The 144,179-nt window shown below is 44.9% G+C and overlaps 1 protein-coding gene and 1 long non-coding RNA gene across 2 annotated transcripts; both read right to left on the bottom strand.

The window, feature by feature from the left end:
- Positions 1–33,974: 33,974 nt before the first annotated feature.
- On the bottom strand, positions 33,975–34,685 carry LOC309569122 (uncharacterized protein; the record flags this gene model as incomplete). The annotated part of the gene is made up of 1 exon (XM_082274884.1): positions 33,975–34,685. One exon carries the CDS (start codon positions 34,683–34,685, stop codon positions 33,975–33,977), a length of 711 nt encoding a protein of 236 aa, XP_082131010.1.
- Positions 34,686–41,881: 7,196 nt separating this feature from the next.
- On the bottom strand, positions 41,882–117,708 carry LOC309569949. Its single transcript, XR_014226107.1, has 3 exons — positions 117,589–117,708; positions 42,318–42,443; positions 41,882–41,967 (listed from the first exon to the last, which is right to left on the bottom strand). It is a non-coding gene; the product is annotated as an uncharacterized lncRNA (long non-coding RNA).
- Positions 117,709–144,179: the final 26,471 nt, after the last annotated feature.

Here is a 144,179-nt window from a genome sequence, read left to right as displayed (position 1 = left end):
CGGGGGATCAGGAAGGAATTTCTTTTCCCCTGCTGTAGCAAATTGAATCATGCTTTGCTGGGGTTTTTCGCCTTCCTCTGGAACAACAGCGGGTATAGGATTGTGTATATGGGATTGTATGGTTGGGTTTTATTTACTGTTTTTTGTTTTTTATTGGTTGAGCCAGATGGACTTGTGTCTTTTTTCAACCTGAGGAAAAAAAAGAACATTGCATGTATGCCCATCATTAGAAGTGGGTGGATGCTGGGAGGTCTAATGGTGGGCATACATACAATGTTCTTTTTTTTCCTCAGGTTGAAAAAAGAGTACACACTTTCTGGTATCGTTTTATACAGCCAGCAGTCAGCTTTCATTTAAAAGCAATCTTAGCAGATAACTAGCCGCTAGACTGTTTTTACAAGCAGTGGGAGGGGACCCCCCTCCGCCGCCTTTCACGGTTTTCTCTGGCTCTCCTGTCCCACCGGGTAACCCAAAACTGCAGCCGGTGGTTCCGTCAGCTGACCATAGAGCTGATTGGAGACCAGAATGGGGGGTGACAGAGAGAGAGGGGAGTGACAGAGAGGTGTACATAATATAAATGGGTACTAATATTTATAGGTAAAATTGATCCGGGGAATATCCGATTGCCTCTCGGGGGATCAGGAAGGAATTTTTTTCCCCTGCTGTAGCAAATTGAATCATGCTTTGCTGGGGTTTTTCGCCTTCCTCTGGATCAACTGCGGGTATAGGATTGTGTATATGGGATTGTATGGTTGGGTTTTATTTACTGTTTTTTGTTTTTTATTGGTTGAGCCAGATGGACTTGTGTCTTTTTTCAACCTGAGGAAAAAAAAGAACATTGCATGTATGCCCATCATTAGAAGTGGGTGGATGCTGGGAGGTCTAATGGTGGGCATAGTTACATAGTTACATAGTTACATAGTAGGTGAGGTTGAATAAAGACAATAGTCCATCCAGTTACATGCAATGTTCTTTTTTTTCCTCAGGTTGAAAAAAGAGTACACACTTTCTGGTATCGTTTTATACAGCCAGCAGTCAGCTTTCATTTAAAAGCAATCTTAGCAGATAACTAGCCGCTAGACTGTTTTTACAAGCAGTGGGAGGGGACTCCCCCCCCCCCCCTCCGCCGCCTTTCACGGTTTTCTCTGGGTCTCCTGTCCAACCGGGTAACCCAAGATTGCAGCCGGTGGTTCCGTCAGCTGACCATAGAGCTGATTGGAGACCAGAATGGCTCCAATCAGCTCTATGGCCTAAGATACTGGAAGTTATGAGCATTTCATGACTTCAGTTTTGTCAGATATAAACAGCACCATTGGGAAATTGGGAAAGCATCTTATCACACCAATCTTGGTGTGGTCAGATGCATTAAGGGCGGAGGAGAGATCTAGAGTCCCATAGACCATAATTTATGGTAAAAAGAGTACCTGTCACTACCTATTGCTAACACAAATGATATTTAAATTCCCTGTTATAACAATAAAAATTATAAAAAAAAGAAAAAAAAAAGAAAAGAAAGGGAAGGAGTCAAAATTAATAAAAAATCAAAATACATAATAAAAACAAAAATTCAAGCACCCCTGTCCCCCGCTTTTGCGTGCAAAGGTGAAGGCAAGCATTGGTCTAGTGTCATATGTAAATAGCAATTGCGCCATGCATGTGAGTTATCACCGCGAACGTCAGATTGAGGACAGTAATTCTTGCAGTAGACCTCCTCTGTAAATCTAAAGTGGTAACATGTAATAGCTTTTAAAGGCTTTTAAAATGTAAGTAGTTTGCTGCCGCTGCACGGACATGCGCAATTTTAAAGCATGTCGTGTTCGCTATCTATGTACTCGGCATAAAATCATCTTTTATAAGGAAATTGTTGGAGATTAAATGCCTCTTTAATACAAGAACAAGAAATAGAAGAAAAAAATGAAAAAAGAACTTGAGTCCTTTTTTGAGAGAAACGTGACGCAGGACACGTCAATAGCTACTGTCTGGGAAACACATAAAGCCTATATTGGAGGTGTTTTAATCTCAATAGGGACTCAAAAAAAGAAAGAGAGACTGAACAACATAAATAAAGTAGTAAGGGATTTATTAGAATTAGAACAAAAACATAAGAAAGGTAATGAAAAAGAAATACAACATCTGGTAGCCCAGAAGAGAGAGGAATTAAATGCATTTAGGGAGCTATAAACTAGGAGAATTCCTAACAGAGCAAACAAAGAGAGGTATCAATGGGGGAATAAGCCCGGGAAATATCTAGCAAATATAATAAGAAAGAAAAAATCGGCAGGGTATATTGAGTACATGAAACAAGGGGTGTGATCTGGATCTCCCATCTGAGTAGTGTGCCTCCATCCCAAAATTGCATGAAAACAAGAAAAGAGGTTGTCCAGGGGACTTTAGATGAGGCTACACACTCATGAAAAATCAATGTAGTATATCATATAAAAATATTCTATTGAATAAATATAAAAAAAATAATAAGCACATTCAAAAAAGGACATGATGGACTGCTCAGTGACATCAAATACATCCAATACATAAGAAGTAAAAAATGTATGAAATAACAACATGGACATACATAATGATTATATACAGGCATTTGCAAAGCATTATAAAAATATGGCACCCTTGACGCGTTTCGCGAAAATGTAGATCGCTTCCTCAGAAATGGGTGTTTATCATATCTATCCAAAATAAGAAAATATTATTATTCATAATGTACATGTGCATATATGGAGTGTCGAATAAAAGACAAAGCCATCATCAAGACTCCATACTCACTGAATCAGTTCCAAAATGAGAACACTGAGAACGATGGTCCATTGGGGAGTCTGACCCGGGAGCCGTAAGGGGGCTCCAGTAGACGCAGAGGTCACAAGGAGAGCAGGACTGGTAGTGAGGGGAGGTGTATCCATAAACCTATATATGGGTTAAGAAAACCCAACAAGCCAATCAGTGATATAATGTAAAAACAATAGTGTATCTATGTATGAATAAAAAGTATCCAAAAAGCATGAAGGCATAGAAAAATGGAAGGTAGAGTAGATGTAAAGGGTAAAAGGGTGAAAAAAGGGTAAAAAATGGGGGGGGGGGGGGGGAGAGGAGAGGAAAGGAAGGGGGGGAAGGAAACACTGATACCCACAGCCAAGTGCTATCTCATGGGAGTGAAATGCCTGTATATAATCATTATGTATGTCCATGTTGTTATTTCATACATTTTTTACTTCTTATGTATTGGATGTATTTGATGTCACTGAGCAGTCCATCATGTCCTTTTTTGAATGTGCTTATTATTATTTTTCTATTTATTCAATAAAATATTTTTATATGATATACTACATTGATTTTTCATGAGTGTGTAGCCTCATCTAAAGTCCCCTGGGCAACCTCTTTTCTTGTTTTCATGCAATTTTGGGATGGAGGCACACTACTCAGATGGGAGATCCAGATCACACCCCTTGTTTCATGTATACATTTTAGGTGGAAGACATCTGTGCCCTTCTAGTGATCTGCATCACCATCCCCCCTACATCTTGTTCGATGTTATACTATTTTACTCTATATACTATTGATCCATGTGAGTATTATCATATCATCCTCATTTTTTTCAATTGGCAAACAGCCACTGATTATGTCTTGGTCCGGCTGTTTTTTTGTCTCCGGGAGCCGCAATTTGCCTCGGGCTCCGCCTTCCCCCTGCTGTGCTCAGTTTCTCTGACGCATGGGGGGGCGTGGCTCCGACGCACATTGGCGCCATGTTTTCCCGCGCTTGGGGTGCGGCGTCCGCATATAGTGCGGGCAGTGCATGCCAGCATGGTGACTTTACTACTCTGCAGCAATGCGAGGAAGACCGCCGTCTGTCCTTACAGCCGGAGGCCACACTCGGCAGCATACATGGCGTTAGGGGTTGCTCTAGATGGTGACTCAGGGATCCCTCCAGAGAGCAGGACCGCACTGTTCCCACACCAATTTCTGGTAATTCTTTGCCTTTTTTACACAATCACTTAGCCTTTGGGCGCTCACTTGGGTTGTTCACTCCCAGGAGATAGCACTTGGCTGTGGGTATCAGTGTTTCCCTCCCCCCCTTCCTTTCCTCTCCTCTCCCCCTCCCCCCCCCCCCATTTTTTACCCTTTTTTCACCCTTTTACCCTTTACATCTACACTACCTTCCATTTTTCTATGCCTTCAGGATCACTCATGCTTTTTGGATACTTTTTATTCATACATAGATACACTATTGTTTTTACATTATATCACTGATTGGCTTGTTGGGTTTTCTTAACCCATATATAGGTTTATGGATACACCTCCCCTCACTACCAGTCCTGCTCTCCTTGTGACCTCTGCGTCTACTGGAGCCCCCTTACGGCTCCCGGGTCAGACTTCCCAATGGACCATCGTTCTCAGTGTTCTCATTTTGGAACTGATTCAGTGAGTATGGAGTCTTGATGATGGCTTTGTCTTTTATTCGACACTCCATATTTGCACATGTACATTATGAATAATAATATTTTCTTACTTTGGATAGATATGATAAACACCCATTTCTGAGGAAGCGAACTACATTTTCGCGAAACGCGTCAAGGGTGCCATATTTTTATCATGCTTTGCAAATGCCTGTATATAATCATTATGTATGTCCATGTTGTTATTTCATACATTTTTTACTTCTTATGTATTGGATGTATTTGATGTCACTGAGCAGTCCATCATGTCCTATTTTGAATGTGCTTATTATTATTTTTATATTTATTCAATAAAATATTTTTATATGATATACTACATTGATTTTTCATGAGTGTGTAGCCTCATCTAAAGTCCCCTGGGCAACCTCTTTTCTTGTTTTCAGGGTATATTGAGTAAATAAAAAACAGAAGTTAGTGCATTCAACCCAAGAAATAGCGGAAGAGTTTTGAAGGTTTCTATAGTTCATTGTACTCAGTAAGATCAGGGGTAGAACAGCTCAATGAGCTGGAAAGAAAGGGTAAGATACAAGCATTTCTTAAAGAAGCTAAACTCCCAAAAGTAAGGTAAGAAAAACTAAAAGCTTTAGAGCAGAGGTGTCCAACCTGAGGCCCTCCAGATGTTGCAGGACTACATCTCCCATACTACTCTGTCAGCTAAGAGGCTGGCAAGGGAGTATGGGAGATGTAGTCCTCCAACATCTGGAGGGCCGCAGGTTGGACAACCCTGCTTTAGAGAGATATACAGTATAACCCAGGAAGAAATCTTAATAGCTCTGAATGAAACAGCTGTAGGAAAGAGCCCAGGTCCTGATGGTTTTCCAATAATTTATTATAGAAGATTAAAAGAAATACTTGTCCCCATATTAAATATGTATTGGAACTCTTTGAATGATGGAAGAGAGATGACAAAGGAAGCTGGGATAGCAAATATCACAGTAATCCCCAAGGAAGAAAAAGGGCGGCGAAACCAACACTCCCCCCCCAGCGGGCCGGCCGGCAATCAAATCTCCCACCCCTCCCGGGACAGATGGCCGGCCGGCTGGCTGCCCAGCCGGACAGCCAGCATCCTTACCTGCTCCTTCCCCGAAGGCGGCTGTGAGTCTCCTCCAGCCATACGTCCCCTCCCTCTTCCTGGCCAATGCCCAGTAAAATCGCTTCTCTTTTTAGCCAATTAGGAAAGGGGTCTCACGACCCACTTCCTGATTGGCTGGGAGGAAATTCAGTGTGATAATAGCGAACATTCATTCGCTATTGTCATACAACGGGGGCGCAGAGCCCACCCTTTTTTGAAGCCTATTAGAGCCTCTGGCTCTAATCACGTGCTTAAAAAAAAAAAAAATCCCCTATTGGAATCCATCCGTCCGGCACCCTGCATGTAGATTGGGGGGGCCGGACGCATGGATAGGTGGGGTGGCGCCCCTAATGGATGGGCCGCCACTGGATGTAAAGTTGTAAGCAAAAGTATTGGCTACCAGGTTAAAAAAAGATATGGTAGAGTGGATACATATGGATCAAGTAGGGTTTGTCCCAGGAAGGGAAGGTAGAGATAATGGGGTAAGAAGATTACTTCTCCAACAAAAAGTGATAAAAGAAGGGACCCCTGCTCTGTTTTTGTCAGTAGATGTAGAGAAAGAGTTTGATAGAGTAGATGGGGGTTTTATGATAACAACATTGAAGGAATTGGGGATAGAACCAAGAACGATTCATTGGATCACAATGCTATATAAAGAACCAGGAGCAGCGGTCAGGATAAACGGATCGTTGTCACAAGAGTTTGAGTTGAAGAATGGCATGAGACAAGGATGTCCTTTATCATATTATTTATTTTGACCCTTGACCCCTTGTTGGCAACCATTAGGAATAGCATAGATATTAGGGGAGTTAACGTAGGAGGGGTAGAACATAAAGTGGCTGCTTACGTGGATGATATACTGCTTTATGTCTCCAGCCCTAGAATAACTTTGCCAAATATAAGTAAGATCCTGAAACGGTATGGAGAACTATCAAACTTTAAAATAAATCCCCAAAAATCAGAAATCTTAAAACATAAATATAGATAGGGCCGAAAGGAAAAAGTTACAGGAAGAATTTCCATTTAAGTGTCAGGAAGAATTGAGATATTTGGGTATAAAAATAACATCAAAATTGAAAGACTTTTATCATGCAAACCAAATCCCGTTACTTAACGAAATTAAAGAAGAGCTGAAGAAAAACTTGAATAAACCATTATCCTGGATGGGATTAATATAATTAAAATGGTGATTTTACCAAAAGTTCTGTATGAATTTCATATGCTCCCGAAATACAGTATCTCACAAAAGTGAGTACACCCCTCACATTTTTGTAAATATTTTATTATATCTTTTCATGTGACAACACTGAAGAAATTACACTTTGCTACAATGTAAAGTAGTGAGTGTACACCTTGTATAACAGTGTAAATTTGCTGTCCCCCCAAATAACTCAACACACAGCCATTAATGTCTAAACAGCTGGCAACAAAAGTGAGTACACCCCTAAGTGACAATGTCCAAATTGGGCCCAATTTGCCATTTTCCCACCCCGATGTCATGTGACTCATAAATGTTACAAAGTCTAAGGTGTGAATGGGGAGCAGGTTTGTTATATTTGGTGTTATCGCTTTCACTCTCTCATACTGGTCACTGGAAGTTCAACATGACACCTCATGGCAAAGAACTCTCTGAGGATCTGAAAAAAAGAATTGTTGCTCTACATAAAGATGGCCTAGGCTATAAAAAGATTGCCAAGACCCTGAAACTGAGCTGCAGCACGGTGACCAGGACCATACAGCGGTTTACCAGGACATTTCCTCTCAGAGCAGGCCTCACCATGGTCGACCAAAGAAGTTGAGTGCACGTGCTCAGCGTCATATCCAGAGGTCGTCTTTGGGAAATAGATGTATGAGTGCTGCCAGCATTGCTGCAGAGGTTGAAAGGGTGAGGGGTCCGCCTGTCAGTTCTCAGACCATACGTCGCACACTGCATCAAATTGGTCTGCATGGCTGTCGTTCCAGAAGGAAGCCTCTTCTAAAGATGATGAACAAGAAAGCCCGCAAACAGTTTGCTGAAGACAAGCAGACTAAGGACATGGATTACTGGAACCATGTCCTGTGCCCTGATGAGACCAAGATAAAGGTATTTGGTTCAGATGGTGTCAAGCGTGTGTGGCGGCAACCAGGTGAGGAGTACAAAGACAAGTGTGTGTTGCCTACAGTCTAGCATGGTGGTGGGAGTGTCATGGTCTGGGGCTGCATGAGTGCTGCTGGCACTGGGGAGCTACAGTTCATTGAGGGAACCATGAATGCCAGCATGTACTGTGACACACTGAAGCAGAGCATTATCCCCTCCCTTCGGAGACTGGCCGCAGTGCCATCTTAAGAGCATTAAAGGGCCCCGGGCAATGCAGTGCACTGGGGCCCCGCCTACACAATCACCCATGAGAATAAAAATGTGAATTATCGATAAGGCGATATTTATTGGTACAGCAGTGCCAGGCTAATGACAGCTTCCAAGTTCGGCGGCTGGGTCCGGTGACACACACACATGGATGGGAGTCAGACTCGACTGTCCTGTATGTGCCTGTTCCCATAGAGGCGGACAGGCATTCCTGCAGTTGTGGGCTCCTCCTCCATGGCCCAAGTGGCCTGACAGCAGCGCAGGGCCGACAGGTGTTTGCCACCTGCTCAGTTCGGCGGTGGGATGCACACGGGAATCGGGACTAATGCTTGTCTGGGGCTGGGTTGCTGGGCAGGTGGGGCCCCTGAGCAAGTGAGGCCCCCGGGCAACTGCCCAGCGTGCCCATTCGGTAAGATGGCCCTGACTGGCCGCAGGGCACTATTCCAATGTGATAACCGCCCCAAACACACCCCCAAGACAACCACTGCCTTGCTAAAGAAGCTGAGGGTAAAGGTGATGGACTGGCCAAGCATTTCTCCAGACCTAAACCCTATTGAGCATTTGTGGGGCATCCTCAAATGGAAGGAGGAAGAGCGCAAGGTCTCTAACATCCACCAGCTCCCTGATGTCGTCATGGAGGAGTGGAAGAGGACACCAATGGCAACCTGTGAAGCTCTGGTGAACTCCATTCCCAAGAGGGTTAAGGCAGTGCTGAAAAATAATGGTGGCCACACAAAATATTGACACTTTGGGCCCAATTTGGACATGTTCACTTAAGGGTGTACTCACTTTTGTTGCCAGCTGTTTAGACATTAATGGCTGTGTATTGAGTTATTTTGAGGGGACAGCAAATTTACACAGTTATACAAGCTGTACACTCACTACTTTACATTGTAGCAAAATGTCATTTCTTCAGTGTTGTCACATGAAAAGATATAATAAAATATTTACAAAAATGTGTGGGGTGTACTCACTTTTGTGAGATACTGTATTTCGGGAGCATATGAAATTTATACAGAACTTTTGGTAAAATCACCATTTTAATTATATTAATCCGTCCCATCCAGGATAACGGTTTATTCGAGTTTTTCTTCAGCTCTTCTTTAATTTCGTTAAGTAACGGGATATAGTTTGCATAATAAAAGTCTTTCAATTTTGATGTTATTTTTATACCCAAATATATATCTATAATATAATTGTGAGATACTGTATATACCACAGGGTTATTTTAATACACTTAAAAAATTAGTGGGTTTATTTAGCAACACAAAAAAACAAGAATTAAATATGACTTGATAAGTAATGATAAAATTAAAGGAGGTTTAGCGGTTCCAGATTTTAAACGTTATTACAAAGCAGTTTTATTAACTAGAATTTTAGATTGGACACATAATGCACATGGGAAGGGATGGGTTGAAATAGAAAATTTATTAAGTGGGACACTTTCAAAGAAGATGATATGGATTCCACAAAAACACCGTTATTTTTCAAAAACCACGAGAACACTCACTGAGGTAGTATTTAGGGAATGGGACTTGATACACAAGCAGAGGAAATGGGAATATAACTCACCACTGATTCCATTAGCCGGAACCGATTATTTTGCACCTGGGAATGAAATAATAGGCGAGGGTTGGATTAAGGATAAAAACGCACAATTAAAAGATATTATGAAAGAAGGAGAGATTTGTACAATGGAAAAAAATGAGATATAAAAGGGATATTTTGATGATAAATGAATGAAAATACTACCAACTAAAACATTTTATTAAAACCTTGACCAAACCAGTAAGAACATGAAAAAAACCTATTGTCTTTTGAAAAAATTCAAAGTATAAAGTAAGCACCGAAGCAATGTACATCTCAAATACCGTATTTTCCGGCGTATAAGACGACTGGGCGTATAAGACAACCCCCTAATTTTCATCTACTGGTAATATTTATACTTAGGTTACCTTGGAGATATTATACTAGGCGTATAAGACGACCCCCCATTTTTGGGGGATTTTTTTGAGGTTCAAAAGTAGTCTTATACGCCAGAAAATACAGTATATAAGATCTTAACAAAGTCAATAGATCCCACCAGCCCAACATATTTTGAAAAATGGGAAGCGGAACTTAAGGTAAAATGGAGTGAGGAGGAAAAATAAAAAATATTGGTTTTAGCGGAAAGGAACTACAACAGATATAAGAATGCGGAAATTAATTATAAATGTATCTCAAGGTGGTATATAACGCCTAGTCAGGCATATAAATACCAACCTGAAAAATCACCACTATGTTGGAGAGGGTGTGGGCAAAGTGGGACTATGTCACATATTTGGTGGGAGTGTCCAATTATACAGAGGTATTTGGGGGAGGGAATAATGAATCTCATTCAGGAAATGATGGTGTGAGAATACTAACCATCACTATGAGTGAAAGACAGATAAGTAATGGTTTGGATTGCTTCAATATTTGTCAGCAAAATCTTCATATAGAAATATGAAGATTTAATACCACCTTACACAGTGTATTCCATGCTTGGCTGTGAGAGAGACACAAAGACTGTCATTCGTAGACTTCCCTATTGTTTGTGTATTGGAAGGGAATGTGTATTGTGTTAAAGTTTACCTATCTGTTCCATTGTTAAATGTTAATGACCTCACATTGTTCTGTCCAGATGGCTAGATAATTAGTTTAGTTCCTGTATACACTTTCATCTGTATATGCTACTGTAATCAGCCAGAGGGGAGGGATTGTGTACACTGTATGAGAGTGTAAAACTCTGTTCCTATTGGATTGTGAATGTCACGTCCATTCTTCAACAAGGTCCACCTGGGCAGTAACCTTGTGGGTAAAAACTGTATGTAAGTCTGTTTCTTGTTCAATAAAGTTGTTCTAGAGTTAGTTCACCCTCAATCTAGAGTCCTGTCTCTTATTGGGGGAATATGCTGCAAGGGATTGCTATGGTCCTCCATACTCCCTTGGATAATCACTAAACACTTGTAAGAGCTTGTGTAAGAGCTTGTTCTGCTGCACTCTCTGGGGAAAGAGAGCTTCACCCATGGGAACTTGGAGCCTTGTCTCGTAGGTCCAGGGTGGGTAGGAGATGGTGATACCCTATCCAAGCTGCGGCGGTTCATGGGTTCTGAAGTGGTTACGGTGTCTGGTGGAGTGCTTGGAGCCCTCGGGAAGCACTAGGAGCATCTGTCAACTGAGGTACCCGGTCAGGGTGCTGGTTGATACGTTACAGACGGGAACTAAAATGCCTAAGACTATTATTATTTCATAATAATAAAATCTCAATAAAGCAATATAAAATGACAATTACGCCCCACTTGATAAACGCTGCAAAATATTTAATTCCGAAAAGGGTGGCAGGCGCCAGAAAGCCCAAAGGTAGGGGACTGGATTAGAAAAGTTGACAATATATTCATCTTAGAGGAATTAGAGAAAATAAAACAGAAGAGTTTGAAAAAATCTGGGAAGATTGGAGGGTTTTTAAAGGTGCTAAGAAGTTTGTGGAACTAGTGAGTGAATAAAATGAGAATTGAATGGAAGGAGGGAAATAGTAAGAAGTATTAATGTTATTTGGTAAAGCTGTATCAATCGGAAGAGGTTTACGAAGGTTATTTTTTATTATTGTCTCTTTTTTATGTGAACAATGTGTGTGATAAATGTACGGTGGAAAAGTAAATAACACAGTGGTTCTTAACCTTGTTGGAGGTACTGAACCCCACCAGTTTCATATGCGCATTCACCGAACCCTTCTTAATTGAAAAAATAAAATATGATTTTTTCAAATTCAAAACATAGGTATATATTTAGGTATATATTTATACATAGGTGCACAAAATGAACAAAACCATAAAAAAAAAAAAAAAAAAAAAAAAAGGCTCCATAGCTCAGGGGTTAGAGCACTGGTCTTGTAAACCAGGGGTCGCGAGTTCAAATCTCGCTGGGGCCTCCCTGCAAGTGTTGGCGACTGTATCTCAAAAAACAAAACCATTAAGAACAAAACCATTAAAACATGGGGTGTCAGGAGGGCACACACTGGGGTTGGGAGGGCATACCATGGGGTGTCAGGAGAGAACACACTGAGGGGGAGGTGTTGGGAGGGCATTCCATGGGGTATCAGGAGGACATACACTGGGGGGGGGGTTTGGGAGGGCATACCATGGGGTGTTAGGAGGGCACACATTGGGGGGAGGTGTTGGAAGAGCATTCCATTGGGTATCAGGAGGGCACACACCAGGGGGTATTCACAATGCTTTATTGAGCTAAATGAAAAGGACATGCATTTCCATCTGTCAGCTAACAGCACCTCTATGCTAAGCTGCAGTAACTCAGCAGACGTAGCATAGAGGTCCTTGTAAACGAATCCACCATGTACAGCTAGCTGAGCCTACCTCCAGGAACATTCACTCGGCTCCCTCTGCTCAGCTGCTCACACTTCCCACTTCCAGGCGGGCGCGATCTCCGTGGTCAGGTACATCCCCATCCCGCCCACTCACGCAGCAAGCAGCCTGCAGGAGATAGGCTGGAAACCTGCTGGAGGAGGTACAGAGGGCGGAGTGTCAAGTGTCTATGTGTAATGGCTGTGAGTTGTCCCGACCGCAGCTCTGATTTCCCGGGGTGCGCTCGGCCTCACAATCAGTAATATTTTCTCGGGGGGAGCAATTGCCCCTTTGTCCCCCCCGCCGAACCCCGGAGACTGACTCACCGAACCCCTGGGGTTCGATCGAACCCAGGTTAAGAACCACTGAAATAACATTTATGTAATAAAAAAAATAAGATCATCTTTTATATTTTACCAAACAATTGGGCAATATATATTGTATTTGTGCAATAAATGTAAAATCACAAAATATTTTGTTTTTTGTGACAAAAAAAAAAAAAAATCACAAAAAAATCTCTGCGCAAATATTTTGTGACAAAAAAGTTGCAACAACCACATTTTGTTCTGTGGAACATCTGCTTTAAAAAATATATCATGTTCAAAGTAATTTTCTAGTAAAAATAAATACATTTTTTCATGTAAACAAAAAGTGTCAGAAAAGGCTTGGTCTTCAATGGTTAGAAGAGTGGGTGATGTGTGGCATAAGCTTCTAATATTGGGTATAAAATACCAGGACAGTTCAAACCCCCCAAATGACCCCTTTTTGGAAAGTAGACATCCCAAGCTATTTGCTGAGAGGCATGTTGATTCCATGGAATATTTTATATTTTGCCACAACTTTTTGGAAAACTAAACATTTTTTTTTTTTTTACACAAAGTTGTCACTAAATGATATATTACTCACACATGCCATGGGTATATGTGGAATGACACCCCAAAATACATGCAGTATCACCCCTAGTATTGGTGCCAGTTTATGCAGTAATAATGCCTAGTTTTAGTTCCAGTTTACGCAGTAATATAGCCTAGTATTGGTGCCAGTTTACGCAGTAATAAAGTCTAGTATCGATGCCAGCTATCTGCACTGCGGTTTACCTGCAGTGAACTCAAGCTTCACTTCTTCCCCAGGATTCCTGCAGGTATCGCTGGCTGCTGATGTCCCCTCCCCTATCCCCCCATGTCCTGCTGGCAGGTACTGCTGGCTAGTACTGCTGGCTGGTACTGCTAATGGGTCCTGCCGGTGGGTATCGCTGGCTGGTACTGCTGGTGGGTACTACTGGCAAGTACTGCTGGCTGGTACTGCTGGCAGGTACTGTTGGCTGTTACTGCTGGTGGGTACTACTGGCTGGTACTGCTGGCTGGTACTGCTGGTGGATACTACTGGTGGGTACTGTTGGCTGGAACTGCTGGTGGGTATTGCATGCTGGTACTGCTGGTGGGTACCGCTGACTGGTACTTCTGGTGGGTGCTGTTGGTGGGTACTGCTGGCTGGTACTGATAGTGGGTACTGCTGGCGGGTACTGCTGGCTGGTTCCCGACCCACCATCCCCCAGCATCAGTCTGCCAGGAAGCATGCAGCTGCAGTAGAGAGCAGAGCCGATGCTTCCTGTATTGCTCCTGTCCCAGGCGGAGTGCATTTGATATCCCTCCGCCAGTTACCGGAGCTGGCACTATACAGGAAGCATCGGCTCAGCTTCCTCTAGTGTCGGTTCTGTTCTTCACAGTGATGCTCGGGGATGGCAGGTCGGGAACCCGCAATATGGGCTTACCGACCCGCCATCCCAAAGCAGGAGGTGGCTGGGATACTGTGGGGGGGGGGGGCACAGTATAATGTTGGTGGGGCAATGGCCCCCTCTGACCCCCCCAGTGAGGCCACTGATTAGCATGGGGAGAAAAAAGCTGAGCTACCCTGTGCTGTCCTTGTGCCATACTCACATAGGTACTTGTTGATGGCCCTCTGCTGCATGTGCAGCTGCTACAGCATTACCAAAGTGGAATCCCCACTGAATTTTATTTAGCCAAACACTGGCTGTGTATGACTGCCTGAAATGGCTACAGACTCTTCTGGCCTGCCTTAGAAGATCTTGCAAACCTGGGTGCCTGTTTAAGAAACGCTGCACCACCAAATTGAGGACACCCAAGTCAGGTTAGTGACCTTGTCATCATCATCCCCTCTATCCTTGTCATCACTGGAGCCAACTGCCTCGTTGGGGACATGCCTCCCCCTCACTTTTCTCCTCTGCTCTATCCGGCTCCTAAGTCGCATCAGTGACCTCATCATCATTATCCCCTCCATCCTCACTATCACTGGAGCCAACTTGGCAAAACGCTGCAGCTGGGGGGGACAAGACTGCCAATTTGTTGTTTACCAGTGTTCTACCCTCTCTGTAGGCTCAAGTTACTCACTTCCTCAAACTCAGAACCAACATCAGAATCAATAATGGCTGTGCATTGTCAAGAAACAAGTGGCTGATGCTGAGTTCAAATAATTCAGCTGACGCCTCCATGCATGATGCTGGGGCAATGACAAGAGTAGCTGTGGACAAGGAGGCAGAATAAGCTGCTCTGGCAGCTGCAATGGACTGCGCACTAGTGTCAGCTTGGGTCATAGAGGATTGAGAATTATGAGGATGGTTTAGTAAGCCAGTCCACCACCTCCCCTGCATGCTGTGGCTGGATAGCACGGGCAACATCACTAAACGTGTCCTGCCTGAGGACGGACCACTTCCACCTTTGCCTTTGGACACAGACGCTGATGGCCCCCTCGCAGTGGCATGGGGACGTCTGCCTCTCCTTTTTGGCCTCTCAGACATGATTGTGGGAGGCTTATTACCCAAATTTAATAAATACTGGATAAAGGTGTAATTGGAGGAACTTTATTCTATGAAAAGTGGTGTTTGTTGCACTTTAAATTGAGGACTGCAGCTGACAGAAATGTAAAAACTATACAAAATAAATAAATAGAAAAGGGGGAACAACAATGTCAAAGTCAGAAAAACTGCGACTGACAATTTAAAAAAAGGGGGAAGTCATGGGACATAAAAACAAAAAACACAAAAAAAAAAAAAAAGGGGGGGTATACAGCACTAGATGTTATGTAATGGTGCTAAACACTGCACTATACTAACACACTGACACTACACTATGCTCACACTATACTGACACACTACACTAACACTACAGTATACTCACACTACACTGACACTACACCATACTGACATACTATACTCACACTATAATCACGCTATACTTACACTATACTCACACTACACTAACACTATACATTGACTCGCTAGTAGCAAACTGAGCCCTTCTCTCTATCTCCACTCCAACAACATACTGAAAAAAGTTTCTGTGGGAAGAAACCTTTTATAGTGTGGGGTGGGACCATGACTTTGTCCAATCGTGGCTTCGACTGTGCCCTGAGCACTGAGCCATGATTTGGCAAATTCATCATGACTTTGTCCAATCACGCTCTGACTGTGCTCTGTCCTGGTTAGGGAAAGCCTTGCACCTGACCAGTGGTCAGGTGCATTGCTTCATCCAATTAGGGCCCTAAAATGCACTGTGCAGCCCACAGTGCATTGTGGGGTACTCGGCCAGCGAACATCCTGCCGGGTGGCCCGTAAATTCAGGTGTTCCCTGAGCCCCGGTTCACACTACTGCGTGTGCGGGGTTCGCATGTCATGTCGGAGCGCACTGCTCCGACATGACATGCGATCAGCTGTGCGGTGCGAGTTTAGCCATACAGTTTGTATGGCTAAATTCGCATCACACCCGCAGCAAACATGCACAGGAGGCATTTTTGCTGCCGCATCAGGATCGGATCGCACAGCGGTTCACACTTGTGCGATCCGATCCTGTGCGAACTGCACGATCGCACTGCGATATGCGATCAAACTGGGGGTGTCGTTAAGATTACATTGACACCCCCAGCGGATCGCATATGGCAGTGTGAACTGCCGGGGGTGCGTGTGCGATGCGGGAACAGGCTGCGAATTCGCAGCCTTCCCGCATCGCATCAGTGTGAACCGGCACTGAAAGAATGAACAGGCAATCTTCGGGTCGAACTTTTGCTCGGCTCAAAGTGTTTGCTCAACTCTAATCACTGCCATACCCCATACCAGCATCCTGATCATTGCCATACACCATACCACTGTTCTGATCACCACAATTTGCCTTACCATATACCATACCAGCATCCTAATCACCACTACATCATACCAGAATCCTGATCACCGCCATACCCCATTCCAGCATCTTGATCATCGCCATAATCCATACCAGCGCCCTGATCACCGCCATACCCCATACTAGTGTCCTGATCACTGCCATTTGCCATACCAGCATCCTGATTACCACTATAGTCCATACCAGCATCCTGATTACCACTATAGTCCATACCAGCATCCTGATCATTGCCATACCACAAACCAGTCCACAAATCTGGCCTTTATGGAAGAGTGACAAGAAGAAAACCATCGGTGAAAGAAAGCCATAAGTAGTCCCATTTGCAGTCAGCGAAAAGCCATGTGGGGGGACACAACAAGTGGAAGAAGGTGCTCTTGTCAGATGAGACCAAAGTTTAACTTTTTGGCCTAAAAGCAAAACACTTTGGCGGAAAACTAACACTGTACATCACCCTGGAACACCATCCCCACCGTGAAACATGGTGGTGGCAGCATTATGTTGTGGGGATGCTTTTTTTTTAGCAGGGACAGGGAAACTGATCCGGGTTGATGGGGAAAGCCAAATAAAGGGCAATCTTAGAACTAAACAGGGTCCTGCAAACATCAGGAGTTGGGGCTGCAGGTGAGTGTGCATTGGGCCTGTTTAGTAGTGGGATGGGAGTTAGTTGCTGGATGGTGGATGGCAACCCCCAACTCCTGAAGTTTTCAGGACCCTGCATGGATATGTAGCCACTAGCCCCCCCCCCCCCCAGAGCAGTGCATCTCCCCATACTCCACACCGCAGCTCCATAGCATGAAAAACGATCTGCCTCCGCCCGCTGTAGTCATCTCCATAGTTTGCAGGACCCTCCATGGATATGTAGCCAGGCAGGTTCTGCCAGAGCATTGCATCTCCCCATCATCTCCGCCTCCGCAGCCATCTTCTCCGCCCCTCTGCAGCCATCATCTCATAATGGGTTAATCATATCAAGGTATATCGGGCTCGAGAGGCAGAGAGCACAGCGCGCCAGCCCCAGAAGGAGGACGGAGCCAGACGGACCCGGACAGTGTGCCAGTGCCTGCCAGGCCACACCACCTCCAGCAGCCAGCCCAGCACAGCAGGTACCAAAAAAAAAACCTCACAGTCAGTCAGGACTCACACCGCCTCCACCAGTGTGCCACACCGCCACCACCAGTGTGCCACACCGCCACCACCACCAGTGTGCCACACCGCCACCACCACTAGTGTGCCACACCGCCACCCCCAGTGTTTCACACCGCCGCCACCACCAGTGTTTCACACCGCCACCACCACCAGTGTGCCACACCGCCACCACCAGTGTTTCACACCGCCACCACCAGTGTGACACACCGCCACCACCACCAGTGTGCCACACCACCACCAGTGTGCCACACTGCCACACTCGTGTGCCACACCACCAGCAGCCAGCCACTCCAGGCAGCAGGTACCAAAAAACAAAACAAAATACAGTTACTCACAGTCAGGAGGACTCAGGACTCAGACCCCCACAGTGTGCCACACCACCACAACTATTAAAGATCTCATAGAACTTAATTGCATTATAGAATAGTAAAAAAAAGTTGCAGTTACTTTTCTGAGTAACTAATTACTTTTTCAATGTGGTAACTGAGTCAGTAACTCAATTACTTTTTGGGAGAAGTAATTTGTAACTGTAACTAATTACTTTTTTAAAGTAAGATGACCAACACTGCTTAGGAGTAAGGAACAAGGATGTAGCGGAGTAGCAGTATGATCCACGATATCTCCACTGGTAGTCAGGCACAGCATACAATAATCCTGGTAGCGTATAATATTCCCAACCCTCCAATAACCACACTACACATGGCTTGAAGTTCAACTAACTCTTTTATTCACAGGACTTGTATTTAAAACAAGATACTTATATGGGGTCTCCACAGAGGGGCAGCAGGGGTTTCCAATACACATTCATGAGCCAGCAGCTAACAAAAGCAAGATACTTATACGGGGTCTCCACAGAGGGGCAGCAGGGGTTTCCAATACACATTCATGAGCCAGCAGCTAACACAATACAAAATCCTACAGGTACTGCACGGGTTACGTTTACACATACAATACACACATAATACAGTTGGACAATCATTCCTGAAGGAATACTCTGTAAGTGGCGATGCTTGCCACAATGCTCCCCCAGAACCAAGCCGGCATACACAGTCTGATCCCAACGGATCGGCTTGGGGATGTCCGGAGGAACGCTCACAGATCACTTTTCAAGGTCCGTTTGTCGGGATAACCCGTCAGCGTTGCCATTCAGTTTCCCAGGGCGGTAGTGGATAGTAAAGTCAAACGGCTGCAGCGCCAAACTCCAGTGCAACAACCGGGCTCAATACTGTTCTTAATCCAAACATGGAAGCGTCTGGACCTCAGAAGGCCATTAGGTCTCCGGGATATTGGCCGGGGCTCTGGACTGGCAGGATCGCTGAGGGCAACTGGCCTAGATCGTTCCCCAGTAAGATGTCGGTGGGGAGCTCCCGTATCAACCCCACATCAATCAGACCTGACCCGGCACCCCAATTCAAGTGGACCCTCGCAGTGGGTAGTCGGTGTACTGCTCCCCCTGCCATCCGTATCACTGCTGAGCCTCCGGTTCGGGCTGCATCTGGAACCAGGTGTCGCTTGACCAAGGTGAGAGGGGCTCCCGTGTCTTGGAGACCTTGAGCGGGCATTCCATTTAACTGGACCGATTGTAGATGATGCTGTTGGTTCTACGTAGCGGCTTTCACCCGGTTAGCTTCATGAAGGGTACCCCATTGCTCCTCGGTGTGTTTGAACCTGGGTACGACTGGGGAAACCTCTGTGGGATAGTAGGGGACCGTTGTCCGTGCTGAAGGGGGTGACCCTGGTTGGATCCACGCAGCTTGGTTCCTGCTCTGGGTACAGTCTCGTCGATAGTGCCCAAACTGCTTGCACCTGTGGCACTGTATCTAGGTGTCTGGTGTTTGGAGGAGTTTCGCCCCGTCTGTGGTAGTAGTGGTCCTGTGGTGTGAGCCTGCTGCCGGGTAACAACCGAATAAGCTTCGTGGATGGTAGCTTGGGGAACAAAAGCTGAAGTCAGCTCCCCCAGGTCGTTGCCTAAAATAACGTCTGCGGGTAAATCCTGCATCATGCCCACCTCCACATTCCCTGACCCAGCTCCCCAATTCAGGTGTACTTTCGCAGTGGGAACTTTGAAAATGGCTCCCCCTGCTACTCGCACAGCTACAGAATCCCCAGTGAGTTGTCTGGATGCAATAAGGTGATTCCGGACCAACGTGATGGTAGCCCCAGAGTCACGTAACCCTTCTAGTTGTCTCCCCTCCATGTGCATAGCTTGTCGGTGATTTTGTCGATTGTCCGATGCCGCTTGGATGGGGTTAACCTCGTGTAGGGTGCCCAGGGGTTCCTCCATTTGGATTGCTGTGGAGGGTTGTAATGCAGGGGCTGCTTGGTAACAGTGTACAGCGGCTCGAGGTGCTGGTGTGTAGCCCTGATTCGGCCAGGGCTGACAAGGCCGATTCCGGGGACAGTCTTTCTGTATGTGCCCCATTTGGTTGCAGAGATGGCACTGGGTATGGGCTCGTGGTTGGTACCTGGGGTACTGACTGTTACCTCCTCCTGAACGTGGGTGTGCTGGTTCGGTGAAGGCTGGTCGGTGATAGGGTTGCTGGGCAACTACCCTAGGCGGTGGTCGTTGTTCCCGTCTAGTGTCTTGGCTAATTTAGCAGCCTCTGGAAGGGTGCAAGGTTTACGGTCCCTTACCCAGAGCTGCATTTCTTGAGGTAGTCTCCGGAAAAACTGCTCCAACAATAATAATTGCAAAACATCCTCTCGTGAAGTGGCTTGTGCTGCATCTAACCATCCGGTGGCCGCCCTGTGCAAACGATGGGCAAACTCAGTGTGGGAATCTTGGTCCTGCCTTTTAAGATCCCGGAATTGGAGTCGGTATGCCTCGGAGGTGATGGCATACCTGGTCAAAATAGCCTGCTTAACTTTCTGGTAGTCCCGGATGTCGGCATTAGGGACTGCCCGATATGCATCGGCCGCTCGGCCAGACAATTTCCCAGCCAATATCTGTACCTGATCCTCTGGGTCAATGTTATGTAACTGGCACAGCCTCTCGACGTCTTGCAAATACCCATCTATTTCTCCCTCCGTGTCCGTGAAGTTTTTAAATGCCTGGTACGGTATTTTGGGTTTACCTTGTGGCATGCTGAGTGGAGTTGGGTGTACTTGGAGAGGTTGTGGCTGGGGCCCCCTTTTGGCCATGATGTATTCATGTACGTCTGCTGCGACCCGTTCATGGGTTTCCATTGATGGGGTACTTGGATACAACGCTATCCTGCTGCGAAATTCCAGTTCAAATTCTCGGTCTGTTTCTGGCCTTGCATCCATGGCTGCTCTGTCTTCCTCCATGAGTTCTTTGATCAGTGTCGCCTTGGTTTTGTTGCTGGCTATCTTGCCTCTTGCCTCCAGCAATGCTTTCAATGTCTGCCGCTTTAGCCGTGTATAATCCGTTCCCATTCACCAGCCTTTCGTGTAGTTTTACGTGCTGCCGAACTCCGGTTTCATCTGAATGGTTTCTTTTTCTCTTTGTTCGCATGAATACTGCCGAACGCTGCTTTGCTGTGTGGATAAAGATCCCGTCGCTTGCCACCAATTGTAGCGGAGTAGCAGTATGATCCACGATATCTCCACTGGTAGTCAGGCACAGCATACAATAATGCTGGTAGCGTATAATATTCCCAACCCTCCAATAACCACACGACACATGGCTTGAAGGTCAACTAACTCTTATTCACAGGACTTGTATTTAAAACAAGATACTTATACGGGGTCTCCACAGAGGGGCAGCAGGGGTTTCCAATACACATTCATGAGCCAGCAGCTAACACAATACAAAATCCTACAGGTACTGCACAGGTTACGTTTACACATGCAATACACACATAATACAGTTGGACAATCATTCCTGACAGAATACTCTGTAAGTGGCGATGCTTGCCACAAAGGATGTAGCAGTATCTGATTGGGAGGCTGAGGAGTGGGGGGCAACAGTGTCTTATCATCGGGTAAGGAACGGGGGAGGGGGGAGGAGTGGGGGGGGGCAGCAATGTCTAATGTGAGCAACTCCTGCTTCTCACCCCCTGTTCTTTATCCTGTTAGACACTTCCCACCTTCCCCAATGAGCAATGAGAGGCTGCTGCACCGTTCTTGCCTTTCTTATTGCTTTCCACAGGGCTGTGTTGTTGTCTCCCTACCTGGTAGCCCCCCCCAATACACACCCCCCCCCCTTTCCGGCAAATATCAAATTATATTTTCACAAAAAATACACTAAAATCATTTTTTTAGCAGACACATACATAATATAACTTACAAAATTTCTGCTAAATCAAAAAATCAAAAAGATAAAACTGTGTGTAAATTAGGTATTGAGGCTCATTCACATAGGTGCTGTGGTCTGTGCAGTGTGAATCAGTGCTTTTTTTTTATGTGGCTACCTTTGTGTGCAGGCAGCCTATGTTAAGCTATGTCGATGCACCAGCTGTATGAGGCATTGGGATGCAAGTGTATGGCCCCCAATTTTTTTCTATTTTTTAAAAATATTTTTTACAATTAAAAAAAATAATAATAATCATTTTAATAAATTGTTTAACCACTTGCCTACAGTGCACTTTCACCCCCTTCCTGCCCAGACTGATTTTCAGCTTTCAGCGCTCTCACACTTTGAATGACAATTACTCAGTCATGCAACACTGTACCCATAAAAAATTTGTGTCCTTTTTTTCACACAAATAGAGCTTTCTTTTGATGGTATTTAATCACTACTGGGTTTTTTATTTTTTGTGCTATAAATAAAAAAAGACTGAAAATATTGTGAAAAAACACATTTTTCTTTGTTTCTGTCATAAAATTTTGCAAATGAGTAATTTTTCTTCACAAATTTTGGCCAAAATTTATACTGCTACTTATCTTTGGTAAAAATAACCCAAATAAGTGTATATTAATTGGTCTTTGTGAAAGTTATAGAGTCCACAAGCTATGGTGCTATTCATTGAAAATTGATCACACTTGATCACACCTGATGTACTGAAGGCCTATCTCATTTCTTGAGACACTAAAAAGTCAGGAAAGTACAAATACTCCCCAAATGACCCCTTTTTGGAAAGTAGACATTCCAAGGTATTTAGTAAGGGGCATGGTGAGTTTTTTGAAGTTGTAATTTTTTCCCACAACTCTTTGCAAAATGAAGATTTTTTTTTTTTTTTACAAATTGACGTATTAACAGGTTATTTCTCTCACACAGCATATGTATACTTGCAACTACACCCCAAAACACATTCTACTACTCCTCCTGAGTATGGCGATACCACATGTGTAAGACTTTTTCACAGCCTGGCCACATACAGAGGCCTAACATCCAAGTAGCACCGTCCGGCATTCTAGGAGCACAAATTACACATATCATTTCCTGACAACCTATCGCACTTTTGAAGGCCCTGGAGCACCAGGACAATGGAAACCCCCATAAAATGACCCCATTTTGGAAAGCAAACAGCCCAACGTATAATTTTTGAGGCATAATGAGTCTTTTGAACTTGTCATTTTTTTCCACAAGTTTTTGGAAACTGTGGAAAGAAAATGAAAACACATTTTTTTTACACAAAGCTGTCCATTTATGCAATATTTCTAACACATAGCATGTACATAGCAAAAATTGCACCCCAAAATACATTCTGCTATTCCTCCTGAGTATGGCGATACCACATGTGTAACACTTTTTCACAGCCTGGCCACATACAAAATACATTCTGCTATTCCTCCTGAGTATGGCGATACCACATGTGTAACACTTTTTCACAGCCTGGCCTAACATCCAAGTAGCGCTTTACACAAAGTTGTCCATTTATCCACTTTAAGACTGGGCCTATTTTTTGACACTTGGTGTTTACAAGCTAAAATCATTTTTTTTGCTAGAAAACTACTTAGAACCCCCAAACATTATATATTTTTTTTTAGCAGAGACCCTAGAGAATAAAATGGAGATCGTTGCAATATTTGTTATCACACCATATTTGCGCAGCAGTCTTCCAAATGCAATTTTTTTGAAAAGAATTCACTTTTTTGAACTAAAAAATAAGAAAACAGTAACTTTAGCCCAATTTTTTCCATAATGTGAAAGATAATGTTACGCCGAGTAATTAGATACCCAACATGTCATGCTTCAAAATTGCGCATGCTCACAGAATGGCGCCAAACATTGGTACTTAAAATCCCCATAGGCAACATTTTAAAAATTTCTGCAGGTTACCAGCTTAGAGTTACAGAGGAGGTCTAGGGCTCAAATTATTGCTCTCGCTCTAATGATCGCGGAGATACCTCACATGTATGGTTTGAACACCGTTTACATATGTGGGCGGGACTTGCGTATGCATTTGCTTCTGCGCGCGAGCTAATGGGGACAGGGCGCTTTAATTTTTTTTTTTTTCCTATTTATTTTATTTATTATTTTTTTATTTTTACACAGTTTAAAAAAAAATGTTCTGATCATTTTTATTCCTATTACAAGGAATGTAAACATCCCTTGTAATAGAAATAGGCATGACAGGTCCTCTTTATTGTGAGATCTGGGGTCAAAAAGACCTCACACCTCACAACTACACTAAAAAAGAAAAAAAAAAATTGTTGAAAAAGGAAAGAAAAAAAAAAAAACGTCCCTTTAAACCGGTTGCTAGGCAACGACTTTTGACGTAGCTCTGGTCCTCCAAGACCATAGAGTCTTCCTGTCTCTGAGGATCCGGGACGGGATAGTAAGCTGGGAAAACGTCTGGGACACGGCGGGAGGGGGGGGGGCACCTCTTCCCCTGCACCGTAAGGGTAATTCCGCGGCAAATCCGCCACTGGGACCACCCTTATCTGAAAGCCGACCGCCCGCCGTTCAAAAAAAATACCGGGGTTATGGCAGCTATCTGCTGGCATAACCCCAGTATTTAGCTTTTAATGGCCGACGCATATAGTCGTTAGGCGGTCGGTAAGTGGTTGCATGTATATGGCAAACAGGTAACGATGACTGATGGGGTGACAGGTGACTGATGGGGTGACAGGTGACGATGACTGATGGGGTGACAGGTGACAATGACTGATGGGGTGACAGGTGACAATGACTGATGGGGTGACAGGTGACGATGATTGATGAGGTGACAGATGACAATGATTGATGAGGTGACAACTGACGATGATTGATGGGGTGACAGATGACAATCACTGACGGGGTGACAAGTAACGATGATTGATGGGGTGACAAGTGACGATCACTGATGGGGTGACAAGTGACGATGATTGATAGGGTGACAGATGACGATGACTGATGGGGTGACAGGTGACGGTGATTGATGGGGTGACAGGTGACGGGCGATGGTCACCGATGGGTGACAGGTGACGGGCGATGGTGCACGGCGGTACTGATGGCAGTCTCTGGTGACCGGTGAACTTTAGGCTACGTTCACATGTGAGCGTAGCGATCGCGGGCAGAATCACTGCGATTCTGCCCGCGATCCAGAAATCATTGCAAATTGCGGGACGGCTGTGCGTTGCCCCTGATTTGCAATAGCACCCCAAACGCTGTGCGATGTTGCTGCGATTTCCGCCTGCCGAATCGCGGTAACATCACACAAACAACGCATGACGCCCCAAAGAAACTCTTGTACCTTTTCTGGGCGTCATGTGATGTTTGCGCGATGTTACTGCGATTCGGCAGGCGGAAATGGCGGCAACATCGCACAGCGTTTGGGGTGCTATTGCAAATCACGGGCAACGCACAGGCGTCCCGCAATTTGCAATGGATTCCAGATCGCGGGCAGAATTACTGTGATTCTGCCTGCGATCGCTACGCTCACATGTGAACGTTATGGGTGTCAATTTCTGGGCACTGATGAGGTGACTGTTGGGTGACAGGTGCAATTGGGGGGGGGGGGGGGGGCTGAGGACTGTGTGGGGACCTTTATTTTTGTGATTTTATATTTGACAGGTACACAGAGCAGTAACTCACTATTTCTAGCTCTGCTCTCCTCACACTGAAAACTGTATGAGGAGAGAAGAGCTAGTAACAGTGAGTTACTGCTCTTTGTTTACATGTTGTGATCGGCTGTGAATGGATTCACAGCCGATCACATAGTAAACAGTCACTGTCAGTGACTGTTTACTACCGCCGGTGACAGCTGTGTTCCTACGGAACACAGTGCCACCTACATGACCGCGCTGCGCGCTCCCGATCGCGCATGCGCGGTCATCTTGTGGGCGCCTCCATTGTGATCGGCTGTGTCATTGGAACACAGCCGATCACGTGGGAAACAGCCACGCCCATTGGCTGTTTCCCCTTTGCCGGGGGACGGGGGGTGTCCCGGGGACACGCCGACACCGGCAGTACAGGGCGGCGCACACGCGATCGTGCGCCTGCCCTGCTTAAAGTGCCGCCGTCATATGACGGCGGCCTAGAACAATGGTCGCACCGCTCCGCCGTCATATGACGGTGGGCGGGCGGCATCTGGTTAAAGTATTTTCTACAATTTTATAAACATTTTTTTTTTAATTTTTTGTTATTTTTTCCATTATTATTATTATTTTTTTTATAACTCTATTGTGGGGGGGGGGGGGGGACAGGTTGTGTGAAATATTATGGGACCCTTGATAACTCATCTTTGAGACAAAGAGAAAGGAATTGAGGACACAGAATCTTGAATTCTTATCTCTGGAGGCTCAGCTTTGCTATGCTTCAGCTATGGATGGATACAAGAGCGAGCACTATGGATTACTCGCTGTGTTCATTCAATAAAGGGAGGGGCAAGTAAAACTGCATACTTAATGGTCCCTTCCCCCACACTCCATCATAAACATCCCCTTGTGTACTGGCAACAGCTGGCTAGAGAGAACTGGCAGGTTTTTGGGGGGACAGGGGCGGGCACATAGACGGGGGGGATCAGATGTGGGCAGGACAGGAAGGGAGATCAGTGCAGCAGGGGGGTGCAATTACAGGAACGATGCCTTGTGTATCTCTCCCTGCAGCAGCTGAAAGCTGGCATTAGACCAGTGTTTCTCAACTCCGGTCCTCAGGGCACACTAACAGGCCAGGTTTGCAAGATAACTGAAATACATCACAGGTGATATAATTTGCTGCTCAGTGATTGAAGTATTCTAGTCTGCATCTCCCCAAGGTAATACTTAAAATCTGGCCTGTTAGTGTGCCCTGAGGACCGGAGTTGAGAAACCCTGCATTAGGGGAAGGAAGAGAAACCAGCTTTCAGCTGCTGCCGAGAGCCGTACAGGACATCGTTCCTGTAATCACCCCCCCCCCCCACCACACTGATCCCCCTCGCTGGCCTGCCCACATCTGATTCCCCCTGCCCATCTGTCCCCCTATGTGTCCAGGTCCCCTACAAGAGGATCGGTGTTACCCCCTTATTGCCAGCCCTGCTTTCCCTTAGGACACTGCTATGGGGCTATGAGGAGTGGGGGGCATCAGACCCTGCCCCCTCCCCATCAAAACTTGCTGATTCTTTATCCTCAATCCCAATAGATGCTGCTGCCCCCCTCTCTCCTCGCTGCTTGTCTCTCCATCAAATACTGTTGCCCCTGCATCAGTATAGAAAAGCCCATGCATGCAAATAGAAGAGCTGCAAGAGACAAGAAGAAAAAGAATCGTAAAACAATTGTAGCGCACCCCCAAAAGAGCCGATGTTGAATTTAGTCCTATTTCCCACCTTTAAACGCACACAGGCAGGTACACAGCATTTTCATCACTCTTTCACTGGCTCCAAAGAACACTCTAGGGGTATTTTGTGGGGTTTGATTGGGAATGATGAACTTGGATAGGGATAGGGAGTATGGGATACCCCAAAAACTGTGAAACTGAACAACTTACAGACTCCACACAAAAATGAATGTCCCACAAAATCTCCATGCTGATGGTGACTAGTTCTCCCTCCAGAGTTTAAAAGCTACACATGATCAATATTCTTCAGCACTGGGATTTTTTACTCACATAGCCACAGGACCATCGGTTGCTTCTTGCCCATATCCACTAGGCTCTTCCTAGTGAGGAAGATGTAGACATACATCACCATAGTACAGCTGGGCTCCTGCCCACCAACTTCCTCCTGGCTCTCTCTTCGGTGAGCTTCTCCAGACCCAATTTAATCCCTGGACTTGAGGTTGCTAATAGCCCAACTAGCTAAGCCCAGCTGGGACCTCGTGTCTTCCTGATTGCTTCCTCCCAGACTACAGGCCAGTCAAGTTCTTCCACCCCAAACTCGCTCACCCATGTCTATATTGACCTTGCTTTGTGCACTGGTCCAAATCATTTGGTGGAGGGAAATTATGGTGTGGGGATGTTTTTCAGAGGTTGGGCTTGATCCCTTAGTTCCAGTGAAGGGAACTCTTAAGGCATCAGCATACCAAGACATTTTGGCCAATTTCATATTCCAAACTTTGTGGGAACAGTTTAGGGATTACCCTTCCTGTTCCAACATGAGTGCACACCAGGGCACAAAGCAAGGTCCATAAAGACATGGATAAGCGAATTTGGGCTGGAGGAGCTTGACTGGCCTGCACAGAGATCTCATCCACATCAGTGTCCGACCTTACAAATGCACTTCCGGAAGAATTGTCAAACAGTCCCATAGACACTCCTAAACCTCGTGGACAGCCTTCCCAGAAGAGTTGAAGCTGTTCTAGCTGCAAAGGGTGGGCAAACTCAATACTGAACACTACAGACTAAGACAGGGATGCCATTAAAGTTCATGTGCGAGTAAAGGCAGGCGTCCCAATACTTTTGGTAATGTAGTGTGTATATGTACAATATATATATATATATATCCTGTTGCTACATTCCTTTATGGCCAGTGAGTGACATCATATCATAGTAATGGGCCTAAGGGAATAGGTGAGAGATGGGAAGGAGTGGGCAGGCTTAGATATTACCAGGACCAGCTGAAGCTTTGCCCAATTAAACTGGCTGGAAATGAACCTACCAGCAACTTTTGGAGTATCAGAGGAAACCCACATAAACACAGGGAGAAAGTGCAAACTACATGTAGATATGGTCCTGAGTGGGACTTGAACCAAGGACCCCAATGCTGCAAGGCGGAAGAGTTAACATCTAAGCTACTGTGCTACTAGTGCGTTTAAACCATCAGATATATACTGTTTGTGGTCGGTAAATTAAATGATGGTTGGAACCACGTGTATGAAACGGTCGGTGTGGTGTGCCAGAAACCGACGTAGGGGGTAGGCCTGTAAATAAAGAGGCCCCCCCCCCGAAGGTTAGTATGCCAAGGAAAAGGGTGAAGGTGGGTGGGGTGACTGCGGGATGCGGCAGGCCGATGGAGGGGAGGAGCAGCGCTATAAAAGCACGCTAGCTCCTCCCACAAATACAGGCCTATGGTTGGAACCACGTGTATGAAAAGGTCGGTGTGGTGTGCCAGAAACCGACGTAGGGGATAGGCCTGTAAATAAAGAGGGCAAAAAAGGATGCAGTAATACACACTTTTTACTAAATACAATTTTAGACACAAGACTCTTGAAAGCCAATCTTAACTCTCTTTCCTGGTGTGGGATGTACGTGTGGAAAACATCTGATTCCCACCGACCAAGTCTCTTAATAATGTGACCCGGTGTGTTGATACTGGAGGCAGCTGACGCTGCTCCTATTCTGAATGAGTGTCCAGAATGAGATGAGGGGTCCCAGCCCAGTTTAATACACAAAGTGCGAACGTAGAACACGAACTTAGGTGTGGTTAGGGGGCTACCTAACAGGGTGAACAACGGTGAGTGGCCGGGAAAGTCTTTGGTCTGAACTAGGTACAAGTCCAGGACCTTAACCGGGCACCAATTATTCCCAGTTGGGTAGAAGGGAACGGTCAATGGGTGCCCTATCTGTCTGGTCTTTGACCGCCGAAGTGACAGGATGTAATGGTCCCCTATCTTCACTAAATCCTCTTTGAGGAGACATGAACGTCTATCTGTCTGGGTAGCAACAGTGAACTCCCCGGGTCTGAGGAATCCATAAATACCAGATACATGGAGGTTTTTATGACTAAGTTGGTGTGAGGTTCAAAAGGTAACGTGTCCAGCATGTCGGATAAAGCCCGGAATTTCCCCCCATCTATGGGCAAACGTCTGACTGAAGAGTGACGATCTACCTTACTGATACCATCCAATATGTTCTTCACTGGGTAAGCCTTGAGGAAAGGAGAAAGGTTTGGATCGTTCGTCAAGACGTGGTGTTGTACGCCAGACAGGTAAAGTTTGATCGTACTGTATGATAGATTGAGCTGGAGGTGGCAAAAAGCAGTAAATGCGACCATTGTTTGGACTGAGTGGTCGTGTACGTCGAAGTCTACTGTGAACCTTCGGAAAATGGTCATGGCTCTATCGTATGCCCTCCTGGTGTTTGTAGACAAGGCAATCCGGGCCAATTCGTGACTAGGGCTAGTCCAGGACTAACTCGTCGAACTCCGGGGTCCGCGTGGGGTATCTGTCGGCAGCTGGGTGGAGGTTGAAGAAAACCTGTAATTTAGAACAGGACAAAGCGTCAGCGGTGGAGTTGGAGTAGCCTGGGATGTGTTCGCAAAAGAGAAAAAACTGACAGGTGGCTGCCAACAACGTCAGCCTGCGAAATAGGCTCATAATAATCAGAGATGATGACCGGCCCTTGTTGATGATGTCGCAGGCTGCCTTATTGTCACTGTAACATTTCATGGCCATCCCTGACCAGGATCTGCCCCAAGTGAAAGCCGCCGCCACTATCGGGTAGATCTCAAATAAGGCCAAAGTTTCACGGAATGCTGGTAACGTAAGTGAATCTGCCGGCCAACAATCCCTAAACCAAGAGTTACCATAAATAGCTGCGAACCCGGTGTTAGCGGCTGCGTCTGTCCAGAAAACTGGGGATTGGGCAGATATTGGTGGGATGAACATGGATATCCCATTCCAATGTTCTAGAAATTCCACCGACATGGCCAGGTCTGCCCTAGCTGGGGACTCTAAGTGACCAATAACACCCTCTGGAAGACCTGGCAGTAAGCACAATAACCTGGAAATAAAAGATCTACCCTGGGGAATAATGCGCATCGCGAAATTCAAGGACCCTATTAACCACTTAAGCCCCGGAAGATTTTACCCCCATTCCGACCAGGGGGTATTTTGCGATTCGGCACTGCGTGACTTTAACGGACAATTGCGCGGTCGTGCGACGCTGTACCTAAACGAATTTGGCGTCCTTTTTTTCCCACAAACAGAGCTTTCTTTTGGTGGTATTTGATCACCTGTGCGATTTTTTGATCACGCGCTATAAACAAACAAAGAGCGTCAATTTTGCAAAAATAGCAATATTTTTCACATTTTTTTATATGAAATTCCCCCCCAAAAAAATGTAAAAATCAAAATTTTTTAACATTTTCGGCCAATTTGTTTTATGCTACCTATGTTTGGTAAAAAAAATCTCAAAAAGCGTATTTTGATTGGTTTGCGCAAAAGTTATCGCGTTTACTAACAAAGGGAAAGATTTTTATAATTTTTGTTGTTTTTTTTTTAACGCGTAATTTGCGGTACTGCGACATTGTGGCGGACAGATCGGACCCTTGACTGACATTTTTGACACTTTTGGGGTTACCAGTGACATTTCTACAGTAATCAGTGCTATATATATGCACTGTTACTGTAAAAATACACTGGTAGTGAAGGGGTTAACTTTATTTGGGAGGGAGGGGCTGTGTGTGTCCCTAGGGGCGTGCTTTCTACTGTGATTGGCTGTGGCTTGAGCTGTAAGGACACTGATCAACGGATCTACATAGTAGATCCATGTGATCAGTGTCTTTACAGCAGGGGTGGGGAACCTTTTTTCTGCCAAGGGCCATTTGGATTTTTGTAGCATCATTCGGGGGCCGTACAAAATAATCAACTTAAAAATTTGCCTGTTATATTTGACCACAGCGTGCCCCCTTTCAATGCAGAGTGACCACAGCGTGCCCCCTATCAATGCAGAGTGACCACAGCGTGCCCCCTTTCAATGCAGAGAGACCACAGCGTGCCCCCTTTCAATGCAGAGAGACCACAGCGTGCCCCCTTTCAATGCAGAGTGACCACAGTGTGCCCCCTATCAATGCAGAGTGACCACAGCGTGCCCCTTTTCAATGCAGAGAGACCACAGCGTGCCCTCTTTCAATTCAGAGAGACCACAGCGTGCCCCCTTTCAATGCAGACTGACCACAGCGTGCCCCCTTTCAATGCAGAGAGACCACAGCGTGCCCCCTTACAATGCAGACTGACCACTGCGTGCCCCCTTACAATGCAGAATGACCACAGTGTGCCCCCTTACAATGCAGACTGACCACAGCGTGCCCCCTTACAATGCAGACTGACCAAAGCATGCCCCCTTCAATGCAGACTGACCACAATGCAGAGTGAACAGCGTGCCCCCTTAAAATGCAGAGTGAACAGCGTGCCCCCTTAAAATGCAGAGTGAACAGCATGCCCCCTTAAAATGCAGAGTGAACAGTGTGCCCCCTTAAAATGCAGAGTGGACAGTGTGCCCCCTTAAAATGCAGAGTGGACAGTGTGCCCCCTTAAAATGCAGAGTGGACAGCGTGCCCCCTTAAAATGCAGAGTGAACAGCGTGCCCCCTTAAAATGCAGAGTGGACAGTGTGCCCCCTTAAAATGCAGAGTGAACAGCGTGCCCCCTTAAAATGCAGAGTGAACAGCGTGCCCCCTTAAAATGCAGAGTAACCAGTGTGCCCCCTTAAAATGCAGAGTGAACAGCGTGCCCCCTTAAAATGCAGAGTGAACAGCGTGCCCCCTTAAAATGCAGAGTGGACAGCGTGCCCCCTTAAAATGCAGAGTGAACAGTGTGCCCCCTTAAAATGCAGAGTGAACAGTGTGCCCCCTTAAAATGCAGAGTGAACAGCGTTCCAAGCCCCCCCGACCAGTGCACTTGACTTACCTTCCTCTCTTCGAGTCCTCCCGCGTCCCGCCTCCTCCTCGGCAATGGCATTGGCCGAGGAGGGGGAGGATCCGTGAGACAATAGCGAATTTTCATTCGCTACTGTCACACAAATGGGTGGGCTCGAGACGCACTGCTCTGCGCCTCGGGTCCACCCTTTTCGGAGACTCAGTGTCAGGACGGAGCCATCGACTCCTTCTGACACAGCAGCACGGGGAGGGGGGGCGGACGTCACGATCGTGCGGGCCGGACGTCACGATCGTGCGGGCCGGACGTCACGATCGTGCGGGCCGCATGCGGCCCGCGGGCCGCAGGTTCCCCACCCCTGCTTTACAGCGAGGAGAATGACAGGTTGCTTGTTTACACAAGCTGCCTGACATTCTCCCTCTCCCCCGCCGATCGCCGAGTGGCCGGCGGACATCGGGTCCGCCGGTCACACGCGCGGGGGGGTCAGTGACCACGTGGGAGCGCGGCTCCGGGGGCGCGCGCTCGCTCCCTAGACCCTCACAAGCAAGCAACGTAGCCCTACGTTAGTTTGCCTGTGAGGGGCTGACCGCCGACGTAGATAGTCGTGCGGCGGTCGGCAAGTGGTTAAAGATTGAAGATCCTTCCGCGTAAAAGTTCCCAACTGTAAGAACTTGCCTACAACCTCGCGAATGCACCCCAGCTTGTCCTCAGGGAGACTGGACTGCATGGAGTCAGAATCTAAAGTGATGCCCAGAAAGTCTAATCTGGTGGCGGGACCAATTGTTTTGTCCGGTGACAGGGGGACACCAAGGGTAGAAAACAAGGCTACCGTGCTCTTTAAACTGACAGGGCTACATCCGCAATGCTCAACCAAAAAAAAGTCATCCAAGTAGTGTAGCACCGTGGGGCACCTAGCGATATTGAGAAGGAGCCAGCAGAGAGTCTCAGCAAAGGTGTCAAATATTCTTGGGCTACTCTTAGACCCAAACGTGAGCCTAACGGCAAAGTAATATTCCCCTCTCCACTTAACACCGTGAATATGCCATAAAGAGGTGTGAATGGGCAACAATTTGAAGGCGTTAGAGATATCCGTTTTACTGAGCCAAGCAGCCCTACCTGCCCTCAAAATAGCTTGAATGGCATTATCCACGGTGGTATAGTGGAGAGAGAATTCGGCAGATGGTATAAGGGAATTCAGGCTTGGGTTTGTAGATGAATGAGGAGCAGACATATCGATAATCAGACGTTTTTTATTAGAATATTTGCTGGTAGCAATACCAATCGGGTTCATGCGCCAGGAGGTGAAGGGAGGGGCGGGAAAGGGGCCTATCATGAACCCTTCCTGGATCTCTTTCCTAAGCAGAACATCCACCGACTGAGGATCATTCCTGGCTGACAGGAGGTTGGGACATTCCAGAGTCCCTACAGGCAGTGACACTATCCCAGTGTGGAAACCTACCGAGAAACCACGCAACAAATATTCCACCAAATATGGAGACGGGTGTGACTTTAAGTAAAATGCCAGAATGTCTATCTTTACCTCAGTCAGTCATTGTTTCGGATTCAACCTGGAAGGACACATAGATTTGGCATGGGCCCTAAAGCAAACAGAACAGACATGAAGTAACCTACAGGCACGGAAGCTACAGGCTCCCCCATTGAAATTATTACATATCTGCGCCTTGCCTAGATAAACAATCGGACGACCGAGCTTATCCCTAAGGCCAAGTTGTTCTGGCTTACTAGCACTCCCCGAGACCCCGGAACCGGAAGGCTCGGTCTCCACGGGGCATAGGTTAGCAGTGTGAGAGGTGGAAGAGCATACTGTACACGAAGGTGGTACTAGGCCTGCAAAGTGTCTGCAAAAAAGTTCTGTATCCAGGAGGCTCCAATCTGATTGAATGTTGAACTGGGCCAAGGTTGCAGCTGCTTTTGCCGAAACCGATTTATGAAAGTCATAAAACATGAAGCCCCCATACTTGTGGCCCATGTCAACCATTTTGTGAAGGTATAGGTCTAACTCCTCCCGGCGCTGCGGATATACCGAGCATACCACATCCCTATAGATACCAAAGGCCAGGACAAACTCCGGGATGGTAAGCTTTTTGTTAAGCCTAGGGTCTCTGGCTTTCATCACAACGGCCAAATCACCGTAGTTGTATACCCTGTTCTCCACGACGTCTTGGGAAGCAATTAACAAGGAAACCAGGTTTACATCTTTCCCGTCTAGGATGTCTTTGCGGAGAGCTGGGGGAACCATGTGTGCTGGGGTGATGACTGGTGAAGCAGCCGGGGAGAAAAAGGGGGGGACTGGGGGCCTACCCTGTAAACTAACTGGAGCGGGAGCAAAGAGGGAGGCGGTACCCCGTGGGCCGGACTGGCATTCTCCAATTTGGACAGTCTATCACTGATAGACTGCAAAGACGACAGAATTGTGTCCAAAGTCCCTTGAATGTCCGTGCCAACGCTCTGAGAACTGGTACCCAGCCCAGGATCCTCCGGATGCGCTGAGAGAATCTTGTAAAGTTCCGCCTTTCTAGCTGTAGCCGGGAAAGGGATTCCCCTGTGGCGTAAAACAGCCGAAATTCTAGGGATGGTCCAGGAACTATAGGAGCCTGGTGCGGATGGATCCCGGCGACCCCTGGGGGTACCATCTCTAACCGGGGTGTCAGACCTAGCCGGTGTGCTCGGGGGAGAAGACCCTTCGTCCATGTTGGCTCCTTGAGGCATGCTGCAGAGAAAATAAACAAATAGAATAAACATCTGATTAACAGTCCGTTAAGCCAAATACAGAACTGGCCGGCTAACTATTGCCTGAGGCGAAAAAATCTGACTACCCCGTGGCAAGTGAGGCCCTGCTAGTTGCCAAGCCGCAGGTGAGAGGCTCTAACTATGATTTGGGCGTGGGGTACGAGCCACTTGCATGGTGGCGGGGAGGTTGGCCTCTCGATGACAGTAAAGATTCAAAACGTGTGGTCGTGACAGGTGAGGCCCTTACTATGACCCCATGAGATGGGTGAATGCGAGGCTCTAACTATGGTTTGGCCCGAGGGCGAAGAATCTCCGTGTTAAGATTGGGGAGTTGGCCTCGCGGGACCGGCTATATTGGAGAGGTATAAGGCCAGAACCTAGCCAGTTCTCTCACCCTGTGGGGGGGGGGGGCTTGATTGAGGGGAAATGACAATACATATAGCAGTAGTACACATGGTAGTATGGCAGTGCAGAGGTAACAACTAGCAGTACCCATAAGGCAGTACAATGTTAGAATGATACGTAGAGTGGTAACGTAGTAGCACGGTAGTAGTGAGAAAGCAGTGATGAGCGTAGCGTATGGAATTGAATAGTAAAACCCGATAGTGATGTACTGAATTGTGCGCAGCTTATAACGATGACCCAGCGTGATGGTAAGAAGCGAACCAAGGTAACCAGTACTAGTAGTGTACAGTGTAGTAAGCCATGGTGCAAGTGCAGGACCAGTGGCAAGAAGTAGTACCGTAGTAGTGACCGGGCCAGTACTAGTAACCAACAGTAATATGCCGAAGTAGCGCACGTGATGGAACTAACATAAGTAGTAGTGCCGCAGTATAGAGCGCACATGGAAAGGTACCTTAACGGAAAAAAAAAAACCTAGTAGTAGTACCTGATACTGATGGTATTGGTAGACATGATGTAACCCCTGAGGAGAACAAAGCAACGGTAAGTGGTAATACACATGGAGGTAATAGCTAGCACAAGCAAAAAATAGTAACAGTAGGGTGGTAGTAACATGGTAGTAGAACCCTTGTATTAGAACCAATGCGTAAGGTGTACAGCAGTAATAGTGCAGACATAGCAACAGTAGTGCCCCAATCAACCCCCCCCCCCTCCATTTAACCCCCCATAACGGATCCCTAGGAGAAGCCAGCAAAACTCATGAAATATACCCACATTTGCATGCAACAGAGCCGTGGCCTGTAGAAGGCCAGGCAGAATCAAGCCCCACCCCCCCCCCCGCCAATGGTACCTGATCCCCGGCAAACGAGAGCCTGCACGGGCCGCTTGAGCAGGAAAAGGAGCAGGAGAGAGGAGATCGGAGCCGGCTGGAGGGACGCGGCGGCGGCGTCTTGCTTGCGGGACCGGAAGTTCAGCTGGTGAGCGGAGGGGCGGTACCGTAGACAGCATGAGAAAAGGCGGCGTGGGACCGAAGGACGAGACTGACTGCGGGATGCGGCAGGCCAATGGAGGGGAGGAGTAGCGCTATAAAAGCACTCTAGCTCCTCCCACAAATACAGGCCTACGGCCTAACACATATATTCCTTTGTCTGAGTTTTGTTCACTTTTCCAGCTCTTGGAAGCCCCCCCCCCCCCCCCCCCGCCATCGCCTACTGTGGTTCAAGAGCTCTCCTTTTCCTTCAAGAAGACCAGCACCAGGAGGGGCAGCTGCCCTGGGCACAGAGAAACAAGGGGGCAAAGAATAGATGCAGGATAGTACATCCATTCTTTGGCATGTATTAACAGTGGAGGAGGGGGGGACGCAATTCTGGATCCTTGCCCTGGGCACTGGACGACACTGTCCCGGCACTGCCCAGCACCATGGTAAATGGTCTGGATCATTTCACACAGAGGAGATGGAGGAGCGTTAGTTCCCCCATCTCCTCTGTGACAAACAAAGACAATAATTTTGTCACTTAGAGTTTCAGAGCTGTCATTCCCTGGCTGTTACAGTCACGGAAGCAGGTAACCAGGCATGATCTGTGCTTGTTTATCTACTTTGGAAGGCAGGGGGACATCAAAGGTCTAATAGACCTCTGATGTCTCCATAAAGGGTACCTGTCACTGCCCAAAGCTATTACAAAAGGGCTTGTTCATCCCCTTGTGAAAGCAATAAAGCTGAATAAAAAAAAAGTGTAAAAAAAAAAATACATTTAAATAAAATAATAATAATAAATAGAAGCATCCTCATGCCACATGCACATACATGCAAATGCAAATGTATCCTGGATCTGGATGATTAAGTATATATTAGACTATATGCTTTACTTGCCTTGGCTATGCATCTCAATTTTATTAACACGTTGCTTGTCTTGTCTTACATACTAGGTCAATAACGAGGCATTATAGTGGCTTTTCATAAACTTTATTAAATATACTGAAGTGGTTCTTAAATACTCAGTTACATCATGTACTTGATTAAATCATGTGATTGGCACTACATTTCCAATGCAAGTGGCAGTAATATTCCCAAATACTTGTAGCCCAGAGTCCAAACAACATGGCAATACTTCCAAAAATATAGCTAGAACAAGTTACAAAAGTCCCCCTAACTCTACTCAGTATGGGTTACTCACCTAACTTAATAAGGTCCATGGTCACTTCCTCTTCAGGTCTTAGGCCTCAAGGCATCTCCTACCCCAGAGGGGAAAATGCTCCCACTCTACCTGTGCACCCTGCTTTTCTCTCTGTGCTGTGAAGGTTAACAGCAGCCTCTGCTACTGAGAAAAGTTGCAACAATCACCCACTTCTTCTGCCCTCTCTGCCATTCATATTGCTCGTTTTGCTGCTCTTCCATAATGAATTCCTCCCAACCATCCCGGATTCTGTGGGACCGCCCCGAAATTTCAACAAAATCCCACCACCCTGCGGATCAGGCCTGAGGTCCAGGAGCCAATGCCAGAACAAGTTCTGGCACTTGGCTTTGCTAATTCACCTTACCAGGGAACACTAGCACCCGGCACCCATGGCATCTGCCCTGCATCTCCTGTGGGGTTCCCTAGGTCCCCTGCGCCATAATTCTCACTTCCTGTTACTAACCTGTAAGTGAAATGTGAATCATCACTTCCTGGTCCCTGTGTCACTTTTCCCAGTCAGTATTGTTGAGGAAGAAGCTAATGGAGTGCGATCTGCTCTCTATTACATTCATTGCACAGAAGGTGAGACATCAGGGGCATTTTAGACCTCTCTTTGAAAAGAAACTGCCACAAAAAAAAAATGTTTGGTTAACCACTTTACCACTAGAGCATTTTGCTGTCTTACGTCTGGGCCACTTTTTGCGATTCGGTGCTGTGCGACTTCAACTGACAATTGCGCGGACATGCGACGCCGTACCCAAACAAAATTTACGTCCTTTTTTTCCCACAAACAGAGCTTTCTTTTGGTGGTGTTTGATCACCTGTGCGATTTTTTACTTTTTGCGCTATAAACAAAAAAAGAGCGTTTATTTTGAAAAAATAACAATATTTTTAACATTTTTTTATATGAAATTCCCCCCAAAAAAGATGTAAAAACCAATTTTTTTTTAAATTTTTGGCCAATTTGTTTTCTGCTACCCATGTTTGGTAAAAAAAATTGCAATAAGCGTATTTTGATTGGTTTGCGCAAAAGTTATTGCGTTTACTAACTAAGGGAAAGATTTATGTCATTTTTGGTGTTTTTTTTTTAACGAGTAATGGCGGCGATCTGCGATTTTTTTTGCGGGACTGCGACATTGCGGCGGACAGATCGGACCCTTGACTGACATTTTTGATACTTTTGGGAGTACCAGTGACATTACTGCAGTAATCAGTGCCATATATATGCACTGTTACTGTAAAAATGACACTGGCAGGGAAGGGGTTAATTTTATTGGAGAGGGAGGGGTTAATGTATGCCTGGTGCTTACTGACGTGTGGGGGGGGGAGGTGACTGTGTGAGACAGGAACAGATCGGATGTCCAGCTATGCTGAACACTCCGATCTGTCACTCCCTGTCACTGAGGAGATCCGCCCGCTCTGTTTACACAAGCGGGCGGATCTCCAAACTGGATTCCCCGACGATCGGGGCAGAGCAGCGGCGATCGCCGCTGCTCCTCCCCTGGCCGACTCCCGCTGTGAATGAAAACATCCTACAGGGGGAGGAGTCTGGCGACGTAGGTCTACGTCGTCAGACCTACAAGAGCCACTTTGCCACAGTAGTACTACGGTACTCAGCGGTAAAGTGGTTAAAAAATAAAAATTTAAGTTAAACCCAAGCACTTAAATACCCCCCCCCCCCAAAAAAAAAAAGGTTTTTGAGCCCCCCCTCACTCCCGCATTCATGTACGAACGAACGTACATGCACGAGGCACCTGTGCATGAAAACATTGATGGTGCTACACACGTTACATGTTGCCGTGCACACCAGAAAGAGAGCAATAATTCTAGGCTCATTATTTATAGTTAAATCTAACCTAATGATCTTTAGAAGCTTTTAAAGCATCGCCCATGAAAAATTAAGGGTACCCAAGTGTGTTGCCATTTTACAGGCACAACCAATTTTAAGCCTTGACATCTTGGGTATCTATTTACTCTGTGTGACCTCATCCTGTATAATTTACCATAAAAATTGCATAGTTTTTTTTTTTTTGCGTACCCTTTATACCATAATAGACTGATTTGTGACATCAAACTCATACAAAAATCCAATATTGGCATTATTGTAAAACGTATATAACAAACTGCATCTGATAAACTCGACGTGTTTCGTAAATCAAAGTTCGCTTCCTCAGGAGTAGATGCGTATATCTCTATAGGGTAAAATAACAGTATAAGAAATGTATATATATATACTGTATTCTAAGCTAAATATTGGTATCACAAAGATCGAACATATTATTTAACGGGGTAGTTGTCTATACTCTATACCAGGCATGTCCAACCTGCGGCCCGGAACCTCAGGCAATGCGGCCCACTGCCCCCTGACAATTTCTTTTTTTGCTGGGGAGGAAGGAAGTCAGGTCGGAGGCACGGCCACAGTAGCTTCCAACTAACGGTAGGCAGAGGCTGCCTCAGAGGGGGCAGGGGAGCATGTGCAGTGTTTCTGACTCCTACCACCATGACCACTTCAAATCACTGAAGTGGTGATGGTGGTTAGAGCGTTCCTTTATTATTATTAGTGTGGGGGGGTGTGGCGGCGCGGGAAGGGCTCGGCGGCATTTTATTACTTATATACCTTAACTATAGTATATATTTAATATGCGGCCCGAGAAAATTTCTCTATACTCGATGTGGTCCAGAGAAGCCAAAAGGTTGGACACCTATGGTTTACACCATCCATGCTGGGGGGAGGCCTGCGCTCTGTCCTTGTCATTATCCCGCACTCAGTAGGTTGGTGATAGAGACTTTTTAATTCTCTTCACCAGGAATCCTTTAGACATGTCTGTGGCAGAAGCTGTGCAGCCTTTTTATGGTGCATCAGAGCGACCCGGGGGGCAATTGCCCCCTGGCCCAGTCCTCCCCTGAGCATTCTTCCCAGTGGCTATCACACTAATGTACAAAGAGCTGTAGATACAGCAGTTATTAAAAAATGTTCCCTGAAACTGAAAATATTATTTCAAATGTTCCTCCGTATTACAAAGGTTAAGAAGGGCTGCTAAAAGTATATGTGATTACTAAAACGGTTACTAAAACTGAGCATAGGTAAAAAGGAATGGCCTAATGGGTGAGGGGAAAGCCTAACAGATATAGGGAAACAGTATGAGGACAGTAGAAGCATGTCTTTCTTTTACTGTCAATTTCTGTGAACCTCCGATGCAATACAAGAGTCATTTATGGCCATGTCTCACAGGCGATCCTGTCATTAGCAAATACCCAGCAGCGACAGGATTACTATGCTTTGTTCCCTTGCTACCGAAATAAAGTGAACAACTTCTGGGGAGGAACATTCTGCTGTCCCAAGTGCAGTACATTACATATCTGCCTGAGGTACATTACATGTCTGCCTGAGGTATATTACATATCTGCCTGAGGTACATTACATGTCTGCCTGAGGTATATTACATGTCTGCCTGAGGTATATTACATGTCTGCCTGAGGTATATTACATGTCTGCCTGAGGTACATTACATGTCTGCCTGAGGTATATTACATGTCTGCCTGAGGTACATTACATGTCTGCCTGAGGTATATTACATGTCTGCCTGAGGTACATTAGATATCTGCCTGAGGTATATTACATGTCTGCCTGAGGTATATTACATGTCTGCCTGAGGTATATTACATGTCTGCCTGAGGTATATTACATATCTGCCTGAGCAGGGGTCAAGTCCTGGGGAAAAAAGTGTGGGAACTCACCCAAGATCCACCCCCCCCCCCCCCCAAAAAAAAAAATTACGCTCATATATTTCACATATTTGCAACATTTATTGTAATGTGCCAGTTTACAAGAAAATCTTCAAAATTCACCTGCAGTAAACAAATAATTAAAAAAATATTAAAAACATAAACATTACATGACAATGTGAACTGACACGTTGACAGAATGTTACAGCTGGACATAGCAAACTTACTGACATGTATTATACATGTTTGCCTGTTCAACTGTAACATTCTGTCAGCCGGTCAGTCCACATTGTCATTTCCAGGGGTGTGAGTGTGGCACGAGAATGCAAATGTGCAGTGGACTCACTGCTCCACTTACCTGGCACCTTTGAAATCGATGTCACCGGGCCTGCTCCTTGTGTGCTGGCTTGGCTGTGTCTGGCTCCTCTGCTGCGTGCTGCTGCCTCGCCTTACCGGTGACACCGCTGATGCTGTCCACACGCTCTGGGCCTTCAAATGCATAAACATGAAACATTTGTGACAAACTGGCCAATTATTAAACGCATAAACATGACATATTCATGACTGATGACAATTGTCTGGAATATTTCATGTTTATGCATTTGATTCCCATTGTCAAGAAACAATGGATATTAAAAACATAAACATTACATGACAATGTGGACTGACACGCTGACAGAATGTTACAGCTGGACATAGCAAACTTACTGACATGTATTATACATGTTTGCCTGTTCAACTGTAACATTCTGTCAGCAGGTCAGTCCACATTGTCATTTCCAGGGGTGTGAGGGTGGCACGAGAATGCAAATGTGCAGTGGACTCACTGCTCCACTTACCTGGCACCTCTGAAATCGATGTCCCCGGGCCTGCTCCTTGTGTGCTGGCTGTGTCTGGCTCCTCTGCTGCGTGCTGCTGCCTCGCCTTACCGGTGACTCCACTGATGCTGTCCACACGCTCTGGGCCTTCAAATGCATAAACTTGAAACATTTGTGACAAATTGGCCAAATAAACACATAAACATGAAATATTCCTGACAAAGGGCATCAGTCACGATTCACAAATATTTCATGTTTATGCATTTGAAGGCCCAGAGTGTGTGCAGACAGCATCAGCGGAGTCACCGGTAAGGCGAGGCAGCAGCACGCAGCAGAGGAGCCAGACACAGCCAGCACACAAGGAGCAGGCCTGGGGACATCGATTTTAGAAGTGGCAGGTAAGGTAAGTGGAGCAGTTCAGCTGTAAAATTCTGTCAGCATGTCAGCCACACTGTCATTTTCAGGGGTGTGTGAGTCACACACCCCTGAAAATGACAATGTGGCTGACATGCTGACAGAATTTTACAGTGTGAGGGACAAAATGAGAGGCAAATGTGCAGTGAGTGGACTGTGGAGACTCACTGCTCCAGTGACTCACCTCCCCGGCAGGCTGTCACAGTGCCACTGCTAAAACCGGCCTGCTCCTCTGACTGCTGGAGTTTTCTTCTTCTGGATGCTGTGGATATGCTGCTGCTCTCTGTCTCTGCTGCCGGCTGCCTTCTTCACCTTGCCTCATCGCCTCACTCACCGCCTCACCAAGCGATCATCGATTCAATGCAGAAGGCACTCCAGTCAGGCCACGCCCACGCCTGTCCATTCCGCGCGCGCTCTAGGCCTGGGCTGGGCCTGTGACTGGCTGGTGGTTCTTGCTGGGCAGCTCACTCTCCTGCTCGTGACGTCATCCGCTGTGCGCTTCCCCCTCCGCCGGCCTGTTTGCAGAGAGAGGCGCGACAAGACGCTGCGGCTGCCTGCACTGCACTGCAAGCTCTGGCTGCCCTGGTCCTGCAGGAGGTTGGAGGAGCAATGGGAACGGCGTTCCCGCTGTGCAAATAGTGCGGGGGACGCCATTCCCATGCGTTCCTGCAGGACTCGACCCCTGTGCCTGAGGTATATTACATGCCAGCCTGAGGTATATTACATATCTGCCTGAGGTATATTACATGTCTGCCTGAGGTACATTACATGTCTGCCTGAGGTACATTACATGTCTGCCTGAGGTATATTACATGTCTGCCTGAGGTATATTACATGTCTGCCTGAGGTACATTACATGTCTGACTGAGGTACATTACATGTCTGCCTGAGGTACATTACATGTCTGACTGAGGTACATTACATGTCTGCCTGAGGTACATTACATGTCTGCCTGAGGTACATTACATGTCTGACTGAGGTACATTACATGTCTGCCTGAGGTACATTACATGTCTGCCTGAGGTACATTACATGTCTGCCTGAGGCACATTACATGTCTGCCTGAGGTATATTACATGTCTGCCTGAGGTACATTACATGTCTGACTGAGGTACATTACATGTCTGCCTGAGGTACATTACATGTCTGCCTGAGGCAGACTAGAGCAACTAGATGCAACTAGAGCATTAACCACTTTACCACCGGAGGATTTTCCTGCTTAAAGACCAGGGGTTATTTTGCGATTTTTTACTGCGTGACTTTAACGGACAATCGCGCGGTCGTGCGACGCTGTACCTAAACGAATTTCACGTCCTTTTTTTCCCACAAACAGAGCTTTCTTTTGGTGGTATTTGATCACCTGTGCGATTTTTTGATCACGCGCTATAAACAAAAAAAGAGCGTAATTTTTGCAAAAACAACAATATTTTTCACTTTTTTTTATATGAAATTCCCCCCAAAAAAAATGTAAAAATCAAAATTTTTTAAAATTTTCGGCCAATTTGTTTTACGCTACCTATGTTTGGTAAAAAAAATCGCAAAAAGCGTATTTTGATTGGTTTGCGCAAAAGTTATCGCGTTTACTAACAAAGGGAAAGATTTTTGTCATTTTTGGTGTTTTTTTTTTTAACGAGTAATGGCGGCGATCTGCGATTTTTTTTGCGGTACTGCGACATTGCGGCGGACAGATCGGACCCTTGACTGACATTTTTGACACTTTTGGGGGTACCAGTGACATTACTGCAGTAATCAGTGCTATATATATGCACTGTTACTGCAAAAATGACACTGGCAGGGAAGGGGTTAACAGTATTGGACAGGGAGGGGTTAAGTGTGTCCTAGGGGCGTGATTCTAACTGTGTAGGGACAGGTCTACTAGTGTAAAAACGAAGATCAACAGTTCTACATAGTAGAACTGTTTGATCTTCACTTTTACACAGGGAGAACTGACAGGTGGCTTGTTTACACAAGCCGCTCTGTCTTTCTCCCGCTGTAGCGGCGATCGTAGTGTGACCGGCGGACATCGGGTCCGCCAGTCACACTCCCGCACTCCTCCGTGAACGAGCCGAGGCGGGCGCGCCCGCTATTGGCTCTGGAAGGAGTGACAGGCGAGCGACGTAGACCTACGTCACTCTGCCTGGCCGGGGCCGACTGCCGCAGTAAATATACTGTGCGCAGTCGGCAAGCGGTTAAAAAGTAACTCCACTTTTGTGGTGAAAACAAATAGCAAATAAAGAAAAAACTATTTAGCGTATACAATTGCGACGCAAATCATATTGCAATTGAATGTTATAAAAAAAATTACCTTTCCTTTTCAATCTGCAGCTGTTGTAATTTTCTGAAAATGCAATGCAATATGGCAATATGGCCGCCTGGAGGTGTTCTCTACACAGCTGACCACACCCCCAGAAACATCATTTCCTGCTTGTGTGATTGGCTCACCAATTTTCCCAGGATACAAGTCATATATCTGGCATCCCCTGCAACAGGGGTGTCAAACTCCATTTCATCGCGGGCCGCATCACCATTATGGTCACCCTCAGAGAGGGCCGGTTCTATCTGTAGCCCACCACTCAGAAGACAAGAGCCCCCACCCTCCCTTACATCACAGTGATCCCCCTTTTTCCATGTGCTGCTGCTGGGAAGAAGCTGGAGGCGGAGCTGTGAAGCAGGGTCTGGAGGAGGGCTGAAGTCAGCTTCCAGAGTCTGCTGAATGCTGACACCAGTGGAGGCAGAGAGGAGGCTGCACAGAGAGGTGCAGGATCTGTAGGAGGAGTTTTGGCATCCTCTCTGCTGCCAACTGAGGGGGGGGGGGGGTTGGTCCTCTCTGCAGCTTCAGGGGGAAGTACAGGATCTGGCAGAGGAGTTCTGTCCTCCCTTCTGCTGTCTGCTGGGGCAGAGATGAGAGAGATGCAGCAGGAGAGGTGCAAGGGCCACATAAAAAAATGGCCTGGAGGGCCTGATTCGGCCCGCAGGCCTTGTGTTTGACACCTGTGCCCTACAACAAAAATATCATTTTTGGTGAGATACTCCCAATAGGAACACATCTAAAGGGATGCAGGCCCAGCAGCTTTCCTCGTTAGACCCCTGCAGCTGCCAGGGACTATTTTGCGATTCGGCACTGCGTGACTTAAACGGACAATTGCGCGGTTGTGCGACGCTGTACCTAAACAAATTTGACATCCTTTTTTTCCCACAAACAGAGGTTTCTTTTGGTGGTATTTGATCACCTGTGCGATTTTTACTTTTTGCGCTATAAACAAAAAAACAGCGTCAATTTTGCAAAAAATAACAATATTTTTCAAATTTTTTTATATGAAATTCCCCCCCAAAAAAAAGTAAAAATCAAAATTTTTTAACATTTTGGGCCAATTTTTTTTTTTTACCATATGTTTGGTAAAAAAAAAAAAAAATTGCAAAAAGCGTATTTTGATTGGTTTGTGCAAAAGTTATTGCGTTTACTAACAAAGGGAAAGATTTTTGTCATTTTTGTTGTTTTTTTTTTAACGCGTAATGGCGGCGATCTACGATTTTTTTTGCGGGACTGCGACATTGCGGCGGACAGATCGGACCCTTGACTGACATTTTTGAAACTTTTGGGGTTACCAGTGACATTTCTACAGTAATCAGTGCTATACATATGCACTGTTACTGTAAAAATTACACTGGCAGTGAAGGGGTTAACTTTTTTTGAGAGGGAGGGGCTGTGTGTGTCACTAGGGGCGTGATTCTAACTGTGATTGGCTGTGGCTTGAGGTGTACGAACAGTGATCAACGGTCCTACATAGTAGAACCGTGTGATCTCCATTCCTACACAGGGGAGAATGACAGGTGGCTTGTTTACATCAGCCGCCTGCCTTTCTCCCTCTCCACCGACGATCGCGAGTGACCGGCGGACGATTGGGTCTGCCGGTCACACGCCCGGGGGGGTCCGTGACCATGCGGGAGCAGGAGCACACCTCCGGCGGCGCGCGCTCGCTCCCTAGACCCTCACAGGCTAGCGACGTAGCCCTACGTCGCTCTGCCTGTGAAGGGCTGACCGCCGACGTAAATAGTCGTGCAAGTGGTTAAATATATACTGATAACTTTAATACCCTAGCATGATCCCACATACTAAAATACAGATATATATCTTTACTTGGTGGAATAAACTGCTCCTAGTGTATAAGATGGCGGCACTTCCAGCCTTAAAAATATGACTTTATTGGAAATCCATTAAAATCGAGGACACGATATGCACACACATCTCATATAGACTTTAGCAAACGCGTTTCACACACCTGTGCTTTGTCATTGCTGATTAGATCAGGGTTCTGCACTGGCTTATGGATCCTTTCACACGGAATGGAGTCCGTTATGCTCATCCGCTGAGCAGACGGTGTCAGATCACTGGGTGGAGGCCGAAGTGCTGAGAGGGCTTCCCATGCAGCTCGGTGCGAGTCACCCCTGGAAGTGAGACAGGTGGGGACGCGACCCAAGTAGCACTGGATGCTTGTAGTGGTGCAGGTGGATGGCTGAGAGGGATATCCGGGTCCCTTCTGAGAAGCTCCAGTGAAAGCAAGCAGTGCCGTGGTAAATGCCAGGCCGGGGGTTATACACGTGTGGTCAGTCCAAGTAACAGAAAGCCGGGTCAGTACACAGGTTATCAGGCAGAGACAAGTCCGTGGAGCAAGCCGGGGTCGGTACACAAGTTATCAGGCAGAGACAAGTCCGAGGAGCAAACCGGGTCGGTACACAAGTTATCAGGCAGAGACAAGTCCGAGGAGAAAACCGGGGTCGGTACACAAGTTATCAGGCAGAGACAAGTCCGAGGAGAAAACTGGGGTCGGTACACAAGTTATCAGGCAGAGACAAGTCCGAGGAGCAAACTGGGGTCGGCACACAAGTTATCAGGCAGAGACAAGTCCGAGGAGCAAATTGGGGTCGGTACACAAGTTATCAGGCAGAGACAAGTCCGAGGAGCAAACCGGGTCAGTACACAAGTTATCAGGCAGAGACAAGTCCGAGGAGAAAACCGGGATCGGTGCACAAGTTATCAGGCAGAGACAAGTCCGAGGAGAAAACCGGGGTCGGTACACAAGTTATCAGGCAGAGACAAGTCCGTGGAGCAAGCCGGGGTTGGTACACAAGTTATCAGGCAGAGACAAGTCTGAGGAGCAAACAGGGGTCGGTACACAAGTTATCAGGCAGAGACAAGTCCGAGGAGCAAGCCGGGGTCGGTACACAAGTTATCAGGCAGAGACAAGTCCGAGGAGCAAACCGGGGTCGGTACACAAGTTATCAGGCAGAGACAAGTCCGAGGAGCAAGCCGGGGTCGGTACACAAGTTATCAGGCAGAGACAAGTCCGAGGAGCAAACCGGGGTCGGTACACAAGTTATCAGGCAGAGACAAGTCCGAGGAGCAAACCGGGGTCGGTACACAAGTTATCAGGCAGAGACAAGTCCGTGGAGCAAGCCGGGGTCGGTACACAAGTTATCAGGCAAAGACAAGTCCGAGGAGCAAACTGGGGTCAGTACACAAGTTATCAGGCAAAGACAAGTCCGAGGAGCAAACCGGGTCGGTACACAAGTTATCAGGCAGAGACAAGTCCGAGGAGAAAACCGGGGTCGGTACACAAGTTATCAGGCAGAGACAAGTCCGAGGAGAAAACCGGGGTCGGTACACAAGTTATCAGGCAGAGACAAGTCCGTGGAGCAAGCCGGGGTCGGTACACAAGTTATCAGGCAGAGACAAGTCTGAGGAGCAAACAGGGATCGGTACACAAGTTATCAGGCAGAGACAAGTCAGAGGAGCAAGCCGGGGTCGGTACACAAGTTATCAGGCAGAGACAAGTCCGTGGAGCAAGCCGGGGTCAGTACACAAGTTATCAGGCAGAGACAAGTCCGTGGATCAAGCCGGGGTCGGTACACAAGTTATCAGGCAAAGACAAGTCCGAGGAGCAAACCGGGGTCGGTACACAAGTTATCAGGCAGAGACAAGTCCGAGGAGCAAACCGGGGTCGGTACACAAGTTATCAGGCAGAGACAAGTCCGTGGAGCAAGCCGGGGTCGGTACACAAGTTATCAGGCAAAGACAAGTCCGAGGAGCAAACCGGGGTCAGTACACAAGTTATCAGGCAAAGACAAGTCCGAGGAGCAAACCGGGTCGGTACACAAGTTATCAGGCAGAGACAAGTCCGAGGAGAAAACCGGGGTCGGTACACAAGTTATCAGGCAGAGACAAGTCCGAGGAGAAAACCGGGGTCGGTACACAAGTTATCAGGCAGAGACAAGTCCGTGGAGCAAGCCGGGGTCGGTACACAAGTTATCAGGCAGAGACAAGTCTGAGGAGCAAACAGGGATCGGTACACAAGTTATCAGGCAGAGACAAGTCAGAGGAGCAAGCCGGGGTCGGTACACAAGTTATCAGGCAGAGACAAGTCCGTGGAGCAAGCCGGGGTCGGTACACAAGTTATCAGGCAGAGACAAGTCTGAGGAGCAAACCGGGGTCAGTACAAAAGTTATCAGGCAGAGATAAGTCCGTGGAGCAAGCCGGGGTCACAACAGGAACAGAACACAGGTCAAAGGTACAGGAAGCTGACGATAATCCAGCGCTGGATGAGAGGGTGAGCGATCCTTAAGAGGAGGCTGGGTTGGTACAATGTGCGTCATGACGCACGCGCGCTGCACCGGCACGTCTGCGTGCACGCGCACCCACGCTCCCGCGCATGCGCACTCGCCTAGATGGATCGTTGGCTGCACAGCGGCGTCTGAGTCCCTGACAGACGGATGACAGCTCCATCTCCGCTCTGTGTGCAGAGACAGAGCTGTCAGGTCCCCGCTGTACTCTATGGGTAGATCAGATGAGAACGGACCGCCTGTCCGTTCTCATCCGATCGCATCCGATCTGATCCACCATACGGATGGAAAATAGGGTTTAAATCCGTCCAGATTTCACGGACAGGATCGGAATCGGATAGCAGCGGGTGTCAGCAGAGATGTCTCCGCTGACATCCCCTGCCCCATAGGGATGCATGGAGGATCCGATCTGGATTGGATCGCCCGTGTGAAAGGGGCCTTTATCTGCAATGCTGCAGGTGAGGCACATCTATCATGATGATCCTCACCCTCGGCTCAGCAAATGCATACACAAGTAACATGCAATTGTGAAATAGTAACAACTAAAAGAAAAATCAGGTAAACTAAAAAAAAAAAAAAAACTAAAAAAAAAAAAAAAAATATAAAACATGTTATTACATGATCCTGTGAAAAAAGAAAGAGCAAAAAACACAATCCCTCATACAAGCATACATAAACAGAAAAGAAAATGAATGTAAATACCCTTGCATCCATAAATAGATTGTGGAAACATTCCCCTTGGGTGGGAATCTAAAGGCACTCAATACTATAAAACTTAGTTTTGAGTAAAAAGCATTTTTATTACTATTGACATAAAAAAAAACCCTAACTAAATATGCATGATAGTACATGCAATGCATAGACATAATACACCAATGTTGATACAATGAAAGGATAGACGTCCTCCATCCGACGTGTTTCGGGGCTTTCACAGCTCCTTCTTCGGGGAGTATATTATTTGGCACTAACCTAATAGATTCTATGGATGTATATAGCATTTCCATATCAAAATTTAAAAACACGATCTCAGGAGAGCTACCACTTCACTTAAGGCTACAATTAGCATATACAGTGCATTGCGAAAGTATTCGGCCCCCTTGAACTTTTTGCCACATTTCAGGCTTCAAACATAAAGATATAAAACTGTATTTTCTTTTTTTTTGAAGAATCAACAACAAGTGGGATACAATCATGAAGTGTAACAAAATTTATTGGATATTGCAAACTTTAACAAAAAAATGAAAAATTGGGCGTGCAAAATTATTCAGCCCCCTTAAGTTAATACTTTGTAGCGCCACCTTTTGCTGTGATTACAGCTGTAAGTCGCTTGGGGTATGTCTCTATCAGTTTTGCACATCGAGAGACTGAAATTTTTGCCCATTCCTCCTTGCAAAACAGCTCGAGCTCAGTGAGGTTGGATGGAGAGCGTTTGTGAACAGCAGTTTTCAGTTCTTTCCACAGATTCTCGATTGGATTCAGGTCTGTACTTTGACTTCGCCATTCTAACACCTGGATATGTTTATTTGTGAACTATTCCATTGTAGATTTTGCTTTATGTTTTGGATCATTGTCTTGTTGGAAGACAAATCTCCGTCCCAGTTTCAGGTCTTTTGCAGACTCCATCAGGTTTTCTTCCAGAATGGTCCTGTATTTGGCTCCATCTATCTTCCCATCAATTTTAACCATCTTCCCTGTCCCTGCTGAAGAAAAGCAGGCCCAAACCATGATGCTGCCACCACCATGTTTGACAGTGGGGATGGTGTGTTCAGGGTGATGAGCTGTGTTGCTTTTACGCCAAACATAAAATTTTGCATTGTTGCCAAAAAGTTTGATTTTGGTTTCATCTGACCAGAGCATCTTCTTCCACATGTTTGGTGTCTCCCAGGTGGCTTGTGGCAAACTTTAAACGACACTTTTTATGGATATCTTTAAGAAATGGCTTTCTTCTTGCCACTCTTCCATAAAGGCCAGATTTGTGCAGTATATGACTGATTGTTGTCCTATGGACAGAGTCTCCCACCTCAGCTGTAGATCTCTGCAGTTCATCCAGAGTGATCATGGGCCTCTTGGCTGCATCTCTGATCAGTCTTCTCCTTGTATGAGCTGAAAGTTTAGAGGGACGGCCAGGTCTTCGTAGATTTGCAGTGGTCTGATACTCCTTCCATTTCAATATTATCGCTTGCACAGTGCTCCTTGGGATGTTTAAAGCTTGGAAAATATTTTTGTATCCAAATCCGGCTTTAAACTTCTCCACAACAGTATCTCGGACCTGCCTGGTGTGTTCCTTGTTCTTCGTGATGCTCTCTGCGCTTTAAACGGACCTCTGAGACTATCACAGTGCAGGTGGATTTATACGGAGACTTGATTACACACAGGTGGATTCTATTTATCATCATTAGTCATTTAGGTCAACATTGGATCATTCAGAGATCCTCACTGAACTTCTGGAGAGAGTTTGCTGCACTGAAAGTAAAGGGGCTGAATGTCACGTACCTGGTCCTGAAGCCGAAATGCTGAGAGGGCTCTCCTTGCGGCTGAGTGCTCGGTGTCCCTGAAGGTGGTAACAGGAAGCACGAAGCCCGAAGTAGCAGGGATTGCCAGCTGTGCCCCAGATGAGGGTTGGTGGTAGGAATATCTTTCTGCAGGTGAACACCAGAGGAGGTGAGCACTGGGACCCAGGAGTGCTGTGGAAGTTGCAGACAGCACACGGCTGAAAGTAGTTTGTAATGGAGAGTGCAGCTGGCAGGATCAACAGGTAAGTACTGGAAGCAGGTTCTGCAGGCTGGGTACAGCAGGTGGGCACCAAGGCAGATCACAGCAGACAAGGCACAGCTGAAGGCGTAGTCGGGGACAGAAGCAGAGGTCAGTAAGCCAGTGGTCAGCAGATCAGATAGCAGAGTTGTGGTTAGGCAAGCCGGGGTCATACACAGGGCAGATGACAAGAGAACAATCCGAGGTCAGAGCTGGGAGCGAGACAAGAGGAATCCAAGAACAAGCCGGGTTGACAACAGGTGATCAGAAGCAGCAGCAAACACAGGAAGCAGGAAACAGGAAACAGGAAGCTGAAGACCAGTCAGCAATGTTCATGTGCCACAGATGTCCTTTTAAAGGCCAGAGGGTGCTGTGATTGGACGTCCACTTTGTGGGCCAGCACGCACACGTCTTCGCCCTATCGGACGTGCATTTGCAATACGTGTGTGCGTATTCATGCGGGCGCGGCCATGTTGAGAACTGGCTAATGTGCCAGGTCTGAGTGATTATTCTCTGGCTAGTTCCCTGACACTGAATAGTTTTGCACGCCCAATTTTTCAGTTTTTGTTAACAAAGTTTGAAATATTCAATAAATTTCCTTCCACTTCATGATTGTGTCCCACTTGTTGATTCTTCACAAAATATTACAGTTTTACATCTTTATGTTTGAAGCCTGAAATGTGGCAAAAGGTGGCAAAGTTCAAGGGGGCCGAATACTTTCGCAAGGCACTGTACCATAAAGAGGGCTCTGAGGTAGGTAATGATGGTAATGAATACTTAGCCCGACCAGAGTAATTCTTGGCTACTGAGGCCTGACAGACAGGTTCCAATGTCAATGAGCGTAAGCTGTGATCTATCTTTCCTGAGGTTAGAAAATGATTTTACACTGGTTGGACTAAGTATTCATTACCAACAATACCTACCTTAGAGCTCTCTTTATGGTTTATGCTAATTGTAGCCTTAGGCAAAGTGGCAGCTTGTTTTTAAATTTTGATATGGAAATTCTTTATACATCAATGGAATCTATTAGCTTGACGCCAAATACACCCCTGAAGAAGGAGCTGTGAAAGCCCCGAAACGCTTCGGGTGAAGAACGTCTACTTATCATTGTATCAACATTGGTGTATTATGTTTATGCATTCCATGTACTATCATGCATATTTAGTTAGGGTTTCTTATGTCAATAGTAATAAAAATGCTTTTATTACTATGTTTTATAGTATTGAGTGCCTTTAACCACTTGCCGACCGCTTAACGTAAATTTACTGCAGCACTCAGCCGCTTACAGGCAAAGCAACGTAGCCCTACATCGCTCGCCCACGAGCCTGTAGGGGGCGAGCACGCGCCGAGCGCCCCCTCGTTCCCCGGGGAGCCAGTGCGTGTGACCAGCAATCTCCCGCAGGAGAGGGAGAAAGACAGACGGCTGATGTAAACACAGCAGTCTGTCATTCTCCCTGAAGTAAGCACAGAGGCTATGCGATCCTGCTATATAGGATCGCATGTCTCTGTGGTTACTTCACTAGCCACACCCCTTGACAGTTAGAATCACGCCCCTAGGGACGCACTTAACCCCTTGATCACCAATAAAGTTAACCCCTTCCCTGCCAGTGTCATTTTTACAGTAACAGTGCATATTTATAGCACTGATTACTGTAGTAATGTCACTGGTACCCCCAAAAGTGTCAAAAATGTCAGCCAGGGGTCCGATCTGTCTGCCGCAATGTCGCAGTCCAGCAAAAAAAAAAAATTGCAGATCGCCGCCATTACTAGTAAAAAAAAAAAAACAATAAAAATTACATAAATCTTTCCCTTAGTTAGTAAACGCAATAACTTTTGCGCAAACCAATCAAAATACGCTTATTGTGATTTTTTTTTTTACCAAAAATATGTAGCAGAAAACAAATTGGCCTAAAATATTAAAAAAATTTAGATTTGTACTTTTTTGTTTTGAGAATTTCATTAAAAAAATGTGAAAAATAGTTATTTTTTCAAAATTGTCGCTCTTTTTTTGTTTATAGTGCAAAAAATAAAAAACACACAGGTGATCAAATACCACCAAAAGAAAGCTCTGTTTGTGGGAAAAAAAGGACGTCAATTTCATCAGGGTACAGCGTCGCACGACCGCACGATTGTCCATTAAAATCACACAGTGCCGAATCGCAAAATAGGCGAATCTTCCGGGGCTAAAGTGGTTAAAGTCCCACCCAAGAGGAACCTTTCTACAATCTATTTAATAGGGATGTGGCACATTTAGAGCCGGTTCACACTGGGGCGGCACGACTCCTTACTACTTCGGGGGTGACTTGTGCATTCCCATGCACCACGACTTCGGAGCGACTTGCATGGACTTCACATAATGGAAGTCTATGCAAGTCGCTCCGAGGTTGCCCCGAAGTAGTACAGGACCCTTTTTGACTTGTGTCACTCCTATTAGAACGGGTCCTGTAGCAGTCAATGGTCTGCGAGGGAGCGTGAATTGTCAGGCTGACAAGTCGCCTGACAAGTCGCGGTAGTGTGGACCGTGGCTTAGGGAGATTTTTCACTGATTTTTACAAATTATTGCATACAAACAAATCATTGATACAAATGAATGAAACTAAAACATAATCTTTCTAACATACAAATGAAACATCAAGATAACGAATCCATTAAAAGCACGGGACAACTGCTTTGAAATTGCAGAGGACAAGACAGAAAACTATTATTCCCACCCAAAGCAATCCCCAAAGACAGAACGATCGTCATTGATTTGCAAGTACATATCTTTTGATCAATATAAATGTACACACTATTAGAATACGTAAATGCGTTTAAAGGGAATTGCCATTACTGCCATACATTTCACTGTGCTCCTAGTGTATGTTTAGAAAAAAAAAACATGAGTATATGGGACTTTTAGGGCGCTAATCCTTTTACCCTCAGAAAAAATACACATAACGCACTGATGGTATAAAAACATATCATAATTATTCATTAACAAAATAAAAAAAATGGACTCGTAGGTCCACATAAAAACACATTCGATGCATCTAGAAGTGTTCATAGCAACATCTACCCCATACACCTTCCTAGTTAAATTCAGTCCTAACTGTCACAATACAACCAATGAGATAAATAATGGCTATAAAGACGACAACGGAAGGTTCTATATCCCAACGCGTTCTGCTGGTTGAGCTTCTTCGGGGGTTCAAGGGGTACAGAGCACAACTGGGCATCCACAGTGTAATAATCCTTTCAATGTGAGTGCAGACCCACAGGGAGCAAGTGTTGGGGCATGGACAGAAGCGGGGTAATAGACCCCCAAAGTGGTACAGCGCGAGAACCCTAGACTGGCCAATGGGGAAGATGGATACCATCCAGATTAGAGACTGCACTAATTAAGGCAAGAAATCAAATATGTGTGCTTAGGCTCCAGGATCCACACACCGTAATGGTGAACCATAGCTTATCCAAGTATAATAAAATTAATTCACTTAAAGTTCTTCATGGAAACCCTGAGATGAGGAAACACAAGGTGCATCACCAGCAGTCCTCACACCACTTGATAAGAAGTGTATGCTTATCAGAGTGAGCCTGGGTTATCTCTACCTAACTGTGACCGATCCTTCATAACCCTACCTCCAACCCCACTTTTCCCTCTTCTTATTACTCTACCACTCCATTATTCCTTATTTTTCCCTCTTTGACTTTTCGAATGGCTGTAGTGTCACCCTGGAACATTCTGGGGCCTACATAATTCAAAATCAAGATTACAAACTCACATCGTCCTGTACAATACAATACGCTATCTTTATTTTCTCAATACATTCAAAAAATTTCTCAACATATATAAACTCTCTGCATAATGGTAGTGAGCTAGGACACCAAGGCTTGGTGCACCTGGATACTGCTATATTCTTTCATTGTTAAGTGAACCCCATCAAGCATTGACTGCCGCTATTCATACTGAAGTGTGAAGATGCTCCGTTTTACCTTTTCTTTTTGATGTGCCCCATGCTTTACTTTATAATCTTACCAAAAACAGATTAAGTAAAAAAGAAGTCAAAGAAACTCATATTACAAACTAAAGCACTCAATATTTAAATACTATAAAGTAGCCTTTCTAAAGCAGGATTCTGTGGAAACCCCAAGGTTCCATCAGAGCTTCAATTTCTACCTCTCATAAGTTTCCAGTTCCACCAAGTATCTTTTTTAGCTATCTGTACTTTTTCCCTTGTACTTTTTACAAATATAAGGAGCATTCTCATGGGCTGACTGGCAACCTTCGGCCCAGGGGGCAAGTACAAACCAGAAGTCCATGGTGCAGCGAATTGGCTTCACTCCTACTATCCTTCTTCCCGGCTTCCTCCTGACCCCCATTCCAGGCTGAAGCTCCACTCCAGGTACTCTCTAGTCATCGGTCGATCCAGGGTCTTGACCTGGCCAGCAGGGGGGCGGTTGGGGGAGCTGGGACAGCTCGATCTGGGCTGGCCGGGGGAGGAGAGTCTCCAGTGGGACATGGAACTGGCCTCTGTTCAGACACAGTTTACACCAGGCATGTCCAACAGGGGAGCATGTGCAGTGTTTCTGACTCCTACCACCATGACCACTTCAAATCACTGAAGTGGTGATGGTGGTTAGAGTGTTCCTTTATTATCGCTCAGAAGAAGTAAACCTCTGTATACTGATTCCATTTCATTTGATCATCCTATAGTTGTTTTAAATTAGTGTGGGGGGGGGGGGGATGCGGCGCGGGAAGGGCGCGGCAGAATTTTATTACTTATATACCTTAACTATAGTATATATTTAATATGCGGCCCGAGAAAATTTCTCTACACTCGATGTGGCCCAGAGAAGCCAAAAGGTTGGACACCTATGCTCTATACCTACAAAATCAGCCTAAACATAGCAGTGCTAGGGAGAATGGTCTTCTAAGAGGTCTGTCCCAGGAGCTGTGGCAGAACACCATACGGTGCTAGGGAGAATGGTCTTCTAAGAGGTCTGTCCCAGGAGCTGTGGCAGAACACCATACGGTGCTAGGGAGAATGGTCTTCTAAGAGGTCTGTCCCAGGAGCTGTGGCAGAGCACCATACGGTGCTAGGGAGAATGGTCTTCTAAGAGGTCTGTCCCAGGAACTGTGGCAGAACACCATACGGTGCTAGGGAGAATGGTCTTCTAAGAGGTCTGTCCCAGGAGCTATGGCAGAGCACCATACGGTGCTAGGGAGAATGGTCTTCTAAGAGGTCTGTCCCAGGAGCTGTGGCAGAACACCATACGGTGCTAGGGAGAATGGTCTTCTAAGAGGTCTGTCCCAGGAGCTGTGGCAGAACACCATACGGCACTAGGGAGAATGGTCTTCTAAGAGGTCTGTCCCAGTAGCTGTGGCAGAACACCATACGATGCTAGGGAGAATGGTCTTCTAAGAGGTCTGTCCCAGGAGCTGTGGCAGAACACCATATGGTGCTAGGGAGAATGGTCTTCTAAGAGGTCTGTCCCAGGAGCTGTGGCAGAACACCATACGGTGCTAGGGAGAATGGTCTTCTAAGAGGTCTGTCCCAGGAGCTGTGGCAGAACACCATACGGCACTAGGGAGAATGGTCTTCTAAGAGGTCTGTCCCAGTAGCTGTGGCAGAACACCATACGATGCTAGGGAGAATGGTCTTCTAAGAGGTCTGTCCCAGGAGCTGTGGCAGAACACCATATGGTGCTAGGGAGAATGGTCTTCTAAGAGGTCTGTCCCAGGAGCTGTGGCAGAACACCATACGGTGCTAGGGAGAATGGTCTTCTAAGAGGTCTGTCCCAGGAACTGTGGCAGAACACCATACGGTGCTAGGGAGAATGGTCTTCTAAGAGGTCTGTCCCAGGAGCTATGGCAGAGCACCATACAGTGCTAAGGAGAATGGTCTTCTAAGAGGTCTGTCTCAGGAGCTGTGGCAGAACACCATACGGTGCTAGGGAGAATGGTCTTCTAAGAGGTCTGTCCCAGGAGCTGTGGCAGAACACCATACGGTGCTAGGCAGAATGGTCTTCTAAGAGGTCTGTCCCAGGAGCTGTGGCTGAACACCATACAGACCACAAGGTCAAATGAAGGGCAGGTCTGGTGCTAAAAAAGGTAAATATCCAGGTGCCTAAATTCATGTTGACAGCCACATAAAAATGCCAGCCAATAACTGTAAAAAATATATAAATATAAATGTGTAGAAAAGGGACCATGTATAGTGGTGCTACATAGCGGGAGTCTAGTGTCAACTATGAATGAAAAAAAAAAACACTTTGTAAACGTAGCCCTGCCCCCTGGGGAGTGGCTAAGTACACACACATCCTCCTCACTTCTGTTGCCCTGAGTGTTGTCCAACCCACTTGACACTATAGGTTCAGACATTTTGAATGATTACACACTACCAGATTGCGGTAAAGAATCAGATTTACTTATCTTTAACTTGCGTTTAGCAGAATGCACAAACAGTTTCAATAAACATTCAATACAAAAAGATCAATGATTAAAAGAGATCCTGAATCCTCAACCTAGAACTGGATGAGATTCAGCACTCAGGATCTAAAAGAACAATCCCAACAGATATATATATATATATATATATATATATATATATATAGCTATATAATGGGGATCAATGTATCAAAAATCTGTCAATATATATTGCGAGAGTGACCACAAAATCAATGCTTTACAGTAATAGAGTATACAGTAATCCCCCGCTACATCGCGGTTCAGTTTTTGCGGTCCCGGTAATTCGCGTTTTTTTTTGTAATGTTATTTTACTATATAAATCATTAAAAATGAAATATTTTTGTGTTTTCCATATCTCTTGCTATGTCTCTTAGTATCTTTTATGTGTTTAAATGAGTTTCTATTGTTTTAAAAGTGTGTTTAAAGACCTTAAAATGCTTCTACACGTACAGTGACAGTAAAAAAACATGCCTACAATGCATTTTAATTGGGTTTTTCTATTTCGCGGAATTTCACTTTTCGTGGCTGGGTCCGGAACGTAACCCCCGCAATGGAGGGGGGTTTACTGTAACTCCAAACTATTACTAACTTTCCTCAATAACTCTAATATAAAATTCCCAAGAGGGTTAAGGCAGTGCTGGAAAATAATGGCGGCCACGCAAAATATTGACACTTTTGGTGCAATTTTGGACGTTTTCACTTAGGGGTGTACTCACTTTTGTTGCCAGCAGTTTAGACATTAATGGCTGTGTGTTGAGTTATTTTGAGGGGACAGCAAATTTACACTGTTATACAAGCTGTACACTCACTACTTTACATTGTAGCAAAGTGTCATTTCTTCAAAGATGAAAAGATAGAATATAATATTAACAAAAATGTGAGAGGTGTACTCACTTTTGTGAGATACTGTATATAAGTAAAAAACATGTTTGTTATTAAAAAACAAAATAAAAAATTACCTTTACAATCACTTTAACCACTTGCCGACCGCTCACATTGAGTGTACTACGGCAAAGAGGCTTGTTATCGTCCAGCGACGTACACCGTCCCCGGACTCCTCCCCTTGTGGGCGGCGTGCGCATGCCGCCGGAGGCTCGCTCCCGCTGTATTCAGACACAGCGGGAGTCGGGCCAGGGGGAGGAGAGGCGGTGATCACCGCTGCTCTTCCCCGATCGTCGGGGATCGAGTGAGGAAATCCACCCGCTTGTGTAAACAAAGCGGGCGGATCTCCTAAGTGACAGGCAGGGACAGATTACAGGATTCAGCATAGCTGAACCTGCGATCTGTGTCTGTGTCACACAACCCCCTCCCCTCACACACGTCAGTAAGCACCAGGCATACATTTAACCCCTTGATCACCAATAAAGTTAACCCCTTCCCTGCCAGTGTCATTATTACAGTAACAGTGCATATGTATAGCACTGATTACTGTAGTAATGTTACTGGTACCCCCAAAAGTGTCAAAAATGTCAGTTAGGGGTCCGATCTGTCCGCCGCAATGTCGCAGTACCGCAAAAAAAAATCGCAGATCGCACCCCCATTACTTGTTAAAAAAAAAAAAAACAATAAAAATGGCATACATTTCCCGTAGTTAGTAGCTGCGATAACTTTTGCGCAAACCAATCAAAATACACTTATTGCAATTTTTTTTTACCAAAAATATGTAGCAGAAAACAAATTGGCCTAAAATGTTAAAAAATTTTGATTTTTACATTTTTTTGGGGGAATTTCATATAAAAAAATGTGAAAAATATTGTTATTTTTTCAAATTTGTGGCTCTTTTTTTGTTTATAGCGCAAAAAGTTATATATCGTACAGGTGATCAAATACCACCAAAAGAAAGCTCTATTTGTGGGGAAAAAAAGGACATAAATTTAATTTGGGTACATTTTCGCACAACCGTGCAATTGTCCGTTAAATAACGCAGTGCCGAATTGCAAAATATGGCCTGAACAGGAATGGGGTAAAATCTTCCGGTCTTAAAGCAGTTAAAAATACGCTCATTGAGAATTTTTTTGTCAAAGACATGTAGCTAAATACACTTTGGCCTAAATACATGACAAAAATTTAATGTATTGGATATTTTTTAACTGTCAAAGTAGAAAAATATTGTTATTTTTTCAAAATTGTCGCTCTTTTTTTATTAATATCGCAAAAAAATGAAAAGCGCAGAGGTGATCAAATACCACCAAAAGAAAGCTCTGTTTGTGGGGAAAAAAAGGACGTAAATTTCATTTGGGTACGGCGTTGCATGACCGCGCAATTGTCAGTTAAAGTCGCACAGTGCCAAGTTGCAAAAAGTGGCCTAGACGTAAAGCAGGAAAATCCTCCGATGGTAAAGTGGTTTTGGTAAAAAAAAACCCTCTCTGTGCAGCTCAAAGCCCTTATTGCACTTCAGTTTAAAGGAGGGGTCTCCAAACTTTCTAAAGAAAGGGCCAGTTTACTGTCCTTTAGGATTTAGAGGGGCTGGACTGTGGCCATTGGTAGTAGAAAATGCCCCAGCATTGGGGAGAGTAAAGAATGCCTCAGGCTTGGTAGTCAGTGAGACCCTGATGGGCCATCTCTGCCCAGTGCTAAGTTCATATTTTTAAGCCAAGCTACTATTGTCACTGCCTTGTGTTGGCCATTTACCTCTGGAAAATCCACCAGAGCAGTGATGGTCAACCTATGAGTTATAGGGGGCCCTCAGCTGTGACCCTTGACATCACCAAAGGGTTGCACATAATGTTCACTATATGTAATACTACAGTGGACTGTCTGTGGACATATAACAGGAGATGGTCAGAATCTGCGGACATGCTACAAGTGTGGTTGGAGACTGGAGACATTATAGGGTTGAGCGCAGTCTAGGAACATGTTACAAGAGACTCCTAGAGATCACTGCCATTGTAGTCACTTTACAAATCAATGCTTCCATTACTGACCGCTGGGGTCCAAGGGCCACACAACAACTACCCAAGGGCCACAGGTTGGGCACAAGGGCACTAGAGGATACAGATCTGTTCATAAACTACTCTCTAGTGGATTCTCTGTTATGGACAACTCTGGTAAAAGCCATGCTGGGTGTAGGAGACATCCTATTCTGGGTCCTAAGAACTGGTGATCAAACCATTCCCAACTCCACTAAACACAGACTGAGATCAGCTGTTATCCAGTGAGGGGGTCTATTTATAAAACATTGGTTGGAGAAATGCCACACATTGGTACAAGCTAGACACTTTTCCCCCATATTTTCTGTATCAGATTAATTGGTATGATCATCATCGCCATCTAGTATACAGTATATTTTCTGGAGTCCATCTTATAAAAATAATCTATCCATATATTGTTAGCTTGTTGTTTTGTCAATTAAGTTTACAATTCAAAAAAACAAAAAAAAAAAAAAAAAACAGGCAGTTGTTTTGGCAGTTAGCATTGTGGGCGGAGCCAAACTCTATAAATAGAGCTGTTTGTGGCAGAGCCAGTCACTCTTGGGCTTAGCCTTGGTGAAGACACACACAGAGAGATTGCTCCTGCAGGAAGTGTTATTAGGATTGTGATATACAAACAAGAGATATTATATTTATTAGAATTGTGCTAGAAGCTGTACGATAGGTATGTCTTGTTATATTTTTTCATACATATATATATATATATATATATATATATATATATATATAATATATATATATAATATTTAATAAATAAATATGCATATATATATATATAATATATATATATGTATAAATCAGGCAGATCCTGGCAATACAAAGTTGTTAGTATATATAAAGGGGATTTTAAAGATTATAACGATGTGATGAATTTAATGGTCTCAATTCACAAAGCTATCCAATGGGATAATAAACCTTTTTTTTTTTTTAACAAAGTGGCAGTTATTTTCAGCCTTAGAGACTGAGATCAGCTGTTATCCAGTGAGGGGTCTATTTATAAAACATTGGTTGGAGAAATGCCACACATTGGTACAAGCTAGACACTTTTCCCCCATATTTTCTGTATCAGATTAATTGGTATGATCATCATCGCCATCTAGTATACAGTATATTTTCTGGAGTCCATCTTATGCCAACAATCTATTCATATATTGTTAGCTTGTTGTTTTGTCAATTAAGTTTACAATTCAAAAAAAAAAAAAAACAGGCAGTTGTTTTGGCAGTTAGCATTGTGGGCGGAGCCAAACTCTATAAATAGAGCTGTTGGTGGCAGAGCCAGTCATTCTTGGGCATAGCCTTGGTGAAGACACACACAGAGAGATTGCTCCTGCTGGAAGTGTTATTAGGATTGTGATATACAAACCCGAGATATTATATTTATTCGAATTGTGCTAGAAGCTGTACAATAGGTATGTCTTGTCATATTTTTTCATATATATATATATATATATATATAATATTTAATAAAAAAAAAAAAAAATATATATATATCTGTATAAATCAGGCAGATCCTGGCAATACAAAGTTGTTAGTATATATAAAGGGGATTTTACAGATTATAATGATGTGATGAGTTTAATGGTCTCCATTCACAAAGCTATCCAATGGGATAATAAACCTTTTTTTTTTTTTTTAACAAAGTGACAGTTATTTTCAGCCTTAGAGACTGACAGTTATTTTCAGCCTTAGAGACTGAGATCAGCTGTTATCCAGTGAGGGGGTCTATTTATAAAAAACATTGGTTGGAGAAATGGCACACATTGGTACAAGCTAGACACTTTTCCCCCATATTTTCTGTATCAGATTAATTGGTATGATCATCATTGCCATCTAGTATACAGTATATTTTCTGGAGTCCATCTTATGCCAACAATCTATTCATATATTGTTAGCTTGTTGTTTTGTCAATTAAGTTTACAATTAAAAAAAAAAAAAAAAAAAAACAGGCAGTTGTTTTGGCAGTTAGCATTGTGGGCGGAGCCAAACTCTATAAATAGAGCTGTTGGTGGCAGAGCCAGTCACTCTTGGGCTTAGCCTTGGTGAAGACACACACAGAGAGATTGCTCCTGCTGGAAGTGTTATTAGGATTGTGATATACAAACCCGTGATATTATCTTTATTCAAATTGTGCTAGAAGCTGTACGATAGGTATGTCTTGTTATATTTTTTCATACATATATATATATATATATATATATATATATATATATAATATATAATATTTAATAAATAAATATGCATATATATATATATATATATATATATATATATATATATATATATATGTATAAATCAGGCAGATCCTGGCAATACAAAGTTGTTAGTATATATAAAGGGGATTTTACAGATTATAATGATGTGATGAATTTAATGGTCTCAATTCACAAAGCTATCCAATGGGATAATAAACCTTTTTTTTTTTTAACAAAGTGGCAGTTATTTTCAGCCTTAGAGACTGAGATCAGCTGTTATCCAGTGAGGGGTCTATTTATAAAACATTGGTTGGAGAAATGCCACACATTGGTACAAGCTAGACACTTTTGCCCCATATTTTCTGTATCAGATTAATTGGTATGATCATCATTGCCATCTAGTATACAGTATATTTTCTGGAGTCCATCTTATGACAACAATCTATTCATATATTGTTAGCTTGTTGTTTTGTCAATTAAGTTTACAATTAAAAAAAAAAAAAACAGGCAGTTGTTTTGGCAGTTAGCATTGTGGGCGGAGCCAAACTCTATAAATAGAGCTGTTGGTGGCAGAGCCAGTCACTCTTGGGCTTAGCCTTGGTGAAGACACACACAGAGAGATTGCTCCTGCTGGAAGTGTTATTAGGATTGTGATATACAAACCCGAGATATTATATTTATTCGAATTGGGCTATAAGCTGTACGATAGGTATGTCTTGTTATATTTTTTCATATATATATATATATCTGTATAAATCAGGGAGATCCTGGCAATACAAAGCTGTTAGTATATATAAAGGGGATTTTACAGATTATAATAGATGTGATGAGTTTAATGGTCTCCATTCACAAAGCTATCCAATGGGATAATAAACCTTTTTTTTTTAACAAAGTGACAGTTATTTTCAGCCTTAGAGACTGAGATCAGCTGTTATCCAGTGAGGGGGTCTATTTATAAAACATCGTTTGGAGAAATGTCACACATTGGTACAAGCTAGACACTTTTTCCCCATATTATTACATAAATTGGTCTGATCGGCATTGCCATCTAGTATATAGTATATTTTCTCATTGATGTATTTCAGAAAAAAATATACTGCATTTTAGCCCCTAGATGGAGCTGGCACTCATAGGAATTAATCTATTACATAAAATACAGGGACAATTCATCCAGCTTGCCACCAATGTGATATTCGTCCAACAAATGTTTTATAAATAAACCTCTTTTTGTCCAACGCCATTGACATTTGTTGTAGTTAATTTTGTGTGATATTTAAGTAAAAACAGAAAAATTACCATTTTTTTTTTTCTCTTTGCAGGTGCAGATTGTTTTTTGAAATTTCATATAGTTTTCAGATACAGATTGAAAGATGCTGCCCGCCACCGTAGCTCTCAATGCACTATTTCACGAAGCTGGGAAGCTTATAGTAAGTATCTATTTTTTTTTTCTCAATCTTTTCATATGTGACTGGCGATTTATAAAATTGTATTATGGCTCGTGTACACATGCAGCAACCCTTGCCATTCCTCTGAGAAGCGATCCATGGAGGGTTGCTTTTCAGAGGGTGGTTGACATGCGACTGGGAGGCATTACTTCGCCTTCTCAGCACCTGTTTTAACTCTTAACCACTTAAGCCCCGGAAGATTTTACCCCCTTCCTGACCAGGGCCTATTTTGCGATTCGGCACTGCGTGACTTTAACGGACAATTGCGCGGTCGTGCGACGCTGTACCTAATTGAATTTGACGTCCTTTTTTTCCAACAAACAGAGCTTTCTTTTGCTGGTATTTTATCACCTGTGCGATTTTATGATCATGCGCTATAAACAAAAAAAGAGCGTAAATTTTGAAAAAAATAACAATATTTTTCACATTTTTTTTATATGAAATTCCCAGACAAAATGTAAAAATCAACATTTTTTTAACATTTTAGGCCAGCTTGTTTTATGCTACATATGTTTGGTAAAAAAAAAAAAAATCGCAAAAAGCGTATTTTGATTGGTTTGCGCAAAAGTTATTGCGTTTACTAACTAAGGGAAAGATTTTTGTCATTTTTGTTGTTTTTTTTTTTAACGAGTAATGGCGGCGATCTGCGATTTTTTTTACGGGACTGCGACATTGCGGCGGACAGATCGGACCTTTGACTGACATTTTTGACACTTTTGGGGGTACCAGTGACATTACTACAGTAATCAGTGCTATACATATGCACTGTTACTGTAAAAATGACACTGGCAGTGAAGGAGTTAACTTTTTTGTGAGGGAGGGGTTAAGTGTGTCCCTAGGGGCGTGCTTCTAACTGTGATTGGCTGTGGCTACTGGTGTAAGAACAGAGATCAACGGTCCTACATAGCAGAACCGTATGATCTCCATTCTTACACAGGGAAGAATGACAGGCGGCTGTGTTTACATTAGCCGCCTGACTTTCTCCCGATGTAACGGACAATCGCGATACCCCCGGCGGACATCGGGTCCGCCAGGCACACGTGCGGGGGGGGGGTCCGGGACTGAGCGGGAGCGCGCGCTCGCTCCCTAGAGCCTCAAAGGCTAGCGACGTAGCCCTACGTCGCTTTGCCTGTGAGGGGCTGACCGCCGCAGTAAATAGTCGTGCGGCAGTTGGCAAGTGGTTACAAGCCCACACCGCTTCTCTGCAGCCACATGTGGCGGTTTAAGTGAGATCTTATTCACCAAATGTGATGGGAAGTATGATCTTTGCTGCAGCATGCGTGCAACCTTGACCACTTTTGCGGCGTAAGGGGGCGGAAAGACTGCAACTCACACATCTATTTTTCTCACCCCCCCCCCCAAGCTACAAGTGTAAACAAGCTCTAAAAGTGGCCTTATACCTGTAGAATTACCTTCGAACAGGTAGCAAACCCATTCACCAGAGCATTCAATGGTACTTTTATGACTTATTTTCGAAGACACTTTGTTCGATTTCCATGTCAATGTGTTGAATTTTAACCTCTCACCAACCAGTGATGTACTCGTAGATTGATAGACTTCAAGTGGTTATACCGAAATGGTGCCTGCAGCTTCAGGCAGTATCCTGGTATTGTTCTTTAGAGCAAACAATCAACTCTATTGTTAAAGCAATCCATGCGGCTAAATAGCCCCTGGATTGCTTTTACAAGTAGTAGGAGGGGACGTTCAGCACTTTTGGTTTCCCCGGATGTAAACGGCACCATTTTTAAAAAGTGAAAGCATCTGAAAACACTGATCTAATGTGGGATCAAATGCTTTTAAGGGCAGAGGAGGGATATGGAATCTTATAGAGCCCAGATCTCTCCATAAAGAGGACCTGTCAACGCCTATTGCTATCAGAAAGGATGTTTACATTCCTTTTGACATCAATAAGACCCCGTTCACACTGGCGCGACCTGTCAGGCGACCTGGTCGCCTGACAGGTCGCCGTAGGTCGCCTGCCATAGAGAAGCTGTGGACCCGTTCTAATAGGAGCGACACAAGTCGCTCCGACTTAGAAAAAGGGTCCGGAGCTTCTTTGGGGCGACCTGGAGCGACCTGCATTGACTTCAATGTTATGAAGTCCGTGCCGGCCGCTCCGAGGTCGTGGTGCGAGCTGCGCGCCGAGGCCTGTGAGGTCGCCCCGGCAAGTCGGATCGCCCCAGTGTGAACGGGGTCTTAAAGTGATAAGAATTTTTTTTAAAAGCGTTGCCTATGGATAGTAAAATTTATATTGTTTGGTATCAATTTACTCGGTGTAACATCATCTTTTCTATTTCTACCAAACAATTGGGTATTATATTGTGTTTTTGTGCATTCAAATTTAAAAAAGTGTATTTCTTCCAAGGAAATTGTGTTTGAAGAACTTCTGCACAAATATCGTGTGACATAAAAATATTGCAACACCCACAAATTTATTCTCCAGGGCCTCTGCTTTAAAAAAATATATACATATAATTTTCTAGAATTTTTTTAGCAAAAAATACTGATTGTGTCACTGGCCTAGGAAGTGAGGGGAAATCTCCCATATGGAGACACAGACAGTAATTAAAACCCCCAAAGAGGTTTTTACATACAATACAGCAGACACTGGCAGAGCCCTGACGGGAGATGATTTATGATTTATGGTTTTAGGAGTGTATCTAAAGATATGTAAATAGTTAGTTTTTTTTACTTTTATGATTTTTTTTTTTTTTAATTGGGGGGGAGTAAATGTTTAAAGAATATCTATTGAGAAACCCTCTGCTCACTTCCTCTCTTTCTAAAATGACAAGAAGTGAGAAGACATAAAAAATATTAAAAAAAAAACCTGGAAAGGATTAACACTTTTCTCACTCTACCAAAGAAAAAATGGGCGGAGTTTCACTTTAAAATCTGTACTTCAACTTACCTTCATTTTATTTCTTTATAGGTTCGCACATTTGCTTCCAAGGAAAAAAAGGTGAAATTAGTGGAACATATGCAAGAAGAAGACAGAGAAGACAAGGACAGAATGAGGGAGGAGGCCAGGATAAAGGAAGTGAACAGAAAAAATGAGGAGCTGGCCAGGGAAAGGGAGAATGCCAGTATAAGAGAGGAGGACAGGATAAGAGAGGAGAACAGAAAAGAGGAGGAGGCCATAGTGAGTGAGGTCAGGTCAAGTGATCTGGTCAGGAAAAAAGAGAAGGCCAGGATAAGAGAGGAGACTAGGATAAGAGAGGAGGTCAGGATAAAAGAGGAGGACAGAAAAGAGGAAAAGGCCATGGAAAGGGAGGTCAGGTCAAGGCAACTGGCCAGGATAAGAGAGGAGGCCAGGATAAGAGAGAAGGACAGAAAAGAGGAGGAGGCTGCAGTGATGGAGGCCAGGAAAAGAGAGGAGGCCAGGATAATGGAGGAGGCCAGGATATTAGAGGAGGCCAGGATAAAAGAAGAGAGCTGGATAAGAGAGAAGAACAGGATAAGGGAGGAGGCCAGGATAAGAGAGGAGGCCAGGATAAGAGAGGAGGCCATGATGGGAGGGCAACAAAGGATAATAGAGGAGGTGAGGAGAGAGGCAGAGATGGTAGCGATGGAGTGCAGAAGACTCAACACTATACGAAAGGCGATGAAAGCAGCCTACAAGATGCATGTCGAGAAACATGAAGAGGAAATGAAGAAAGCAGAGGAGAGGAAAGCAAAGGAAATGGAGAAGGCCAAGATGAGGGAGATGGACAGGGAAAGGGAGGCGGCCAGGGAGAGGGAGTTGGCCTTGATGAGGGAGGTGGCCAGGTTGAGGCAGGAGGCCAGGGAGAGGGAGGAGGCCAGGGAGAGGGAGGAGGCCAGGGAGAGGGAGGAGGCCAGGACGAGGGAGGAGGCCAGGATGAGACAAGAGGCCAGGATGAGACAGGAGGCCAGGATGAGACAGGAGGCCAGAATGAGACAGGAGGCCAGGATGAGACAGGAGGCCAGGAGGAGACAGGAGGCCAGGAGGAGACGGGAGAGCAGGGGAATACCTGAGATAATGAGAGCGGAACAAAGGGTGAGAAATGAGGTGATGGGGAATGGAGAGATGATAGTGATGGAGTCCACAAGAACTATCACACACTACAGGTGGAGACAGCAGACAGGGAGAGGAATGCAGCAGGACCGGGAAATGTAGGAGGCCACGATAAGGGAGGTGACCAGGGTGAAAAAGTGTGTGTGTGGGGGGGCAGAGGCATATCGAGGGTCTCCAGCGCCCTTGGCGAGGAGCTGTATCGGCGCCCCCCCCCCCCCGAAAGAGAGAGAGGGGGGGGTTTACAGGGAGAGAGAGAGAGAGGGGGGGTTTGACAGAGAGAGAGTGGGGGGTTTGACAGAGAGAGAAAGAGAGAGGAGGGGGTGGCAGAGAGAGAGAGAGGGGGTGACAGAGAGAGAGAGAGAAAGGGGGGACAGAGAGAGATGGGGATGACAGAGATAGAGGGGGTGACAGAGAGAGAGGGGGGTGACAGAGAGAGGGGGGGTGACAGAGAGAGGGGGGTGACAGCGAGATGGGGGGGTGACAGCGAGAGAGGGGGGGTGACAGCGAGAGAGGGGGGGTAGAGAGAGGAGGTGACAGAGAGAGGGGGTGACAGAGAGAGAGAGAGAGAGAAAGGGGTGACAGAGAGAGAAAGGGGGTGACAGAGAGAGAGGGGGTGACACAGAGAGGGATGACAGAGAGAGAGAGGGGGTGACAGAGAGAGAGAGGGGGTGGCAGAAAGAGAGAGGGATGACAGAGAGAGAGAGGGGGTGACAGAGAGAGAGAGGGGGTGAGAGAGAGAGAGGGTGACAGAGAGAGAGAGAGGGGGTGGAAGAGAGAGAGGGGGTGACAGAGAGAGAGAGGGGTGGCAGAGAGAGAGGGGGTGAAAGAGAGAGGGGGTGAAGGAGAGAGAGAGAGGGTGTGACGGAGAGAGAGAGTGGGGTGACAGAGTGAGAGAGTGGGGGGTGACAGAGAGAGAGAGAGGGGGTGACAGAGAGAGAGAGGGGGTGACAGAGAGAGAGAAGGGGTGACAGAGAGAGAGGGGGTGACAGAGAGAAAGAGACGGGGTGACAGAGAGAGAAAGAGACGGTTGACAGAGAGAGAGGGGGGGGGGGGTGACAGAGAGAGAGGGGAGTGACAGAGAGGTGTACATAATATAAATGGGTACTAATATTTATAGGTAAAATTGATCCAGGGAATATCCGATTGCCTCTCGGGGGATCAGGAAGGAATTTTTTTCCCCTGCTGTAGCAAATTGGATCATGCTTTGCTGGGGTTTTTCGCCTTCCTCTGGATCAACTGCGGGTATAGGATTGTGTATATGGGATTGGTGACACAGACACAAAGTTAGTAGTAATATTATGTTATGTTTTTGTTAAAAGCTTGTTGTTTAATAAAAGGCCAGAGAGAGAGAAAGGGGTGACAGAGAGAGAGAGAGAGAGAGAGAGAGAGAGAGAGAAAGGGGATGACAGAGAGAGAGGGGGTGACACAGAGAGGGAGAGAGAGAGAGGGGGTGACAGAGAGAGAGAGGGGGGTGGCAGAAAGAGAGAGAGGGATGACAGAGAGAGAGAGGGGGGTGACAGAGAGTGAGAGGGGGTGAGAGAGAGAGAGAGAGAGAGAGTGACAGAGAAAGAGAGGGGGTGGAAGAGAGAGAGGGGGTGACAGAGAGAGGTGGGGGTGCCAGAGAGAGAGGGGGGTGACAGAGAGAGAGAGGGGGGTGACAGAGAGAGAGAGGGGTGGCAGAGAGAGAGGGGGTGAAAGAGAGAGGGGGTGATGGAGAGAGAGAGAGGGGGGTGACGGAGAGAGAGAGGGGGGTGACAGAGAGAGAGAGGGGGTGACAGAGAGAGAGAGGGGGTGACAGAGAGAGAGAGAGAGAAGGGGTGACAGAGAGAGAGGGGGGTGACAGAGAGAAAGAGACGGGGTGACAAAGAGAGAAAGAGACGGTTGACAGAGAGAGAGGGGGGTGACAGAGAGGGGGGGTGACAGAGAGAGAGGGGAGTGACAGAGAGGTGTACATAATATAAATGGGTACTAATATGTATAGGTAAAATTGATCCAGGGAATATCCGATTGCCTTTCGGGGGATCAGGAAGGAATTTTTTTCCCCTGCTGTAGCAAATTGAATCATGCTTTGCTGGGGTTTTTCGCCTTCCTCTGGATCAACTGCGGGTATAGGATTGTGTATATGGGATTGTATGGTTGGGTTTTATTTACTGTTTTTTGTTTTTTATTGGTTGAGCCAGATGGACTTGTGTCTTTTTTCAACGTGAGGAAAAAAAAGAACATTGCATGTATGCCCATCATTAGAAGTGGGTGGATGCTGGGAGGTCTAATGGTGGGCATACATGCAATGTTCTTTTTTTTCCTCAGGTTGAAAAAAAGAGTACACACTTTCTGGTATCGTTTTATACAGCCAGCAGTCAGCTTTCATTTAAAAGCAATCTTAGCAGATAATTAGCTGCTAGACTGTTTTTACAAGCAGTGGGAGGGGACTCCCCCCCTCCGCTGCCTTTCACGCTTTTCTCTGGCTCTCCTGTCCCACCGGGTAACCCAAGACTGCAGCCGGTGGTTCCGTCAGCTGACCATAGAGCTGATTGGAGACCAGAATGGGGGGTGACAGAGAGAGAGGGGAGTGACAGAGAGGTGTACATAATATAAATGGGTACTAATATTTATAGGTAAAATTGATCCAGGGAATACCCGATTGCCTCTCGGGGGATCAGGAATGAATTTCTTTTCCCCTGCTGTAGCAAATTGGATCATGCTTTGCTGGGGTTTTTCGCCTTCCTCTGGATCAACTGCGGGTATAGGATTGTGTATATGGGATTGTATGGTTGGGTTTTATTTACTGTTTTTTGTTTTTTATTGGTTGAGCCAGATGGACTTGTGTCTTTTTTCAACCTGAGGAAAAAAAACATTGCATGTATGCCCATCATTAGAAGTGGGTGGATGCTGGGAGGTCTAATGGTGGGCATACATACAATGTTCTTTTTTTTCCTCAGGTTGAAAAAAGAGTACACACTTTCTGGTATCGTTTTATACAGCCAGCAGTCAGCTTTCATTTAAAAGCAATCTTAGCAGATAACTAGCCGCTAGACTGTTTTTACAAGCAGTGGGAGGGGACTCCCCCCCCCCCCCTCCGCCACCTTTCACGCTTTTCTCTGGCTCTCCTGTCCCACCGGGTAACCCAAAACTGCAGCCGGTGGTTCCGTCAGCTGACCATAGAGCTGATTGGAGACCAGAATGGGGGGTGACAGAGAGAGAGGGGAGTGACAGAGAGGTGTACATAATATAAATGGGTACTAATATTTATAGGTAAAATTGATCCAGGGAATATCCGATTGCCTCTCGGGGGATCAGGAAGGAATTTTTTTCCCCTGCTGTAGCAAATTGAATCATGCTTTCCTGGGGTTTTTCGCCTTCCTCTGGATCAACTGCGGGTATAGGATTGTGTATATGGGATTGTATGGTTGGGTTTTAGTTACTGTTTTTTGTTTTTTATTGGTTGAGCCAGATGGACTTGTGTCTTTTTTCAACCTGAGGAAAAAAAAGAACATTGCATGTATGCCCATCATTAGAAGTGGGTGGATGCTGGGAGGTCTAATGGTGGGCATACATGCAATGTTCTTTTTTTTCCTCAGGTTGAAAAAAGAGTACACACTTTCTGGTATCGTTTTATACAGCCAGCAGTCAGCTTTCATTTAAAAGCAATCTTAGCAGATAACTAGCCGCTAGACTGTTTTTACAAGCGGTGGGAGGGGACCCCCCTCCGCCGCCTTTCACGGTTTTCTCTGGCTCTCCTGTCCCACCGGGTAACCCAAAACTGCAGCCGGTGGTTCCGTCAGCTGACCATAGAGCTGATTGGAGACCAGAATGGGGGGTGACAGAGAGAGAGGGGAGTGACAGAGAGGTGTACATAATATAAATGGGTACTAATATTTATAGGTAAAATTGATCCAGGGAATATCCGATTGCCTCTCGGGGGATCAGGAAGGAATTTTTTTCCCCTGCTGTAGCAAATTGAATCATGCTTTCCTGGGGTTTTTCGCCTTCCTCTGGATCAACTGCGGGTATAGGATTGTGTATATGGGATTGTATGGTTGGGTTTTATTTACTGTTTTTTGTTTTTTATTGGTTGAGCCAGATGGACTTGTGTCTTTTTTCAACCTGAGGAAAAAAAAGAACATTGCATGTATGCCCATCATTAGAAGTGGGTGGATGCTGGGAGGTCTAATGGTGGGCATACATGCAATGTTCTTTTTTTTCCTCAGGTTGAAAAAAGAGTACACACTTTCTGGTATCGTTTTATACAGCCAGCAGTCAGCTTTCATTTAAAAGCAATCTTAGCAGATAACTAGCCGCTAGACTGTTTTTACAAGCAGTGGGAGGGGACTCCCCCCCCCCCCTCCGCCGCCTTTCACGGTTTTCTCTGGCTCTCCTGTCCAACCGGGTAACCCAAGATTGCAGCCGGTGGTTCCGTCAGCTGACCATAGAGCTGATTGGAGACCAGAATGGCTCCAATCAGCTCTATGGCCTAAGATACTGGAAGCTATGAGCATTTCATGACTTCAGTTTTGTCAGATATAAACAGCACCATTGGGAAATTGGGAAAGCATCTTATCACACCAATCTTGGTGTGGTCAGATGCTTTAAGGGCGGAGGAGAGATCTAGAGTCCCATAGACCATAATTTATGGAAAAAAGAGTACCTGTCACTACCTATTGCTAACACAAGGGATATTTAAATTCCCTGTTATAACAATAAAAATTATAAAAAAAAGAAAAAAAAAAGAAAAGAAAGGGAAGGAGTCAAAATTAATAAAAAATCAAAATACATAATAAAAACAAAAATTCAAGCACCCCTGTCCCCCGCTTTTGCGTGCAAAGGTGAAGGCAAGCATTGGTCTAGTGTCATATGTAAATAGCAATTGCGCCATGCATGTGAGTTATCACCGCGAACGTCAGATTGAGGACAGTAATTCTTGCAGTAGACCTCCTCTGTAAATCTAAAGTGGTAACATGTAATAGCTTTTAAAGGCTTTTAAAAATGTAAGTAGTTTGCTGCCGCTGCACGGACATGCGCAATTTTAAAGCATGTCGTGTTCGCTATCTATGTACTCGGCATAAAATCATCTTTTATAAGGAAATTGTTGGAGATTAAATGCCTCTTTAATACAAGAACAAGAAATAGAAGAAAAAAATGAAAAAAGAACTTGAGTCCTTTTTTGAGAGAAACGTGACGCAGGACACGTCAATAGCTACTGTCTGGGAAACACATAAAGCCTATATTGGAGGTGTTTTAATCTCAATAGGGACTCAAAAAAAGAAAGAGAGACTGAACAACATAAATAAAGTAGTAAGGGATTTATTAGAATTAGAACAAAAACATAAGAAAGGTAATGAAAAAGAAATACAACATCTGGTAGCCCAGAAGAGAGAGGAATTAAATGCATTTAGGGAGCTATAAACTAGGAGAATTCCTAACAGAGCAAACAAAGAGAGGTATCAATGGGGGAATAAGCCCGGGAAATATCTAGCAAATATAATAAGAAAGAAAAAATCGGCAGGGTATATTGAGTACATGAAACAAGGGGTGTGATCTGGATCTCCCATCTGAGTAGTGTGCCTCCATCCCAAAATTGCATGAAAACAAGAAAAGAGGTTGTCCAGGGGACTTTAGATGAGGCTACACACTCATGAAAAATCAATGTAGTATATCATATAAAAATATTCTATTGAATAAATATAAAAAAAATAATAAGCACATTCAAAAAAGGACATGATGGACTGCTCAGTGACATCAAATACATCCAATACATAAGAAGTAAAAAATGTATGAAATAACAACATGGACATACATAATGATTATATACAGGCATTTGCAAAGCATTATAAAAATATGGCACCCTTGACGCGTTTCGCGAAAATGTAGATCGCTTCCTCAGAAATGGGTGTTTATCATATCTATCCAAAGTAAGAAAATATTATTATTCATAATGTACACGTGCATATATGGAGTGTCGAATAAAAGACAAAGCAATCATCAAGACTCCATACTCACTGAATCAGTTCCAAAATGAGAACACTGAGAACGATGGTCCATTGGGAAGTCTGACCCGGGAGCCGTAAGGGGGCTCCAGTAGACGCAGAGGTCACAAGTAGAGCAGGACTGGTAGTGAGGGGAGGTGTATCCATAAACCTATATATGGGTTAAGAAAACCCAACAAGCCAATCAGTGATATAATGTAAAAACAATAGTGTATCTATGTATGAATAAAAAGTATCCAAAAAAGCATGAAGGCATAGAAAAATGGAAGGTAGAGTAGATGTAAAGGGTAAAAGGGTGAAAAAAGGGTAAAAAATGGGGGGGGGGGGGGGGGAGAGGAGAGGAAAGGAAGGGGGGGAAGGAAACACTGATACCCAAAGCCAAGTGCTATCTCATGGGAGTGAAATGCCTGTATATAATCATTATGTATGTCCATGTTGTTATTTCATACATTTTTTACTTCTTATGTATTGGATGTATTTGATGTCACTGAGCAGTCCATCATGTCCTTTTTTGAATGTGCTTATTATTATTTTTCTATTTATTCAATAGAATATTTTTATATGATATACTACATTGATTTTTCATGAGTGTGTAGCCTCATCTAAAGTCCCCTGGACAACCTCTTTTCTTGTTTTCATGCAATTTTGGGATGGAGGCACACTACTCAGATGGGAGATCCAGATCACACCCCTTGTTTCATGTATACATTTTAGGTGGAAGACATCTGTGCCCTTCTAGTGATCTGCATCACCATCCCCCCTACATCTTGTTCGATGTTATACTATTGTACTCTATATACTATTGATCCATGTGAGTATTATCATATCATCCTCATTTTTTCAATTGGCAAACAGCCACTGATTATGTCTTGGTCCGGCTGTTTTTTGTCTCCGGGAGCCGCAATTTGCCTCGGGCTCCGCCTTCCCCCTGCTGTGCTCAGTTTCTCAGACGCATGGGGGGGCGTGGCTCCGACGCACATTGGCGCCATGTTTTCCCGCGCTTGGGGTGCGGCATCCGCATATAGTGCGGGCAGTGCACGCCAGCATGGTGACTTTACTACTCTGCAGCAATGCGAGGAAGACCGCCGTCTGTCCTTACAGCCGGCGGCCACACTCGGCAGCATACATGGCGTTAGGGGTTGCTCTAGATGGTGACTCGGGGATCCCTCCAGAGAGCAGGACCGCACTGTTCCCACACCAATTTCTGGTAATTCTTTGCCTTTTTTACACAATCACTTAGCCTTTGGGCGCTCACTTGGGTTGTTCACTCCCATGAGATAGCACTTGGCTGTGGGTATCAGTGTTTCCCTCCCCCCCTTCCTTTCCTCTCCTCTCCCCCTCCTCCCCCCCCCCATTTTTTACCCTTTTTTCACCCTTTTACCCTTTACATCTACACTACCTTCCATTTTTCTATGCCTTCAGGATCACTCATGCTTCTTGGATACTTTTTATTCATACATAGATACACTATTGTTTTTACATTATATCACTGATTGGCTTGTTGGGTTTTCTTAACCCATATATAGGTTTATGGATACACCTCCCCTCACTACCAGTCCTGCTCTCCTTGTGACCTCTGCGTCTACTGGAGCCCCCTTACGGCTCCCGGGTCAGACTTCCCAATGGACCATCGTTCTCAGTGTTCTCATTTTGGAACTGATTCAGTGAGTATGGAGTCTTGATGATGGCTTTGTCTTTTATTCGACACTCCATATATGCACACATGTACATTATGAATAATAATATTTTCTTACTTTGGATAGATATGATAAACACCCATTTCTGAGGAAGCGAACTACATTTTCGTGAAACGCGTCAAGGGTGCCATATTTTTTTCATGCTTTGCAAATGCCTGTATATAATCATTATGTATGTCCATGTTGTTATTTCATACATTTTTTACTTCTTATGCATTTGATGTCACTGAGCAGTCCATCATGTCCTATTTTGAATGTGCTTATTATTATTTTTATATTTATTCAATAAAATATTTTTATATGATATACTACATTGATTTTTCATGAGTGTGTAGCCTCATCTAAAGTCCCCTGGGCAACCTCTTTTCTTGTTTTCAGGGTATATTGAGTAAATAAAAAACGGAAGTTAGTGCATTCAACCCAAGAAATAGCGAAAGAGTTTTGAAGGTTTCTATAGTTCATTGTACTCAGTAAGATCAGGGGTAGAACAGCTCAATGAGCTGGACAGAAAGGGTAAGATACAAGCATTTCTTAAAGAAGCTAAACTCCCAAAAGTAAGGTAAGAAAAACTAAAAGCTTTAGAGCAGAGGTGTCCAACCTGAGGCCCTCCAGATGTTGCAGGACTACATCTCCCATACTACTCTGTCAGCTAAAAGGCTGGCAAGGGAGTATGGGAGATGTAGTCCTCCAACATCTGGAGGGCCGCAGGTTGGACAACCCTGCTTTAGAGAGATATACAGTATAACCCAGGAAGAAATCTTAATAGCTCTGAATGAAACAGCTGTAGGAAAGAGCCCAGGTCCTGATGGTTTTCCAATAATTTATTATAGAAGATTTAAAGAAATACTTGTCCCCATATTAGATATGTATTGGAACTCTTTGAATGATGGAAGAGAGATGAGAAAGGAAGCTGGGATAGCAAATATCACAGTAATCCCCAAGGAAGAAAAAGGGCGGCAAAACCAACACTCCCCCCCCCCCCAGCGGGCCGGCCGGCAATCAAATCTCCCACCCCTCCCGGGACAGATGGCCGGCCGGCTGGCTGCCCAGCCGGACAGCCAGCATCCTTACCTGCTCCTTCCCCGAAGGCGGCTGTGAGTCTCCTCCAGCCATACGTCCCCTCCCTCTTCCTGGCCAATGCCCAGTAAAATCGCTTCTCTTTTTAGCCAATTAGGAAAGGGGTCTCACGACCCACTTCCTGATTGGCTGGGAGGAAATTCAGTGTGATAATAGCGAACATTCATTCGCTATTGTCATACAACTGGGTGGGCTCGGGGCGCAGAGCCCACCCTTTTTTGAAGCCTATTAGAGCCTCTGGCTCTAATCACGTGCTTCAAAAAAAAAAAAAAATCCCCTATTGGAATCCATCCGTCCGGCACCCTGCATGTAGATTGGGGGTCGGACGCATGGATAGGTGGGGCGGCGCCCCTACGCCCCCAATGGATGGGCCGCCACTGGATGTAAAGTTATAAGCAAAAGTATTGGCTACCAGATTAAAAAAAGATATGGTAGAGTGGATACATATGGATCAAGTAGGGTTTGTCCCAGGAAGGGAAGGTAGAGATAATGGGGTAAGAACATTACTTCTCCAACAAAAAGTGATAAAAGAAGGGACCCCTGCTCTGTTTTTGTCAGTAGAGGTAGAGAAAGAGTTAGATAGAGTAGATGGGGGTTTTATGATAACAACATTGAAGGAATTGGGGATAGAACCAAGAACGATTCATTGGATCACAATGCTATATAAAGAACCAGGAGCAGCGGTCAGGATAAACGGATCGTTGTCACAAGAGTTTGAGTTGAAGAATGGCATGAGACAAGGATGTCCTTTATCAACTCTTTTATTTATTTTGACCCTTGAACCCTTGTTGGCAACCATTAGGAATAGCATAGATATTAGGGGAGTTAACGTAGGAGGGGTAGAACATAAAGTGGCTGCTTACGCGGACGATATACTGCTTTATGTCTCCAGCCCTAGAATAACTTTGCTAAATATAAGTAAGATCCTGAAACAGTATGGAGAACTATCAAACTTTAAAATAAATCCCCAAAAATCAGAAATCTTAAAACGTAAATATAGATAGGGCCGAAAGGAAAAAGTTACAGGAAGAATTTCCATTTAAGTGTCAGGAAGAATTGAGATATTTGGGTATAAAAATAACATCAAAATTGAAAGACTTTTATCATGCAAACCATATCCCGTTACTTAACGAAATTAAAGAAGAGCTGAAGAAAAACTTGAATAAACCATTATCCTGGATGGGATTAATATAATTAAAATGGTGATTTTACCAAAAGTTCTGTATGAATTTCATATGCTCCCGAAATACAGTATCTCACAAAAGTGAGTACACCCCTCACATTTTTGTAAATATTTTATTATATCTTTTCATGTGACAACACTGAAGAAATTACACTTTGCTACAATGTAAAGTAGTGAGTGTACAGCTTGTATAACAGTGTAAATTTGCTGTCCCCTCAAAATAACTCAACACACAGCCATTAATGTCTAAACCGCTGGCAACAAAAGTGAGTACACCCCTAAGTGACAATGTCCAAATTGGGCCCAATTTGCCATTTTCCCTCCCCAGTGTCATGTGACTCATAAATGTTACAAAGTCTCAGGTGTGAATGGGGAGCAGGTTGGTATATTTGGTGTTATCGCTTTCACTCTCTCATACTGGTCACTGGAAGTTCAACATGGCACCTCATGGCAAAGAACTCTCTGAGGATCTGAAAAAAAGAATTGTCGCTCTACATAAAGATGGCCTAGGCTATAAAAAGATTGCCAAGACCCTGAAACTGAGCTGCAGCACGGTGACCAGGACCATACAGCGGTTTACCAGGACATTTCCTCTCAGAGCAGGCCTCGCCATGGTCGACCAAAGAAGTTGAGTGCACGTGCTCAGCGTCATATCCAGAGGTCGTCTTTGGGAAATAGATGTATGAGTGCTGCCAGCATTGCTGCAAAGGTTGAAAGGGTGAGGGGTCCGCCTGTCAGTTCTCAGACCATACGTCGCACACTGAATCAAATTGGTCTGCATGGCTGTCGTTCCAGAAGGAAGCCTCTTCTAAAGATGATGAACAAGAAAGCCCGCAAACAGTTTGCTGAAGACAAGCAGACTAAGGACATGGATTACTGGAATCATGTCCTGTGGTCTGATGAGACCAAGATAAACTTATTTGGTTCAGATGGTGTCAAGCGTGTGTGGCGGCAACCAGGTGAGGAGTACAAAGACAAGTGTGTGTTGCCTACAGTCTAGCATGGTGGTGGGAGTGTCATGGTCTGGGGCTGCATGAGTGCTGCTGGCACTGGGGAGCTACAGTTCATTGAGGGAACCATGAATGCCAGCATGTACTGTGACACACTGAAGCAGAGCATTATCCCCTCCCTTCGGAGACTGGCCGCAGTGCCATCTTAAGAGCATTAAAGGGCCCTGGGCAATGCAGTGCACTGGGGCCCCGCCTACACAATCACCCATGAGAATAAAAATGTGAATTATCGATAAGGCGATATTTATTGGTACAGCAGTGCCAGGCTAATGACAGCTTCCAAGTTCGGCGGCTGGGTCTGGTGACACACACACATGGATGGGAGTCAGACTCGACTGTCCTGTATGTGCCTGTTCCCGTAGAGGCGGACAGGCATTCCTGCAGTTGTGGGCTCCTCCTCCATGGCCCAAGTGGCCTGACAGCAGCGCAGGGCCGAAAGGTGTTTGCCACCTGCTCAGTTCGGCGGTGGGATGCACACGGGAATCGGGACTAATGCTTGTCTGGGGCTGGGTTGCTGGGCAGGTGGGGCCCCTGAGCAAGTGAGGCCCCCGGGCAACTGCCCAGCGTGCCCATTCGGTAAGATGGCCCTGACTGGCCGCAGGGCACTATTCCAATGTGATAACCGCCCCAAACACACCCCCAAGACAACCACTGCCTTGCTAAAGAAGCTGAGGGTAAAGGTGATGGACTGGCCAAGCATTTCTCCAGACCTAAACCCTATTGAGCATTTGTGGGGCATCCTCAAATGGAAGGAGGAAGAGCGCAAGGTCTCTAACATCCACCAGCTCCCTGATGTCGTCATGGAGGAGTGGAAGAGGACTCCAATGGCAACATGTGAAGCTCTGGTGAACTCCATTCCCAAGAGGGTTAAGGCAGTGCTGAAAAATAATGGTGGCCACACAAAATATTGACACATTGGGCCCAATTTGGACATGTTCACTTAGGGGTGTACTCACTTTTGTTGCCAGCTGTTTAGACATTAATGGCTGTGTGTTGAGTTATTTTGAGGGGGCAGCAAATTTACACAGTTATACAAGCTGTACACTCACTACTTTACATTGTAGCAAAGTGTCATTTCTTCAGTGTTGTCACATGAAAAGATATAATAAAATATTTACAAAAATGTGAGGGGTGTACTCACTTTTGTGAGATACTGTATTTCGGGAGCATATGAAATTTATACAGAACTTTTGGTAAAATCACCATTTTAATTATATTAATCCGTCCCATCCAGGATAACGGTTTACTGTATTCAAGTTTTTCTTCAGCTCTTCTTTAATTTCGTTAAGTAACGGGATATAGTTTGCATAATAAAAGTCTTTCAATTTTGATGTTATTTTTATACCCAAATATATATCTATAATATAATTGTGAGATACTGTATATACCACAGGGTTATTTTAATACACTTAAAAAATAATTAGTGGGTTTATTTAGCAACACAAAAAAACAAGAATTAAATATGACTTGATAAGTAATGATAAAATTAAAGGAGGTTTAGCGGTTCCAGATTTTAAACGTTATTACAAAGCAGTTTTATTAACTAGAATTTTAGATTGGACACATAATGCACATGGGAAGGGATGGGTTGAAATAGAAAATTTATTAAGTGGGACACTTTCAAAGAAGATGATATGGATTCCACAAAAACACTGTTATTTTTCAAAAACCACGAGAACACTCACTGAGGTAGTATTTAGGGAATGGGACTTGATACACAAGCAGAGGAAATGGGAATATAACTCACCACTGATTCCATTAGCCGGAACCGATTATTTTGCACCTGGGAATGAAATAATAGGCGAGGGTTGGATTAAGGATAAAAACGCACAATTAAAAGATATTATGAAAGAAGGAGAGATTTGTACAATGGAAAAAAATGAGATATAAAAGGGATATTTTGATGATAAATGAATGAAGATACTACCAACTAAAACATTTTATTAAAACCTTGTCCAAACCAGTAAGAACATGAAAAAAACCTATTGTCTTTTGAAAAAATTCAAAGTATAAAGTAAGCACCGAAGCAATGTACATCTCAAATATATAAGATCTTAACAAAGTCAATAGATCCCACCAGCCCAACATATTTTGAAAAATGGGAAGCGGAACTTAAGGTAAAATGGAGTGAGGAGGAAAAATAAAAAATATTGGTTTTAGCGGAAAGGAACTACAACAGATATAAGAATGCGGAAATTAATTATAAATGTATCTCAAGGTGGTATATAACGCCTAGTCAGGCGTATAAATACCAACCTGAAAAATCACCACTATGTTGGAGAGGGTGTGGGCAAAGTGGGACTATGTCACATATTTGGTGGGAGTGTCCAATTATACAGAGGTATTTGGGGGAGGGAATAATGAATCTCATTCAGGAAATGATGGTGTGAGAATACTAACCATCACTATGAGTGAAAGACAGATAAGTAATGGTTTGGATTGCTTCAATATTTGTCAGCAAAATCTTCATATAGAAATATGAAGATTTAATACCACCTTACACAGTGTATTCCATGCTTGGCTGTGAGAGAGACACAAAGACTGTCATTCGTAGACTTCCCTATTGTTTGTGTATTGGAAGGGAATGTGTATTGTGTTAAAGTTTACCTATCTGTTCCATTGTTAAATGTTAATGACCTCACATTGTTCTGTCCAGATGGCTAGATAATTAGTTTAGTTCCTGTATACACTTTCATCTGTATATGCTACTGTATTCAGCCAGAGGGGAGGGATTGTGTACACTGTATGAGAGTGTAAAACTCTGTTCCTATTGGATTGTGAATGTCACGTCCATTCTTCAACAAGGTCCACCTGGGCAGTAACCTTGTGGGTAAAAACTGTATGTAAGTCTGTTTCTTGTTCAATAAAGTTGTTCTAGAGTTAGTTCACCCTCAATCTAGAGTCCTGTCTCTTATTGGGGGAATATGCTGCAAGGGATTGCTATGGTCTTCCATACTCCCTTGGATAATCACTAAACACTTGTAAGAGCTTGTGTAAGAGCTTGTTCTGCTGCACTCTCTGGGGAAAGAGAGCTTCACCCATGGGAACTTGGAGCCTTGTCTCGTAGGTCCAGGGTGGGTAGGAGACGGTGATACCCTATCCAAGCTGCGGCGGTTCATGGGGTCTGAAGTGGTTACGGTGTCTGCTGGAGTGCTTGGAGCCCTCGGGAAGCACTAGGAGCATCTGTCAACTGAGGTACCCTGTCAGGGTGCTGGTTGATACGTTACAGACGGGAACTAAAATGCCTAAGACTATTATTATTTCATAATAATAAAATCTCAATAAAGCAATATAAAATGACAATTACGCCCCACTTGATAAACGCTGCAAAATATTTAATTCCGAAAAGGGTGGCAGGCGCCAGAAAGCCCAAAGGTAGGGGACTGGATTAGAAAAGTTGACAATATATTCATCTTAGAGGAATTAGAGAAAATAAAACAGAAGAGTTTGAAAAAATCTGGAAAGATTAAAAGGTTTTTAAAGGTGCTAAGAAGTTTGTGGAACTAGTGAGTGAATAAAATGAGAATTGAATGGAAGGAGGGAAATAGTAAGAAGTATTAATGTTATTTGGTAAAGCTGTATCAAATCGGAAGAGGTTTACGAAGGTTATTTTTTATTATTGTCTCTTTTTTATGTGAACAATGTGTGTGATAAATGTATGGTGGAAAAGTAAATAACACAGTGGTTCTTAACCTTGTTGGAGGTACTGAACCCCACCAGTTTCATATGCGCATTCACCGAACCCTTCTTAATTGAAAAAATAAAATATGATTTTTTCAAATTCAAAACATAGGTATATATTTAGGTATATATTTATACATAAGTGCACAAAATGAACAAAACCATAAAAAAAAAAAAAAAAAAAAGGCTCCATAGCTCAGGGGTTAGAGCACTGGTCTTGTAAACCAGGGGTCGCGAGTTCAAATCTCGCTGGGGCCTCCCTGCAAGTGTTGGCGACTGTATCTCAAAAAACAAAACCATTAAGAACAAAGAACAAAACCATTAAAACATGGGGTGTCAGGAGGGCACACACTGGGGTGGGTTGGGAGGGCATACCATGGGGTGTCAGGAGAGAACACACTGAGGGGGGAGGTGTTGGGAAGGCATACTATGGGGTATCAGGAGGGCACACACTGGGGGGGCTGGGAGGACATACCATGGGGTGTCAGGAGGGAACACACTGGGGGGAGGTGTTGGGAGGGCATACCATGGGGTGTTAGGAGGGCACACATTGGGGGGAGGTGTTGGAAGAGCATTCCATTGGGTATCAGCAGGGCACACACCAGGGGGTATTCACAATGCTTTATTGAGCTAAATGAAAAGGACATGCATTTCCATCTGTCAGCTAACAGCACCTCTATGCTAAGCTGCAGTAACTCAGCAGACGTAGCATAGAGGTGCTTGTAAACGAATCCACCATGTACAGCTAGCTGAGCCTACCTCCAGGAACATTCACTCAGCTCCCTCTGCTCAGCTGCTCACACTTCCCACTTCCAGGCGGGCGCGATCTCCGTGGTCAGGTACATCCCCATCCCGCCCACTCACGCAGCAAGCAGCCTGCAGGAGATAGGCTGGAAACCTGCTGGGGGAGGTACAGGGGGCGGAGTGTCAAGTGTCTATGTGTAATGGCTGTGAGTTGTCCCGACCGCAGCTCTGATTTCCCGGGGTGCGCTCGGCCTCACAATCAGTAATATTTTCTCGGGGGGAGCAATTGCCCCTTTGTCCCCCCCGCCGAACCCTGGAGACTGACTCACCGAACCCCTGGGGTTCAATCGAACCCAGGTTAAGAACCACTGAAATAACATTTATGTAATAAAAAAATAAGATCATCTTTTATATTTTACCAAACAATTGGGCAATATATATTGTATTTGTGCAATAAATGTAAAATCACAAAATATTTTGTTTTTTGTGACAAAAAAAAAAAAAAAATCACAAAAAAATCTCTGCGCAAATATTTTGTGACAAAAAAGTTGCAACAACCACATTTTGTTCTGGCCTCCGCAGCCATCTTCTCCGCCCCTCTGCAGCCATCATCTCATAATGGGTTAATCATATCAAGGTATATCGGGCTCGAGAGGCAGAGAGCACAGCGCGCCAGCCCCAGAAGGAGGACGGAGCCAGACGGACCCGGACAGTGTGCCAGTGCCTGCCAGGCCACACCACCTCCAGCAGCCAGCCCAGCACAGCAGGTACCAAAAAAAAAACCTCACAGTCAGTCAGGACTCACACCGCCACCACCAGTGTGCCACACCGCCACCACCAGTGTGCCACACCGCCACCACCACCAGTGTGCCACACCGCCACCACCACCAGTGTGCCACACCGCCACCACTAGTGTTTCACACCGCCACCACCACCAGTGTGCCACACCGCCACCACCAGTGTTTCACACCGCCACCACCAGTGTGCCACACCGCCACCACCACCAGTGTGCCACACCGCCACCACCACCAGTGTGCCACAGTCTCACAGTCAGGAGGACTCAGGACTCAGACCCCCACAGTGTGCCACACCACCACAACTATTAAAGATCTCATAGAACGTAATTGCATTATAGAATAGTAAAAAAAAAGTTGCAGTTACTTTTCTGAGTAACTAATTACTTTTTCAATGTGGTAACTGAGTCAGTAACTCAATTACTTTTTGGGAGAAGTATTTTGTAACTGTAACTAATTACTTTTTTAAAGTAAGATGACCAACACTGCTTAGGAGTAAGGAACAAGGATGTAGCGGAGTAGCAGTATGATCCACGATATCTCCACTGGTAGTCAGGCACAGCATACAATAATCCTGGTAGCGTATAATATTCCCAACCCTCCAATAACCACACGACACATGGCTTGAAGGTCAACTAACTCTTTTATTCACAGGACTTGTATTTAAAACAATATACTTATATGGGGTCTCCACAGAGGGGCAGCAGGGGTTTCCAATACACATTCATGAGCCAGCAGCTAGCAAAAGCAAGATACTTATACGGGTTCTCCACAGAGGGGCAGCAGGGGTTTCCAATACACATTCATGAGCCAGCAGCTAACACAATACAAAATCCTACAGGTACTGCACGGGTTACGTTTACACATACAATACACACATAATACAGTCGGACAATCATTCCTGACGGAATACTCTGTAAGTGGCGATGCTTGCCACAATGCTCCCCCAGAACCAAGCCGGCATACACAGTCTGATCCCAACGGATCGGCTTGGGGATGTCCGGAGGAGCGCTCACAGATCACTTTTCAAGGTCCGTTTGTCGGGATAACCCGTCAGCGTTGCCATTCAGTTTCCCAGGTCAGTAGTGGATAGTAAAGTCAAACGGCTGCAGCGCCAAACTCCATTGCAAAAACCGGGCTCAATACTGTTCTTAATCCAAACATGGAAGCGTCTGGACCTCAGAAGGCCATTAGGTCTCCGGGATATTGGCCGGGGCTCTGGACTGGCAGGATCGCTGAGGGCAACTGGACTAGATCGTTCCCCAGTAAGATGTCGGTGGGGAGCTCCCGTGTCAACCCCACATCAATCAGACCTGACCCGGCACCCCAATTCAAGTGGACCCTCGCAGTGGGTAGTCGGTGTACTGCTCCCCCTGCCATCCGTACCACTGCTGAGCCTCCGGTTCGGGCTGCATCTGGAACCAGGTGTCGCTTGACCAAGGTGAGAGTGGCTCCCGTGTCTTGGAGACCTTGAGCGGGCATTCCATTTAACTGGACCGATTGTAGATGATGCTGTTGGTTCTCCGTAGCGGCTTGCACCCGGTTAGCTTCATGAAGGGTACCCCATTGCTCCTCGGTGTGTTTGAACCTGGGTACGACTGGGGAAACCTCTGTGGGATAGTAGGGGACCGTTGTCTGTGCTGAAGGGGGTGACCCTGGTTGGATCCACGCAGCTTGGTTCCTGCTCTGGGTACAGTCTCGTCGATAGTGCCCAAACTGCTTGCACCTGTGGCACTGTACCCCACTGCGGGACGAGTATCTAGGTGTCTGGTGTTTGGAGGAGTTTCGCCCCGTCTGTGGTAGTAGTGGTCCTGTGGTGCGAGCCTGCTGCCGGGTAACAACCGAATAAGCTTCGTGGATGGTAGCTTGGGGAACAAAAGCTGAAGTCAGCTCCCCCAGGTCGTTGCCTAAAATAACGTCTGCGGGTAAATCCTGCATCATGCCCACCTCCACATTCCCTGACCCAGCTCACCAATTCAGGTGTACTTTCGCAGTGGGAACTTTGAAAATGGCTCCCCCTGCTACTCGCACAGCTACAGAATCCCCAGTGAGTTGTCTGGATGCAATAAGGTGATTCCGAAACAATGTGATGGTAGCCCCAGAGTCACGTAACCCTTCTAGTTGTCTCCCCTCCATGTGCATAGCTTGTAGGTGATTTTGTCGATTGTCCGATGCCGCTTGGATGGGGTTAACCTCGTGTAGGGTGCCCAGGGGTTCCTCCATTTGGATTGCTGTGGAGGGTTGTAATGCAGGGGCTGCTTGGTAACAGTGTACAGCGGCTTGAGGTGCTGGTGTGTAGCCCTGATTCGGCCAGGGCTGACAAGGCCGATTCCGGGGACAGTCTTTCTGTATGTGCCCCATTTGGTTGCAGAGATGGCACTGGGTATGGGCTCGTGGTTGGTACCTGGGGTACTGACTGTTACCTCCTCCTGAACGTGGGTGTGCTGGTTCGGTGAAGGCTGGTCGGTGATAGGGTTGCTGGGCAACTACCCTAGGCGGTGGTCGTTGTTCCCGTCTAGTGTCTTGGTGCTCATCTGCTAATTTAGCAGCCTCTGGAAGGGTGCAAGGTTTACGGTCCCTTACCCAGAGCTGCATTTCTTGAGGTAGTCTCCGGAAAAACTGCTCCAACAATAAAAATTGCAAAACATCCTCTCGTGAAGTGGCTTGTGCTGCATCTAACCATCCGGTGGCCGCCCTGTGCAAACGATGGGCAAACTCAGTGTGGGAATCTTGGTCCTGCCTTTTAAGGTCCCGGAATTGGAGTCGGTATGCCTCGGAGGTGATGGCATACCTGGTCAAAATCGCCTGCTTAACTTTCTGGTAGTCCCGGATGTCGGCATTAGGGACTGCCCGATATGCATCGGCCGCTCGGCCAGACAATTTCCCAGCCAATATCTGTACCTGATCCTCTGGGTCAATGTTATGTAACTGGCACAGCCTCTCGAAGCCTTGCAAATACCCATCTATTTCTCCCTCCGTGTCCGTGAAGTTTTTAAATGCCTGGTACGGTATTTTGGGTTTACCTTGTGGCATGCTGAGTGGAGTTGGGTGTACTTGGAGAGGTTGTGGCTGGGGCCCCCTTTTGGCCATGATGTATTCATGTACATCTGCTGCGACCCGTTCATGGGTTTCCATTGATGGGGTACTTGGATACAACGCTATCCTGCTGCGAAATTCCAGTTCAAATTCTCGGTCTGTTTCTGGCCTTGCATCCATGGCTGCTCTGTCTTCTTCCATGAGTTCTTTGATCAGTGTCGCCTTGGTTTTGTTGCTGGCTATCTTGCCTCTTGCCTCCAGCAATGCTTTCAATGTCTGCCGCTTTAGCCGTGTATAATCCGTTCCCATTCACCAGCCTTTCGTGAAGTTTTACGTACTGCCGAACTCCGGTTTCATCTGAATGGTTTCTTTTTCTCTTTGTTCGCATGAATACTGCCGAACGCTGCTTTGCTGTGTGGATAAAGATCCCGTCGCTTGCCACCAATTGTAGCGGAGTAGCAGTATGATCCACGATATCTCCACTGGTAGTCAGGCACAGCATACAATAATGCTGGTAGCGTATAATATTCCCAACCCTCCAATAACCACACGACACCTGGCTTGAAGGTCAACTAACTCTTATTCACAGGACTTGTATTTAAAACAAGATACTTATACGGGGTCTCCACAGAGGGGCAGCAGGGGTTTCCAATACACATTCATGAGCCAGCAGCTAACACAATACAAAATCCTACAGGTACTGCACGGGTTACGTTTACACATACAATACACACATAATACAGTTGGACAATCATTCCTGACGGAATACTCTGTAAGTGGCGATGCTTGCCACAAAGGATGTAGCAGTATCTGATTGGGAGGCTGAGGAGTGGGGGGCAACAGTGTCTTATCATCGGGTAAGGAACGGGGGAGGGGGGGAGGAGTGGGGGGGCAGCAATGTCTAATGTGAGCAACTCCTGCTTCTCACCCCCTGTTCTTTATCCTGTTAGACACTTCCCACCTTCCCCAATGAGCAATGAGAGGCTGCTGCACCCTTCTTGCCTTTCTTATTGCTTTCCCACAGGGCTGTGCTGTTGTCTCCCTACCTGGTAGCCCCCCCCAATATACCCCCCTTCCGGCAAATATCAAATTATATTTTCACAAAAAATACACTAAAATCATTTTTTAGCAGACACATACATAATATAACTTACAAAATTTCTGCTAAATCAAAAAATCAAAAAGATAAAACTGTGTGTAAATTAGGTATTGAGGCTCATTCACATAGGTGCTGTGGTCTGTGCAGTGTGAATCAGTGCTTTTTTTTTATGTGGCTACCTTTGTGTGAAGGCAGCCTATGTTAAGCTATGTCGATGCACCAGTTGTATGAGGCATTGGGATGCAAGTGTATGGCCCCCAATTTTTTTCCATTTTTTAAAAATATTTTATACAATTAAAAAAAAATGATAATCATTTTTAATAAATTGTTTAAAGTATTTTCTACAATTTTATAAACATTTTTTTTTTTAATTTTTTGTTATTTTTTCCATTATTATTATTATTTTTTTTATAACTCTATTGTGGGGGGGCGGGTTGTGTGAAATATTATGGGACCCTTGATAACTCATCTTTGAGACAAAGAGAAAGGAATTGAGGACACAGAATCTTGAATTCTTATCTCTGGAGGCTCAGCTTTGCTATGCTTCAGCTATGGATGGATACAGGAGCGAGCACTATGGATTACTCGCTGTGTTCATTCAATAAAGGGAGGGGCAAGTAAAACTGCATACTTAATGGTCCCTTCCCCCACACTCCATCATAAACATCCCCTTGTGTACTGGCAACAGCTGGCTAGAGAGAACTGGCAGCTTTTTGGGGGGACAGGGGCGGGCACATAGACGGGGGGGGGATCAGATGTGGGCAGGACAGGGAGGGAGATCAGTGTAGCAGGGGGGTGCAATTACAGGAACGATGCCTTGTGTATCTCTCCCTGCAGCGGCTGAAAGCTGGCATTAGGGGAAGGAAGAGAAACCAGCTTTCAGCTGCTGCCGAGAGCCGTACAGGACATCGTTCCTGTAATCACCCCCCCCCCCACCACATTGATCCCCCTCCCTGGCCTGCCCACATCTGATTCCCCCTGCCCATGTGTCCCCCTATGTGTCCAGGTCCCCTACAAGAGGATCGGTGTTACCCCCTTATTGCCAGCCCTGCTTTCCCTTAGGACACTGCTATGGGGCTATAAGGAGTGGGGGGCATCAGACCCTGCCCCCTCCCCCATCAAAACTTGCTGATTCTTTATCCTCAATCCCAATAGATGCTGCTGCCCCCCTCTCTCCTCGCTGCTTGTCTCTCCATCAAATACTGTTGCCCCTGCATCAGTATAGAAAAGCCCATGCATGCAAATAGAAGAGCTGCAAGAGACAAGAAGAAAAAGAATCGTAAAACAATTGTAGCGCACCCCCAAAAGAGCCGATGTTGAATTTAGTCCTATTTCCCACCTTTAAACGCACACAGGCAGGTACAGAGCATTTTCATCACTCTTTCACTGGCTCCAAAGAACACTCTAGGGGTATTTTGTGGGGTTTGATTGGGAATGATGAACTTGGATAGGGATAGGGAGTATGGGATACCCCAAAAACTGTGAAACTGAACAACTTACAGACTCCACACAAAAATGAATGTCCCACAAAATCTCCATGCTGATGGTGACTAGTTCTCCCTCCAGAGTTTAAAAGCTACACATGATCAATATTCTTCAGCACTGGGATTTTTTACTCACATAGCCACAGGACCATCGGTTGCTTCTTGCCCATATCCACTAGGCTCTTCCTAGTGAGGAAGATGTAGACTTACATCACCATAGTACAGCTGGGCTCCTGCCCACCAACTTCCTCCTGGCTCTCTCTTCGGTGAGCTTCTCCAGACCCAATTTAATCCCTGGACTTGAGGTTGCTAATAGCCCAACTAGCTAAGCCCAGCTGGGACCTCGTGTCTTCCTGATTGCTTCCTCCCAGACTACAGGCCAGTCAAGTTCTTCCACCCCAAACTCGTTCACCCATGTCTATATTGACCTTGCTTTGTGCACTGGTCCAAATCATTTGGTGGAGGAAGATTATGGTGTGGGGATGTTTTTCAGAGGTTGGGCTTGATCCCCTACTTCCAGTGAAGGGAACTCTCAAGGCATCAGCATACCAAGACATTTTGGCCAATTTCATATTCCAAACTTTGTGGGAACAGTTTGGGGATTACCCTTCCTGTTCCAACATGAGTGCACACCAGTGCACAAAGCAAGGTCCATAAAGACATGGATGAGGGAGTTTGGGCTGGAGGAGCTTGACTGGCCTGCACAGAGATCTCATCCACATCAGTGTCCGACCTCACAAATGCGCTTCCGGAAAAATTGTCAAACATTCCCATAGACACTCCTAAACCTTGTGGACAGCCTTCCCAGAAGAGTTGAAGCTGTTATAGCTGCAAAGGGTGGGCAAACTCAATACTGAACACTACAGACTAAGACAGGGATGCCATTAAAGTTCATGTGCGAGTAAAGGCAGGCGTCCCAATACTGTTAAAAATATAGTGTGTGTATATGTTCTATATATATATATATATATATATATATATATATATATATATATATATATATATATATACACACACACACACACATACACACACAGTATATATATATATATATATATATATATATATATATATATATATATATGTATATATATATATATATATATATATATATATTCTGTATCTCTACAGATACAGTGGGGGATCAAAAGTTTAGGCACCCCAGGTAAAAATTTGTATTAATGTGCATAAAGAAGCCAAGGAAAGATGGAAAAAATCTCCAAAAGGCATCAAATTACAGATAAGACATTCTTATAATATGTCAACAAAAGTTAGATTTTATTTCCATCATTGAAACTTTCAAAATGACAGAAAACTAAAAAATGGCGTCTGCAAAAGTTTGGGCACCCTGCAGAATTTATAGCATGCACTGCCCCCTTTGCAAGGCTGAGACCTGCCAGTGTCATAGATTGTTCTTAATCATTGTCTGGGAATCTCAAAGGTTTTAAATGCCCAGACTCATCTGACCTTGCCCCAACAATCAGCACCATGGGATCTTCTAAGCAGTTGTCTAGAAAACTGAAACTGAATGCTCACAAAGCTGGAGAAGGCTATTAGGCATGATCGAACGCTTCGGGTCGACCATCGGTTCGACCCGAACATTGGCTGTTCGAGGTTCGGCCGAATTCCGAACCTTTTGCTGAAAAAGTTTGGAATTCGGCAACCAGAACCGACCAAAATGCAATGGGACAGGAAATGGGCTTTAAAAGCCTGTGATTGGACCCGAACCATTAGGAAAAGCCAATTGAGGGGGCAGGAGAATGCTAGGAATGTGATTGGAGTGACTAGGGGGTCCAGAGGCCAATCATTAGTGAATACGCCCCCCAGTATATAAGATAGCCCCGCCAAATTCCTAGCATTGTAATGCAGGGATGTGGAAGAGAGTGGAAGTAGTTCTGTTACTTCTGCTTCAAAAGTGTCATTTAGCATTTATTAGTGTGATGAAAGGGATATCTAGTGTAGTTAGGCTGCTATTTTCCACTTTAGTTAGATTCAAAAATCTAGTTTCTGTAGGGAAAGTGTTAAGTGCCAGGGTGACCGTAGTGTAGTGTAGGGTGAACTGACTTTGACTGCTATGGCAGGGTGACCAAACCCTTCCATGTCAGGGTGACCGTTATAGAGAAAAAATTGTTTCTCTTAGGTCACTTATAGAACAGCGATATGGCTTCTCGCCTGTCAGCCTGCTTTTTGCTGCAGGCGTTTATAGGGCTTTATTGAGGACATGTTTGGAGTCAGGCATGACATCTGAACTTCTGTATAGGGGTATATATACACACACATGTATGTATATATACACCTACACACATATATAGGTGTGAAAGTAGCAGAAAACTATGCTTGCGCTAATTAAATAATTAACAGGCATAGGGCTCCGCTCCTAAAACACCTATATATGTGTATGTGTATATATACATATAAGTGTGTGTGTATATATACCCCTATACAGAAGTTCAGATGTTTTGCCTGCCTCCAAAGACCCCAAAAAAATGCCCAAAAAAACGCCTGCACCAAAAAAAAAACGTCCAGGTGTGTTATTGCAGGCATTTTTTTGGGGGCATTTTTTTGGGGTCTTTGGAGGCAGGCAAAACATCTGAACTTCTGTATAGGGGTATATATACACACACACTTATATGTATTATACACATACACATATATAGGTGTTATAGGAGCGGAGCCCTATGCCTGTTAATTATTTCATTAGCGCAAGCATAGTGTTCTGCTACTTTCACACCTATATATGTGTAGGTGTATATAGACATACATGTTTGTGTATATATACCTCTATACAGAAGTTCAGATGTTTTGCCTGCCTCCAAAGACCCCCAAAAAAATGCCCAAAAAAACGCCTGCGCCAAAAAAAAACGCCCAGGTGTGTTATTGCAGGTGTTTTTTGGGCATTTTTTTGGGGTCTTTGGAGGCAGGCATGACATCTGAACTTCTGTATATGGGTATATATACACACACATGTATGTATATATACACCTACACATACATAGGTGTGAAAGTAGCAGAACACTATGCTTGCACTAATGAAATAATTAACTGGCATATGTCTCCGCTCTTATAACACCTATATATGTGTATGTGTATATATACATATAAGTGTGTGTGTATATATACCCCTATACAGAAGTTCAGATGTTTTGCATGCCTCCAAAGACCCCAAAAAAATGCCCAAAAAAACGCCTGCGCCAAAAAAAAACGCCCAGGTGTGTTATTGCAGGGGGTTTTTTTGGGCATTTTTTTTGGGTCTTTGGAGGCAGGCAAAACATCTGAACTTCTGTATAGGGGTATATATATACACACACACACACTTATATGTATTTTACACATATATAGGTGTGATAGGAGCGGAGACATATTGGTGTTAATTATTTCATTAGCGCAAGTATAGTGTTCTGCTACTTTCACACCTACCGTATATATGTGTAGGTGTATATATACATACATGTGTGTGTATATATACCCCTATACAGAAGTCCAGATGTCATGCCTGCCTCCAAAGACCCCCAAAAAATGCCCAAAAAAACGCCTGCAATAACACACCTGGGCGTTTTTTTTTGGCGCAGGCGTTTTTTTGGGCATTTTTTTGGGGTCTTTGGAGGCAGGCAAAACATCTGAACTTCTGTATAGGGGTATATATACACACACACTTATATGTATATATACACATACACATATATAGGTGTGAAAGTAGCAGAACACTATACTTGCGCTAATGAAATAATTAACACCAATATGTCTCCCCTCCTATCACACCTATATATGTGTAAAATACATATAAGTGTGTGTGTATATATACCCCTATACAGAAGTTTAGATGTTTTGCCTGCCTCCAAAGACCCCAACAAATGCCCAAAAAAACGCTTGCGCAAAAAAAAAACGCCCAGGTGTGTTATTGCAGGCGTTTTTTTTGGGCATTTATTGTGGGTCTTTGGAGGCAGGCAAAACATCTGAACTTCTGTATAGGGGTATATATACACACACACACTTATATGTATTTTACACTTACACATATATACAGTGGGTACGGAAAGTATTCAGACCCCCTTAAATTTTTCACTCTTTGTTATATTGCAGCCATTTGCTAAAATCATTTAGGTTCATTCTTCTTCCTCATGAATGTACACATAGCACCCCATACTGACAGAAGTACACAGAATTGTTGACATTGTTGCAGATTTATTAAAAAAGAAAAACTGAAATATTACATGGTCCTAAGTATTCAGACCCTTTGCTCAGTATTTAGTAGAAGCCCCCTTTTGATCTAATACAGCCAGGAGTCTTTTTGGGAAAGATGCAACAAGTCTTTCACACCTAGATTTGGGGATCCTCTGCCATTCCTCCTTGCAGATCCTCTCCAGTTCTGTCAGGTTGGATGGTAAACGTTGGTGGACAGCCATTTTTAGGTCTCTCCAGAGATGCTCAATTGGGTTTAAGTCAGGGCTCTGGCTGGGCCATTCAAGAACAGTCACGGAGTTGTTGTGAAGCCACTCCTTCATTATTTTAGCTGTGTGCTTAGGGTCATTGTCTTGTTGGAAGGTAAACCTTCGGCCCAGTCTGAGGTCCAGAGCACTCTGGAGAAGGTTTTTGTCCAGGATATCCCTGTACTTGGCCGCATTCATCTTTCCCTCGATTGCAACCAGTCGTCCTGTCCCTGCAGCTGAAAAGCACCCCCACAGCATGATGCTGCCACCACCATGCTTCACTGTTGGGACTGTATTGGACAGGTGATGAGCAGTGCCTGGTTTTCTCCACACATACCGCTTAGAATTAAGGTCAAAAAGTTCTATTTTGGTCTCATCAGACCAGAGAATCTTATTTTTCACCATCTTGGAGTCCTTCAGGTGTTTTTTAGCAAACTCCATGCAGGCTTTCATGTGTCTTACACTGAGGAGAGGCTTCCGTCGGGCCACTCTGCCATAAAGCCCCGACTAGTGGAGGGCCGCAGTGATGGTTGACTTTCTACAACTTTCTCCCATGTCCTGACTGCATCTCTGGAGCTCAGCCACAGTGATCTTTGGGTTCTTCTTTACCTCTCTCACCAAGGCTCTTCTCCCCCGATAGCTCAGTTTGGCCGGACGGCCAGCTCTAGGAAGGGTTCTGGTCGTCCCAAACGTCTTCCATTTGAGGATTATGAGGATTATGGAGGCCACTCTTAGGAACCTTAAGTGCAGCAGAAATCTTTTTGTAACCTTGGCCAGATCTGTGCCTTGCCACAATTCTGTCTCTGAGCTCTTCAGGCAGTTCCTTTGACCTCATGATTCTCATTTGCTCTGACATGCATTGTGATCTGGAAGGTCTTATATAGACAGGTGTGTGGCTTTCCTAATCAAGTCCAATCAGTATAATCAAACACAGCTGGACTCAAATGAAGGTGTAGAACCATCTCAAGGATGATCAGAAGAAATGGAAAGCACCTGAGTTAAATATATGAGTGTCACAGCAAAGGGTCTGAATACTTAGGACCATGTGATATTTCAGTTTTTCTTTTTTAATAAATCTGCAACAATGTCAACACTTCTGTGTTTTTCTGTCAGTATGGGGTGCTGTGTGTACATTCATGAGGAAGAAGAATGAACCTAAATGATTTTAGCAAATGGCTGCAATATAACAAAGAGTGAAAAATTTAAGGGGGTCTGAATACTTTCCGTACCCACTGTAGGTGTGATAGGAGCGGAGCCATATTGGTGTTAATTATTTCATTAGCGCAAGTATAGTGTTCTGCTACTTTCACACCTATGTATGTGTAGGTGTATATATACATATAAGTGTGTGTGTATATATACCCCTACACAGAAGTTCTGATGTTATGCCTGCCTCCAATAACCCCCAAAAAATGCCCAAAAAAACGCGTGCTACAAAACCGGCAAGGTGTGAAAATAGCGGAGCCATATCCCTGTTCTATATTAATTCTAATACAAACAACCTTTTTTTTTCTGGTTCTGGACATGCTACAGAGCTGAAACTTCACAGGTACACCTTTTAGACCCCCCAGACACTAAATCCAAAGAAATCTAATTTTTTTTTTTTTCAATAATTGGCTCTCTATCAAAAATTAAAATTTTTAAGAACTTTTTTTTGTGTGATTAATAGTCCCTGGGGCATGACCCAGAACCCGAGGCACTTTTTAGGGGCATTTATTGGGTTTTAGGGCTTCAAAATTGTGTTTTTTGATTACCGAAGTTCGGGTCCCATTGATTTCAATGGGGTTCTGAAATCCGGGCCGCACTTTTGGGAAGTTCGGGTGTTCTGGTCGAACTGAACTTTTCAAAAGTTTGATTATCTCTAAAGGCTATAAGAAGATAGCAAAGCATTTTCAGATGTCAATATCCTCTGTTCGGAATGTAATTAAGAAATGGCAGTCATCAGGAACAGTGGAAGTTAAAGCAAGATCTGGAAGACCAAGAAAAATATCAGACAGAACAGCTCGCAGGATTGTGAGAAAAACAATTCAAAACCCACGTTTGACTGCACGATCCCTCCAGAAAGGAATTGGGGGAAGGGGAATATGGATAAAACGTATTAAGGCTATCGGCAAGGTTTGCAACATAATATAAAGTAATGTGTGAACACTTCCACAACATCATAGTAATGTAATACACAGAGCCGATGCCCCAGTTTCCCTAAATATAGGGGAAAAGGTAAAAAAGGGGGGACAATTGGGACTTTAAATGAAGTGCATACAAATGGTTGGGATATGTAACATGGCTAAAATGATTATAAAAGTGGGTCCACAACATAGTAACAAAGAAACACAATTTAATGATGCAGGTCATCAATAATACAAATATCCACATAGGGCATAGGTACATACATATGGAAATGGATAAATATTGCAGTAAAAACAACATGGAATAGATACATATTGCACAGATAATGACAAGCTGGTATGGCAACTCCAAATTCATAATTCAGACAGACAGCAATACAGATTCCAGAAAGTAGTATAATATTAGATATGTTCACATCATAGAATGTTGAAATTCCAGGTGATTAGGTATTTGGGTATATGGTAAACATCATAACCTCAACGCGTTTCATGGACGCACATTGCCACTTCATCAGGAGTAGATGTTTATAAAATTCTAAAAAATATATAAGTAAGAAAAAAAGGATCATGTTGATGAATGCCAATTAGAACGAGGAGGAGGAGGAGAAGGAAGAAACGGGGGAAGAAATTAACCCCCATTTTACCCCAACACGTACGTGATGGTACTGAATTGGTACTGAAACTGTGTGAACTTAGTATGTCCCCCATGGGAGCTGAGGGCGCACCAGCAGGCGGGCAAAAAGGACACATGTAGAGCATGGTGAAAACGTGCCGGGATATAAGATATGACTGGCCCAGGGTATGTAAACGTATACAATATCTGTAGAGGAAAAAATATTTTGTCTATACATATGGGTAACATTGTAAAAATAAATAAAGATAATTGTATACAGTTAAGGGCGTCATAAAACTCCTAAGCGGAGTGTGATAAAAAAGGGAAAAGAATAGAAAGTGAATGTGGCAAGGGTGTAAAAGAATAGACTGTGGAAACACCAGACAGGTATGCCATAGATCCCTCTAGAAAGATCTGGCAGACACTGGAGTTGTGGTACACTATTCCACTAAAGAGATACTTGTACAAATATGGTCTTCATGGAAGAGTCATCAGAAGAAAACCTCTTCTTCGTCCTCCCCACAAACATCAGTGTTTGAACTCTTCAAATGAACATATAGACAAGCCTGATGCATTTTGGAAACAAGTTCTGTGGACAGATGAGGTTATAATTGAACTTTTTGGCCGGAATGAGCAACGGTACGTTTGGAGAAGAAGGGCCACTATCACGTACCTGGTGCTGGAGGCCAATGAAGAGAGAGGGCTTCCCTTGCGGCTAAGTTCCAGACCCCCCTGAGGATGAGAACAGGAGAGGTCAGGCCCAAAGTAGCACGGGTTGCCTGCTGGACTGTGTGCGGAAGGATCCAGAGTACAGCTGGAGTGCTGGAGTGGGATCAGCAGACAGGTGGCGCCCGTGAGGTGTTTGCAGGACTTGGAAAATGCTGAGACTGGAACGTGGTCAGGTGGATAGCCAAGATCAGGAGCCAGGTGGATATCAGAGCAAGCGTAGTCAGGTGGATAGCCAAGATCAGGAGCCAGGTGGATGTCAGAGCAAGCGTAGTCAGGTGGATAGCCGAGGTCAATCACAGGAAGCAATCAGGAGACAGGTCGAGGACAAGCCGGGTCGGTAACAGGAAACAGGAACTGGAATATCACAAGGGAAACACACTGGAGGAGCCAAAGATCAAGCAGCAACTAAAATCACTGGCAGGCTTCCTTATATAGGCCCAGGTAAATTGCTGGTAGTGCTGCTGGGTCCTAAAGTCCTTCTCCTGCTAAGTTGCTGATAGCGCTGCTGGGTCCTAGAGCCCTTCTCCTGGTGTTTGTTCCCTGACAGTGCCCCCCCCCCCCCCGACGGGCAGCCTCCGGATGCCCATTTGGGCAATTTTCTCCGGGTGTTTGTCCTGAAACTCTTGGAGGAGTCTGGGGGCATGTACATTGGCTTCGGGTTCCCATGAGCTTTCTTCGGGTGGATACCCTTTCCATTTAATTAAGAACTGGGTTTGTCTCCCTCGCTTCCTGCAGTCCAGGATTGCTTCCACCTCGATTCTGTGTCCTCACCAATTGTCACTGGCGGCGGAGGTGGCTCTGCTCTCCCTGGAAATGGATCTGGAAAAGTTGGTTTGAGCAAGGAGGTGTGAAAAACCGGATGGTTCCTATATGAGTCGGGCAAAGATAGTTCGTAAGCCACTGGGTTAATTTCCCATTTGATCTGAAAGGGCCCAATATACCTTGGCCCTAGCTTTCGTGAAGGGCAGGCCAATTTCAGATTGGCAGTAGACAGCCACACTTTGTCCCCAACCTTGAAGGAAGGATTTCCCCTCCGTTTCCGATCAAAGTGTTTTTTGTAATCCACTTGGGCTTTCTGTATGGACTCCCGGAGGACCTGATAATTGTTTTGAATGAAAACAAGTCTGTCCTGCAAGGTGGGTACTGAAGTTTCAGGCATGATTTCCGGCAGGGCAGCAGGGTGGAATCCATAATTAGCCCAGAATGGGGACTGGTTTGTAGCTGAATGGACAGAGTTATTATAGGCAAATTCCGCCAGTGGAAGCAGGGATGCCCAGTCATCTTGGGAAAAAGCTGAAAAGCATCGGAGGTATTGCTCGAGGGTTTGGTTGGTGCGTTCTGTTTGCCCATTACTTTGGGGATGGTAGGCAGATGATAGGCATTCCACTTCCAAGGCTTTACAAAGGGCTTTCCAAAACCTAGAGGTGAATTGCACCCCCCGATCCGAAACAATGTTCTTTGGTAGTCCATGAAGTCTTATGATCTCCTTGATAAATGTGTGAGCGGTTTCCGCTGCAGAGGGAGTACCAATCATTGGTATGAAGTGGGCCATTTTTGATAATCGGTCTACAACAACCAGGATGGTCGTGAATCTTTCAGAGGGAGGAAGATCAACAATAAAATCCATTGAAATCATTTCCCAGGGGCGATTAGGGATAGGCAAGGGTCTCAATAAACCCCCAAGCTTTGACTTTGTCGCTTTTGCTGCGTAGACATATCGTGCATGACTTGACGTAGGATCTACAGTCCCGACTGAGGTTAGGCCACCAAAAGGACCGCTGAATGAGCTCGTTAGTTTTACGTGCCCCAAAGTGCCCTGCAAGTTGGTGGTCGTGGAATGCCCTGAGAACCAGAGACCTAGCTAATTGAGGTACAAAGATTTTGTCCTGGTGCCAAAGTAATCCACCCTGCCTCCTTAACGAGTCATGTTCGGATTCGGGGCACGATACAGAAGCTTGTTCAATGGATGCCTTTAGGTTGGGTTGAATCAGCAAAACATTTTGGGCAGATAAGATAGTGCTTGGAGGAGCACATTCAGTAGATTCGGGGAACATCCTGGACAGGGCATCGGCTTTCCCATATTTGGAACCTGGGCGGTATGTCAAGTGGAAATTAAATCTCGAAAAGAATAAGGCCCATCTGGCTTGTCAAGGTCTTAGGCGTTTTGCAGATCTTAAATATTCCAAATTTTTGTGATCTGTGAAGATCATAATTGGGTGGTTAGCGCCCTCCAGCAGGTACCTCCATTCTTCGAGAGCCACTTTAATTGCCAGGAGTTCTCTGTCACCCACATCATAGTTTCTTTCGGCCTGATTCAGCTTCCTGGAGCAAAAGGCTACTGGGTGAAGCAGGGCCTTTGGGCCCTGACGCTGAGATTGCACGGCTCCCGTAGCTACTTCGGATGCATCCACCTCAAGGACAAAGGGAAGAGCTGGGTCCGGATGTTGCAACACGGGAGCAGAGGTGAAGAGAGCCTTCAGTTTTTCGAAAGCCGCTTGAGAATCCTGGTTCCAAGAGAAGCGTGAGTGCAGGCGAGTGAGCTGGGTGATCAGGGCAATAATAGTAGAGAAATTCCGAATAAATTTCCTATAAAAATTAGCGAAGCCCACGAACCTCTGGACCCCTTTCTTATCAGAAGGTGCAGGCCACTCCAAGATTGCTGATACCTTCTGAGGATCCATGGAAATCCCTTTCGTGGAAATTATGAGTCCTAAGAACTGGATAGATTGTTTCTCGAACTCACACTTTTCTGCTTTAGCATATAAGCCACGGGTGGGGAACCTGCGGCCCGCACGATCGTGACGTCCGGCCCGCACGATCGTGACGTCCGCCCCCCCTCCCCGTGCTGCTGTGTCAGAAGGAGCCGATGGGTCCGTCCTGACACTGAGTCTCCGAAAAGGGTGGACCCGAGGCGCAGAGCAGTGCGTCTCGAGCCCGCCCATTTGTGTGACAATAGCGAATGAAAATTCACTATTGTCTCACGGATCCTCCCCCTCCTCGGCCAATGCCATTGCCGAGGAGGAGGCGGGACGCGGGAGGACTCGAAGAGAGGAAGGTAAGTCAAGTGCACTGGTCGGGAGGGCTTGGCACGTTGTCCACTCTGCATTTTAAGGGGGCACACTGTTCACTCGGCATTTTAAGGGGGCACGCTGTTCACTCTGCATTTTAAGGGGGCACGCTGTTCACTCTGCATTTTAAGGGGGCACACTGTTCACTCTGCATTTTAAGGGGGCACGCTGTTCACTCTGCATTTTAAGGGGGCACGCTGTTCACTCTGCATTTTAAGGGGGCACGCTGTTCACTCTGCATTTTAAGGGGGCACGCTGTTCACTCTGCATTTTAAGGGGGCACGCTGTCCACTCTGCATTTTAAGGGGGCACGCTGTTCACTCTGCATTTTAAGGGGGCACGCTGTCCACTCTGCATTTTAAGGGGGCACGCTGTCCACTCTGCATTTTAAGGGGGCACACTGTCCACTCTGCATTTTAAGGGGGCACACGGTCCACTCTACATTTTAAGGGAGCACGCTGTCCACTCTGCATTTTAAGGGGGCACACTTTTCACTCTGCATTTTAAGGGGGCACGCTGTTCACTCTGCATTTTAAGGGGGCACGCTGTTCACTCTGCATTTTAAGGGGGCACGCTGTCCACTGCATTTTAAGGGGGCACACTGTTCACTCTGCATTTTAAGGGGGCACACTGTTCACTCTGCATTTTAAGGGGGCACGCTGTCCACTCTGCATTTTAAGGGGGCACGCTGTTCACTCTGCATTTTAAGGGGGCACGCTGTTCCCTCTGCATTTTAAGGGGGCACGCTGTTCACTCTGCATTTTAAGGGGGCACACTGTTCACTCTGCATTTTAAGGGGGCACGCTGTTCACTCTGCATTGTGGTCAGTCTGCATTGAAGGGGGCATGCTTTGGTCAGTCTGCATTGTAAGGGGGCACGCTGTGGTCAGTCTGCATTGTAAGGGGGCACACTGTGGTCATTCTGCATTGTAAGGGGGCACGCAGTGGTCAGTCTGCATTGTAAGGGGGCACGCTTTGGTCAGTCTGCATTGTAAGGGGGCATGCTGTGGTCAGTCTGCATTGTAAGGGGGCACACTGTGGTCAGTCTGCATTGTAAGGGGGCACGCTGTGGTCAGTCTGCATTATAAGGGGGCACGCTGTGGTCAGTCTGCGTTGTAAGGGGGCACGCTGTGGTCTCTCTGCATTGAAAGGGGGCACACTGTGGTCTCTCTGCATTGAAAGGGGGCACGCTGTGGTCACTCTGCATTGATAGGGGGCACGCTGTGGTCACTCTGCATTGAAAGGGGGTACGCTGTGGTCAAATATAACAGGCAAATTTTTAAGTTGATTATTTTGTACGGCCCCCGAATGATGTTACAAAAATCCAAATGGCCCTTGGCAGAAAAAAGGTTCCCCACCCCTGATATAAGCCATGGGTTCTTAAGGTCTTTAACACTTTTCTGACGTGCTCTCGATGGAGTTCAAGCGAGGCTGAGAAAATTAGTATGTCATCCAGATAGACGATTAAGAACAGGTCAAGGTATTCTCTGAAAATATCATTCACAAAATGTTGGAATGTTGCGGGGGCATTACATAGCCCGAAAGGCATCACAAGGTACTCAAAGTGACCAAAGCGTGTTCGGAAGGCGGTCTTCCACTCATCCCCTTCCCTAATACGAACCAGGTTATAGCCCCCCGTAAGTCCAACTTTGTGAAGACCTGGGCTGTTTGGAATCTTTGGAATAACTCGGGGACGAGAGGGAGTGGGTATCTGTTCTTGATAGTAATTTTATTAAGGTCCCTATAATCAATACATGGTCTGAGAGAGCAATCCTTCTTCTCGACGAAGAAAATGCCGGCTCCAGCAGGTGACGAGGAAGGGCGGATGAATCCTTTGGCAAGGTTTTCATCTATATATTGTCGGAGGGCCTCCAGCTCCAGCTCGGATAAAGGAAAAATGCGCCCGAAGGGTACTTCTGCTCCAGGTAGCAACTCAATTGGGCAGTCGTAGGACCGATGTGGGGGCAAGGCATCGGCACCTCTTTTGTCAAACACATCAAGGAAGTCAAGGTAGACTGAAGGAACAGCATGACAGGGATCCGGTGTAGGTTGAACGGAGAGACACACTGAAGAGTTGACAGGCGTGGGGACGCCACAGTGTTGATGACAGTAGGAAGATGAGAAGATGATTTCTCCCTTGGGCCAATCAATTTGCGGGTTGTGGGCCGGTAGCCAGGGTATCCCTAGAATGGCTGGGAATATAGGAGACCTGATGACATCAAAGCGGAGGAATTCCTGATGGCCTGCTTCTGTTGTGGCAAGGACAGGGATAGTCTCCTAAGTGACTGGTCCAGAGCTAGGAGCAGTGCCATCTGCTAAATGTACATCAAGCCTTTGTTCCTTCAGTTTCAGGGGTATGCGCAAGTTCTTGGCTAGGTTGATGTCCAGGAAGCAACTACAGACTCCAGAGTCAATGATCGCCCGCAGCTTTACTTCCTTTCCATCCACCTGCAGAGAGATGGGAAGAATTAAATGAGTGGATATAGTCCCAGACAACTGGAGGTATGAGGGGCGTGGAAGGCTGGACTTACTTGGGCGAACAGGACAACTGTGAAGGAAGTGGCCCGAAGCCCCACAGTAGAGACACAAGTTATCTTGTCGTCTTCGTGCTCTCTCTTCAGGGGTTAAAGCAGGACGGAGTAGGCCAATTTGCATGGGTTCCCCATCGGACGTATTCATGGACTGGGGAACAGAGACTGGGAGTGTTGGTCCTGGGACCTTTGGCATTACCCATGTGGGTCAGAGGGTCTGAGTGCATTCGGACCTTCTCTCCTGCAGCTGTCGGTCTAGTTGGATAGAGACTTGGATGAGACTTTCTAAAGAGGCGGGAGCCTCAATCCTAGCCAACTCGTCCTTGAGAGACTCAGATAAGCCTTGCCAGAACTGGTATTTTAGGGTGGCATCATTCCACCCAGTATCAGCTGACCACTTGCGAAATTCCACAATGTAATCCTCCACTGGTCGTCTGCTTTGTACAAGAGCATGAAGGGCCGACTCTGTAGTGGCAGTCCATTGTGGATCATCATATAGGGTAGCCATAGCTTCAAAGAAGGTGGAAACTGAATCCAGGACTGAGTTATTTTGCTCAAGGAGATTATGAGCCCAGGACTGTGGCTCATCAGATAAAAGTGAAATGATGAAACCCACCTTGACAGTCTCAAGAGAAAAAGTCCTTGGTTGTAGGGCAAAGTAAAGGTCACAAGCATTCTTGAAAGCTCTGAATTTCCGACGGTCACCTGAAAAGCGATCAGGAGTGGGGACTCTGGGCTCCGGAGGGGGTAAACCCATTGCAGGTGCGGCTGTAGCAGAACAACTGGCCGTTGGAGCGGAGGCAGTGGAGCTAGTAGCTTGGTTAGGATCCACAGGAGTCATAGAGGTAGTGAGAGAGTGAAGGCGTCCTTCTAGCTGAAAGTAGCCATCTTGTAAGCTCTGGACTGCTTGTGTAAGAGCTGTAATCTGCTGACATAGGGCCTCTAATGCGGAAGCACCTCTCTCGGCCTCAGACATCTTGGCTGCTTGATACTATCACGTACGGCTAAGTTCCAGACCCCCTTGAGGATGAGAACAGGAGAGGTCAGGCCCAAAGTAGCACGGGTCGCCTGCTGGACTGTGTGCGGAAGGATCCAGAGTACAGCTGGAGTGCTGGAGTGGGATCAGCAGACAGGTGGCGCCCGTGAGGTGTTTGCAGGACTTGGATAATGCTGAGACTGGAACGTGGTCAGGTGGATAGCCAAGATCAGGAGACAGGTGGATGTCAGAGCAAGCGTAGTCAGGTGGATAGCCGAGGTCAAACACTGGAAGCAATCAGGAGACAGGTCGAGGACAAGCCGGGTCGGTAACAGGAAACAGGAACTGGAATATCACAAGGATAACACACTGGAGGAACCGAAGATCAAGCAGCAACTAAAATCACTGGCAGGCTTCCTTATATAGGCCCAGGTAAATTGCTGGTAGTGCTGCTGGGCCCTAAAGTCCTTCTCCTGCTAAGTTGCTGATAGCGCTGCTGGGTCCTAGAGCCCTTCTCCTGGTGTTTGTTCCCTGACAGGCACAGAATTTAAAGAATTTAATGAAAAGAACCTCTGTCCAACTGTTAAACATGGGGGTGGATCAATCATGCTTTGGGGTTGTATTGCAGCCAGTGGCACAGGGAACATCTCACGAGTAGAAGGAAAAATTGATTCTATAAAATTTCAGCAAATTTTGGATGGTAACTTGATGCTATCTGTGAAAAAGCTGAAGTTAAAGAGAGGATGACTTCTAAAAATGGATAATGATCCTAAACACACCTCATAATCCAAGGGAGATTACATCAAGAGGCGTAAACTGAAGGTTTTGCCATGGCCTTCACAATCTACTGACCTCAACATAATTGAAAATCTATGGATAGACCTTAAAAGAGCAGTGCGTGACAGACAGCCCAGAAATCTCAAAGAACTGGAAGACTTTTGTAAGGAAGAATGGGCAAAGATACCTCAAACAAGAATTGAAAGACTCAACACACATATATATATATATATATATATATATATACACATTTATGTATGTATATATATATATATATATATATATATATACACACACATATACATACATATATATATATATATATATATACACACATATACATACATATATATATATATGTATATATATATATATATATATATATATATATATATATATATATATATATATATATATATATATATACACACACACACATATATATATATATATATATATATATATATATATATATATATATATATACACACACACACATATATATATATATATATATATATATTTTGTGAGGGGTTAGCTCGGTAGCGGGAGAGGGTGACCCCTTGGGGGGGTTCGTTACACAGAGAGATAGCCGAGGAGTAGATGAAAACAACAGTCTATGGTTTATTCTTGCAATTTTCTTCAAACCAGTGGAAGCATCAAAAACAGCATAATTCAAAAACACACAGAAAACAAACCCTGGCCACTGTGGGCGTATACCTTCACACACAGGAACCTACCTATGGAGTCTGTCCCAACCTACTGCGGGGCAGACACTGCTGGTCATACAGCAGACAATCAATAGTCCATTTGTTTTCTTTTCACACAGAAAAAGTCCATCATCTCACCTTCAGAAGTCTTTCAGATGACTGCTCTCCTCAGCGCACATCGCTTCAGGAGGCAGCAATCAGTAATCATCCTCTGGATAACTTATAGAGGCCTTAATTGCCTCATCCTGAATAGCTGAAGCCTTTTCAACATCCTTACACCTTTCTGGCTACCTCTGCAGCTGACACCCTATAGTAATTGGTGAATTTATAAACAAGGCAGAAATGTATCTCCCGTCTGTGACAACACCCACAGATTTACCTGACTTCCTGTCACATATCCCCCCCTTGTTTCAACCTTAGGGTTTGGAACACAGGTTGCCAGGCATGCATGTGCCAGGCACTGCTCTTGACTCTTACTGATAAGCCTCCTAGTATCTTCCCAAGTAATGTTCAGTCCATTCAATTCTTTGTCTGCTTCAGCAGCCAGAGATAAATCCTTCTGAGCAATCTGCTTCACGTTTTCATCAACCGCCTTAGGTTTCTCCATTAGGTGGTGTTTGATTTTTTTCTCCAAGCTTTATATCACTTGACTTCTTCCCCAGACTTTCAGCCTGAACTGAGAGATCATCATTTTTCTTACACAGCTCCTTTGCTTGCTGAAGTTCTAATGATACATTTTCCAGTGCTTGAAGTTTTTGAAGGAACTGTTTAATCCAGAGGGATGATTCAAACAACATATCATCAAATTTCGGATGCTCACTCAGGACAGACCCCAAAACACCGATCCTTTTAGAAACTGCATCAGGCAAACTATCCCATCTTTGGGACAGATCCTCTGTTGCCTGTAATTCCTCTCCAAGTTCTTCCAACTGAGTCTTCATCTCTTCTACTTGCTGTTCTAAGGCTCGCTTAGACTTTTCTAGCTCATGAACGCTTTTCCCAACATCATCCTAGGAGCTGACCAAATCTTCCATTTCTGTACGCAGCTGTTTGTTAACTCTTTCTAGTTCAGCTTTAAGCTCTAGAGCTTCCTCCAAGAAGCGAGCCAAGAACAGGGCTTTGGTCTCGTTCTCACGAGCCTCTACTTCTGCACGGTCACGTTCTTCTGCATATTTTGCAGATACAGTCTTCTCCTCACCAAGCATCTGATCAAACTTCTTTTGCTTCTTCTCCAGGTTGGACACAATCTGACGCTGGTGATCAAGATCCACACTAAGTTCATCCAGTTCCTGCTGAAGTCTTGTCTTTGTCTTCTCCAGCTTGTCATAAGCAGCTGCCTTTTCCTCATAGCGTTGATTAGCAGCATCAAGGTCTTTCTGCAGTTTCTTTTTCACCTCTTCAACATTTTCTAACGAACCAACACTTTCTTCCATTCGCTTTTTCATATCCGCTATCTGAGCTTGCAGTGTTGAGACTTGCCTCGATAGGTTTTTCTTTGCTTCCTCGTCCTCTTCTAATTGTTCCAGGAAGCCATTTTTCTCATCTTCCATTTGTTTGAGTTTTGTGCTACAGCTCAGTTTTTGACGTGTCTCTTCTTGTAAGAGTTCCTGAGTGTCTTGCAGCTGTGATTCCAAGGTAGAGAAATCTTTGGCAAATTTGCTAGATTTGCTGTCTGCTTGAGAAAGCAGACTTGTGACATTGTCCAACTCAACCTGCAGTCGGTTTGCCTTCTCTGACAGCTCAGCACGAAATCGGTCACCTTCTGATACTTTGACTTGCAATTCCTGAAGCTGTGCCTCTACTTTTTTTCTCCTGTGTTCAGAGTCTCCTTTGCCCTGCATAAGAGCCTTCACCTCATTGGCTAGTTCATTACGCTCACTTTCAAGCGCTTGTTTGGCCTTTTCCAAGTTTCCTTTTTCCAATTTTGTCTGTTCCCACTGTTCAGAAAGCTCTTCAACAGCTTGTGCATGCTTCTGTCTGAGCTCCTGCATTTGGCTTTCATGAAGCCGAGCTTCCTCTTCCAAACTTTTCTTCAAGTGTGATACCTTCTTGCACTCTACACAATCTCCAGCCGTGCTTAAAATCTTCTCATTCCAAAAAGTCGGTATGTTACTGGCCTGACTCCCAGCCTCGGTCTGCTGTCTCTGTTTCAGGCCTGCAATACTCTCTTGGTGAGCCTGTTGTTGAGCTGCAATGCTCTCTCGGTAAGCTGCAATGCTCTCTAGTTGAGCCTGTTGAGGTAAAAAGCTCCGCTGAAAATCCGCATTTGACTTAACCAGTTGTTTCAGCATCTCTTCCATTTTGGGTTTACTTTCCATCTGAGAACACTGCATCTCCATAACTGGTCCATTTGCACCAGTGTTGCTAGGGACAACAGCCTTTCTCCTCAGCAGACTCGGTTCAGGCATGTATGGGGCTCGTTCAGGCGGTAACATCCCCTCCAGCCATAGAATTTGGTCTCTCATCTCAGCCATCTCTGCCTTTTTCAGGAGCTTTGACCGCCCCATCTTCAGTCACTCCACCACAACATTTTCAAAGTCCAGCAAAAAATTTGAGAGCCCTGTCTCTTTAAAGCAAGTAGTTTTTCTCTCTCTTGCAGGATCTCCTCTTCTGCACACACAGATTGTGCAGTCTCATACACCAGACAAAGTTCATAGAACAGATGAACTTACTTCTTTGCAGGGATCTCCACTTCTGCCCAATGCATTCCTCCACCATATGTGAGGGGTTAGCTCGGTAGCGGGAGAGGGTGACCCCTTGGGGGGGTTCGTTACACAGAGAGATAGCCGAGGAGTAGTTGAAAACAACAGTCTATGGTTTATTCTTGCAATTTTCTTCAAACCAGTGCAAGCATCAAAAACAGCATAATTCAAAAACACACAGAAAACAAACCCTGGCCACTGTGGGCGTCTACCTTCACACACAGGAACCTACCTATGGAGTCTGTCCCAACCTACTGCGGGGCAGACACTGCTGGTCATACAGCAGACAATCAATAGTCCATTTATTTTCTTTTCACACAGAAAAAGTTCATCATCTCACCTTCAGAAGTCTTTCAGCTGACTGCTCTCCTCAGCGCACATCGCTTCAGGAGGCAGCAATCAGTAATCATCCTCTGGATAACTTATAGAGGCCTTAATTGCCTCATCCTGAATAGCTGAAGCCTTTTCAACGTCCTTACACCTTTCTGGCTACCTCTGCAGCTGGCATCCTATAGTAATTGGTGAATTTTCTAAACAAGGCAGAAATATATCTCCCGTCTGTGACAACACCCACAGATTTACCTGACTTCCTGTCACAATATATATATATATATATATATATATATATATATATATATATATATATATATATATACACACACATATATATATATACTGTATATATATATATATATATATATATATATATATATATATATATACACACACACACACATATATATATATGTATATATATATATGTGTGTATATATATATATATATATATATATACATACACACATATATATATATATATATATATTCTGTATCTCTATAGATAGCTATCTATATAATATATATATATATATATATATATATATATATATATATATATATATATATATTTATTTTTGGCTGGCTGTGTCCTATTGGTGGGGACTTCCATTGACTTCTGTCGGTCATTTGTCAAATATTGTAAAATCTATTAGACATGTTTGAGTGTGTATACACATACTTTAGTCTTTACAATCTATTTATTTCCAATAAAAGGATTTATATTAGTTTCTTGCTTCTGTGTCATTTGTCAGATGTTATTAAATGTATTAGATGTGTTTTAGTATGTATACACATTGCCCTTGTGTACATCCACCTGTGTAAATGGATGCTTTATATTCATTCTTTATTCCACATCTGAGAAAGAGATACCTTCTGACCCTTGGAATGCGTTGGCTTTGTGTATATCTTCTCAATAAAAGGACATTGTCCATTAATGTAGATTCACCGTTCGTCATTTATGATGAGTGATGACCCGTGGCACAACAATCATCTCTTGTTGCTACATTCCTTTATGGCGAGTGGGTGACATCACATCATAGTAATGGGCCAATAGGAATAGGTGGTAGATGGGAAGGAGTAGATATTACCAGGACAAGCTGGAGCTTTGCCCAATTAAACTGGCTCGAAATGAACCTACCAGCAACTTTTGGAGTATCGGAAGAAACCCACATAAACACAGGGAGAAAGTGCAAACTACATGTAGATATGGTCCTGAGTGGGACTTGAACCAACCCCAATGCTGCAAGGCAGAAGTGTTAACATCTAAGCTACTGTGCTACTAGTGCTTTTAAACCATCAGATATATACTGTATATATTCCTTTGTCTGTGTTTTGTTCACTTTTCCAGCTCTTGGAAGCCCCCCCCCCCCCCCCCCCCTGCCATCGCCTACTGTGGTTTCAGAGCTCTCCTCGTCCTTCAAGATGACCAGCGACCAGCACCAGGAGGGGCAGCTACCCTGGGCACAGAGAAACAAGGGGGCAAAGAATAGATGCAGAATAGTACATCCATTCTTTGGCATGTATTAACAGTGGAGGAGGGGGGGACGCAATTCTGGATCCTTGCCCTGGGCACTGGACGACACAGTCAACAATGGTAAATGGTCTGGATCGCTTCACACAGAGGAGATGGAGGAGCGTCAGTTCCCCCATCTCCTCTGTGACAAACAAAGACAATAATTTTGTCACTTAGAGTTTCAGAGCTGTCATTCCCTGGCTGTTACAGTCACGGAAGCAGGTAACCAGGCATGATCTGTGCTTGTTTGTCTATTTGGAAGGCAGGGGGACATCAAAGGTCTAATAGACCTCTGATGTCTCCATAAAGGGTACCTGTCACTGCCCAAAGCTATTACAAAAGGGCTTGTTCATCCCCTTGTGAAAGCAATGAAGCTGAATTAAAAAAAAAAAAGTGTAAAAAAAAAAAAATACATTTAAATAAAATAATAATAATAAATAGAATCATCCTCATCCCCCATGCACATACATGCAAATGCAAACGTATCCTGGATCTGGATGATTATGTATATATTAGACTATATGCTTTACTTGCCTTGGCTATGCATCTCAATTTTATTAACACGTTGCTTGTCTTGTCTTACATACTAGGTCAATAACGAGGCATTATAGTGGCTTTTCATAAACTTTATTAAATATACTGAAGTGGTTCTCAAATATTCAGTTACATCATGTACTCGATTGAATCATGTGATTGGCACTACAGTTCCAATGCAAGTGGCAGTAATATTCCCAAATACTTGTAGCCCAGAGTCCAAACAACATGGCAATACTTCCAAAAATATAGCTAGAACAAGTTACAAAAGTCCCCCTAACTCTACTCAGTATGGGTTACTCACCTAGCTTAATAAGGTCCATGGTCACTTCCTCTTCAGGCCTTAGGCCTCAAGGCATCTCCTACCCCAGAGGGGAAAATGCTCCCACTCTACCTGTGCACCCTGCTTTTCTCTCTGTGCTTTGAAGGTTAACAGCAGCCTCTGCTACTGAGAAAAGTTGCAACAATCACCCACTTCTTCTGCCCTATCTGCCATTGATATTGCTCATTTTGCTGCTCTTCCATAATTAATTCCTCCCAACCATCCCGGATTCTGTGGGACAGCCCCGAAATTTCAACAAAATCCCGCCACCCTGCGGATCAGACCTGAGGTTCAGGAGCCAATGCCAGAACAAGTTATGGCACTTGGCTTTACTAATTCACCTTACCAGGGTACACTAGCACCCGGCGCCCATGGCATCTGCCCTGCATCTCCTGTGGGGTTCCCTAGGTCCCCTGCGCCATAATTCTCACTTCCTGTTACTAACCTGTAAGTGAAATGTGAATCATCACTTCCTGGTCCCTGTGTCACTTTTCCCAGTCAGTATTGTTGAGGAAGAAGCTAATGGAGTGCGATCTGCTCTCTATTACATTCATTGCACAGAAGGTGAGACAACAGGGGCATTTTAGACCTCTCTTTGAAAAGAAACTGCCACAAAAAAAAAAAATGTTTGGTTAACCACTTTACCACTAGAGCATTTTGCTGTCTTACGTCTGGGCCACTTTTTGCGATTCGGCGCTGTGCGACTTCAACTGACAATTGCGCGGTCATGCGACGCCGTACCCAAATAAAATTTACGTCCTTTTTTTCCCACAAACAGAGCTTTCTTTTGGTGGTGTTTGATCACCTGTGCGATTTTTACTTTTTGCGCTATAAACAAAAAAAGAGCGTTTATTTTGAAAAAATAACAATATTTTTAACATTTTTTTATATGAAATTCCCCCCAAAAAAGATTTAAAAACCAATTTTTTTTTAAATTTTTGGCCAATTTGTTTTCTGCTACCCATGTTTGGTAAAAAAAATTGCAATAAGCGTATTTTGATTGGTTTGCGCAAAAGTTATTGCGTTTACTAACTAAGGGAAAGATTTATGTCATTTTTGGTGTTTTTTTGTTAATGAGTAATGGCGGCGATCTGCGATTTTTTTTGCGGGACTGCGACATTGCGGCGGACAGATCGGACCCTTGACTGACATTTTCGATACTTTTGGGAGTACCAGTGACATTACTGCAGTAATCAGTGCCATATATATGCACTGTTACTGTAAAAATGACACTGGCAGGGAAGGGGTTAATTTTATTGGAGAGGGAGGGGTTAATGTATGCCTGGTGCTTACTGACGTGTGGGGGGGGAGGTGACTGTGTGAGACAGGAACAGATCGGATGTCCAGCTATGCTGAACACTCCGATCTGTCACTCCCTGTCACTGAGGAGACCTGCCCGCTCTGTTTACACAAGCGGGCGGATCTCCAAACTGGATTCCCCGACGATCGGGGCAGATCGTCGGGGATCCTCCCCTGGCCGACTCCCGCTGTGAATGAAAACAGCGGGAGCGCGCCTCCGGCGGCGCGCGAGCGCCGCCTACAGGGGGAGGAGTCTGGCGACGTAGGTCTACGTCGTCAGACCTACAAGAGCCACTTTGCCACAGTAGTACTACGGTACTCAGCGGTAAAGTGGTTAAAAAATAAAAATTGAAGTTAAACCCAAGCACTTAAACACCCCCCCCCCCCCAAAAAAAAAAGGTTTTTGAGCCCCCCCTCACTCCCGCATTCATGTACGAACGAACGTACATGCACGAGGCACCTGTGCATGAAAACATTGATGGTGCTACACACGTTACATGTTGCCGTGCACACCAGAATGAGAGCAATAATTCTAGGCTCATTATTTATAGTTAAATCTAACCTAATGATCTTTAGAAGCTTTTAAAGCATCGCCCATGAAAAATTAAGGGTACCCAAGTTTGTTGCCATTTTACAGGCACAACCAATTTTAAGCCTTGACATCTTGGGAATCTAGTTACTCTGTGTGACCTCATCCTGTATAATTTACCATAAAAATTGCATAGTTTTTTTTTGCGTACCCTTTATACCATAATAGACTGATTTGTGACATCAAACTCATACAAAAATCCAATATTGGCATTATTGTAAAACGTATATAACAAACTGCATCTGATAAACTCGACGTGTTTCGTAAATCAAAGTTCGCTTCCTCAGGAGTAGATGCGTATATCTCTATAGGGTAAAATAACAGTATAAGAAATGTATATATATATACTGTATTCTAAGCTAAATATTGGTATCACAAAGATCGAACATATTATTTAACGGGGTAGTTGTCTATACTCTATACCAGGCATGTCCAACCTGTGGCCCGGAACCTCAGGCAATGCGGCCCAGTGCCCCCTGACAATTTCTTTTTTTGCTGGGGAGGAAGGAAGTCAGGTCGGGGGCATGGCCACAGCAGCTTCCAACTAACGGTAGGCATAGGCTGCCTCAGAGGGGGCAGGGGAGCATGTGCAGTGTTTCTGACTCCTACCACCATGACCACTTCAAATCACTGAAGTGGTCATGGTGGTTAGAGTGTTCCTTTATTATCGCTCAGAAGAAGTAAACCTCTGTATACTGATTCCATTTCATTTGATCATCATTGTGTTAAATTAGTGTGGGGGGCGCGGCAGCGCGGGAAGGGCTCGGCGGCATTTTATTACTTATATACCTTAACTATAGTATATATTTAATATGCGGCCCGAGAAAATTTCTCTATACTCGATGTGGTCCAGAGAAGCCAAAAGGTTGGACACCTATGGTTTACACCATCCATGATGGGGGGAGGCCTGCGCTCTGTCCTTGTCATTATCCCGCACTCAGTAGGTTGGTGATAGAGACTTTTTAATTCTCTTCACCAGGAATCCTTTAGACATGTCTGTGGCAGAAGCTGTGCAGCCTTTTTACGGTGCATCAGAGCGACCCGGGGGGCAATTGCCCCCTGGCCCAGTCCTCCCCTGAGCATTCTTCCCAGTGGCTATCACACTAATGTACAAAGAGCTGTAGATACAGCAGTTATTAAAAAATGTTCCCTGAAACTGAAAATATTATTTCAAATGTTCCTCCGTATTACAAAGGTTAAGAAGGGCTGCTAAAAGTATATGTGATTACTAAAACGGTTACTAAAACTGAGCATAGGTAAAAAGGAATGGCCTAATGGGTGAGGGAAAAGCCTAACAGATATAGGGAAACAGTATGAGGACAGTAGAAGCATGTCTTTCTTTTACTATGTCAATTTCGGTGAACCTCCGATGCAGTACAAGAGTCATTTATGGCCATGTCTCACAGGCGATCCTGTCATTAGCAACAACCCAGCAGCGACAGGATTACTATGCTTTGTTCCCTTGCTACCGAAATGAGTGAACAACTTCTGGGGAGGAACATTCTGCTGTCCCAAGTGAAGTACATTACATATCTGCCTGAGGTATATTACATGTCTAGATGGTAGCTCCAATCCCAGAAGCCGACTTGTTAGTGGAAACGCGTCGGGGGGAGCCAGCCGTGCTGTCATAGGTCCCGGTTTGTACTGCAGACATCCGCGACCGTCCTGTATTTGCTGTCTGTTCGTCTGGATTGTGTAAGTGTATCTTCATTCAGTTCATTAATAAAGTCGAAGGTAATGCACTATAGTCCTCTTCTTTTCTCTGGGTTTGCTCTGTCTTGGCATCTCCCCCTGCTTGGAAGCCTACAGATCCCTCCCCACTTTGGAAGCAGCTGATTGTTCTGGTCCATTCCGAGAGCCATCCCTGCCAGCTTGAGCACTTGGGACTTCTGGATACAACATAGCATATGCTCACATCTCTCCACATTGTGGTAAGAGTCCACTCCTAACACTGGGTGTCCACATGTGTATATCAGGCCACTGAGAACCACTTTGGATCATTTTTTGGGACGAGGCCCCACCCACCTCCCAACACTCCCTCACCTTCACTCCAATTTGAAAAGAAAGACTTTTTTATAGTTTTTGCACTTTTGTTTGGATTGAATGCATATGATTTTGGTGTCAACCCGGACACCATCCATGTATTTTTGAACAATTGGTTCATTATTTGTTTAGCGCACTTTGGTAATGTTTCCTATATTGCCATCCTTTCACATATTACATGTCTGCCTGAGGTATATTACATGTCTGCCTGAGGTATATTACATGTCTGCCTGAGGTACATTACATGTCTGCCTGAGGTATATTACATGTATGCCTGAGGTATATTACATGTCTGCCTGAGGTACATTACATGTCTGCCTGAGGTATATTACATGTCTGCCTGAGGTACATTACATATCTGCCTGAGGTATATTACATGTCTGCCTGAGGTATATTACATGTCTGCCTGAGGTATATTACATGTCTGCCTGAGGTATATTACATGTCTGCCTGAGGTACATTACATGTCTGCCTGAGGTATATTACATATCTGCCTGAGCAGGGGTCGAGTCCTGGGGAAAAAAGTGTGGGAACTCACCCAAGATCCACCCCCCCCCCCCCCCCCCAAAAAAAAAAAAAATTTACGCTCATATATTTCACAGAAAATACAATGCAACATTTATTGTAAAGTGCCAGTTTACAAGAAAATCTTCAAAATTCACCTGCAATAAACAAATAATTAAAAAAATATTAAAAACATAAACATTACATGACAATGTGGACTGACACGCTGACAGAATGTTACAGCTGGACATAGCAAACTTACTGACATGTATTATACATGTTTGCCTGTTCAACTGTAACATTCTGTCAGCAGGTCAGTCCACGTTGTCATTTCCAGGGGTGTGAGGGTGGCACGAGAATGCAAATGTGCAGTGGACTCACTGCTCCACTTACCTGGCATCTTTGAAATCGATGTCACCGGGCCTGCTCCTTGTGTGCTGGCTTGGCTGTGTCTGGCTCCTCTGCTGCGTGCTGCTGCCTCGCCTTACCAGTGACTCCGCTGATGCTGTCCACACGCTCTGGGCCTTCAAATGCATAAACATGAAACATTTGTGACAAACTGGCCAATTATTAAACGCATAAACATGACATATTCATGACTGATGACAATTGTTTGGAATATTTCATGTTTATGCATTTGATTCCCATTGTCAAGAAACAATGGATACTAAAAACATAAACATTACATGACAATGTGGACTGACACGCTGACAGAATGTTACAGCTGGACATAGCAAACTTACTGACATGTATTATACATGTTTGCCTGTTCAACTGTAACATTCTGTCAGCAGGTCAGTCCACATTGTCATTTCCAGGGGTGTGAGGGTGGCACGAGAATGCAAATGTGCAGTGTACTCACTGCTCCACTTACCTGGCACCTCTGAAATCGATGTCACCGGGCCTGCTCCTTGTGTGCTGGGTGTGACTGGCTCCTCTGCTGCGTGCTGCTGCCTCGCCTTACCGGTGACTCCACTGATGCTGTCCACACGCTCTGGGCCTTCAAATGCATAAACTTGAAACATTTGTGACAAATTGGCCAAATAAACACATAAACATGAAATATTCCTGACAAAGGGCATCAGTCACGATTCACAAATATTTCATGTTTATGCATTTGAAGGCCCAGAGTGTGTGCAGACAGCATCAGCGGAGTCACCGGTAAGGCGAGGCAGCAGCACGCAGCAGAGGAGCCAGACACACAAGGAGCAGGCCTGGGGACATCGATTTTGGAAGTGGCAGGTAAGGTAAGTGGAGCAGTTCAGCTGTAAAATTCTGTCAGCATGTCAGCCACATTGTCATTTTCAGGGGTGTGTGAGTCACACACCCCTGAAAATGACAATGTGGCTGACATGCTGACAGAATTTTACAGTGTGAGGGACAGTATGAGAGGCAAATGTGCAGTAAGTGGACTGTGGAGACTCACTGCTCCAGTGACTCACCTCCCAGGCAGGCTGTCACAGTGCCACTGCTAAAACAGGCCTGCTCCTCTGACTGCTGGAGTTTTCTTCTTCTGGATGCTGTGGATATGCTGCTGCTCTCTGTCTCTGCTGCTGGCTGCCTTCTTCACCTTGCCTCATCGCCTCACTCACCGCCTCACCAAGCGATCATCGGTTCAATGCAGAAGGCACTCCAGTCAGGCCACGCCCACGCCTGTCCATTCCGCGCGCGCTCTAGGCCTGGGCTGGGCCTGTGACTGGCTGGTGGTTCTTGTTGCTGGGCAGCTCACTCTCCTGCTCGTGACGTCACCCGCTGTGCGCTTCCCCCTCCGCCGGCCTGTTTGCAGAGAGAGGCGCGACGAGACGCTGTGGCTGCCTGCACTGCACTGTAAGCTCTGGCTGCCCTGGTCCTGCAGGAGGTCGGAGAAGCAATGGGAACGGCGTTCCCGCTGTGGAAATAGTGCGGGGACGCCATTCCCATGCGTTCCTGCAGGACTCGACCCCTGTGCCTGAGGTATATTACATGCCAGCCTGAGGTATATTACATATCTGCCTGAGGTACATTACATATCTGCCTGAGGTATATTACATGTCTGCCTGAGGTACATTACATGTCTGCCTGAGGTATATTACATGTCTGCCTGAGGTACATTACATGTCTGCCTAAGGTACATTACATGTCTGCCTGAGGTATATTACATGTCTGCCTGAGGTATATTACATGTCTGCTTGAGGTATATTACATGTCTGCCTGAGGTACATTACATGTCTGCCTGAGGTACATTACATGTCTGCCTGAGGTACATTACATGCCTGCCTGAGGTACATTACATGTCTGCCTGAGGTATATTACATGTCTGCCTGAGGTACATTACATGCCTGCCTGAGGTACATTACATATCTGCCTGAGGTATATTACATGCCTGCCTGAGGTACATTGCATGTCTGCCTGAGGTATATTACATGTCTGCCTGAGGTATATTACATGTCTGCCTGAGGTACATTACATATCTGCCTGAGGTACATTACATGCCTGCCTGAGGTACATTACATATATGCCTGAGGTATATTACATGCCTGCCTGAGGTACATTACATGCCTGCCTGAGGTATATTACATGTCTGCCTAAGGTACATTACATGTCTGCCTGAGGTAAATTTCATGTCTGCCTGAGGTAAATTTCATGTCTGCCTGAGGTATATTACATGTCTGCCTGGGGTATTTTACACGTCTGCCTGAGGTACATCACATGTCTGCCTGAGGTACATTGCATGTCTGCCTGAAGTACATTACATGTCTGCCTGAGGTACATTACATGTCTGCCAGAGGTATATTACATGCCTGCCTGAGGTAAATTTCATGTCTGCCTGAGGTACATTACATGTCTACCTGAGGTATTTTACACGTCTGCCTGAGGTATATTACATGTCTGCCTGAGGTAAATTTCATGTGTGCCTGAGGTACATTACATGCCTGCCTGAGGTATATTACATGTCTGCCTAAGGTACATTACATGTCTGCCTGAGGTAAATTTCATGTCTGCCTGAGGTAAATTTCATGTCTGCCTGAGGTATATTACATGTCTGCCTGGGGTATTTTACACGTCTGCCTGAGGTACATCACATGTCTGCCTGAGGTACATTGCATGTCTGCCTGAAGTACATTACATGTCTGCCTGAGGTACATTACATGTCTGCCAGAGGTATATTACATGCCTGCCTGAGGTAAATTTCATGTCTGCCTGAGGTACATTACATGTCTACCTGAGGTATTTTACACGTCTGCCTGAGGTATATTACATGTCTGCCTGAGGTAAATTTCATGTGTGCCTGAGGTACATTACATGTCTGCCTGAGGTACATTGCATGTCTGCCTGAGGTATATTACATGTCTGCCTGAGGTAAATTTCATGTGTGCCTGAGGTACATTACATGTCTGCCTGAGGTAAATTTCATGTCTGCCTGAGGTACATTACATGTCTGCCTGAGGTATATTACATGCCTGCCTGAGGTACATTACATGTCTGTCTGAGGTATATTACATGCCTGCCTGAGGTACATTACATGTCTGCCTGAGGTATATTACATGTCTGCCTGAGGTATATTACATGTCTGCCTGAGGTACATTACATGTCTGCCTGAGGTACATTACATGTCTGCCTGAGGTATATTACATGTCTGCCTGAGGTACATTACATGTCTGCCTGAGGTATATTACATGTCTGCCTGAGGTACATCACATGTCTGCCTGAGGTATATTACATGTCTGCCTGAGGTACATTACATGCCTGCCTGAGGTACATTACATGTCTGCCTGAGGTACATTACATGCCTGCCTGAGGTATGTTACATGTCTGCCTGAGGTACATTACATGTCTGCCTGAGGTATATTACATGTCTGCCTGAGGTACATTACATGTCTGCCTGAGGTACATTACATGTCTGCATGAGGTACATTACATGTCTGCGTGAGGTAAATTTCATGTCTGCCTGAGGTACGTTACATGTCTGCCTGAGGTACGTTACATGTCTGCCTGAGGTATATTACATGTCTGCCTGAGGTACATTATATGTCTGTCTGAGGTACATTACATGTCTGCCTGAGGTATATTACATGTCTGCCTGAGGTACATTACATGTCTGCCTGAGGTACATTACATGTCTGCCTGAGGTATATTACATGTCTGCCTGAGGTATATTACATGTCTGCTTGAGGTATATTACATGTCTGCCTGAGGTACATTACATGTCTGCCTGAGGTACATTACATGTCTGCCTGAGGTACATTACATGCCTGCCTGAGGTACATTACATGTCTGCCTGAGGTATATTACATGTCTGCCTGAGGTACATTACATGCCTGCCTGAGGTACATTACATATCTGCCTGAGGTATATTACATGCCTGCCTGAGGTACATTGCATGTCTGCCTGAGGTATATTACATGTCTGCCTGAGGTATATTACATGTCTGCCTGAGGTACATTACATATCTGCCTGAGGTACATTACATGCCTGCCTGAGGTACATTACATATATGCCTGAGGTATATTACATGCCTGCCTGAGGTACATTACATGCCTGCCTGAGGTATATTACATGTCTGCCTAAGGTACATTACATGTCTGCCTGAGGTAAATTTCATGTCTGCCTGAGGTAAATTTCATGTCTGCCTGAGGTAAATTTCATGTCTGCCTGAGGTATATTACATGTCTGCCTGGGGTATTTTACACGTCTGCCTGAGGTACATCACATGTCTGCCTGAGGTACATTGCATGTCTGCCTGAAGTACATTATATGTCTGCCTGAGGTACATTACATGTCTGCCAGAGGTATATTACATGCCTGCCTGAGGTAAATTTCATGTCTGCCTGAGGTACATTACATGTCTACCTGAGGTATTTTACACGTCTGCCTGAGGTATATTACATGTCTGCCTGAGGTAAATTTCATGTGTGCCTGAGGTACATTACATGCCTGCCTGAGGTATATTACATGTCTGCCTAAGGTACATTACATGTCTGCCTGAGGTAAATTTCATGTCTGCCTGAGGTAAATTTCATGTCTGCCTGAGGTATATTACATGTCTGCCTGGGGTATTTTACACGTCTGCCTGAGGTACATCACATGTCTGCCTGAGGTACATTGCATGTCTGCCTGAAGTACATTACATGTCTGCCTGAGGTACATTACATGTCTGCCAGAGGTATATTACATGCCTGCCTGAGGTAAATTTCATGTCTGCCTGAGGTACATTACATGTCTACCTGAGGTATTTTACACGTCTGCCTGAGGTATATTACATGTCTGCCTGAGGTAAATTTCATGTGTGCCTGAGGTACATTACATGTCTGCCTGAGGTACATTGCATGTCTGCCTGAGGTATATTACATGTCTGCCTGAGGTAAATTTCATGTGTGCCTGAGGTACATTACATGTCTGCCTGAGGTAAATTTCATGTCTGCCTGAGGTACATTACATGTCTGCCTGAGGTATATTACATGCCTGCCTGAGGTACATTACATGTCTGTCTGAGGTATATTACATGCCTGCCTGAGGTACATTACATGTCTGCCTGAGGTATATTACATGTCTGCCTGAGGTATATTACATGTCTGCCTGAGGTACATTACATGTCTGCCTGAGGTACATTACATGTCTGCCTGAGGTATATTACATGTCTGCCTGAGGTACATTACATGTCTGCCTGAGGTATATTACATGTCTGCCTGAGGTACATCACATGTCTGCCTGAGGTATATTACATGTCTGCCTGAGGTACATTACATGCCTGCCTGAGGTACATTACATGTCTGCCTGAGGTATATTACATGTCTGCCTGAGGTACATTACATGCCTGCCTGAGGTATGTTACATGTCTGCCTGAGGTACATTACATGTCTGCCTGAGGTATATTACATGTCTGCCTGAGGTACATTACATGTCTGCCTGAGGTACATTACATGTCTGCATGAGGTACATTACATGTCTGCGTGAGGTAAATTTCATGTCTGCCTGAGGTACGTTACATGTCTGCCTGAGGTACGTTACATGTCTGCCTGAGGTATATTACATGTCTGCCTGAGGTACATTATATGTCTGTCTGAGGTACATTACATGTCTGCCTGAGGTATATTACATGTCTGCCTGAGGTACATTACATGTCTGCCTGAGGTACATTACATGTCTGCCTGAGGTATATTACATGTCTGCCTGAGGTATATTACATGTCTGCTTGAGGTATATTACATGTCTGCCTGAGGTACATTACATGTCTGCCTGAGGTACATTACATGTCTGCCTGAGGTACATTACATGCCTGCCTGAGGTACATTACATGTCTGCCTGAGGTATATTACATGTCTGCCTGAGGTACATTACATGCCTGCCTGAGGTACATTACATATCTGCCTGAGGTATATTACATGCCTGCCTGAGGTACATTGCATGTCTGCCTGAGGTATATTACATGTCTGCCTGAGGTATATTACATGTCTGCCTGAGGTACATTACATATCTGCCTGAGGTACATTACATGCCTGCCTGAGGTACATTACATATATGCCTGAGGTATATTACATGCCTGCCTGAGGTACATTACATGCCTGCCTGAGGTATATTACATGTCTGCCTAAGGTACATTACATGTCTGCCTGAGGTAAATTTCATGTCTGCCTGAGGTAAATTTCATGTCTGCCTGAGGTAAATTTCATGTCTGCCTGAGGTATATTACATGTCTGCCTGGGGTATTTTACACGTCTGCCTGAGGTACATCACATGTCTGCCTGAGGTACATTGCATGTCTGCCTGAAGTACATTACATGTCTGCCTGAGGTACATTACATGTCTGCCAGAGGTATATTACATGCCTGCCTGAGGTAAATTTCATGTCTGCCTGAGGTACATTACATGTCTACCTGAGGTATTTTACACGTCTGCCTGAGGTATATTACATGTCTGCCTGAGGTAAATTTCATGTGTGCCTGAGGTACATTACATGCCTGCCTGAGGTATATTACATGTCTGCCTAAGGTACATTACATGTCTGCCTGAGGTAAATTTCATGTCTGCCTGAGGTAAATTTCATGTCTGCCTGAGGTATATTACATGTCTGCCTGGGGTATTTTACACGTCTGCCTGAGGTACATCACATGTCTGCCTGAGGTACATTGCATGTCTGCCTGAAGTACATTACATGTCTGCCTGAGGTACATTACATGTCTGCCAGAGGTATATTACATGCCTGCCTGAGGTAAATTTCATGTCTGCCTGAGGTACATTACATGTCTACCTGAGGTATTTTACACGTCTGCCTGAGGTATATTACATGTCTGCCTGAGGTAAATTTCATGTGTGCCTGAGGTACATTACATGTCTGCCTGAGGTACATTGCATGTCTGCCTGAGGTATATTACATGTCTGCCTGAGGTAAATTTCATGTGTGCCTGAGGTACATTACATGTCTGCCTGAGGTAAATTTCATGTCTGCCTGAGGTACATTACATGTCTGCCTGAGGTATATTACATGCCTGCCTGAGGTACATTACATGTCTGTCTGAGGTATATTACATGCCTGCCTGAGGTACATTACATGTCTGCCTGAGGTATATTACATGACTGCCTGAGGTATATTACATGTCTGCCTGAGGTACATTACATGTCTGCCTGAGGTACATTACATGTCTGCCTGAGGTATATTACATGTCTGCCTGAGGTACATTACATGTCTGCCTGAGGTATATTACATGTCTGCCTGAGGTACATCACATGTCTGCCTGAGGTATATTACATGTCTGCCTGAGGTACATTACATGCCTGCCTGAGGTACATTACATGTCTGCCTGAGGTATATTACATGTCTGCCTGAGGTACATTACATGCCTGCCTGAGGTATGTTACATGTCTGCCTGAGGTACATTACATGTCTGCCTGAGGTATATTACATGTCTGCCTGAGGTACATTACATGTCTGCCTGAGGTACATTACATGTCTGCATGAGGTACATTACATGTCTGCGTGAGGTAAATTTCATGTCTGCCTGAGGTACGTTACATGTCTGCCTGAGGTACGTTACATGTCTGCCTGAGGTATATTACATGTCTGCCTGAGGTACATTATATGTCTGTCTGAGGTACATTACATGTCTGCCTGAGGTATATTACATGTCTGCCTGAGGTACATTACATGTCTGCCTGAGGTACATTACATGTCTGCCTGAGGTATATTACATGTCTGCCTGAGGTATATTACATGTCTGCTTGAGGTATATTACATGTCTGCCTGAGGTACATTACATGTCTGCCTGAGGTACATTACATGTCTGCCTGAGGTACATTACATGCCTGCCTGAGGTACATTACATGTCTGCCTGAGGTATATTACATGTCTGCCTGAGGTACATTACATGCCTGCCTGAGGTACATTACATATCTGCCTGAGGTATATTACATGCCTGCCTGAGGTACATTGCATGTCTGCCTGAGGTATATTACATGTCTGCCTGAGGTATATTACATGTCTGCCTGAGGTACATTACATATCTGCCTGAGGTACATTACATGCCTGCCTGAGGTACATTACATATATGCCTGAGGTATATTACATGCCTGCCTGAGGTACATTACATGCCTGCCTGAGGTATATTACATGTCTGCCTAAGGTACATTACATGTCTGCCTGAGGTAAATTTCATGTCTGCCTGAGGTAAATTTCATGTCTGCCTGAGGTAAATTTCATGTCTGCCTGAGGTATATTACATGTCTGCCTGGGGTATTTTACACGTCTGCCTGAGGTACATCACATGTCTGCCTGAGGTACATTGCATGTCTGCCTGAAGTACATTATATGTCTGCCTGAGGTACATTACATGTCTGCCAGAGGTATATTACATGCCTGCCTGAGGTAAATTTCATGTCTGCCTGAGGTACATTACATGTCTACCTGAGGTATTTTACACGTCTGCCTGAGGTATATTACATGTCTGCCTGAGGTAAATTTCATGTGTGCCTGAGGTACATTACATGCCTGCCTGAGGTATATTACATGTCTGCCTAAGGTACATTACATGTCTGCCTGAGGTAAATTTCATGTCTGCCTGAGGTAAATTTCATGTCTGCCTGAGGTATATTACATGTCTGCCTGGGGTATTTTACACGTCTGCCTGAGGTACATCACATGTCTGCCTGAGGTACATTGCATGTCTGCCTGAAGTACATTACATGTCTGCCTGAGGTACATTACATGTCTGCCAGAGGTATATTACATGCCTGCCTGAGGTAAATTTCATGTCTGCCTGAGGTACATTACATGTCTACCTGAGGTATTTTACACGTCTGCCTGAGGTATATTACATGTCTGCCTGAGGTAAATTTCATGTGTGCCTGAGGTACATTACATGTCTGCCTGAGGTACATTGCATGTCTGCCTGAGGTATATTACATGTCTGCCTGAGGTAAATTTCATGTGTGCCTGAGGTACATTACATGTCTGCCTGAGGTAAATTTCATGTCTGCCTGAGGTACATTACATGTCTGCCTGAGGTATATTACATGCCTGCCTGAGGTACATTACATGTCTGTCTGAGGTATATTACATGCCTGCCTGAGGTACATTACATGTCTGCCTGAGGTATATTACATGTCTGCCTGAGGTATATTACATGTCTGCCTGAGGTACATTACATGTCTGCCTGAGGTACATTACATGTCTGCCTGAGGTATATTACATGTCTGCCTGAGGTACATTACATGTCTGCCTGAGGTATATTACATGTCTGCCTGAGGTACATCACATGTCTGCCTGAGGTATATTACATGTCTGCCTGAGGTACATTACATGCCTGCCTGAGGTACATTACATGTCTGCCTGAGGTATATTACATGTCTGCCTGAGGTACATTACATGCCTGCCTGAGGTATGTTACATGTCTGCCTGAGGTACATTACATGTCTGCCTGAGGTATATTACATGTCTGCCTGAGGTACATTACATGTCTGCCTGAGGTACATTACATGTCTGCATGAGGTACATTACATGTCTGCGTGAGGTAAATTTCATGTCTGCCTGAGGTACGTTACATGTCTGCCTGAGGTATATTACATGTCTGCCTGAGGTACATTATATGTCTGTCTGAGGTACATTACATGTCTGCCTGAGGTACATTACATGTCTGCATGAGGTACATTACATGTCTGCGTGAGGTATATTACATGTCTGCCTGAGGTATATTACATGTCTGCCTGAGGTACATTACATGTCTACCTGAGGTACATTACATGTCTGCCTGAGGTATATTACATGTCTGCCTGAGGTACATTACATGTCTGCCTGAGGTACATTACATGTCTGCATGAGGTACATTACATGTCTGCGTGAGGTAAATTTCATGTCTGCCTGAGGTACGTTACATGTCTGCCTGAGGTACGTTACATGTCTGCCTGAGGTATATTACATGTCTGCCTGAGGTACATTATATGTCTGTCTGAGGTACATTACATGTCTGCCTGAGGTATATTACATGTCTGCCTGAGGTACATTACATGTCTGCCTGAGGTACATTACATGTCTGCCTGAGGTATATTACATGTCTGCCTGAGGTATATTACATGTCTGCTTGAGGTATATTACATGTCTGCCTGAGGTACATTACATGTCTGCCTGAGGTACATTACATGTCTGCCTGAGGTACATTACATGCCTGCCTGAGGTACATTACATGTCTGCCTGAGGTATATTACATGTCTGCCTGAGGTACATTACATGCCTGCCTGAGGTACATTACATATCTGCCTGAGGTATATTACATGCCTGCCTGAGGTACATTGCATGTCTGCCTGAGGTATATTACATGTCTGCCTGAGGTATATTACATGTCTGCCTGAGGTACATTACATATCTGCCTGAGGTACATTACATGCCTGCCTGAGGTACATTACATATATGCCTGAGGTATATTACATGCCTGCCTGAGGTACATTACATGCCTGCCTGAGGTATATTACATGTCTGCCTAAGGTACATTACATGTCTGCCTGAGGTAAATTTCATGTCTGCCTGAGGTAAATTTCATGTCTGCCTGAGGTAAATTTCATGTCTGCCTGAGGTATATTACATGTCTGCCTGGGGTATTTTACACGTCTGCCTGAGGTACATCACATGTCTGCCTGAGGTACATTGCATGTCTGCCTGAAGTACATTATATGTCTGCCTGAGGTACATTACATGTCTGCCAGAGGTATATTACATGCCTGCCTGAGGTAAATTTCATGTCTGCCTGAGGTACATTACATGTCTACCTGAGGTATTTTACACGTCTGCCTGAGGTATATTACATGTCTGCCTGAGGTAAATTTCATGTGTGCCTGAGGTACATTACATGCCTGCCTGAGGTATATTACATGTCTGCCTAAGGTACATTACATGTCTGCCTGAGGTAAATTTCATGTCTGCCTGAGGTAAATTTCATGTCTGCCTGAGGTATATTACATGTCTGCCTGGGGTATTTTACACGTCTGCCTGAGGTACATCACATGTCTGCCTGAGGTACATTGCATGTCTGCCTGAAGTACATTACATGTCTGCCTGAGGTACATTACATGTCTGCCAGAGGTATATTACATGCCTGCCTGAGGTAAATTTCATGTCTGCCTGAGGTACATTACATGTCTACCTGAGGTATTTTACACGTCTGCCTGAGGTATATTACATGTCTGCCTGAGGTAAATTTCATGTGTGCCTGAGGTACATTACATGTCTGCCTGAGGTACATTGCATGTCTGCCTGAGGTATATTACATGTCTGCCTGAGGTAAATTTCATGTGTGCCTGAGGTACATTACATGTCTGCCTGAGGTAAATTTCATGTCTGCCTGAGGTACATTACATGTCTGCCTGAGGTATATTACATGCCTGCCTGAGGTACATTACATGTCTGTCTGAGGTATATTACATGCCTGCCTGAGGTACATTACATGTCTGCCTGAGGTATATTACATGTCTGCCTGAGGTATATTACATGTCTGCCTGAGGTACATTACATGTCTGCCTGAGGTACATTACATGTCTGCCTGAGGTATATTACATGTCTGCCTGAGGTACATTACATGTCTGCCTGAGGTATATTACATGTCTGCCTGAGGTACATCACATGTCTGCCTGAGGTATATTACATGTCTGCCTGAGGTACATTACATGCCTGCCTGAGGTACATTACATGTCTGCCTGAGGTATATTACATGTCTGCCTGAGGTACATTACATGCCTGCCTGAGGTATGTTACATGTCTGCCTGAGGTACATTACATGTCTGCCTGAGGTATATTACATGTCTGCCTGAGGTACATTACATGTCTGCCTGAGGTACATTACATGTCTGCATGAGGTACATTACATGTCTGCGTGAGGTAAATTTCATGTCTGCCTGAGGTACGTTACATGTCTGCCTGAGGTATATTACATGTCTGCCTGAGGTACATTATATGTCTGTCTGAGGTACATTACATGTCTGCCTGAGGTACATTACATGTCTGCATGAGGTACATTACATGTCTGCGTGAGGTATATTACATGTCTGCCTGAGGTATATTACATGTCTGCCTGAGGTACATTACATGTCTACCTGAGGTACATTACATGTCTGCCTGAGGTATATTACATGTCTGTCTGAGGTACATTACATGTCTGTAGTAACTCCACTTTTGTGGTGAAAACAAATAGCAAATAAAGACAAAAAAAATACAGCATATACAATTGCGACGCAAATCATTTCGTAATTGAATGTTATAAAAAAATTACCTTTCCTTTTCAATCTGCAGCTGTTGTAATTTTCTGAAAATGCAATGCAATATGGCCGCCTGGAGGTGTTCTCTACACAGAATGTGTACTGACCACACCCCCAGAAACATAATTTCCTGCGTGTGAGATTGGCTCACAAATTTTCCCAGGATACAAGTCAGATATCTGGCATCCCCTACAACAGGGGTGTCAAACTCCATTTCATCGCGGGCCGCATCACCATTATGGTCACCCTCAGAGAAGGCCGGTTCTATCTGTAGCCCACCACTCAGAAGACAAGAGCCCCCACCCTCCCTTACATCACAGTGATCCCCCTATTTTCCATGTGCTGCTGCTGGGAAGAAGCTGGAGGCGGAGCTGTGAAGCAGGGTCTGGAGGAGGGCTGAAGTCAGCTTCCAGAGTCTGCTGAATGCTGACACCAGTGGAGGCAGAGAGGAGGCTGCACAGAGAGGTGCAGGATCTGTAGGTGGAGTTGTGGCATCCTCTCTGCTGCCAACTGAGGGGGGGGGTGGTCCTCTCTGCAGCTTCAGGGGGAAGTACAGGATCTGGCAGAGGAGTTCTGTCCTCTCTGCTGCCGTCTGCTGGGGCAGAGATGAGGGAGATGCAGCAGCTGCAGGAGAGGTGCAAGGGCACCATAAAAAATGGCCTGGAGGGCCTGATTCGGCCCGCGGGCCTTGTGTTTGACACCTGTGCCCTACAACAAAAATATAATTTTTGGTGAGATACTCCCAATAGGAACACATCTAAAGGGATGCAGGCCTAGCAGCTTTCCTCATTAGAGCCCTGCAGCTGCCAGGGCCTATTTTGCGATTCGGCACTGCGTGACTTTAAACGGACCATTGCGCGGTCGTGTGACGCTGTACCTAAATAAATTTGACATCCTTTTTTTCCCACAAACAGAGCTTTCTTTTGGTGGTATTTGATTACCTGTGCGATTTTTACTTTGTGCGCTATAAACAAAAAAACAGCGTCAATTTTGCAAAAATAACAATATTTTTCAAATTTTTTATATGAAATTCCCCCCCAAAAAAAAGTAAAAATCAAAATTTTTTAACATTTTGGGCCAATTTTTTTTTTTTTACCATATGTTTGGTAAAAAAAAAAAATCGCAAAAAGCGTATTTTGATTGGTTTGCGCAAAAGTTATTGCGTTTACTAACAAAGGGAAAGATTTTTGTCATTTTTGTTGGTTTTTTTTTTAACGCATAATGGCGGCGATCTACGATTTTTTTTGCGGTACTGCGACATTGCGGCGGACAGATCGGACCCTTGACTGACATTTTTGACACTTTTGGGGGTACCAGTGACATTTCTACAGTAATCAGTGCTATACATATGCACTGTTACTGTAAAATTACACTGGCAGTGAAGGGGTTAACTTTTTTTTTTTTTAGAGGGAGGGGTTATGTGTGTCCCTAGGGGCGTGATTCTAACTGTGATTGGCTGTGGCTTGAGGTGTAGGAACAGTGATCAACGGTCCTACATAGTAGAACCGTGTGATCACCATTCCTACACAGGGGAGAATGACAGGAGGCTTGTTTACATCAGCCTCCTGCCTTTCTCCCTCTCCACCGACAATCGCGAGTGACCGGCGGACGATTGGGTCTGCCGGTCACATGCCCGGGGGGGTCCGTGACCATGCGGGAGCGGGAGCGCGCCTCCGGGGGCGCGCGCTCGCTCCCTAGACCCTCACAGGCTAGCGACGTAGCCCTACGTCGCTCTGCCTGTGAGGGGCTGACCGCCGACGTAAATAGTGGTTAAATATATCCTGATAACTTTAATACCCTAGCATGATCCCACATACTAAAATACAGATATATATCTTTACTTGGTGGAATAAACTGCTCCTAGTGTATAAGATGGCAGCACTTCCAGCCTTAAAAATATGACTTTATTGGAAATACATTAAAATCGAGGACACGATATGCACACACATCTCATATGGACTTTAGCAAACGCGTTTCACACACCTGTGCTTAATCATTGCTGATTTGATCAGGGTTCTGCACTGGCTTATGGGTCCTTTCACACGGAACGGAGTCCGTTATGCTCATCCGCTGAGCAGACGGTGTCAGATCACTGGGTGGAGGTCGAAGTGCTGAGAGGGCTTCCCTTGCAGCTCGATGCGAATCACCCCTGGAAGTGAGACAGGTGGGGACGCGACCCAAGTAGCACTGGATGCTTGTAGTGGTGCAGGTGGATGGCTGAGAGGGATATTCGGGTCCCTTCTGAGAAGCTCCAGTGAAAGCAAGCAGTGCAGTGGTAAATGCCAGGCGGGGGGTCATACACGTGTGGTCAGTCCAAGTAACAGCAAGCCAGGGTCAGTACACAAGTTATCAGGCAGAGACAAGTCCGTGGAGCAAGCCAGGGTCGGTACACAAGTTATCAGGCAGAGACAAGTCCGTGGAGCAAGCCGGGGTCGGTACACAAGTTATCAGGCAGAGACAAGTCCGAGGAGCAAACCGGGGTCGATACACAAGTTATCAGGCAGAAGCAGATCCGTGGAGCAAGCCGGGGTCGGTACACAAGTTATCAGGCAGAGACAAGTCCGAGGAGCAAACAGGGGGTCAGTACACAAGTTATCAGGCAGAGACGAGTCCGTGGAGCAAGCCGGGTCGGTACACAAGTTATCAGGCAGAGACAAGTCCGTGGAGCAAGCCGGGGTCGGTACACAGGGTATCAGGCAGAGACAAGTCCGTGGAGCAAACTGGGGTCGGTACACAAGTTATCAGGCAGAGACAAGTCCGAGGAGCAAACCGGGGTCGGTACACAAGTTATCAGGCAGAGACAAGTCCGAGGAGCAAGCCGGGGTCGGTACACAAGTTATCAGGCAGAGACAAGTCCGAGGAGCAAGCCGGGGTCGGTACACAAGTTATCAGGCAGAGACAAGTCTGTGGAGCAAGCCGGGGTCGGTACACAAGTTATCAGGCAGAGACAAGTCTGTGGAGCAAGCCGGGGTCGGTACACAAGTTATCAGGCAGAGACAAGTCCGTGGAGCAAGCCGGGGTCGGTACACAAGTTATCAGGCAGAAGCAGGTCCGTGGAGCAAGCCGGGGTCGGTACACAGGGTATCAGGCAGAAGCAGGTCCGTGGAGCAAGCCGGGGTCAGTACACAGGTTATCAGGCAGAAGCAGGTCCGTGGAGCAAGCCGGGGTCGGTACACAGGTTATCAGGCAGAAGCAGATCCGTGGAGCAAGCCGGGGTCGGTACACAGGGTATCAGGCAGAGACAAGTCCGTGGAGCAAGCCAGGGTCGGTACACAAGTTATCAGGCAGAGACAAGTCCGTGGAGCAAGCCGGGGTCGGTACACAAGTTATCAGGCAGAGACAAGTCCGAGGAGCAAACCGGGGTCGGTACACAAGTTATCAGGCAGAGACAAGTCCGAGGAGAAAACCAGGGTCGGTACACAAGTTATAAGGCAGAGACAAGTCCGTGGAGCAAGCCGGGGTCGGTACACAAGTTATCAGGCAGAGACAAGTCCGAGGAGAAAACCGGGGTCGGTACACAAGTTATCAGGCAGAGACAAGTCCGAGGAGAAAACCGGGGTCGGTACACAAGTTATCAGGCAGAGACAAGTCCGAGGAGAAAACCGGGGTCGGTACACAAGTTATCAGGCAGAGACAAGTCCGTGGAGCAAGCCGGGGTCGGTACACAAGTTATCAGGCAGAGACAAGTCCGTGGAGCAAACCGGGGTCACAACAGGAACAGAACACAGGTCAAAGGTACAGGAAGCTGACGATAATCCAGCGCTGGATGAGAGGGTGAGCGATCCTTAAGAGGAGGCTGGGTTGGTACAATGTGCGTCATGACACACACGTGCTGCGCTGGCACGTCTGCGTGCACGCGCACCCACGCTTCCGCGCATGCGCACTAGATGGATCGTTGGCAGCACAGCGGCGTCTGAGTCCCTGACAGATGGATGACAGCTCCGTCTCTGCTCTGTGTGCAGAGACAGAGCTGTCAGGTCCCCGCTGTACTCTATGGGTAGATCAGATGAGAACGGACCGCCTGTCCATTCTCATCCGATCCCATCCGATCTGATCCACCATACGGATGGAAAATAGGGTTTAAATCCGTCCAGATTTCACGGACAGGATCGGAATCGGATAGCAGCGGGTGTTAGCAGAGATGTCTCCGCTGACATCCGCTGCCCCGTAGGGATGCATGGAGCATCCGATCTGGATCGGATCGCCCGTGTGAAAGGGGCCTTTATCTGCAATGCTGCAGGTGAGGCAGATCTATCATGATGATCCTCACCCACGGCTCAGCAAATGCATACACAAGTAACATGCAATTGTGAAAAAAAATATAAAACATGTTATTACATGATCCTGTGAAAAAAGAAAGAGAAAAAAAACACAATCCCTCATACAAGCATACATAAACAGAAAAGAAAATGAATGTAAATACCCTTGCATCCATAAATAGATTGTGGAAAGGTTCCCCTTGGGTGGGAATCTAAAGGCACTCAATACTATAAAACTTAGTTTTGAGTAAAAAGCATTTTTATTACTATTGACATAAAAAAAAAAACCCTAACTAAATATGGATGATAGTACATGCAATGCATAGACATAATACACCAATGTTGATATAATGATAGACGTCCTCCATCCGACGTGTTTCGGGGCTTTCACAGCTCCTTCTTCGGGGAGTATATTATTTGGCACTAACCTAATAGATTCCATGGATGTATATAGCATTTCCATATCAAAATTTAAAAACACGATCTCAGGAGAGCTGCTACTTCACTTAAGGCTACAATTAGCATATACAGTGCATTGCGAAAGTATTCGGCCCCCTTGAACTTTTTGCCACATTTCAGGCTTCAAACATAAAGATATAAAACTGTATTTTTTTTTTTTTGAAGAATCAACAACAAGTGGGATACAATCATGAAGTGGAACAAAATTTATTGGATATTCCAAACTTTAACAAAAAACTGAAAAATTGGGCGTGCAAAATTATTCAGCCCCCTTAAGTTAATACTTTGTAGCGCCACCTTTTGCTGTGATTACAGCTGTAAGTCGCTTGGGGTATGTCTCTATCAGTTTTGCACATCGAGAGACTGAAATTTTTGCCCATTCCTCCTTGCAAAACAGCTCGAGCTCAGTGAGGTTGGATGGAGAGCGTTTGTGAACAGCAGTTTTCAGTTCTTTCCACAGATTCTCGATTGGATTCAGGTCTGGACTTTGACTTGGCCATTCTAACACCTGGATATGTTTATTTGTGAACCATTCCATTGTAGATTTTGCTTTATGTTTTGGATCATTGTCTTGTTGGAAGACAAATCTCCGTCCCAGTCTCAGGTCTTTTGCAGACTCCATCAGGTTTTCTTCCAGAATGGTCCTGTATTTGGCTCCATCCATCTTCCCATCAATTTTAACCATCTTCCCTGTCCCTGCTGAAGAAAAGCAGGCCCAAACCATGATGCTGCCACCACCATGTTTGACAGTGGGGATGGGGTGTTCAGGGTGATGAGCTGTGTTGCTTTTACGCCAAACATAAAATTTTGCATTGTTGCCAAAAAGTTTGATTTTGGTTTCATCTGACCAGAGCACCTTCTTCCACATGTTTGGTGTCTCCCAGGTGGCTTGTGGCAAACTTTAAACGACACTTTTTATGGATATCTTTAAGAAATGGCTTTCTTCTTGCCACTCTTCCATAAAGGCCAGATTTGTGCAGTATACGACTGATTGTTGTCCTATGGACAGAGTCTCCCACCTCAGCTGTAGATCTCTGCAGTTCCTCCAGAGTGATCATGGGCCTCTTGGCTGCATCTCTGATCAGTCTTCTCCTTGTATGAGCTGAAAGTTTAGAGGGACGGCCAGGTCTTCGTAGATTTGCAGTTGTCTGATACTCCTTCCATTTCAATATTATCGCTTGCACAGTGCTCCTTGGGATGTTTAAAGCTTGGAAAATCTTTTTGTATCCAAATCCGGCTTTAAACTTCTCCACAACAGTATCTTGGTCCTGCCTGGTGTGTTCCTTGTTCTTCATGATGCTCTCTGCGCTTTAAACGGACCTCTGAGACTATCACAGTGCAGGTGCATTTATACGGAGACTTGATTACACACAGGTGGATTCTATTTATCATCATTAGTCATTTAGGTCAACATTGGATCATTCAGAGATCCTCACTGAACTTCTGGAGAGAGTTTGCTGCGCTGAAAGTAAAGGGGCTGAATGTCACGTACCTGGTCCTGAAGCCGAAATGCTGAGAGGGCTCTCCTTGCGGCTGAGTGCTCGGTGTCCCTGAAGGTGGTAACAGGAAGCACGAAGCCCAAAGTAGCAGGGATTGCCAGCTGTGCCCCAGATGAGGGTTGGTGGTAGGAATATCTCTCTGCAGGTGAACACCAGAGGAGGTGAGCACTGGGACCCAGGAGTGCTGTGGAAGTTGCAGACAGCACACGGCTGAAAGTAGTTTGTAATGGAGAGTGCAGCTGGCAGGATCAACAGGTAAGTACTGGAAGCAGGTTCTGCAGGCTGGGTACAGCAGGTGGGCACCAAGGCAGATCACAGCAGACAAGGCACAGCCGAAGGCGTAGTCGGGGACAGAAGCAGAGGTCAGTAAGCCAGTGGTCAGCAGATCAGATAGCAGAGTTGTGGTTAGGCAAGCCGGGGTCATACACAGGGCAGATGACAAGAGAACAATCCGAGGTCAGAGCTGGGAGCGAGACAAGAGGAATCCAAGAACAAGCCGGGTTGACAACAGGTGATCAGAAGCAGCCGCAAACACAGGAAGCAGGAAACAGGAAGCTGAAGACCAGTCAGCAATGTTCATGTGCCACAGATGTCCTTTTAAAGGCCAGAGGGTGCTGGGATTGGACGTCCACTTTGTGGGCCAGCACGCACACGTCTTCGCCCTATCGGACGTGCATTTGCAATACGTGTGTGCGTATTCATGCGGGCGCGCCCATGTTGAGAACTGGCTAATGTGCCAGGTCTATGAGTGATTATTCTCTGGCTAGTTCCCTGACACTGAATAGTTTTGCACGCCCAATTTTTCAGTTTTTTATTTGTTAACAAAGTTTGAAATATTCAATAAATTTCCTTCCACTTCATGATTGTGTCCCACTTGTTGATTCTTCACAAAATATTACAGTTTTACATCTTTATGTTTGAAGCCTGAAATGTGGCAAAAGGTTGCAAAGTTCAAGGGGGCCGAATACTTTCGCAAGGCACTGTACCATGAAGAGGGCTCTGAGGTAGGTAATGATGGTAATGAATACTTACCCCGACCAGAGTAATTCTTGGCTACTGAGGCCTGACAGACAGGTTTCAATGTCAATGAGCGTAAGCTGTGATCTATCTTTCCTGAGGTTAGAAAATTATTTTACACTGGTTGGATTAAGTATTCATTACCAACAATACCTACCTTAGAGCTCTCTTTATGGTTTATGCTAATTGTAGCCTTAGGCAAAGTGGCAGCTTGTTTTTAAATTTTGATATGGAAATTCTTTATACATCAATGGAATCTATTAGCTTGACGCCAAATACATCCCTGAAGAAGTAGCTGTGAAAGCCCCGAAACGCTTCGGGTGAAGAACGTCTACTTTCATTGTATCAACATTGGTGTATTATGTTTATGCATTCCATGTACTATCATGCATATTTAGTTAGGGTTTCTTATGTCAATAGTAATAAAAATGCTTTTATTACTATGTTTTATAGTATTGAGTGCCTTTAACCACTTGCCGACCGCTTAACGTAAATTTACTGCAGCACGCAGCCGCTTACAGGCAAAGCGACGTAGCCCTACATCGCTCGCCCACGAGCCTGTAGGGGGCGAGCACGCGCCGAGCGCCCCCTCGTTCCCTGGGGAGCCAGTGCGTGTGACCAGCAATCTCCCGCAGGAGAGGGAGAAAGACAGACGGCTGATGTAAACACAGCCGTCTGTCATTCTCCCTGAAGTAAGCACAGAGGCTATGCGATCCTGCTATATAGGATCGCATGTCTCTGTGGTTACTTCACTAGCCACACCCCTTGACAGTTAGAATCACACCCCTAGGGACGCACTTAACCCCTTGATCACCAATAAAGTTAACCCCTTCCCTGCCAGTGTCATTTTTACAGTAACAGTGCATATTTATAGCACTGATTACTGTAGTAATGTCACTGGTACCCTAAAAGTGTCAAAAATGTCAGTCAGGGGTCCGATCTGTCTGCCGCAATGTCGCAGTCCTGCAAAAAAAAAAACGCAGATCGCTGCCATTACTAGTAAAAAATAAAAATTACATAAATCTTTCCCTTAGTTAGTAAACGCAATAACTTTTGCGCAAACCAATCAAAATACGCTTATTGCGATTTTTTTTTTACCAAAAATATGTAGCAGAAAACAAATTGGCCTAAAATGTTAAAAAAAATTAGATTTTTACTTTTTTGTTTTGAGAATTTCATTAAAAAAATGTGAAAAATAGTTATTTTTTCAAAATTGTCGCTCTTTTTTTGTTTATAGTGCAAAAAATAAAAAAACGCACAGGTGATCAAATACCACCAAAAGAAAGCTCTGTTTGTGGGAAAAAAAGGACGTCAATTTCATCAGGGTACAGCGTTGCACGACCGCACGATTGTCCATTAAATTCACACAGTGCCGAATCGCAAAATAGGGCCTGGTCATTCATCAGCCGAATCTTCCGGGGCTAAAGTGGTTAAAGTCCCACCCAAGAGGAACCTTTCCACAATCTATTTAATAGAAATGTGGTACATTTAGACTCGGTTCACACTGGGGCGGCACGACTCCTTACTACTTCGGGGGCGAATTGTGCATTCCCATGCACCACGACTTCGGAGCGACTTGCATAGACTTCACATAATGGATGTCTATGCAAGTCACTCCGAGGTCGCCCCGAAGTAGTACAGGACCCTTTTTCTAAGTCGGAGCGACTTGTGTCGCTCCTATTAGAACGGGTCCTGTACCAGTCAATGGACTGCGAGGGAGCGCGACTTGTCAGGCTGACAAGTCGCCTGACAAGTCGCGGTAGTGTGGACCGAGGCTTAGGGAGATTTTTCACTGATTTTTACAAATTATTGCATACATAAATAAACAAATCATTGATACAAATGAATGAAACTAAAACATAATCTTTCTAACATACAAATAAAACATCAAGATAACGAATCCATTAAAAGCACGGGACAACTGCTTTGAAATTGCAGAGGACAAGACATAAAACTGTTATTCCCACCCTAAAGCAATCCCCAAAGACAGAACGATCGTCATTGATTTGCAAGTACATATCTTTTGATCAATATAAATGTACACACTATTAGAATATGTAAATGCATTTAAAGGGAATTGCCATTACTGCCATACATTTCACTGTGCTCCTAGTGTATGTTTAGAAAAAAAAAACATGAGTATATGGGACTTTTAGGGCGCTAATCCTTTTACCCTCAGAAAAAATACACATAACGCACTGATGGTATAAAAACATATCATAATTATTCATTAGCAAAATAAAAAAACATGGACTCGTAGGTCCACATAAAAACACATTCGATGCATCTAGAAGTGTTCATAGCAACAGCTACCCCATACACCTTCCTAGTTAAATTCAGTCCTAACTGTCACAATACAACCAATGAGATAAATAATGGCTATAAAGACGACAACGGAAGGTTCTATATCCCAACGCGTTCTGCTGGTTGAGCTTCTTCGGGGGTTCAAGGGGTACAGAGCACAACTGGGCATCTACAGTGTAATAATCCTTTCAATGTGAGTGCAGACCCACAGAGAGCAAGTGTTGGGGCATGGACAGAAGTGGGGTAATAGACCCCCAAAGTGGTACAGCGCGAGAACCCCAGACTGGCCAATGGGGGAGATGGATACCATCCAGATTAGAGACTGCACTAATTAAGGCAAGAAATCAAATATGTGTGCTTAGGCTCCAGGATCCACACACCGTAATGGTGAACCATAGCTTATCCAAGTATAATAAAATGAATTCACTTAAAGTTCTTCATGGAAACCCTGAGATGAGGAAACACAAGGTGCATCACCAGCAGTCCTCACACCACTTGATAAGAAGTGTATGCTTATCAGAGTGAGCCTGGGTTATCTCTACCTAACTGTGACCTGTTCCTTCATAACCCTACCTCCAACCCCACTTTTCCCTCTTCTTATTACTCTACCACTCCATTATTCCTTATTTTTCCCTCTTTGACTTTTTGAATGGCTGTAGTGTCACCCTGGAACATTCTGGGGCCTACATAATTCAAAATCAAGATTACAAACTTACATCGTCCTGTACAATACAATACGCCATCTTTATTTTCTCAATACATTCATGAAATTTCTCAACATATATAAACTCTCTGCATAATGGTAGTGAGCTAGGACACCAAGGCTTGGTGCACCTGGATACTGCTATATTCTTTCATTGTTAAGTGAACCCCATCAAGCATTGACTGCTGCTATTCATACTGAATTGTGAAGATGCTCCGTTTTACCTTTTCTTTTTGATGTGCCCCATGCTTTACTTTATAATCTTACCAAAAACAGATTAAGTAAAAAAGAAGTCAAAGAAACTCATATTACAAACTAAAGCACTCAATATTTAAATACTATAAAGTAGCCTTTCTAAAGCAGGATTCTGTGGAAACCCCAAGGTTCCATCAGAGCTTCAATTTCTACCTCTCATAAGTTTTCAGTTCCACCAAGTATCTTTTTTAGCTATCTGTACTTTTTCCCTTGTACTTTTTACAAATATAAGGAGCATTCTCATGGGCTGACTGGCAACCTTCGGCCCAGGGGGCAAGTACAAACCAGAAGTCCATGGTGCAGCGAATTGGCTTCACTCCTGCTATCCTTCTTCCCAGCTTCCTCCTGACCCCCATTCCAGGCTGAACCTCCACTCCAGGTACTCTCTAGTCATCGGTCGAACCGGGGTCTTGACCTGGCCAGCAGGGGGGCAGTTGGGGGAGCTGGGACAGCTCGATCTGGGCTGGCCGGGGGAGGAGAGTTTTCAGTGGGGCATGGAACTGGCCTCTGTTCAGACACAGTTTACACCAGGCATGTCCAACCTGCCCCCTGACAATTTATTTTTTTGCTGGGGAGGAAGGAAGTCAGGTCGGGGGCACGGCCACAGCAGCTTCCAACTAACGGTAGGCAGAGACTGCCTCAGAGGGGGCAGGGGAGCATGTGCAGTGTTTCTGACTCCTACCACCATGACCATTTGAAATCACTGAAGTGGTGATGGTGGTTAGAGTGTTCCTTTATTATCGCTCAGAAGAAGTAAACCTCTGTATACTGAGTCCATTTCATTTTCATCATCCTCTAGTTGTTTTAAATTAGTGTGGGGGGCGGGGCGGCGCGGGAAGGGCGTGGCAGAATTGTATTACTTATTTACCTTAACTATAGTATATATTTAATATGCGGCCCAAGAAAATTTCTCTACACTCGGTGTGGCCCAGAGAAGCCAAAAGGTTGGACACCTATGCTCTACACCTACAAAATCAGCCTAAACATAGCAGTGCTAGGGAGAATGGTCTTCTAAGAGGTCTGTCCCAGGAGCTGTGGCAGAACACCATACGGTGCTAGGGAGAATGGTCTTCTAAGAGGTCTGTCCAAGGAGCTGTGGCAGAACACCATATGGTGCTAGGGAGAATGGTCTTCTAAGAGGTCTGTCCCAGGAGCTGTGGCAGAACACCATACGGTGCTAGGTAGAATGGTCTTCTAAGAGGTCTGTCCCAGGAGCTGTGGCAGAGCACCATACGGTGCTACGGTGAATGGTCTTCTAAGAGGTCTGTCCCAGGAGCTGTGGCAGAACACCATACGGACCACAAGGTCAAATGAAGGGCAGGTCTGGTGCTAAAAAAGGTAAATATCAAGGTGCCTAAATTCATGTTGGCAGCCACAATAAATGCCAGCCAATAACTGTAAAAAATATATAAATATATATGTGTAGAAAAGGGACCATCTATAGTGGTGCTACATAGCGAGAGTCTAGTGTCAACTATGAATGAAAAAAAAAAAAACACCTTGTAAACGTAGCCCTGCCCCCTGGGGAGCGGCTAAGTACACACACATCCTCCTCACTTCTGTTGCCCTGAGTGTTGTCCAACCCACTTGACACTATAGGTTCAGACATTTTGAATGATTACACACTACCAGATTGCGGTAAAGAATCAGATTTACTTATCTTTAACTTGCGTTTAGCAGAATGCACAAACAGTTTCAATAAACATTCAATACAAAAAGATCATTGATTAAAAGAGATCCTGAATCCTCAACCTAAAACTGGATGAGATTCAGCACCCAGGATCTAAAAGAACAATCCCAACAGATATATATATATATATATATATAGCTATATAATGGGGATCAATGTATCAAAAATCTGTCAATATATATTGCGAGAGTGACCACAAAATCAATGCTTTACAGTAATAAAGTATACAGTAATCCCCCGCTACATCGCGGTTCAGTTTTTGCGGTCCCGGTAATTCGCGGTTTTTTTTGTAATGTTATTTTACTATATAAATCATTAAAAATGAAATATTTTTGTGTTTTCCATAGCTCTTGCTATGTCTCTTAGTATCTTTTATGTGTTTAAATGAGTTTCTATTGTTTTAAAAGTGTGTTTAAAGACCTTAAAATGCTTCTACACGTACAGTGACAGTAAAAAATCATGCCTACAATGCATTTTAATTGGGTTTTTCTATTTCGCGGAATTTCACTTTTCGCGGCTGGGTCCGGAACGTAACCCCCGCAATAGAGGGGGGTTTACTGTAACTCCAAACTATTACTTACTTTCCTCAATAACTCTAATATAAAATGCCCAAGAGGGTTAAGGCAGTGCTGGAAAATAATGGCGGCCACACAAAATATTGACACTTTTGGTGCAATTTGGACGTTTTCATTTAGGGGTGTACTCACTTTTTTTGCCAGCAGTTTAGACATTAATGGCTGTGTGTTGAGTTATTTTGAGCAGACAGCAAATTCACACTGTTATACAAGCTGTACACTCACTACTTTACATTGTAGCAAAGTGTCATTTCTTCAAAGATGAAAAGATATAATATAATATTAACAAAAATGTGAGGGGTGTACTCACTTTTGTGAGATACTGTATATAAGTAAAAAACATGTTTGTTATTAAAAAACAAAATAAAAAATTACCATTACAATCACTTTAACCACTTGCCGACCGCTCACATTGAGCGTACTACGGCAAAGAGGCTTGTTATCGTCCAGCGACGTAGACCGTCGCCGGACTCCTCCCCTTGTGGGCGGCGTGCGCATGCCGCCGGAGGCTCGCTCCCGCTGTAATCAGACACAGCGGGAGTCGGGCCAGGGGGAGGAGAGGCGGTGATCACCGCCGCTCTTCCCCGATCGTCTGGGATCGAGTGAGGAAATCAGCCCGCTTGTGTAAACAAAGCGGGCGGATCTCCTAAGTGACAGGCAGGGACAGATCACAGGATTCAGCACGTCAGGATCAGGATGTCACACAACCCCCTCCCCCCACACACGTCAGTAAGCACCAGGCATACATTTAACCCCTTGATCACCAATAAAGTTAACCCCTTCCCTGCCAGTGTCATTATTACAGTAACAGTGCATATGTATAGCAATGATTACTGTAGTAATGTCACTGGTACCCCCAAAAGTGTCAAAAATGTCAGTTAAGGTTCCGATCTGTCCGCCGCAATGTCGCAGTCCCGCAAAAAACAAATCGCAGATCGCCCCCATTACTTGTTAAAAAGAAAAAAACAATAAAAATGACATAAATTTCCCGTAGTTAGTAGCTGCGATAACTTTTGCGCAAACCAATCAAAATACGCTTATTGCAATTTTTTTTACCAAAAATATGTAGCAGAAAACAAATTGGCCTAAAATGTTAAAAAATTTTGATTTTTACATTTTTTTGGGGGAATTTCATATAAAAAAATGTGAAAAATATTGTTATTTTTTCAAATTTGTTGCTCTTTTTTTGTTTATAGCGCAAAAAGTTATATATCGTACAGGTGATCAAATACCACCAAAAGAAAGCTCTATTTGTGGAGAAAAAAAGGACATAAATTTAATTTAGGTACAGTTTCGCACAACCGTGCAATTGTCCGTTAAATAACGCAGTGCCGAATTGCAAAATATGGCCTGGTCAGGAATGGGGTAAAATCTTCCGGTCTTAAAGCGGTTAAAAATACGTTCATTGAGAATTTATTTGTCAAAGACATGTAGCTGAATACATTTTGGCCTAAATACATGACAAAAATGTAATGTATTGGATATTTTTTAACTGTCAAAGTAGAAAAATATTGTTATTTTTTCAAAATTGTCGCTCTTTTTTTATTAATATCGCAAAAAAATGAAAAGCGCAGAGGTGATCAAATACCACCAAAAGAAAGCTCTGTTTGTGGGGAAAAAAAGGACGTAAATTTCATTTGGGTACGGCGTTGCATGACCGCGCAATTGTCAGTTAAAGTCGCACAGTGCCAAGTTGCAAAAAGTGGCCTAGACGTAAAGTAGGAAAATCCTCCGATGGTAAAGTGGTTTAGGTAAAAAAAAAACCCTCTCTGTGCAGCTCAAAGCCCTTATTGCACTTCAGTTTAAAGGAGGGGTCTCCAAACTTTCTAAAGAAAGGGCCAGTTTACTGTCCTTTAGGATTTAGAGGGCTGGACTGTGGCCATTGGTAGTAGAAAATGCCCCAGCATTGGGGAGAGTAAAGAATGCCTCAGGCTTGGTAGTCAGTGAGACCCTGATGGGCCATCTCTGCCCAGTTCTAAGTTCAAATTTT

This window comes from Pelophylax lessonae (assembly GCF_965119305.1).
Source record: "Pelophylax lessonae genome assembly, chromosome: 13".
Taxonomy (NCBI): Eukaryota; Metazoa; Chordata; class Amphibia; order Anura; family Ranidae; genus Pelophylax; species Pelophylax lessonae.
The sequence above is the reverse complement of the archived record's forward strand: the minus strand, read 5'-3'. Positions and strand labels throughout refer to the sequence as shown.